Source organism: Delphinus delphis, chromosome 3 (assembly GCF_949987515.2).
Source record: "Delphinus delphis chromosome 3, mDelDel1.2, whole genome shotgun sequence".
Taxonomy (NCBI): domain Eukaryota; kingdom Metazoa; phylum Chordata; class Mammalia; order Artiodactyla; family Delphinidae; genus Delphinus; species Delphinus delphis.
In genome coordinates, this window is record NC_082685.1 from 22,341,300 (window position 1) to 22,484,930 (window position 143,631).

Sequence of the window (143,631 nt, forward strand, 5' to 3'; positions counted from 1 at the left end):
GATGATAGCAGGAGGAAGGTGGGTGCATGTGTGTGCATGTGTGTGCATGCATGAGTGTGCACTTGTGTGCATATGTGTGAGTGTGTGTGTGAGCATGTTTGGACACATTGTTGAGATGCCTACTTGACAACCAAGATGAGACATGGAGTTAAGAGGTTGGACTCATGGGCGTGGCATGCAGGAGAAGATGCCATTCATTTGTCACCAGCATAGGTGTCATTCAAGGCCATGCCCTTGACTGAAATCACTGAGGCGTACTGTAGACAGAAGCGACCCTACAACAGGCATCTGCAAAGGCCTGGAGGCTTGAGAGTCTGGGGTGTGCTCGGGGCACCGGGAGGGGTTGAGCACTGATGGCTGGGCCAAGCTGGGGAAAATGAGGTTGGCATGGTCTCGAGGACCGGAAGCCAGGGAGGGTTCTAATCAGGAGATCACTGTGGTCAGAGCTGTGTGTTACAGCGGGGAGCCCCTTCGGGGCAGGACAGAGCTGGACAGAGTGGGGCCGAGGGCAGTGAGGAGACTGGGGTGCCAGTCCTGGCAAGAAGTGGTGAGGCCTGACCCAGGAGAGCAGCTGGGGGCCAGGGCCGGGGCTGCAGAAGGGAGGGCTGGCTTGTTGGGACTGAAGGGGCGGGGTGGCAGGCTGGACGTGGGGCGTAGGAAGATGTGTGTCCAGAGCCTTGGGGTGCTCTCACAGGGCTGTGGGGGGCAGGAAGGGGAGCACAGAACCTCCCCCCTCCCCAGCACCCCATGGCCCCTGTGCTTGTTAGCAAGGCACACTCCTCAGAGGGAATATGTGTACTGTTATTTTTAGGTGATTAACCACGTCTTGAAGCGTTTGTTTGCCAGTCCTGGGTAAACAAAAGCCATTTGTCAAAACGAGATGTTCTAGCCTCTCCTCCCCTCCGCAGGCCAGTTGCCCGCTATGAATTCCTGTTGCATCAGCAGCAAGGCTAATTAGTTCCTCAGGAGCCGTGCAAACCTGGAAGCTCCACAATATTGATGGTGTATCCTTACTGGAGTTGAGGAAACTGAGCCTGAACGTCTGCCCGCCCCCACCCCCTGAGTGGGGCTCAGCAATACCACCAGTCACCATGCAGCAGCTTAGGTAATCAGACTGACATTCCTAGCCCAAATCTGGATGCTGTGAATTCCATGAAGAGGCCTGCTCGGTGTCTCCCCTTCTGGCTGCTGCACATGTGGACTTTTTGGGTCTCTGGGTAAAAGAGACCCGATGCTCTAGAGGAAGGGGCACCGGCTTTGGGCCAGGACAGCAGTCCTGCCGTGTGTCTCTGCCGCTCGAGCTCAGGGAATGACCTTGGGCTGGTCTCTGTGATGCAGCACGCAGGGGGGTTGTTAGGCAACGCTCTTGAGATCAATGTCTTTGGAAGGGAGGACAGACACAGGAGTGGGCAAAAGGGGATGCCGACCTATGATACCATCTCAATGGAAGCTCAGAGGGCCATGCAGGGAGTTCTGAGGACAGGATTTCAGGGGTCCTGAGTTGAGGCAAAAGTGCTGGGCCTTTGCACCTGTGTGTCGATCGGTCATTGCGTGTAGGTCCCCCCCACCCTGGGAATGAAGTGGGAGGGGCTGACAACCATCTGCCAGTGGCCGCCCGCTGCCGGGTGATAAGTCCTCTGTCCCTGCGGGGAGACCTCGGAGGTACCTGAAAGAGCCCGCTGCAGGCCAGTCCTGGACCACTTCTGGGAGATGCTCCTCGGGGGGGAATTTGAAGGGAGAGGCTAGTAGATGAACTACAGCTCCCTCGTTGAAGCTTTTGTGGTCTCAGGGCTGCAACCGACACTCCTCAGCAGCCCCCCCCCCCACCCCCCGCACTAACCCTCACTGTCAGGTCTCATCTCTGCAGGGACTGAGACCCTGGTCACCCTGCTCTTTGCAGGCTGGGGTGGCTGCACCTGTCAATCTACTGTCCAAATGAACAAGGAAGCACCAAGGGGACCACCTAGGTGTCAACATATTCTTCCTTGTCCCCAAATGTGACGGCCTTCTGATGACCAAGGTCAGTCGCTCTGGCCAGGTTGGAGACTCCTCTTCCTGCTTGCTGGTCCCCTGACACAAGGAGCCTGAAGCGCCAAAGAAGCAGCTGTAGCTTACAGTTTAAGGGACTCTCGCTGTGTCCACTGGCAGAAGTGTCCTCCCTTTGGAAAGGAGGGTGTCTAAACCCACAGAATCCAGAGCTAAGGGATGGAGAGCACAGATTCCCTAAGTGGGTCACTGGGAGTGATGGGAAGCAGGGCCTCTTTGGCCTCCACCCCTTGGTTCTTAGACCCATATGTCCTACCCACAGGGGACGCAGTATTATACAAGGGATTTGATTTAAAGTGATCACTGCATCTCGGAGGATGGTGCCAAAGCCTCATGAAGTATTGTCTCTGAGTTGGCTTTTCCACTGCTTCTCAGCTCCACCCTGTTACACCGCTCCATCTGGCCGCAGCTCGTGGGTGGTGGTGTGTGTGATGTTATCTGTGGATCCCGCGGTCGTGGGCCGGCCCACTCCCACAACTCCCAGGTCATCGCTCTTCAGGTGGGTTGTTTGGTCTGATGTAATGTTACGTGGGTTCACGTGCCACTGGATCAAATATTTCATAAGCCCTTGGGTAGAGAGCCGTGGGCGGGAAAGACAAGTCTAGGCCTGAAACGTATCTCTATTCCTGGTCTTTCCATGGTGGAGGGGCCCAATGTAGTCATTTGCCACATACTGACCTAAACCAATCTCGGGTTTTGTCCTCCTCTTCAGCTGGTGGCACAAGATCCCTGATGTGGCGGTTTATACGAGCGGAGGGTGCTGGTGCAATCGTGGTGGGCAACAGGGGTCTTTCTACCTGCTGTGTAGCGTGCTGTGAACTCAAATCCTGCTCACGTTCAGTTCATTATGTGCCCACTTTCTGAGTTGGTGGGTCTGACAGACCCAGCTCATGAGGGGCAGCTCTGGCCACATGATCGCTTGGTGTCTCGTGATTGGGTGCCCTGTTTTTCGGGAGCACACCATGACCTTTTTTTTCAAAAGGTGTATAATTCTTTGCTGTAAATTATACACTTGCTTAAAAGTCCCCAGGGTCTCCACTGTGGTTCTCTCCTTGGAGGTTGCCATACTTCGTGGGGCAGCCTTTCCTATATGCTAAGTTGGATAGCCCAATCAATAAGGCTGAGGATACCAGCAGCTGGAACCTTTTGTGAAGTACTTTCTCACAGTGGGCCATGTCACTGGCATATAGGATGGCAGCAGTAGTCCCAGCTAATGGAATATGCTGTTGCCTCCAGACCCATCCATCAGGTGTTGTATTTTCTTCTTTATGATGGGAGACGAAAGGTGAAATCATTTGTCTTTATCGTGGAGGTATACCCCAGTATTTACCAGGTCCCTAGATTCCCAGAAATTTTACTGATGTGGTGGGCCCCTGGACCTGTATTAGTTTTCGTTCTCACCCTCTGGCCTCCAGTATGCCGGCACTTCTTGTCCATCAGCCCGATCTGCGTGATGCGGTCTGAGTAATGGATCAATGTGACATTCTGCAGCGTGGCTGAATGGTCCTGACCTCCTTGGACCACCAGGACAGAGCCCTGGTGAAAGTAGTGAATGTATATTGTCATCTGTTCCTTGTAAACGTGTACTCTTTCTGACTCTCTTTCTTGACTGGGGTAGAGAGAATGCATTTAGCAAATGAATGGCTTCATAACACGTACCCGAGTTCATATGAATCTGCTCTAGCAGCCGCGTCACACCTGGCAAGGCACCTGCAATTGGGAACGCCACTTCTTGCATTTCTGGTACTCTACAGTTTCCATGGGGGCCAGACTGGTGAGTTACGTGGAATGAAGATAAGAATTACCACCCTGCATCCTTTAGATCTTTTTGAATGGCACTAATCTTTGTCATCCCCTGGGGATGAGATGCTATTTTTGATTTACTATTTTAGCCAGAAGGGGCAGTTTCAGAGCCCCCACTCATCCTTCCCATCATGACAGCTCTTACCTCATAGGGTAAGAAGGGGGTGTGTGCCGATTACTAAATATGTCTGTTCTAATTTTGCATTTGGAGACCACAGTGGGGGGATGCCGTTGGAACCGCTGTGAGCTGGTCCTGGGCTAGAACTCGTTTATCACCTGGCCACCTTAGTAGGGAGCACGATGATGCTTAGTTTCCCAGGTATCAGTGTGAATTTCAGTTCTGTGTCCAACTGTCCTAGAAATGCTTGGGTAAACCTGTCCCCCAGCATTCAGTTATCTGAGTAACTTTGGGGAAGGACTGGGGTCCTTCCTCCTGGGGACATGGGCTTTCTTTCAGCTAATGAGTTCCAGGTCCAAAAATCTGCTCAGGTGTGAAACTGGGGAATGGATTATTATTTTTTATTGGGGTGACTCTTGTCAGCCTCCTGACCACCCAGCCCTGATATTGTTGAAGTTGCAGATGTACCCTTGCTGGCTGCCCATCTGTGTTGCCCTAGGGATGCCGTGTCCTAGGAACGCCATGACTCTCTGCAGGCCAGGCTCCCCTGTCTGCCTCTCTACCGTACCACTCCTCACAAAATTGCCTCTTCCTGCTTTTGGATAGCTTCTGTTTCTGCAGGTTCCTAGCATCCCCATCACTGTGAGCAAGCCCAGTCATGTAACAGCATCTCCTATCACCAGCCCCAGCCTACACGGAAGAGCCATCATTGAACTTCCAAGGGATGCAGGGGGCCTCTCACCAGCACACTCCTCAGCCCGGCTGAGCAGTGTGTCCTCTGGGTACCCCGTGTAACACCAGCCTCTGGAGGTGGGGCAGGGTTTCCAGTCTTACATAGTACATCTCCTCTGGCGTGCCCACTTCTCTGAGCCTTTCAATGCCTTCTTCCCCCATCTGCCATGGTACTTCTCATTTCATGTGGGCCACTACTTCTAGGAGCCAACGCAGTAGTGAGTGTATATCATCTCCTGGGGTACTTGTGAGGGTATTAAATCCTGCATCCTGGCAGAGGGCTCCCAAATTGATAAACACTCCCTTTATCCAACCTTATGATCTGACCCTCTTGATCAAACACCCTCTGTCCAAATCCAGTCCCATGCTGCTCCCCCTTTGGGGTATAATGCCCATCTTTCCATCTCAGGCCCAACATGCCCAGGGCTAGTTTCTGTTGCGACTTAACCTTAATTACTGGCCCAATGGCAGCAGGAGAAGTGGGGCGGATCCTGAGTGCGGACGTGGCCTCTGCAGTCTTTGAGCAAGGAGGAAGTGCTAGCCCCCAGTGGGGTGCTGGATGGGAATGGGTGGGAGGGGCAAGTCCTCTGCAGGCTTAGAGGGTTCAGGGGAATCTGAAGAATCAGTTCAGATGTCCCCATCCCATGTGTCACGGCTCCACTCTTTCCTAACTGGGGCTCTGACCTTGGCATAGCAGACCTACCTTGGCTGAAGTCAAACATTCTTCGGAACCTGGAATAAGTTATCACTTTCTCTGTTCTGTTGTGGAGGAAGATGACAGTCTTTCTAAATGCCAGTGGAAGGGCCTCTGGCTTTCCCATTTAGCTTTTTTTTTTTTTAACGTCTTTATTGGAGTATAATTGCTTTACAATGGTGTGTTAGTTTCTGCTTTATAACAAAGTGCATCAGCTATACGTATACATATATCCCCATATCCCCTCCCTCTTCCATCTCCCTCCCTCCCACCCTCCCTATCCCACCCCTCTAGGTGGTCACAAAGCACCGAGCTGATCTCCCTGTGCTATGCGGCTGCTTCTCACTAGCTATCTATTTTACATTTGGTAGTGTATATATGGAATCTAAGAAAAAAAAAAAGATGAAGAACCTAAGGGTAAGACGGGAATAAAGACACAGACCTACTAGAGAATGGACTTGAGGATATGGGGAGGGGGAAGGGTAAGCTGTGACAAAGTGAGAGAGTGGCATGGACATATATACACTCCCATTTAGCTTTTAATTGCTGATTAACCACACTCTGCTCTTTGTTATCTTTTTCCAGATCAATTGGGTTTAACAGCCACCCATTTCAATTGTCCTGATAATTACTGTTTCCACCATATTTCTCAAATGTATCACACCAGTTAATGAGTTCTCTTTCCCAGGCTGCCATCTTAATTTATCACCCAGGCCGGGGGCTATCTGTGAGGCGGGTTGGCACTGCCAGCTGGGTAGCAGGTGATTCAGCTCTGAACTCTCATCCCAGTGTCTGCTTTCCTGACCCACTTCTGGTACCAACTGTGTGTAACAAGTTGGGCTCTCCAAAAGCAGATTCTGTGACAGAATTCAGTATGTAGGATATTTAATTAGAATTATTCTTAGAATCAACACCTGCAGAAGGGAAGGGACAGAAGCAGGATTGGGCAGAGAGGGAAGTCGGGTTCCCCTACTCTGCCAATCGAGGCCTCAGCTGAGCCTGGGGTGAGTTCTGTAGGTGGTATGTGCTGAAGACCTTTAGAGCTGTCTTGAGTTGGGGCAAAACGGCCTGGCTTTTACATCCCCATGTTGGTCAGTCACTGGATGTGGGAAGCCCTGGGAACAGGGTGTCACCTTAGGTGAGAAGATCCTCTTCTCCTGAGGCAATCCCTGAAGGTGCTGATAGCTGAAGGTTATCTGATGGTAGCACTTTCTGCAGCTGGGGTAATAGGTCCTTTATTCTTAAAGGGCTACCTGAGTGGTGTATCACAGTATCCACCCCAAGGAGTTCACTTATTTGTAAAATAAAGATGAAAAAGTCCTTAGCTGGTGTTTGGCTAATTGATAAGGACTCCGTAAAATATCCCATACCTTACAGGTGGATATTTGAGGATATCTACAAATGATAAAACTTCAACTCAGAATAGTTTAAGTAATAAAAGAAATGCACTGTTCACATAATTAGGAAGATGGCATAGACTTCAGGAATGGATGGATCCAGGAGCTCAAAGGATGTTATCAGGCTGGGTCTTAATCTCTCTCTCCACACTCACATACCTGTCTCTCCATCTCAAAGTCCTGATTTCCTCTGCGTTGGCTTCAGTCTGAGGCAGTCTGGCCTTGTGTGGAGCTACAGATGGCCCCCAACAGCTCCAGGCCCACATCCTGCCAGTTCAGCAACATTGGCAGTCAAACACACACCCCCATCCCACCCACTGATGAATAGTTCTAGGGTAAATCCCAGAGCTGACACTCATTGGCCAGGCCTGGGTCATGTGCCCATCCCTAGAGCTAGGGGGATGAGGCCAGCCCCTCTCAGTGGGAAGTTGGGGAGAGGAGGTTTCCCAAAGGAAAACTGAGAAACTGTGAGCAAAATAAAAGGGAGATGCTAGTTAAAAACAAAAACACAAACACAAACAGGTATCCATGCCCTCTCCACCTGGGAAGATCTTTTTCATTCTATCTAGAGGATGAAGGGCATCAGACTGGTCTTGCTTATGTAGGGACATGTGCTGAGTCCAAGAATGTGTCTCACATGGGAAACGTGTGTGGCTGCCTGGCCCACCCGCCACGATTCTGGGAAATGTCAGGCTGGATCCAGGGACCGAGGTTGAATGCGGGTGGATTGAGAGCCCACCTCCAACTCCAATTTGTCTCTAAATCATTCTTTCTGACACTCTGGCATCCTATTCAGGACACATTTTTTAGCATCTGCTTTTCCTAGCCCCAGTGCTGAGCCCCGGTGGGGGTGGCTGATGGCCCCTCTCCAGTGAGAGGCCAGGGGTGGCCGAGGAGCCAGCCCCACTGTGTTCGCGGGACAAGGTAGCACAGAACTGGATGGCTGAGGGGCGTCAGGTCCAGTAGCCCCGAGCCTATCTGGCCCTTGGGTATGCTCTCTTTGGCTGGTAAATATTTTAAAACATGTATTTACGTTACCATTACTGTATTATTTCATCCAACGTACTATAATACTGATTGCAAGGTGTGCTTCTGTTTTATGTGCCATTAAGGAAGAAAAGCTCAAGAACGCTGACACACCAGCAATTGCAAGATGAACCCCAACTTCAGCGATTTTACCACGTGAAAATATGTGCTGTATTGATGAAATACAGTAATCACCAACATTTAAAAATGGGGCTATTTCACATTAAACTCCTGTATTCTGTTTTCTTCTGAATAATTGCAAACTCCAGTAATGCAGGGCCTACATCTTTGCGTGGCAACAGTCAGCTGGAGATGAGTGGGGCTATCCTCTTTTGATATTTAACATTTTTTATTTGTTTATTTTAAATAGACAATACATTCTTAGAGTTCCGAAATCAAAACAGTACAAAACAGAATAGAATGAAAAGTCTAAACTCCCACACCTGTCACCATCCACTCTGTTTTCAACCCCTCACGACAAATAAACCCTCGTATTAGATTCTCGGGTATCCTTCCAGTTTTGTTAAAGGAATACATACAATAAGAATCAGATATTCTTTCGACTCTCATTTTTAATAGGTCCTGCCTTTGCTTTAGATCACTTAATGATGTATCCAGCAGATATTTCCAAATCTGTAGGGAGACGCTGGCCACCAGAGGGGCCGGTTCTCCACTAACTGAAGTCTCCCTGCCACCAGCTTTCTTCTTTACATACCCAGTGGGCCCCTGGGACATTAGAGTTCACTCTCCTCAGTCTGTCCTGGGAACACTCAGTGAATGTCAGGGCCAAGCAGGTTGGGAGAAAAATGGCTAGATAAATAGGAGTTTTTCTTGGTGGTCAGCATGGGCGTGGATGTTTCCGTCTGGTGTAGAGGCTCTGGGGTGAGTGGATAGGGATGCAGGGATGGACAAGGTCCAGGAGTTCAGAGTCTTGTTGGGGGTGGGGAGAGGAGAATAGAATGAAGCAAACTGGACAATGCTACAACCAGAATGGAGGGTATGATCATGGGTAAGTTAATTAAACTCTGAGTTTCTGATGTCTTATTTGCAAAATAGGGATATTTTAGTCCCCATCTTTTAGGATTATTGTGCAGGTTACATGCAACAGCACAATGCATGGCATATAGTAAGCACTCAATACGTATTATCTCTGTGCGGGCAGAGTGGAGGGAATGATAAGATTGCTTGGAGGTGACAATAAGTGGGGTTTTGAAGGCTAAGTAGGAGTTCACAAGGTGGACATAGTACATTCTAACCAAAGAAATAGTATGGGGTCTCCTGGCTTGCCTTCAGGTATTAACTCCATTTCAAAAAGAATACAACTGCCTCTCATACAGAAGATGTGGCCTACCCGAGGTTAAGCACGCAGGAATGCAGAGCTGGGTCCCACACCCAGTTCTGTCTGACTCTGAGCCTGATGGTCAATGCTCATTTCAAAATGTGAGTGCTGTCACTCCCAAGACTCATTCACGTTGCAGCTCAGAGTTTATAAGTTTGGTTGCTGTGGGATGTGGGGCGGCCTTGCTCTCTGAAGGAAAGGAGACTGCCTTAAGGGCTCGAACCAGTGTCTCTCACCATAGCTCAGCTCTGAGCTCCTCTGTGAGCTGCCCTCCCAGGTGGGTTTTCCTCAATAGGTGGTAAATGGCTGCTGGCAGCTCAAGGCTCTTACTGGGCCAGCTCAGCCACAGCACGGCAGAGATGGAGCCTCTTTCCTGGTGGTTCCAGGTAAAGCCCCAGGTAGGGTTCTCACTGGTCAGACCTGGGTCACAGGCCATTGCCAAGTCCATCCCTGTGCCTAGGGGAATGGGGTCCTTTCACTGGTCAGACCCGGATCACAGGACCACCGCTGAACCAATCAAATGGCCAGAGGGTGTGGCCCTCTCGCAGATCAGACCTGGGCATCCAGAACTATGGGAGCTGAGAGAGCAGGAGGAGTGGTTCTCCAAAGTAACACTGGGGTCCTGCACCCAGAGGAAGGGGAGATGACTTGCAGGCAAACTTAGTGGGAATTCCTCACAGAACCCCAGGGGAGCTCACAGACTGGTTTGTGGAGACAGACCTGTCCATGGGTCTCATATGACCCAGACTGAGGGAAGTTGGGTGGTCAGGAAAGCCCTTGAAGTCCTTTAGGGAAGGTAATCAGGGTCGCGGCAGCACACCTGGGGGTACCATAGTCCTTGCTAGTGTAATGGCAAGGTCACAGTCAGCCCCGTGGATGGGGTGGGTAGCATTCTATTTCCTCCCCACACTGTCCGGATTATAGTTTGGAGTAAGGAGGCTGAATGGAAGGATCTGAGCTTCTATGACCTATGGACTCAACCATCGACTCCGCCTGATGAAGCCCTCCAGGGATTTGCAGTGATTAAGCAAGAGGAGGAAAAGGGTTTTCCGAATTAGTACCAACCTCTAGAGGGAGGGGAACCAGCCTAGGGAGAGCCAGAGAGGGGAGTCCAGTCCCGCAGCCTCCACTGACCCTTTGTACAGAGAAACCTATGTTTCCAGGGCAACAGCCACATCCTGATTGGACACCTGTCCTTGATACAGAGTGCAATTTGAAACATTCTGGCATCTAATTTATTGCAAACATTCTGTGCCCCAGGCCCTGTGTCAAGTATTTTACATATATGACCTCCTTCCATCCGTCCTGCGTAGAGGGGTATCATTGTCCCCATGTTACGTACGAGAGATCCAAGGCTCCAAGAAGTTAGGAAGCATCTCCCAAGGTCACACACTGGGAGGCAGAGACATCCATTTAATGTCCAAGCCCTGGCTCTTCCAGGCTGGGACTCCTTAGGTGCTGGGGGCCAAAGACCCATTTATAGCCCAATGCCCCCAGAAACGTGGCAGGTGGGTTCTGCTGCCTGTTTCCTGCAGCCACGCAGCAAATATTCTGAGGACACTCAAGCATGAGGCAGGGAGTTTCTGGCTCCAGGATCCCCTGCCCCAGACAGTTTCCTCATTTTGAGGCCTCTCCCGGAGCCTGGAGCTCCCTTTGTCATCAAAGGCCTGGCAATTTGGGGGCCAGATGGAGACCCCTAGGCCTGAGTGCTTCAATGGGGAAGTGGGAGGTTTGACAGGAGGGGTGGGAGTAGGCTGGGCCTCAGAGCCTCAGGCCAGGGAGGAGGCAGGAAGCAGCGTCATTAGTCTGTCCCCAGGGGACTTGGCAGCCTGTTATCAAATGCTGGCTAAGATGGCAAGCTCGGCGGAGGTGGGAAGAAAGCATCCATGGGAGATGCGGGAGGTGGGATGAGGTTGCCTCTGCTTCTGTCCAGACCAGGGAACCCCTTCTGCTCATTATATGAGGGGAAGGCTGAGGTTGGGGGTTCTCCAGGCTCTAAACCTGTCACCATGGTACCAGCACTTCCTTGGCAGCAGGGATGGTGTCCTAAGCATCTTTGGATGTGGGCCGGGAGGTGGATTGACCCCAGATCTGGACCCTAGGACCCTCCAAGGTGCACTGCCATCCTGGGGGCTCCTGGGCTGCCATGATGGCTGGGCTGGGGGCTGTAGTGTCCACTGCACTCTCAGTCCCTGTCCCACCTGTCTCTGAGTATCCTTCCAATTCTCTTTGTAGTCTTGAGACGTCTTCCTGCTCCCGTATTGTAGAGAAATCTGTTAAGTGACTGAGTTGCCCAGGCCTCTGCTCTTCTCCCTTCCCACCGCGCCCTTGGGCTGTTGGCTTGTAGGGCCTTGAAGTTCATCTGTGCGGACCCAAATGTCCCCCTCCCCCCCCTCCCCCTGCCACCTCAGACTCTGCTGAGCAGCTGCCTCCTGGACATCTCCTGGGGCTACTTCCAGGTTCCACTGACTCTACCTCTTCTCATCAACCCTTTCAAGTCTGCTCTGCCTCTGTGGCACCCCATCTTGGAGAAGGGCTCCCACTAGAGCAGAAAAGGAAATGCAGAGTCATTCTCAACTCCATTCCTTCCTGGACCTGCCATCAGCAAGCCACACATGGCCTGTTCCATTCTTCATTAGCTCTCCAGTGTCTCCTTCTCTGCTCCCTTCCCCATGGCCATGCCCTAGTTCACACACCCTTCCTTCTTTCCTGGAGTGTCCATGTTGGTCTCTGAGCCTCTCTGGTTGACCCTCCATGCCACCTGTCCATATCTCTCTCCTGCTTAAAATTCTCAGTGGCTCCCCACACTTGTGGATGAAGTCTATATTCATCCTGGCATTCTGGGCTCTATATTGCCCAGCCCCTAGTGCAGCCTCTGCTTCCATACCCCTCCAACCCTTTAAATGCTCCAGGTCCCACAATGTGCCATGTTTCCTCACACTCTGAGCCTTTGATTCTGCTGTTCCCTCTGCCAGGAATGCCTTTTCCTGCTAAGCTTTTGACTCCTCCAGGAAACACTCCCTGAGCATGTCCCTTCTCTCCATCTTCGGCAGGTTTAGGTGCCTCTACTGTGGGGTCTCGTAGCATCCCACACACTTCTTCATCATGGCATTTAGCACTGCCCATCAGAGTTGACTACAGATCTGTCCCCCGTCCCCATGCTGGCTGCGGGGGCCTGGAAGGCTGGGGTCAAGTGTCTGGTTGGTCTTGCTGTTCCCAGCATCCAGCTTAGAGTCAGGCATATGGTAAATGCTCAACCAGGGCTACAGGAAGACATGGAATGTTGACCAATCTCTCTAATGCAACATCAGGGTCCTTTGATGTGTGTATTAGTTTCCTATCACCCCAAACTTAGCGGCTTGACCAACACACATTTATTCTCCTACAATTCTGGAGATCAGAAATCCAATGGGGCTCAGTCTTGCTGGGCCAACATCAAAATGTGGACAGGGCTAGGCTCCTTCTGGTGGCCCTAGGGGAGAATCCATTTCTTCACCTTTCCCAGCATCTGGGACCTTCTCCGCTTTCGTTGGCTTGTGGTCGCTTTCTTCACCTTCAAAGCCAGTAATGTTAGGCTGTCTTTCTCATGCTGCTATGTCTCTGGTTCTCCCTTCTGCCTCCCTCTTCTTTAAGGACCCTGGTGATTACATTGAGCCCAACTGGATAATCCAGGATTATCTCCCATTTTCAAGTCAGGTGATTAGCAAGCTTAATTTCATCTGCAGGATTAATTCCTCTTTGCTGTCTAAAGTAACAACATATTCACAGGTTCCAGAGATTAGGATGTGGACATCTTTGTTGGGGGGACACTGTTCTGCCCCTCACAATATGGAGGAAGGGAGAAGCAGTACCATGTGCATTTAGGGACCATGTTCTGTGAAGCTCTAAGAGTTGGGGACACCAAGAGCAAAGGGCAGGTGGGGTCAGAAAGCAGGTGCTTTGATGCAGGTAAGAGAGTTGCTGGGAGAGCCAGAAAGGGATTCCTGTCTGTAGTGGTCAGGCTTGCAAGTAACAGAACCCCGACCCAAACTGGTTTTAAGCACAAGGGGGATTTATTGACTCATGAAGCTAAAAAAGAAGCATAGGTAGGAATTCCTCTAGGTATGGCTTGGTAGGGGGTCAGAGGATGTCCCTGCAGCTCCATTTCTCTTCATCTGTCAAATCTCCTCTCCGTCCCAGGTTGGCTTAGTCCTCAGCCCACGTGAGATGACCACATGGCAGCAGCCACTCCCGCCCCATAGTCCCCAGGTTCAAGTGTACCAGAGAAGCTGCCGGGTCTCAGCCTTGCCTCGTCTGGCTCCTGAGTCTAGCCCACAACTGACCACAGGGCCATGGGAATACTTGGTACTGCGTGGGTTGGATTTGACCAAAACCCTGGGTAGAGAACAGGGGAAAAGTGGGTTCCCAAAGGAAATTCTGGGAGCTGTTTTACCAGATGAGTGATGCTCCCTACTCTCTCTGAGGGAGGGAGGACAGAGAGAGCACTGGATTGAGAGGAGGCCTGGGTTCCCATTCTGGTTCTGCTGTGGACTCACTGTGTGACCTTGAGCGAGTTACTTATTAACTTCTCTGGGCCTGACTGTAAAATGAGGGGGTGAGGTGGGATGCTCTCTAAGGGACCTTCCAGCATCAACAAGCTTACCACTCAGGGGCCTTTCCCATCTGTTTAGTCCATCTGTTTTCTTGTGCCTCTAGATTCTAGTAGTAAGAATCCTTAGAAAACCCGGTGGGGCGTAGGGAAAGTTTCGGAGAGTAGGGCTAAGTTTGGGCTAGAGAGGCTTAATTTTCCACATGAAGTACTGGGTTCATGGGAGAATTTGGAGCCTGAGCAAATGGCCAGGGACTACTAAGATCTAGGGCTTGTCTGCCACTGGGGTTAAACCTCACCCTGTGTCTGGTGTCAGGGCTTAGTGTGTGGCCAGGGTTGGGGTCGTTGTGAGCGTTGGGGTCATTTATAGCTGAGGTGGAGACTCAGTCTGGGTTTGGCTGAGGGTGAGAAGCTGGTCAGCAGTAGACAGGGTAGCTGCTATAAGCTTGTGTGTGGGTGACCCAGGTGTCATACAAAGGTGACGTTGGCCACATGTCACCTTTCAAGCATTTTTATTCTCATCTAGCATATTATGTATTTTCCTTATTCTTTTGTTTCTTATCTGCCTCTTTGACCAGAATGTCAACTCCATGAGGGCCGTAACTTTGTCCCTCGTGGTGTCTCCAGCTGCTAGAACCGTGCCTGGCACATTGTAGGTGCTCAATAAACAACTGGCGAGTGACGGAATGAATGTGGAGGGACGTGCATCTAGGTGAAGCCACTGCTGTGTGCATGAGACTAGCAGTTCCCCCAACTCTGCTGTCCATTAGAACCACCAGGAGAACTTATAAGGACCCCAGTGCCCAGGGTGCACCCCTTACCGATTGGATCAGAATGTCTGGAGGACTGAGCCAGGCACCGGCATTTTTTTAAGGATCCCCAGGTAGTTGCACTTTCTGCAAAATTTGCATTAGACCACATGCAGCGCGGGTGTGTGTGTGTGAGGGGGTGGGGCGGGGGGCACATGCCTCCTTGTGAGGACACACACAGCAGCCCGCACACAGGCAGGAGGAGGGAGGGGGACCGGAGACGAGCTGCAGTGAGGCTCGGGTTCTGGGGGGTAGGATGGAGACTTTTTGTCCTAGATCTCTATCACAGTCTCCCGACACCGCCATGTGGGTGATTACTTTGCTATCACAGAATGGATTTTGGCTGCGAGTCAAGAAGAGCTCTCGCTTCCCAGCTAAATGATGGCAAATCAATTTGAGGTCTCGGCTGGAGCCTCTGATTAGGGCTGGCACCAGGGAGCCTCTGGCTGTCAGAGCCACAGCAGGGCTCAGCTAGGCCTTTGGGAGGAGGTGACAGGCGGGACTCAGGGGGCAGCCTTGGGATCCAAGAGCCCAGTCTTCTCTTGTGGGGGGAGGGCAGGGGAAGCCTAGATGGGGCTGCTGTCCAGATCTGGGAATGCAATCTCCATTTATTTAAAGTAATAATATTGGAAGTATGAGTCATCATTTATTGAGAATTTGTTATGTGCTGGGTATTTTAATACATTTGTTGCAATTGCTGGGCAGTGCAGATATTATTATCTTTTTGTATGGAAGCCCTGAGGGGTAAAATAAGGTGCTCAAGGTCAAATGACTTCAACATTACAAACCAGGCTTGAAACCAGGACTGAAGGGAAAAATCCAAATGTTTGTTCACAGGGCTTTGCTGTGTGTTGGTGTGTGTCTGGACTCTGAGCTCCAGTGACCATGACAGATTCAGGTTGGAAAAGCAGTGCCTAGCCCAGTGTTTGACCATGGGGAGGCCCTTGGGAAGAGTTTGCTGAGTGGATGGGTAAATGAAGGAGTGTTAGTTGACTGGCGGCTGAAGGTGGGCTGAGGTGTGCATTGTGAAGTAGGCACCCTTCAAGATGCACACACCGACCCCGCCCCAACCCCAACCTCCAATGATCTTTCCTCCTGGTACCCATGTCCTGTGTAGTGTCCTCCCACATTGAATCAGAGCTAGTTTGTGTGACCAACAGAATGTTGAAGAAGTGACGGTGGGTGACTTCTGAGGCTAGGTCATGAAAGATGTCGCAGCTTCCACCTTGCTCTCGTGGATTACTCACTCTGGGGGAGGCTAGCTGCCATATGGTGAAGACACTCAAGAAGCCCTCAGGAGAGGTCCGCCTGGAAAGGGAGCCTCCTGCCAGCAGCCAGCACCAGCTTGCCAGCAATGTGACTGAGCCGTCTTGGAGGTGGCCCTTCCAGCCCCAGTCAAGACTTCAAATGAGACTGCAGCCCCAGCTGACATCTTGGCTGCAGTCTCACTGGAGCCCTCAATCCAGAACTACCCAGTCAAGCCACTCCAGAATTACTGACCCACAGAAACTGTGAGAGAAAAGAAATGTTCATTGCTTTCAGCCATTAAGTTTGGGGTAATTTGTTATGCAAATTACCCATGTTGCTAAGTGTCTTTTGAGCTGAAGAGAGCTTCCTGGAAAAGGCAGTTACTCCCTTCTGCCTCCCTTCTCACTTGTGACCCTTGCCTCTTAGATTGTCTTGTGTTACAGTGAAAAGACATGAGACAGATTTGGTTTTAAATCCAGGCTTCCCAATTTACTCTTTGGATGACTTGAGGATTTTTATGGAATTAATTCTTCTCCTTCTCCTTTCCGTGTCTTCTCCCTCCTTTCCTCTCCTCCTCTTCTTATTTGTCTTCATCAGTCTGCCCATAGTAGCAGTAGCATTTTGTAGTAATGGCTGTCACTTTTTAGGTACCTGCTACATGCCAGGCACTGTGCCAGGGGACCTACAGACATTATTTTATTTAATTCCCTCAGAATTACCACCTGGTTGTGGTAGTGGGGTTAAGCATTATTATACTCAATATATATATATATTTTTAAAGATAAGGAAACCAAAGTTCAGACAAATTGAGCCATCTGCCCAAGACCAGACAGAAAGAATCAGGATTCAAAGCCATGTTTGTCTGAAAACCAAAGCCTATGCCTATTCCCATTATAAGCCTCTACTTCTGAGCCTCAGAGTTCTCATGAGTAAAATGGGCATAATCCTGACCTCAGAGATTCCTGTCAGGATGAGCAGAGGTGGTGCCTTTAAAGCAATCAGCCCTGTGGATGGCATGTAGCAGGGGCCTAGTAAGTGGAAGCTCCCTCCCCACGCCCCCTCGTACTTTAAGGTAGGCTGCCTTGACCCTCCTGTAGACAAGGTCATGCCAAATGCCTCTTACTATGAGAGCAGCGGGGAGTTAATGTGGCTGGAGACCACTGGGCCTGTCCCAGGACAGGATGGATACCCTGGACCTGGTGTCCAAGGAGGTGGTAATGTTAGCCCTAGCCCCAGCCACTCAGCCTGTACCATGTGCCTGTACTACTCAGCTCTGTGCTTGGAGTGGAGTGGAGTGGAGTGGAGTACCATGTGCCTGTACTACTCAGCTCCAGCTGTGCCCGAGCTCACACAGAGAGGAAGGAAGGGCAGGAGTCTGCATTCATAGCCAGGGCACTATGGAGAGGCCAATGTGTAGAGACAGCTCCAGCTGGAGGATACCAGCTAAGAAAACATTGCCCTAGGGGGGTATGGAATCACCTCTCAGATCAGGCAAGAAGCCCCAATTAATTACAAGTGCTAAGTGAGTGGTCTAGAAGCAGGGTTTTGCAGTCAATTAATGGGATGCCGAGGGGGTTTCATTAACTCCCTGCCTCCTGGCAGCTCTCAGTTTTGGAGAAAGAAGGGACCTGTCCCTCTGTAAGGAGCTCTCCCACACTACCGGGAATGCAAGTAGAGTGCCCTCTACCACAGATGGCACAGGAGGGACTCCTGAGTTCCATGGGAGGATGGATTTGACTTTAAATCCTCTTCCCATTCCAGGTTTCTTGATTTCGTGTAGCTTTGATCCCTGTGGTGAAGTAAATGGTCAAGATGTCGCCCCATTTGAGGGCTATCCCACTGAGCACATGGTCTGCTTCTCCTGCCCTCCAGACTCCCTACTGGACTCTCCATAGGCGCCTCAAACCCAGAAGCCCTAAACCAGAGTCATTATCTTCCTCCAAATCTATCTCCTACCAATGTTCTAGATCTTGGAGAATGGAACCACACAATATGGAGACACAGGCATTGGCTTACACCCCTCCTTCCTCCATAACCCTCCCATTCAATCCTCAAGTCCTGATAATTTGCCCTCCTATATGGCCTTCTGATCTGCCCACTTCTCCCCCATCCTTTGCCACTGCCTGAGGTCAGTCCTCACCATCTCTGACCTTGACATTGCACCAACTCCTCCCTGGGCTCCCAGTTCATCCTCCTCACAGCTCTAATGACCTTCCTCGACCTGCACATCTGATCATGTCACACTTTGCTCCAAGACCTGCAGGAAGAGCCCAAGCTCCACTATGTGATGTCCCCCCCCCCCCGCCCCTATGGACATCCCCAGGCTCTCAGCTTTTCACCAAGAACTCAAGTTCCTGCAGACATCCCCCACCTCTTCCTCCCCTACTCCCACCACCCATGTCAGACTATGCCAGACTCTCTGCCTTGAGTGCCCCCCTTCTCCACCAGGTTGACTCCTCTTCATTTAAGACTCATCTCAGATGCCACCTCCTCCAGGGAGCCTTCCTCAAGTGCCCCGAGTTTGCCTGTATCACTGCACATGGTGAGATGGGTAACTGGTCTGTTTACTTGCCTGGGTAGATTCCTGGATGGAAGGGGCTGTTGAGTGGTGTTCTTGGTGCCTAGTACAGTGCCTAGCAAGTGGTAGGAACTCAGTAAGTTCGATTTAACTGACTTTTAGGAGAAGACATTCAGGACCCAAAGTGAGAGGATGCTGGCATTTCCCACCAGGGCACTTCGGGGTGCTACTGAGTGTAAATGAGAGGAGACGGGGGCAGCAAGGAATCATCTGAGTGCCTGGGGCTCGGTTGTTTACTGAGGAGGGACCTGGACCTTGGGGAGACAGTGGTTGGCATGCTGGTGGAGCACACAGATGGACCCCCAGGGAAGCCTGAAGCCCTCATCATTGGCCCCTGCCCAGCTCAGAGACACTTCCGCCACCATCTGGGCCTGAAGACGTTTGAGGTCTGGCTCCACTGAGGCCCTGCTCAACTCCTATTCCTTTGTAGGGAAGGAGTTGCCTCAGCCTCTCTGAGGGCCGACTCTAAGACGGCCCCAGCGATCCCTGTCCCAGTATTTGCACCCTTCTGTAATCCTCTCCCTGTAACTGTAGTTGGGGCCTGTGACTTTTAACCAGTAGAATATGGCAACGGTGATGGTCTTTCACTTCCAGGATCAGGTTATATAACACTTCTATCTTACTAGCCAATGCTCTCTATTGCCTTTTTGGTTTACACGCTTCGAGGAAACAAGGTGCCATGTTGTGAGCTGCCCTAATGGAGGGGCACACATGACAAGGAATGGAGGACAGCCTCTGGAAAACAGCCAGCCAGGAGATGAGGCCCTCAATCCAACAGGAACTAAATCTCACCAGCAAACACGTGAGCTTGGAAGTGATTCTTGCTCAGCTGAACCTTCAGATGAGACCTCAGCCCTGGCCTGTACCTTGACTGCAGCCTGGTGAGATCTCTTGAAGCAGAGGACCCAGCCCAACTGTTCCTGGACACCTGGTCCACAGAAACTGTGAGGTAATAAACATGTGTTGTTTTAAGCCATTAAGTTTGTGGTCATTTGTTATGCAGCAGTAGATAACTAATACAGCCTCCCATTGCACACTCCAAGAGTCCAGGGGACGTGCTACCCATAGTGGACCAGCCCAGGCTCCTGGGAAGATCTGGTAGAACAGGCAGGAGAGGTGATGTCCGCGCATAGAAGAGGGAGGGGTCCGGTTTTCCTCTCTTGCACTATCCAGTAAGTGCAGAGAGCTAAGGGAAAAGTGGCTGTGGCCACCAAGTAAAGGAGATGGGGCTTGATCATGTGGCTGAGTCAGCACTGGGGTTCCTGAGCACCCAATGTAGGCTAGATTCTGTGGTAGATGCTGGGAGGCATTGGGGTGCCAGCCAGCTCTGCCCTTATAGAGTTCTCAAGTTGGTGAGAGAGATGTGCAGGGACCCCAGTTAGAGCATCATTTGCACAGTGCCTCCATCCATTGAATGCTTGGCACATGGTGCTAAGAGGATGCGGGCAGCACCCCATTCATGCCTCACAACCACAGTGGAGGTCAGAGCAATTCTTATCCCATCTCACTTACAAGAAAACACTCACAGGGGTTAAGTGGCTTCTTCAAGATCACTCTTCTAGGTGACAGAACCCACCAGCAAACCCAGCACTGTCTGAGCATTCAGCCACGATGCTCTGTGTTGTGCGAACACAGCAACAAACTCTGCTGTGGACGGGGGGACAGGGCTATGTCAGGGTGGGCTTCACACAGCAGGTGACATTGGAGCTGGATCTTGAGAAGTTGGGAATACACCAGAAAGGGGAAGGGTACCTTTCATTTCAGGCAGAGAGGACAGAATAGGCAAACACAAAACAACATGGTATGTGTGGGGACTGGGGGAGCTTGGAGCAGTTAGGTGGGCTTGGAACTAGCCAGCTGGGGTCACATCACACAGGCCCATTTTGACAATTTTGACGTTGTCCTATAAGCCATTGAAGGGTGTTGGGCAGGGAAGTGACATGGTTACGTCTGAATTTTAGATAAGTCTTTTAGGTGGGGTGGGGTGGTGGGGAGAGGATGGGTGGAAGGGAAGAGATACAGGCTAGGGGAGCAGTGTGTGGGGAATGAGAGGTGCCTATGCAAGCAGAGAGAAGAGGCCTAGCTTAAGGCACGGTGATGGTGGGGGGCAGCCGAGTGTGGTCTATTCTTGACTCCTCAACAAGGTCTGGGATGTGTCTGTGTCCAGGAGCAATGCATCCTCTCTCTGTGTCCCCAGCCTCCTGCACACAGACTAGCAGAGGTAGGAACTCCATCAATGTTGGAGGGACAACCAATGACGGACCTTTGCCTACCCGTGTGACTTGATTCCGTGTCAGGATGCCACACTCACGGGACTTGGGGGGAAGGGTGGCCAGAGACAGGGTGTGGGGTGTTAGCTGGACTACCAGTTCCTGGGATTGTCAGTTGGTTTTGAAGGGCAGGATGTGAGTGGCCCTGAATCTCTGGGGCCAGTCCTAACTCTAGCCTTGGCTGGTTTCTGGGGTCATTGCCAGAGTGTCCTGGCCAGAAGCAAGGGTAAAACTGAAGGTTTTCTGGGACCTCTTGAGCTCTGTGGGTTGGCCCCCCTCCTCTCAGCTGGCATCCCATGGAGCTCTGGCAGTGCCGGCGGACAGAAGAGGACAGACAGACCGAGAGCTGCTGTACAAGGTCTTTTGTTTGTTGTCATGGTTGTTTGGTACATCTTAGCATCTGCGTCGTACAAAGGGGGAGCAACAGCCATGGCTTTTGGTCAGGTTCAGGGGGGCATGGGGGTTGCCCCTCCCCTCCCCCCAGGCACTGACACATTTAAAGGAAGCAGAGCAACAAGGACACAGCACAGTGGGAAATGGATTCCCCCACGCAAGCAGGATGGTCGTCCTCACCTGGGTCTCAGTAGGACCCCCATCCCCACCCGAGGGCCAGCAGGAGCACCTCTCATTCTCTTTCCAGTGAAGAGGGTGGGGCACAGGAGTGGGGAGGAGAGCAGGGGACATGTGGGGGGAGTCATGTCCTCAGGCCTGAGAGATGTCCCGTCATCTGAGCCAGTCTGACCCCCAGCCCCCTGTGCAGTCAAGGGTTTGAGGAACCTAGAAGGATGGAGCAGTTCAGTGGTGGTGGTGGGCAACCCTGCTGGCTGGGTACCAGGGGCTCCCGGGGCTGTTGGCTCACCCCATTTTACTCTAGCTCTGAGCCTTCGGGGAGGTTGCTTTGTCCACCAGCTGTCCCACCTGAGAGGGACCTGGGCTGAAGAACTTCTGTTTCTATTTCCCTTTCTCTCTCTCTGGCTCTCTCCCTCTCTCACAGCTGGGAGGGTCTCTGGACCTCCTGCTTGCCTTTGGAGGAGACACTTTTGTAGTTAAGGACACTTTCTGGACCTGGAGCAGAGGATGTACCTGTGTGGAAATTCTGGACATTGCCAGTGCCCAGCACAGGAGATCCAGAGAAGCACTTCCCTTCTCTCTGCTGGTCCGCTCCCAGGCACACAGCACAGCAGTGGCCGTCCCTGGCAAGCGGGCATTTTGTTCTGTCTTCACCCACATGCAATGATTGCTTCTTCTTGTTCTCCTAGCTGGGGGATGTCTCCCTTGTATGTTGTGTGTGCGCATGCTGAATTCTGGGGCCACTCCCTCCCTGCCCCATCTCCTAAGTGTGTCACATGCACACTGCCCCATTTGTGTGTGACACATTCTTCTCCCTCCCACGTTATACACCTCCCACCCCAGGTACTTCATGTGACCATCCCTTCCCTGCTCGAACACCTCACAAATATTTTGTGCTCCCACAAGTGTGTTTGCACATGACATCCTCTCTGGGCCACATATTAGCCTCTCTCCACAGTAAGGTCTGTGTCAGGAATGATGGTCATCGTGTTCCCCTGGACCCAAGAGTTATGGTGGAATGCCCCAGGCAGAAATTCTCCCCCTGTCCCTGCCTCCAGGAAAACCTCCAGTCGTCCTGCTCAGAAGCAGGCTGGAGGAGTCTAAAGGAGTCCAGGATGTGCACCAGACTAAGCCAGCCAGCCTGGAAGGCACTCTCATATGGGAAAAGCCCTGAGCCTGCTCTGGGGGTGCAGAGGGGCTGTGAAGACTGTGAGGGATGTCGCTTGGGGATCTGGGGTTCCTCGGGCCTGCTCATCTGAAGCTCCCTGGGCCTCGGTCTTCACTGTCCATCTGGCACTCTCTGTGCCCTGGTACCACTTTTGAGGTCTGCGGGCCCCTGTCAAGAGGGAGAGCTTTCTGAACACTTGGGATTCACCCCTGTGTCCAGGTAGGACCTACACACAGGGTCTGGGGAGGCCTGGGGCCCAGGACTGGGCTCTGCCTGTTTCTGTCCCAGGACCCCGGGGCTCCTGAGAATGACCATCCTGCCCGGGATAACAGATACAAACAGACAAGCAGACAACAGGGGTGCAAGGTGGCTCCCCATCACAGAAACAGGTACAGACACAGACACAGGCCCCCTGGGGGGACGGGACACAGGGGCACAGGGGAGGGGGTGTGGGCGGGGGAGAAGGGCAAGTCCAGGGAGCTGGAGCTGCTGAGGCCCTGCTCCCCAGAGAAGGGACAGACCAGGGGACTTTTCTAGTTCCCTAAACATATGGATTGTTTTGTCTCATCTTTAAAGTATTGCAGTCTAACTGATATGGCTTTAACTATTGGAAACAGACAGAGAAGACCCATGTCTCTCTCTGAAATAAAAGCATAAATTCACTAAAATGGAAAACCTGCAGAATGCAAACTGGGGCCAATGGGGCAGGGGCTTCGGGACAGGCAAGTCGCCCCCTCCCTATCCCCTGCTTTTGGGGTAGGCCCTGGTGGGGGCCCAGCATGGCTTCTTGGGGCACTGCCTGGGTCTGTCCCAGTGGACTTCTGAGGACTTCAGGCAGGAACCCTCCAAGGGCAGGAGGACTCTAGGCCAAGGACAAGGTCTCCTCTTGGATGTGGCCATCTGTGACTAGTGGTTTGGGGGCCAAGAGGGGTCATCTTACCTATGTTCCTTCTCCCCAGGCACACGTCCTGCACACAACTGCCTTTTCAGAGCCAAACACATGCACACAACAGTCTCAGCATATCTGGCAACTCTCTCAAACACATACTTCTACAACATCTAACACATTCTCATCACTCCTGACATACACGCTAGTTTTGAAAACAAATGCAGATACTAGCTAACACATGCAAGCTCTAACACACATATGAGATGGTTAGTACACACATATGACACAATCTCAACTCACACATACCACCTCAAACAAGCATACATACACAAGGCTGCCTAACATACATCACACAGGGATGTTGACTAACACACACACACACAATCTCAAGACACTCTAATCATAGGCTTATATGTATAATCTCTGGGCATACAATTGCTGATGCAGTCTCTGCCATGTACATTCACGCATGCCTGGACAAACACTTTCCTCTCTCATTTGCTCCATGGCTTCCCAGTTCTCACACAGCTTACTGAGAAGGAGGCCTTGACAATTCGGGGTGGGGGGAACAAATGCCAGTCTCACACATCCCAGAGGAGAGTTTGTTCTTGGCCAATAAGATGAAAGAACAGATGCCCTCTGTCAACTGGGGACTGGCTTTTCCCAAAAAGTTTGGGGCTTTGGCCAGGAAGGGTCCTCCTGTGGACCGTGGGGCCCTGGAAGCACATGAACAGGATGAGGTGAGGAAGAGGGGTGGATAAGAAGGGGGGCAGCCTGGCTGCACCAATGGGGGAGTCCCATGGCATGGGCCATCGCTGCCCAATGGCTCCAAGTATTTTCTGGGGGGCCTGGGCAGCCCCTTGGCTGGGCAAGCCGGGCCCAGCCTGGCAGTGGGGCTCCAGGACCTAAGTGGAGTGGGGGGAAGAAACACGGGGCTGCCTTACCCTGGGGCCCCTCCATAGATGAGTTAAAGTCCACAGAGGATCCATTTGGAGGGACTGGCTTGGCAGGGGCTAGGCCTCTTCAGGTGGGGGTTGGGAGAGGAATGCTCCTAGACTGGGTGTCATCAGAGGGAGGAAAGAAGGAGAGCCCCAGCCTCCTGCCCAGACCCAGGCCTGGCCAGAACAGAGCAGGCCAGCCTCAGGCTAGGCCCTAACAGGACAGACTTACCCTGACTCCCTTCCTCAGAGCCAGGCCACTCAATGCCCCTGCCCTGACCTGGAGGCCCACTGGGGTTTAGAGGCCAAAGGTCAGCATGCTGGGCAGGGCTGGAATGTGTCATTACTTTGGCTGGCTGGGGACAGTGGTCCTCCTGGCAGTGGGGTGCATGAAGGAATGTATGGGGATTACCACACCAGCACAGACCTTAGGCTTCTGGAGGGGGCCCCCCAGTGCTTCCTGTACTGGGTTCAATACCCACTGCTGGAGAAAAGCTGTCTTCTTCTTGTCAAGCAACTTGGGAGTGAGGTGGAGGCTGGATACCCTGGGATGAAGGGAGTGTGAAGAGTGCTGAGGGGGAGGAGCCCCTGGCCAGCGAAGGGGGACAGAGGCCAACTGAGGTTTTCCCCTTCAGAACTGAGACTTAAATGAATAAAAAGAAAAGAAAGAACCAAAAAAAAAAAAAAAAGTAACAAGTGGAGTGGGGATGTGGTGGGAGGGCCGGTTACTTCTTGAACATGTCCTGCAGTGGCCCGGGCAGGTATTTGAGCACCGTGTCCAGGATGCTCTCCTCCTCCTCCTCCTCCTCGTCCCCGCAGCCTGCCGGGATGGCCTTCTTGGGCCGGGTCAGGCTCCCTTCGCAGGGCTGCTCCAGGGCTGCCTTCTCCTCAGCCTCCTTCTCCTCCTTCTTCTTCAGCCCATACTGGGGAGGGGAAGGGTGGAGAGGAGCATGAACAGGGCAAGGAGAGAGCTGGATCTCAAGGTCATGCACATGTGGCTGAGGCAGCTCATGGGAACTCCCTGTGAGCCCATGGGTCCTCTCATCTATAAAATGGGGATAAGGGCACATTCCTTGTGGGATTGTGCTTGCCTTCAGTTGGTATTTAATAAAAGAGAGATGGTGCCTGGGGTTTCCTTTAAAATTAATACCTGCCCACATAATTTCTTTGCTCTTTTGAAATCCTCCAAGATCTGAAAACTGAATGTTCTCCCACAGGCTTTGGGCCCAATTTTGGTGACAAAACTTGACTGGAATTGATGGAAGCCTACTCATACCCTGGATTTATCGCAGTATGAGCAGACAAGTATTGAGCTGTTTGGCATAGGGTGGCAGCTGCAAACTCACTGGGAGTGACACATAACAGTGCTCAGGGCGCTATAGTACTTTCCCAAAATCCCCAAATTCTGGGCTCCAAACTTGTTTGGTCTCCAGGATTTTGGGTACAAGGTTGTGGACCTGTAGCAGCAAACGTTAGGGAGCACTTACTATATCCACTACCTTTTTTAATCCCCAGAACGGTCCTTGAGGGAGGTGTTCCTTGACACGCATTTTTCTGATGAAAAGAGTGAGACTCAGAGAGAACTAGGTCTAAGGTGAGAGCTGGGATTCAAGGGATCCCGAGGTTTTGGGAGACCCTTTTAACCCCTTGCATTCCAGGATGGGCAAGAGGGTGGTGCTGACCTTGTCTCGTATCTGCTGCCGGACCTTCTCACGCTCGGCCTCCATGCGTGCGTGCTTGGCCTTGCGCTCCTCTTCTTGCTGCCGAAGTGCCTCCTGCCGCTCCTCCTCCTTCTTCTGTGCATCAGGGTCCTTCTCCTCCTCTCCGCCCAGCATCTTCCCCATGTCCTTGGTGGCCCCTGTAGGGGATGGGTTGGGGAGGGAGAGGACAGGGTCATAGAGGCAAGCCTTGGCATGAGGGGGGCCTGGTGTGCTGAGGCCCCTCCCACCTGGGTCTGGATTGGGTAGCGGGCATGGGGTGCAGGGCTAGGGCCTCACCTCCAAGGGCCTGCTTCATGACGAAGTCCATGCCTACAACTCTGTTTAATGTGCCCTAGCCAGCAGCCAAATTTGCATGCAGCACTTCAGGCAGGCCTGGCTTGGGGAGATGTGGCAACCTGTCAAAAGAAGAGTTGGGGGTTAGACGGGAGAAGCTTCTGCACAGGCAGGGCAGTGGAGTTGGACAAATGACTGGTCACCCTGGTTCAGGCATCAGGTACCATCAGCCAGAGGCCAAGACCCAGTGCCTGGTATCGCATGGAAAGGGATGGAAAAGGGCTGTTTCCTGAGCACTTGCTATGTGCCAGGCACATGTGTGCTACCAAATGGCTTCTGATCCCTATTTTAAAATTTTCATCTTGACCATGTTGCTTTAATTTGATCGAAGCCAGGCATGTTGGAAAAAGCCCAGAATTTGGACAGAGGCAGAGCTGGGTTCTAATGCCACCCTAACTCCTTATTTGCCATGGGAATTCCACGCAAGTTATCCAATCTCCTTGAGCCCCCGTTTCCTCCTCTATGAGATAGAGATGGCTGTGCCTCCTTTCTCAGGGATACTGTGGAGACTGGAGAGAATTCCAGCCTGGACCACTGCATCAAGCCCTAGAAGGAGTGAGCTTGCGCTCGGGGCCCCAGCAAATAAGAGGTAGGTGAAAAATTGAGAACAGCCAGCTTACATGAACATATCCAGACTTCTGAAATTAGACAAATGGAGAAATAAGTTATTTTCATTGCATAAAACATGTAAGTTTTATAGCTTAATATTGATTTTTATTTTGAATTACACAGAGGGGGTTGGAGACACAATAATCTTCTTGGGGCTAAGGGCCTTTAAATTACCAAGCACTGGGCCTCATAACCACTCAGCTTATGTTTGTCCTCATTTCCCTCTCCCTAAATCACCGACTTTCAGTTTTTATTATTATTTTTTTGCCTCAGAAGATTTTCTCCAAATAAAATCTTAATGGGAATCTCAATATGCAAAATACATAAAAATGGAACTGTTCCAACCATAGTGGGAGGGGAAGGGTAGCGGGCCTGGAGCCTCCCTCTATACTTGGCCTCTTTCTTACTCCGTTCTTCTAGCATCCCTGAGAATTTGAACCCAGATGCTCTAACTCTTAGAGACTTCCTTTTTATTTTAACCATTCAGTTTCACTGGTGCTTTCATAGGCAAAACTACCGCAAATCCTTTTTCAAGCATGGAGGGGGATATCCATGGGGATGGGGATCTAACAGCCAAAGTGTCATGTACCTTGATGGTCAAATTGGGCCAGGCCTACTCCCCCAGGACTTTCATTCTACATAGACTTGGGGCCTTTTTGATTTGCTAGGAGGATAAAGGGGTCCTGGGAAATGGTGGCAGAGGAGTCAGGCTGGATATTGCAACCAAGTTGAGTTCAAGGTCACTGGCTGTTTATTGATGATGGATTTTCCTCATTTCTTTCAAAATGAGAAAACATATTGGCAGACTGAGATCTTTTCATACCATGGGGCCTGAGAGTTTGAGGACTTCCACGTGATCAGATCACCTGATAGGTTGTTTTCAGGAAAGTCATGATGGAGTAGAAAACCATCCACAGGGACTTTGGTATCAGTCACACCTGGTTTGAAATCTTGGCCCCCAACCCTCACTGTCTGTGGCTCCCTGGGAAAGCTTCAGTTTGCTCCCTGCAAAATGAGGGAGTATTAAGTCTACCCTGTGCTGATGTATGAAGGGGAAGAGAAGACACTGGTCAGGTGCCTGGTGTGTAGCAGGTGCTAGTTAATGTCAGCTATTGCTGATTGCATGTTTATGAGGACATGCCAGAAAGGAACAGGATTTCCAGGAAATGCAGAAGGACCCACCCTGATCTAGAATTCTGAGTTTGAAGGTGGCTCAGCTCAGTCAATCAAGATATTTTCATTTGACTAAAAACATTGTAAAGAGACGGCATTTCTAAGAACAGGAAAAGAATAATAACCAAATGATTTCAGGAACTCTTGGTTTCCTCCTCTGTGTTTACATTTAGCTCAAGGAATTGCCAGGTGGTTGTGGAGGACGCAGGACTCTAATTTGAGATGTTTCAAATTGGTCCACAGGGCACCTAACTTGCTGCTCTGGCAAGCATCTCTCCTGAACCAGATGATCTTCTGGGCCCTTTTCCCAGCTCTTCTTCTGAAGCAGTTCTGCAGCATTTGAACTGCTAGCCACCCCACTGTATCCTCCAACCTCTCTCCTTTCTTGCTTCTGTGACTCAGTTCTTTCCTCTCCCTCCTCTCCTACTGCTCCTTCTCCCCTCCCTTCCTTTGCTGCTGCTTTTCTTCCTCTTGCCTCTTCAGAAGTGTGTTCTCCAGGACTCTGACCTCAGTCCTTATCTCCTTTTCATCTCTAATATTTCCCTGGGAGAACCACCCTTTCCAGGGGCTTTATGACTGCTAACACTGATGACAGCTAGATGTCTTATCTGAGCACCAGACCCCTATATTCATTCATCCAGTAAGTATTAGTTGAGCACCTGTCATGTGTCAGGCAGTGACAGTGGGGATATAACAGTGAACATGACAGACAAAGTCCTGTGCTCGTGCAGATTACATTCTGGGAGTGTGTGTACTGTGAGTGTGTGTGTGTGAAACAGGCAATAAATAAGTCAAGAAATACACTTGCCTCCCTCTTGCCTGCCTTGCCCTGGATGTCCCACAGCACCACTCAAACTCAACATGCCGCTAGAAATCTATTTTACGTTTGGTAGTGTATATATGTCCATGCCACTCTCTCACTTTGTCACAGCTTACCCTTCCCCCTCCCCATATCCTCAACTCCATTCTCTAGTAGGTATGTGTCTTTATTCCCATCTTACCCCTAGGTTCTTCATGACCTTTTTTTTTCTTAGATTCCATATATACGTGTTAACACACGGTATCTGTTTTTCCCTTTCTGACTGACTTCACTCTGTATGACAGACTCTAGGTCCATCCACCTCACTACAAATAACTCAACTTCGTTTCTTTTTATGGCTGAGTAATATTCCATTGTATATATGTGCCACATCTTCTTTATCCATTCATCCAATGATGGACACTTAGGTTGCTTCCATCTCCTGGCTATTGTAAATAGAGCTGCAATAAAATAGATTACTAGTGGGAAGCAGCCGCATGACATAGGGAGATCAGCTCGGTGCTTTGTGACCACCTAGAGGGGTGGGATAGGGAGGGTGGGAGGGAGGGAGGCGCAAGAGGGAAGAGATATGGGAACATATGTATATGTATAACTGGTTCACTTTGTTATAAAGCAGAAACTACACCCCACTGTAAAGCAGTTATACTCCAATAAAGATGTTAAAAAAAAAAAAACCTCAACATGCCACCTCTCTGTCACCAAACCACCTCCTTCTCCAGACTCCTCTCCTTCCTGTATTCATTCAGAAAACTTTGATTACCAACCCCAAGCCCCCGCATGCAAAGTAATCTACTCAAGGGATGAGTCTTCTCCATGTTTACATCCTGTCACTCCAGGTGCCTCTTACTCCCAGCCTCCTGGGATTACTTAGCCAAACTTCTTGGATCCACCTCAAGGTCCTGCTGCTGACTCCCAGCACGGCCCTTTTAGCTGTTAAGCAATTTCTTCACCCCATCGAGAGATTCCACTAACCAATTTCTTAAGGCCCAACCTACTCCTACCCCATCCCTCTCAGCAGGTGATTTCCGTGTCACTTTATGTAGTGTGGTACAGCGGAAGGCTTGTGAGCTCTGGTGTCAGGCACACCTGACTCAGATCCTGAATCTGCTGCTTTTTAGCTGTGTGATAGTGAGTAATTGACTTAACCTCTCTGAGTCTCATTCTTCTTTATAGAGCGAGGATTATAATACCATTTTGAAGGCTTAGAATTAATCTATGAAATGTATTTTGCATATGATGCGGGCTCAGTAAATGGTTCTTGTTATCATTACCAAAACAATTAACTCCCCTCCTAACTCCCAAGGAAGAAGTCTCCCTCCTTCCCCCTGAAGCCAATCCATCTGCCTGAGCTCCAGATTTTCCCTCTTTACACCTTCTCCTTGATCCATTTTTTACTCCCTCTTCCTCACACCTTCAATCTCTTCTCCATACGCCTCTTTTATCCCCTTCCTTCTCCAGCTCCTGCTCCGAACTCTATCGTTCTCTTAATCTCTGCCCTCTAGCTTCATGATCCAGTAGTTTCCACTTGGTGTCATCACTTCCTCACCTCCCAGTCAAACCCTCTGGCTCTGTGAGATCGGAGAGTTGCAGCCCCTGCACTGCTGCTGAAGCTGCCTTACTCAGAGTTGCCAGAGTCCTCCTAATCACCAGACCCAGGAATGTTTTCACAGCCCTCCTTCTCCTTCTCCATCCCTCTGTAGTATCAGATGCCGATGAAGACCCCTTACCTCCCTCTCACCCACCCTGCCTTTTTTCAGCCTTCTTCTTGAATTTCCTGAATGCCATATGACACAGCACTCTTGTGGTCATCATCTTACTTCTCCAATGGTCTTCTTTTTTGCTGATTCCCCCTCCCACTGCCCCTCCCTCTCCCACTGTCTACCTGGGAAATCTCACCTACCCTTATTGGTTTATGCACTTCTTCAGTCACAGACCTCTCCCTCTCCCTCTCCCCAAACCTGCACATTTAACTCTTTGCTGGATATTCTTAAATTCATTCTATCCAAAGATCAACCTCATCCTTGTCTCCCCTCCCCGCCAGCCACCTTTTCCTCCAGCATTCCTTCTTCCAATTGCCTCAGTGGAAAACTCCACAGTCAGGGAATTCTTCATTCATTCATTCACTCACACTACAAATATGCTTTGGGCATCTACTTTCTGCCAGGCATTGTTCTGAGTGCTGGGGCTGTGGCAGGGAACAAGGGAGTCATAGCATTTGTTCTCACAGCATTCAGTCAGTTGGGGAGGTAGACGCTGGGCAAAAACCACACACGGAATTGGCAAGTTATAATTGGGACGGGGTGCTGAGGAAGAAGGTCCAGAGATTATAGCTCCACAGTGTTTCCTGCATCCACACATCCCCTCTCCTATGGCTGCTAATGCCTTGGTCAGGGCCTTGAGGTTCTGAATTTTTGCATAATCTCTAACTCTGTCCCTCCCCTACCTTACATCTATCCTCCGCAAGGCTGTCCGATTAATCTTCCTAAAGGGCAGATCTGCTCATGCAAACACATCCTGCAGTGGCTCCCCATGGCCTGGTTAAACCAGCTAGAGTCCTTGTGCTGACCTTCAAGTCCTGCAGAGTCTAACATCTGCCTGCCTCACCATTCATTTCCTATCCTTTGTATGTGGCTCTTTATCAGCTATACCTCCACACATATTCCTTCCAAAAACTCCTGGGCATCTGTTCATCTGCTATTTCTACATCCTTGGAACCTCTTAACCTCATCTCTGCCAGTTCAGTTCCTGGCCCCACTACTTCCTAAGTGACCTTGAGCAAATGACTTAATCTTTTCTCATCTGCAAGATGGAGACAATAACGTCTATACCCAATGCATGTTGTAAGCATTAAATGAAATAATGCAAATGTGATCAGCCCAGCATTTGGCACATAGTAGGTGCTCAGTACATATTCGCTGTCATCGTCATCACCACCGTCATCATCAGCGGCAGCAGCAGCATTAGTTTGCAAAGGTCCACTTCATACATCACTCCTCCCATGAAAGCTCTCCTCGGTGAGATGTGATGGAGTCTTCCTCTTCTGAGACCCATGGCGCTTTCTAGGACAGCCCTGCCTGCCTCCAGCTCATGCACTCTGTCCAGCTCTGTGTCTTTCCCTTCCCAGTCACTCTGAACTCTTCCCAGGGCAGGGCTTGTATCGTGTGCTTTTCTCCTGTCCCAGCATCTACATTTCTTAGCTCATGGTAGAGCCTCAGGACGTATTTGCTGGGTTGAACTTAACGTGTGTCAGCGAGTATGTGAGAGTGTACGCGTTCAAGGTATGCTCCTGCGTGTCTAACTCTGAACTTAGGCAACGTTGTGATTCTGCGTAAGCGTGTGTGCAGGCGTGTGTGTAGATATTTTGCCATATGCCTGTAGGAGTGCTGAGATCCAGCAGGTTGCGTGCAGTTGAGGATTTTGGCCGGACCGCCAGGAGGCGCTCCTCAGCGGGTCTGCGGGAAGACTTGGTCTATCCCAGCACGGGAAGGGTGGTGGTGGTGGTGGTGGTAGTGGGGACGTTAGGCTGGGGGAGGGGACACACGGAGGGGTGGGGGAGGGATGCTGCTGCAGCACCAGGTTTCCTTGCCTTCAGCGTGCCCGGGATGCTCCTCCAGCTTCCCCTCTCAGGCTCCCTCCTAACCCATCCTAACCCGAAGGCAGCTGAGGCACCTCCTCAGGCTTGGCCATCAGAGCCCCAGGAGGTTTTCAGGACTGGACTCCACCATCTGACAAGCAGACTCGGGCACCTGCAGGGTTTGTCCTTGTGGCTGTTTATCTGTTGTCTTTTTTTAAAATAGCTCATGTCCAGGCCATATTCACTGCAAGTCAGTTCAACACTCATTTGCCTTTTGAGGGGGACCCTACGCTAATGGCGGTGCAGTGACAGGGGATGTCCCTCTACTCCCCCGCCCCATGCCTCTAGAAGGGAGAAGCACTTGGGGAGGGAAAGGAGCAGTGGAGGATGGGAGTGGGTAAGGGACTGGCTCCTGCAGAAAAGCGGAAGCGGCGGGGGGTTCGTATTCTCCCGGCAGAAGAGGGGGACAGGAATCCTGGTGTCCCTCTATCGGTCCCCCACCGAGATCAACGTAGCCGGCAGTTCTGCCTCGAGCTCACGTTTGGCCACTGAGAGCACCCCTCCCCCCCAACACTTAGAGCTCCAACCTCAAGACCTGGCCTGGTCTCAAACTTTGCTGAGGGAGGGGGCAGAGTGGGGCCGGCGAGGGCGAAGAACTGATCGTTCCTAATGACCCCAGGCAGCTGACAGGTGCAGCCCAAACCTCCGCTCCTCCTCCTTCCATGACAAATAGAGTCCTCTTCGTCCCCCACCCGCAGTCAACGTTTAGGTTCTCCTCCCCTGCACCTTCGGTTTGTCCGCCCCACTCCCGCCGCCCTCTGACTCACTCCGGTACCCGAACTGTACCCCTCAGGGGCGGCTTCCTCTCCCTAGGCGAAGAGGGCCCTGGCGGGCTCCAGATTAACCACAACCTGAAGTAGCTTAGATCGACGTCCCCCCATCCCTACCCCAAGAGCTCGAAGTTGTTCTCTAGGTTCAGACTTGAGTCTCCCGCCGCCCTCGGGGCGGTCCTGGCTCCCCGGGAGCCGGGCAGCTTCGGGCTTCTGCCCGAGGGTCTCCATCTCGGGGCCCCACCCCTCCTTCCCAGTTGGCTCCCGCTTCACTCCCTTCCCTCCGCCTGCTCGCTTCCCCCTTGCGGGGAGCTGTCCTTTCAGCACCACGGCGAGCGCGCCCTGGAGCGTCCCTGCTGCCGCCGCGCAGCCTCCCTTTCTCGCGCCCGGGCAGTCTTGGGGAGCTGTGCCCCCGAAAACCATACCCTGCAGCTTCCCGGGCTGCGCTGCGGCCTGGAGGCGAGAGCCCAGACCCTGTTGCCCACAGCCCGGCTCCGCCCTCCCGGCCCGTGGCCAGCACCGACCTGGAGGTCCTCGCAACCGTCTGAGCCACTGCAGGGCTCCGGCCGAACTCAACGAGGCGGTTCCTTCTGCTATTCCAGCTCCCGCTGCCGCCTCGTGCAACTCCGCCCGGTGAGCTGGGGCCGCGGCTATTGCTTCGGGCGGCTGCCGGAGGCGCCCTCCAATCGCGCCCGTCAGCCAGACCCTGACGTGCTACCTCTCCCTTTCCAGATGGGAAATTCAAATCTCTCTCTCTCTCTCTCTCTCTCTCTCTCTCTCTCTCTGTCTCTCTCTCTCTCTGTCTCTCCCTCCCTCCCCCTCCCTCCCCCCTCTCCTCTTCCTCCTCCTTTCTCCCCCTCTCTCTCCTCCCTCCCCCCTCCCTTTCTCCGTCTCTCCCTCCCTCCCTGTTTCCCTCTCTCCCTCTTCCGCCTCCCCCCTCCGTTTCCCTTTCCCTTTCTCTCTCCTTTCCCCTCTCTTAAAAAAAAAAAAAATCTCCACTCCCTTTCCTCCTCCACCTTTTCTTGTATCTTCTCCTCCAGACATCCACAGCAATCCCCCCTGCAGCTGCGTATCCTGGCCACAGCTCTTAGGACCACAAGCTTGCTGCTTCAATGTTCTGAGGCGCAGTGCGGGTCAGGGGATGGAGGGAAGGTTTTTTTTTTTTTTTAAAGCAGAAATACAAGATAGCCTGCTCAGGAAAGCCCACTTTGATTCCTCCAGGCAGAACTGGTCACACTATCCTCAGAGGTCCTGCCACCCCCAGGCACACCCCTGTTTCAGGGTCCCCTTTTCCTCTGTTTGCATGCCTCTTGCCTGTGAGCTCCTACAGGATGACAAGACCACCGTCAGATCATCTTTGCAGCCCCTCAGTATCCTGTCCTTCCGCATGAGCACTCAGAAAACATTGATGCGTCATGTGGGCAAGGCCTCCATAGGGGTTCAGGAACATTCCACGTGGACCCAGAGGGAGGAGACTGCTGCAAAATTGCTGTAGACCTTGGGCAAGTCACTTGCTAGGCCCTTCTAGATCTGATATCCTGTGAAGAATAAGGAATTCTTTGGCAAAACCTATTCTAGAAGGCCATTTTTTCTCTCCTTTGCCCTGGGAAGAAAGGGGACCACCAAGAGGCAGGGCAACATCTGTCCCTCACCCCGGCCTTTCCTCCTCTGTTTACACTCATTTTTCATTTTATGACTCTCTCCTAATGAGCCTTTCCATTCTGATTGCCATCTTCTTGGCTCTAAAATGCTTCCTTTAATCCAGCCCAATGTGTAGGAAAATGGCTTCAGAGAGGAGGAGCCTTGCACCAGGCCTTTGAAAGATTTGCAGGAGTTTATGCATCAATCAGGGGTTATGTCAGAGTGGAGATGACTCCTGCTTCTGTAAGGCAATGGCTTCCTTCCAAGAAGGGAGCGGCAAGAGCTGCAGAAGGACAGGATCTGGGAAAGGAAGGAGGCATGATTTTATTCCAAAAAGGGGGGACTATTCCTTTATACATTTTCACAGCAGAGGCCTCAAAATGGGGGACTCCCCACAAATCAGAAGTCATTGGTGGACCGACCTTCCTCATCTAGAGAGTCACCTTCTGAAGCTCATCTCTGTTTTCCCCTTACAGGCTGTGGGGCTGGGTGTAGGGGAGTCCCTCCCTTTATGGCTGAGTTTTCTCTTCTGTGTTGTGTTGGCCTGTCAGCTCATTTTTAATTTTTCTTCCCTTTCCAGAGGCAGACACTAATGGAAGGGGCAGAGGGGAGGCTGTTTGATTAGAGTGACTTAGAATTGCCACTAATGCCTGAGGGGAGTTCTGGGAAGGGAGATCTGACATCCCGTCATTTCAAGAGCCATAGTCCGCCTCTTTCCTCCTCCCTCCTCTTCCCTGTTCTCCTAGAACAGAAGCTCAGTGAGTGGGACCTGGCTGGCAGCACTCTAGTTACAATTGGGGTTTTTCCACAATGGGCATTGCCTTTGACATGGATGTTGACTAAGCTGGGCTAAAAATCCAACTTAGCCTTCAGAAAAATACTAAGCTCAGTTCTGGACACAACACTGTAAGATGGACTTTAGTAGGCTCAAGTACGGTTAGAAAAGAAGGAAGTGGTTGGGTGGTGGGTGTCTGGAAATCAGGTTCAATGAGGGATGGTGGAAGGATTTAAGGCTGTTTTACCTGGAGTAGAGAATGCTGAAGGGGGATTAGCCCTTGAAGGACTGACAAGTCTTGTTCAGTTTGTAATTCCAGCACTTAGCCTGGTGCCTGATAAAGCAGGAGCTAAAGAATGCTTGTGGAATGAATAAATGACCATTGCCAGGAAAGAAAAGGACTACTGTTTTTACTAGTGTTGAAGACAGAATTGGGGCAATGGAGGAAAGGTAAAGGAAGGCAGACAGAAGCTCTGAGAGGAAGAACCTTCTACCGGCTGGAGCTGTCCAACCATAGCACGGACTGCCTCATGTGAGGTGCTGAGTTCCCTACCCCTGGAAGATGGCAGTTGGGCAGTAAGTGACAGCTAAAGCACCCTTTGAACCCCAGTTTCTATGAGCCTATTAAGAACTGCATGAGCTGACATGAGTCATGTCTAGCTGCAGAAAATCTTCCTGGTGAACAAAAGGACAGCTCAGTCATGTTTTGGTGGCTTTATCCTTTGAACAATTAGGGGATGACATGAGCCACTGATGCTTCCTGTCAAAAAAAGGTAGTGAAAAGATGAATACTTGTTCCTGTTCAGTGTTACCAGCCTGGACATGGTTCCCAAATACTGTTTTATAACTACAGAAATGTTGCTAAATATTATAAACATTTCTTACTGATTATAATATGACGAATCATACAACTCTCAGGCCCCCATTGTGTCTCAGGTGCTCACTTTGGTGCTTTGCATAAATTACATTCTCTCCTTTAGTTCACATAAACCCCTGTTTTCAAGATGGGGAAGACAAGGCCCAGGGAGATACAGTGAGTCTTTGGCAGATCCAAGATTCCAGCCCATGCCTGCATGACACTGAGCTCTGGGGTCCTTCCACCAGGCTGGGCTGCTTCTCTTCTGACACATCCCACAGCCTATGGAAATGTAATTTTTGCTCTGCCGATATTTTTTTTTTTACATTGACATTTATCATCTTCCCTGTTCTCTAGTTTCTCACTTAAAAAAAAACCTGCCATGAATTCACACTCAGATTGGGGTCTTCATGTCATGTGGGTTGTCAGTATTTCCTTCGTCTCCTGCATCTCTAATCCAGCCTGCTGCAAGTCGCCACCCTCCACGCTGAGCCCTGGCCCTTGCAGACCCTGCTTTGTAGACAGCTTCTAAGAGACACCTGGTAAGATCTGAATGCGGCTCTGCTTACGGTGTCTTACCCTGGCTGGTGCTGAATTTCCACCTTTATTAATGAGCCCTGTGGGCTGGGGCCGGGGGCCAGATTTTTAAAATGATACACACATGCCTTGAAGGTTCACTAACAAGCCAATCAAGGGAGCTAATGTCAGTACTTTGTGTGAGGATTGAGGAAGGGTGTGTGAGGAATGACAGCTGTCACAGACTATAAATGTGATCAGTGAGCATGGCTCTTGTCCAAAGGTCAACCCATTTCTTCCCCGCAGCCGCCTCCGTCCAAAGGGCACGCTGGCTGCCATGTGGGAGATGAGGAAGAGCTCGCTGGCTGGCCCTGACCTCAACTAGGAGTTGAGCCGGTCAGTGCATAGAGACATCTGAATGCTCCAGATGCTGACTCCACATCCTGTCATTCTAGCTTGAGCCTGCAGGGGCAGAGCTGGTCTTGGTTTGTGGGGGTGGCCGTGTGCCAGAGGCAGAAAGAGAACTATGGGGGTGGTGCAGAGGGAAGGGCTCTAGGCCACCTTGCTCATCTGACGAGTGCCTCCCCTTTTGTCACTAACAAGGCTATGGTACCATCACTGTCAGGTTGTGAGGTCAGGGTCCCAGTCTGTCTCCTTCAACATGCGGTGACACGGCGTGAAGGCAAACCACTGGTGTGCAAAGGTGACTTTGTGTGTGTGTGCCCACCTCTGGGGGCCGTGCAGGTGGGAGCGGGCAGCATCCATGTGGAGGGATACAGGTTCTAGTAGGGCAAGCGTGGGTTTGACACCATGTGACTCTCAGTGTGCGGTGGTGTATCCCTCCCGATATGAAGTGACTCTGGTGTGAGAGTGTTATTGGGTGTAGAGCTAAGTAGGTTGCAGTTACAGTGGAATATGTTAATGGCATTGCGTGCTGGTTGGGGTGTAAGGCATGGGTACTAGACGCAGCTCTGCAGGTTGTACAGCCACAGAGGGTGCCATTTACTTAGACTGTGTCAGATGCAAAAGTTCTGGGGACATATCACCATTTCTGTGCAATGGTGCATGTCCTAAGTGTTGCTGTCCATGAGAAATGACGCATAGTGTGTTAGCATCAATTTGAAATGCTGCCATCATTGGTGGTAAGGGTGCAGGTGTAAATGTGTCACAATGGGCTGGCACATGTGTCACTGTCATTGTGTGGGGCAGAAGGGGTTTGTATGTGCAGCCAGGAATGTGTCATCACCACTGTGCAGACATACAGGCTAAATGTATCGCCAAGAGTTACTGATCCTTTCTTTTCCATTCTCCCCCCGCTCCCACCGCCAGAGAACTGCTTGGTAACCCAACCTGCCCCATCTGGGAAGCTGGAGAACTTTGGATTCTCCATTCTCCACTTTTGTTTTCAGAAAGAGGGTCCCACGTTCCTCATCTGAATCCTGACTCATCGGTGGTACATGGAGTGGGTATGGGAACCTCCTGAGGAAACCCTCTCTATTCCAGACCCTGTCCCCAACTCAGAGCCCCTCCCCAGCCCAGCATCTGCCTACAAGCTCCTTAGAGGTCCTCTGCTACCCTTCATCTCATCCCTACCCTCCAACATCCAAGCACTCATTAGCATGTCAAGGCAGTCTTCTTTCAGCCCACACACTGTACCCAGGGACATCCCCACACAGTTAACTCCCTCTCAGCCTGAGTTTTCCTGAAACCTTACATTTTCATGTCTGCCAAACCAGTCTGCATTTCCCCTACCATCCAACACAGACACGGGGGGGATGTTTTGGGGATAACTCCTTCCTGTCTTGCCACTGGTTCTTTTTCGAGCTCTCTGCTGTGATTTCTGCCTCCCCTCCTCCAACCTCAGCCCTTCCAACTCTCCAGGACATGGTTAGATCTCCCTGTCCATCCGGAATTCCTCCTGATGACCCCAGATGCTCATATCACCCCAGAGCCAGCCAACGCCCCTCACCAAGCCTCTTCATTTGAGTCCTAGCACTGGACTTGCTCAGGCAAATCGGTGCAGCATCAACGTTTGCTCCGTGCCTTCAGGAAGTCCCCCTTCTAGAATGTCCCTCCAACCTCATGACACTTGGTCTCTTTTCCCCTCCCCCATGTGAAACTCTTGCTCAGAAAGATAGTCTCTACACCTTGGAATCTTGTCCTTAGGCACGTGGAAACAGAATAAGAGTCCCAGAATGCTAGAATCATAAGCAAAAGGCCATTTTAGAATCACATTTAGAATCACAGAATCTAGAATGACAGGCTCTCTAAACACTGTATGTTCAAGAATGGCCCCCTCCTACTCAGATCCACTGCGGTTTGGGGGGACATGTTAAAAACATTGCAGACTCTTGGGGCTCATCCCGCGTGGATAGACCAAAATCTTGGAGATGGGAGCCCAGAAATTTGCATCGGTTACCAAGACCCCAGGTGTTTTGGATACACCCACTAGTTGAAAGACCCTTGTCTTGGGTCAATAGAATCTGAGAATCATAGGACCCTGGTCTTGTAGGAAAAAATACTTAATCATGGAATCATATAATATTTTAGGACTAATAGAAGCTTAGATGCAACTAATTACACACATTCCCTCACAACTTTAGAATCTTAAATCCTATGAATCTTAATGTCTAGAATTGTGGAGTTAGAAGAGAACCTGCCGTGTAATCTTGTTCCTATTCTAGGAAGAACTTTTCTTTTTTGGTCTCGCCGCACCTTTTGGAATGGAAGGCTTTTTCCCTTGTCCCTTGCAGGGCTGCCTCCATGGTGTTGCCTACATTTGTGAAGATAAATGTTCTTTCCATCTCAGTGCAAAGGCAGCTAGCAGAACCCCTGCATTTATGGAGCAAGAGAGCTGGAAATGACTTCTACTTTCCATTTAGGACCAGCACACTCTGGCCCACAGAGCAGATTTTGCTCTTTAATAAGATGAATCTCAGGGGACATTATTGCTGTTTTACTAAAGCAGGCATAGCTGAGGAACATGGACAACAAAGTTTAATAAGCTCATGGAGCTTCTGGTCAAAGGAAATGAAAGACAGAAAGGGCAGAGAGGCAGCAGAATTCTGTCTTCAGATTGACGGGTATGCACGTGGGGTGCGTGCGTGCGTGCGTGCGTGCGTGTGTGTGTGTGTGTATGTTTTGGGAGGAGTTGAAGTGAAGGGAGGAGATGAAACATGCATAAAAAGTCAGCACTGAAAAGGTATATTTCTGGTCATCTAATCCGGTGTCTTCAACTTACAGATGAACAAACAGAAGCCCAGAAACGGGAAGGGACTTTCTCAATGCCGCACAGCAAGTTAATGAAACTCCTAATTCCTGGGTAAGTATTCCTTCCCAGTTGTAACTCAGCATTACATTCTTAAAACACATCCAGTATGCCAAGCACTGTTCCAAGGATGCTATAGATCTCAGCCCTTTCAGCTCATGACAACCCTATGTGGTAGGTCTCCTTTCACTCAAATCTTCATTTATCAAACCTGTGTGGCGGGCCTATGACACACCAGGCACTGTCCTAGGCAGACAAAGATGTATAAGAACTTTCGGAGTTTCTCTTCCCCCTCTTTATTCCACAGTAAGAGAGGCGAATACTCCACAGAGAGATAACACATGGACCAATTCACACGCTCAAGATCCTTTCAGATCAGAGCCCGTGATTTGAAGCACTCAGGAGTGAGCGGGGAGAGATGCCCACCAACAGTCAATGATAATACAACACACTAAGTGCTATCCTAGTGAAGAGGCAGCTCTGAGGAGGAGAATCAAAAACACACAGCTTGTAAGCCAGATGGGATTGGAAGTCCAAAGCAGGGAAGGGACAGGGAGGTTGGCTCTGGGGATGCCGGAGTCATCTCAGAGGCACTGTGGAGGAGACAGCAATGAGCTCTGCTCATATAGAGACATGGGTGAAATCTCAGCAGCTCTCTGCCCCTTCCAGATAGTGTGGTTTTTCTCTGAGACTCAGCTTCCTCCTCAGTGAAATGGGTCAATGATCCCAACCTACCAGGGTGATTGTGAGGCTCAGATAAAACAATGTTTAGGGAATCGCAGCACAATCTCAGCAAGTGTTAATCCTCTTTCCCTCCAACACCTGAGCAAGGCGGGGATTCTGGAGTTTGGGGCTGTGCAATCATTAGACAAAGCCTACTTTTATGATCTTCTTTGCCAGAGAACTCTGCCTCCTGAGTCCCCTGAGTTCATTTAAGTTGGAGTGAGAAAGAAGAATTTGAAGTTTAGAGGAAACTAGGGGTGGGCGATGTTTCTTCTACTTCTTTTAATTTATTTTTATTTTTTAAATTTTTTTGTGGTACGCGGACCTCTCACTGCTGTGGCCTCTCCCGTTGCGGAGCGCAGGCTCCAGACGCGCAGGCTCAGCGGCCACGGCTCACGGGCCCAGCCGCTCCGCGGCATGTGGGATCTTCCCGGAACGGGGCACGAACCCATGTCCCCTGTATCGGCAGGCGGCCTCTCAACCACTGCGCCACCAGGGAAGCCCTCTTCTACTTCTTTACCCCCTCTTTGGGCTTCCTTCCTTCCTCTCCACCACACAAGGGAGTGGAGTATCATGTCCCCAAATGGGAATCGCCTGAAGGAAGTCCAGAGGAGCTTAGATTCCGGCCTGAGAACAAGAGGACTTTTTTCTACCCACAAATCTAAAAATGGCTGGTCTATGCCACTCAACCTCCAGTTGTTTCTTTCTGCCAGAAAAAACAAAATAAAACAAAACCACCTTTTATGTGGCAAACAAACAGGGGGTTGGAGAGGTGTCGGGAAGATGAAACCAGGGAAAAGCTGAAAGGTTTGAAGAGGAAGGAATTTTCATCTACTGAGCCTCTCACTGTGGTAGGTGATTCATATCTTTAACTGATTTAATCCCTACACCAACGCGTCCCTTACCCTAAATGTCATCATCTCCACTTTATATTCAGATAGTGATATTCACGCTCAGAGAGGTTAAGGGCCTCGTTCAGGGTAACACAGCTGAGAAGTGGCAGCATTAGCAGTATTGGAGCTTGGTACGTCTCTACAGGTGGCCACATTTTTAGAGGGGGATTAGGTGGGCTGCTGGCAGCCAAGCCGGGATCTGCAGCTTTGGGGCAACTGGTCCCAGAGTGTAGGTGACCCTGCTAGGGCACCTATATGGGGACCTTGCCACAAGCTGGTCCTTAATGGGGCTGGGCGTTCCAAGTCTGAGGTGATCAAAAGTGATGGTGGCTGTAGGTCAGGGCCCTGGAACTCTGTCCTAAGGATTTAAATGAAAAAAAAGCCCTCTCTGTCACAGTCCTTTGCTCCCTTCCGCTCAGTTCGCGTCAACCTGACTCTTAACACCAGCCATCTAACCATGGCTCCTGCCTCTGCTCTTGTCTTCAGACTGACTTTCTAACTGGTTTCTAAATCCGTAGGAGAATCATAGCTTTCTAAAACACGGGTCCAGTTGCATCACTCTCCTCCTTGAAACACATGGTGGTCACAGCTTCTTTTGCCACCTAGCACCCACTCCCTCGTGTGGCATCAGCTCGGGAGGAGCCAACCGGGGTATTTCGTTTGGAGCCGCGGATGGATCACATGACCTGGGCTAAGCCAATCAGCACTTAGGTCTCCATGGCTCCCCAGATCAGTTCAGGGGTGGTCACATGACCCAAATCAGACCAGTCAGGGCCAGAGAGACTCCATTCCGGGACTTCTGCTTGAGCTGAGGGAAATGGACTCTCATTTCAGCTTCACTGGGCTATGAATTGGGCTTCCCAGGAGCTACCATATGGAGCCTCAGAATGCGGAGAGCAAGTAAAGCCGAGAAAAGGAGAGGGAGAAACCCTAGCCTGGTGACATTGTCTCCACCTTGGATCAAGCTGTGCCCACAGCTCTCCTAGGTCTTGTCATTTTTATGAGCCGATAACCACCCCTTCCATTTTGTTGTCCTTAAAGCTGCTTTAAGTGGCTTTAGTTTTGTCTTTTCTCACAAGCAAAAGGATCTTAACTGGCACAAAAAGAAAGTGCAAATCCTTTAAATTGGCCCTTAAGGCCCTCCAGGATCAGAACCGCTCTCTCCAATTCCATTAAGAGCCACCTATGCTCCATCACTCCTGTACCTGCTGCCACCTGGTGTTTCTGCACCTTTGCCCATACTGGTTGCTCCCAGAAGAGCTTTACCTGCTCTGTTTTACTTTGACCATCATGGCTCAGCTAAAGTATAAAGGAATCCCTTCTGGGAAGCAGGGCTGAGTCAGGGGTGTCCTATATGCTCCCACATGGACCTCTCATTGTAGCACCATTGAAATGAAATTTTACACTTGACGTTGGCTTTGTTGTCTGGCTTTTTCCCTAGAGTTTGAACCCTTTGAGGACGGGGACTCACCGAACGTGAGGAATTCATTCACTCAGCAAATATGTTCTAAGCTTCCACTACAGGTCAGGGACTCCTCTAGGTCCTGGGGATACAATGGAGAGAAAAAACCCTGCAAATTTCTGTCTTGTGTGATGGGGGAAGCAGATGCTGCCCCAGTAAACACGCAGGGAGCTGGCTTGTTTCAGAAGGTGGTAGGGCTACGATGTAATAAGACAAGGGGAAGCCTGCTCCTGTCTCTGGCCTCAGAGCCTAGAGGAGGGCCAGGCTCAAAGCCGGCCCTCAGGAAGTGGTCTTCTCGTGAATGAATACGGAACATCCCGAGACGCCCTGGTGCCCCTCAGTCTTCCTTTACGATGACCGCTCAGAACTTTACCAGAACCTCTTTATTAGTGATTTATTCCCCATTTCCAGCCTACACCCCCTCCGGGGGGTGGGGATCACAGTTATATAAATGACATTTTTTGTATGTGTGACACTCACTTTCTCAATGGGAGTTAAACAAAGCAACATTCTCAGTGACTTCATGGTGCGGCTCCATCCGTGTCTTGGTCTAGCGTCAGGAAGCGGTGTGCTCCTCTGCCTGACTTAGATCAAGGCTCTGCTTGGCCTTCATCTTTCCAGTCCTCACTCTGTCGTCTCCCTCCACAGGCCTGTCCCCAGCCCTTTGATCATCTCTGTGACTCTCCTCTGGGCTTTGTCTGGCTCCATTAAGATGATGAAACTTCTTCCTGCTGTGTCACTCCTGTTCTCAGAAACCTTCAATGACTCACTATTGCCTACAGCAAGTCCAGACCCGTGGGGGCCTCCCTTGGCCTGCCTTCTACCTCCTCTGCCAGCCTGTTTACCATGATTCCTCTCCTACAGATCACTCCCTGTTCTGTGCACTCCACGCCTCTGATGTTCATTTTGTTCCTCTATTAATTTGTACATCCTTGGTTGTCTCCGCCTACTGGAGTGTAAGCTGCTTGAGGGCGAGGACTGTGTCTTGCTCATCCCTGAATCTCCAACATCAGACAGTGAACTTCCTCACTGTGAATGCTCGACGACTATTTCCAGAGGCAAAACTTGTGCATTGCATAGCCCTACCTTCTGGGGGTTGAAATGGTTGTGGGCCTTAAGGTCCCCATCTCAGATCGGGGAACTTGGAGACCTAGGCTCCTTGCTGGGCCGCAGACCCCAATTATAGTGCTGGCCTCCTCCTTTAAATCTTGTACTTGCGTCCCCTTTTTTTTGCATTTCTTTGTCCATACACATAACCCCAAGATTTCCTTCCATGCTTTGGCCCCATCACTATGGTATTTTGGCATTGGGATGTTTTTGGTGTTGTCTGCTGTGCCGACACACATTTTGGCCTGTTTAGTATCTCTTCGGTATCTCTTTCTCCTCCGCTTTTAGGCTTTGTGGTCTGGGTGGGGCTGACTCCACATCCCACTCCCACGGGTGAGCGAGCATTAGACCCACAGCTGGCCAATTGGATGACTATTAGCTCTGGACACTGTGATTGGCTCAGGGTTGGCACATGACACAAGTTAAGCCAATGAGAGTCAGCCCTAGGACTTTAGCTGAAAACCAATGAGACATAGGCTTTCTATTTCTATGGGGTTTGTAAGGCTGGCAGAAAGTGGGCCTGAGCAGCTGGACCTTTTTGTCACCACCCAGAGAGAGGCTGCCTGAGGGTGATGCCAACACAGAGTAGAACAGAGCCAAGAGAAGGGAAGGAGACAAATTCCTGATGACAGTGTTTAAGTGTCCAGATCCCAGTGTGCCTTTATGCATCATCTGCTCATGTACTTTTCCATTATGTGACCAGTAAATACCATCTTTCTACTTAAGTTGCTTTGAATGAGGTTTCTACCTTTGTCACCTGCTGGAATCTGTAACGTTGGAGCTGTATGCCCCCTCCTTCAGAAAACTTCTAATGTATGACTGATTCACTTTGTTATAAAGCAGAAACTAACACACCATTGTAAAGCAATTATACCCCAATAAAGATGTTAAAAAAAAAAAAAAGAAAACTTCTAATCAAGCAGGCTCTGACCCTGAAAGGACCCTCTGTTTAATGTTCTCACATCCCAAGAAGGAGCTGATCATCCTGGTCCCAGTTTTCTGTCTCTATGACACCTCCTCACCTGTGCAACAAGGTCCCCACGGTAATGTTGACTTAAGTGAGAGAAGGAACTCACATGTGGGTCCTTGCTCAAAGCTTTGCCAAAGCTCAAACTTCAGATCCACAGATCCCAGTTCATATATCCACATTCCCTCAAAAATGCACATATTTTTGGCCAAGAGCTCTGCAATTTCACCCTTGAGTGGCATCGGCATTCTTGGACGGCTGCCATCCCTTTGTGGTGATTTGTCTGCGTCTCGTTTGTCAACTGGGGTTGGAACATTTGTCCGACAGAGCCGTGCCTTTGGCACCTCTACTTCCAAAAAGCAATTTGGGAGCAAGAATTTCCCTGAGGTTCTCCCTAGTCAAGGCTGAGGCCGAGGCTCTCTCAGATGTTCCGGATTTCTCCTTTTCATCTCTGAGCTCTCTCCCAGAACTGTGATCATTGAGCATCTTGTCGGTCTTTTATCTGACCTCTTTCCATTTGATGGATTTGAAAGACCTCTGATTCTTGTTCCCACAGTCCTTCTCAAGGTGACTTTTGGGGTGTCTTTGGAATGCATCGTTTCAAGGCCTCACTGACCTGGGTAAGCTTCCTGATTCTAAGTCACCGGTTTTTAAAGGTTTTCCAAAAGATGCCTTTTTCCTTGCAATGCCTCTAGGACATCTCTCTTTAGCTTGTTGTTTTATTTTGTTTTGTTTTTGACTGTAATGGTCAGACCACACTGGGCTGTGGCTGGAAGAGGAAGATTCTGTGCAAGGTGGATGAGGCGCATGGAGGGCTCTACCATCTGATGATGCCACCAACTCAATGTGCGGCTTCCAGGGCCACTGTGGCAGGAGGGGAGAGCTGGAGTATCACAGAGGTCCCCACAGCCCCAGCTGGGAAGTGGTTGCCCCAGGCTGGCTCCTGGTTGCTCCTTCAGATCCATTCTTCCCCTCCCCACCCAGCTCTGGGCCCAGGAGGCTCATTGCTATGGACCCATCAACAGGCTCCCTTTGCCCTTGGGCTTCTGGTTGGGTTTTATCAATGGGAGTTACTGGCAGGGATTAGAGGCGAGAAAAGAGCAAAATGAGAGTGTCCCTTGGCTGAAGGCCACTGCTTCTGTTAAGCGGTCCTTTCCACATATGTACCCTCTCCAGGCTTGGCAACGACTCCCTCCTTGCCCTTCAGGCTTAGAGGTGGCGATGGCTCCCCACCAAAGCTGGCCCCGGGGAGTTGCACTGTCCCTGTGGGACCTTCCTGTCCTGCCTGCACCTTCATGAAGCTCTGCTCAAATGGCCCACGTGAAGTGTTCCATGTTTCTGGCCAGTGTTCTCACTGATATCGACACTTCTGCTCACCACTGGTTGGCCGAACCTAGTACCTTGGACTCACTGACTTCAGGGAACTGGGAAGTGTGGTGCTACCTCTGCTCGGGGAGAGAGGTAAGCAGGGTGCGGGTGTGCTCTGGCCACCTCCGCCTCAGGCACACAGCTCCCAGGCCTTGGCATGGAGCATTCTGGGATCCTGGTAAGTGAGTTCCCACACCTCTTAGGGTGTACTGCCTTCCACATCGTCTCTCCCAGGGCAGGGCAGCATGGAAAGAACTGGGTTCCTATCCCGACTGTGGACTTTGGGCAAGTCAACCTCAGTCAACCTCCCTCTCTCCTGCAGCAACCCACACTGCATCCTGTAAATAACTGCATGTTCCCAACACCTCTCCTCCTTCTCCTTGGAAACCTGCTCTCTCTTTGGATTTGGGCTGCCGGTTGTTAGATTCCCGGCACGGTTCAGTGCTGAGCGTGGCGGGAGCTGCGACGTTGCATCTAAAGGCCTGGAGCGGGGCCCCCGGGTTCTTCCTTCACTAGCTGTGTGACCTTGGCCAGGTCACTTCACCTCTCTGAGCCTCAGTTTCCTCACCTGAAGCTTGGGGCGGGGGATGGTAACTAATGTCGTGATGAAGGTTAATTTAGGACCTGTAAACAAGGGTCCAGCTGAGTGTGGGACATACTCAGCGTGCTTCGTGAAAGTGAGTTTCCTCTTTTATTCCTACTCTCATCAGTTTTTCCTCCTAGATGTTTCAGGGAGGGGATAGCAGGGTCCTTACACTGGGTCACCTGCAGGGTCAAGCAGGTGACAGACGGAGGATGCTGCTAAACGCCTTGGAAATGGGCTGGGAAGAAGCTGGCTTCCTGAGCAGACCTCCACAGAGATTGTAACCTGGGGGGAGGCTGGTCACTGGGAGGACATGGGTGGTCCAGGGGTCTCTGATGCCTCCTCCTAAGAGCTCCCTCTAACTCAGGGCTGGCCGCAGACCCCACCAGATTGCAGGATCTACTCAGATTTCCTGCTGCCCCAAAGTTTCGTATTTCCATCTAATTTCACCAAGTGGAAGGGAGAAGTTGAATGTGGCCTTGCACTGTCTTTTGGTGGATGTTCCGGAAGAGGTGAGAAGGGCTTTTACCTGTGGAGAGGTATAAATCAACAAGACCCCTGAGGTTGAGCCCCTGTGGAATGATGGTAATAATAGGAGCTCACCTGACTGAGCTGCGGTGTGCTGTAGCTGCCGTTCCACGTGCTTTATACATACTACCTTGTTTACGCTGCACAACAACCTCACGAGGTATTACTGTTATGCCCATTTCATAGATGAGGAAAGAGGCAGAGAGAGGACACGAAACAAGGTCATGCAGATGGAAGGTGCCATTCGGGATCTGCATCCAACCTATCTGGTCCTGGAGTCTGCACTCCCCTCTGCTCTTCTGGGATCGGGATGTCCGCCTGGGAGATGGGGCTCATTCTATGGCTGGTTCAGGCTGAGGAGACACTGAGTGGTTATTGAGCACTGTCAGTGTGTCACCGACTGCTGCAGCATGGCCACCCTGTGTCTCTGTGTATTTGCTACGGTAGACATGGGCTATCTTAGCTTGTCCTGTAGCTTTGATTCCATTCAGCCTCTTAGTATTCCTTGGAGGATCCACCCTTCTCTTGTTCTCTGGCCATGTGGTTTGAATGGAGTCCTCAAGTCCTCTTTCCCTCAAGCTCTAGGGATTGGTACATAACCCAAGCATAGGATTTAGGGATGGATATGTGACTTAAGATGGTCCAGGGACACTCAGTCCTGAAGCTTGTTTTGGAAATATTAGAAAAATTCTCCTCTGTTGGAGTTACTGAGCTGAGAAAATATAAGCCTGGAGCTTCAGGATTATGGTGAGGAAAGAGCCTGCCTAAGGGGGAAGCCAAACCAGAGAGAAACAGAACTAATCAAGAGAGAGAGAGAGAGGGCTCTCATGATATTGCATGACTCCTGGATCAAGCCCTTCCTGAAATCTGAAAACTGCCCTTGAATTGTTCAGTTACACAAACTAATACAGTCCTTTTTTGCCCTTACACAACTTTAACTTTTCTATCATTTTCTATCTCTAAAATTGGACCGATTGGCATTGTGCTAACTACACCATGTATATTATTACATTTAATCCAACGATGTAGTTGGCCTGGTGCCCATTATACAGATGAAGGAACTGAGGCTCAGAGAGATTTCTTATATTGGCTTAGGTGTCACAGCAGACCTGGGATTAGGCCCCAGGCATTTCGACTCTAAACTGCACCCTGATCACTTTGCCTTATGGTAGAAGGCTGGTTTTACCCCCTGAATATCTCTTGTAATCTCTACTCTCCAGATCTCATCCAACTGCCCTCCCCACTTCTCCTCTGATCCCCTTTAATCCCCACTTCCTCTGGGAAAGAAGCCTTCCCCATCTACACCCTCAGACTAAGCTCTGTTTCCTGGTAGAAATGTTTATGGCACAATGTAATTTTTCCTCTTAGCTCCACTGAACTTCAGTAATGATTTGTTCCAGGTTTATCTCTCCTACTGGGTGGGGGTCTCACGGGGGCAGAGATGATGTCTGTTTGGCCACTGCTGCCGCGCTGATGCCTGGCACAGTGCCTGGCCCGTGGTGGGCGCCTGGTAAATGTTTGCTGAATAAATGAATTGTGCAGTTTTTTTTATTCCCGCTGTGGCCGCGGACCATTGTGCACTTGTTTGACCGCAGTGATGTATCATTCTGACACTGCAAAATTCCCTCACTCTGCTCTATTATAGGGTACCTGTGATTTGGGATGCTTCCTTATCTTTGTGTCCATACTAGACAGTGCGTTCTGTGAAAACTGGGGCAGTGTCTCTGACCATCATCCCTCGAGGAGTAGTAATGATAATAACAACAACAATACAAGGAATAATACTAATAATGAGCACTTACTATCTACTAGGCACAGCTCTGAGGCTTTAACATGCGTTGTCTCATTTAATCCTTACATCAACTGTATATGTATACTATTATGACCCCGCTATACTTAAGGGCAAACTAAGGCTCAGAGAAGTTATATGGCCTCTTTTGCTTCCCTAGTTTGAGTTGAGGTTCGGTCTCATGCAATGAAAAGAGCACTTGCTCTCCTAGTGACTTTAATGGGGAAATGCGGGCGGGGTTGGAAAGCAGCAGGAGTAGCAGAAAGGCTGAAGTGGAACTAAAAGGTCGACCCAGCAGATGGAGGCCTGGTTGTGCCCTCTTGAAAGGAAAAGCATCTTAACTGTGAAGGTCAAGGGAGGGATGAGCAGTAAGGTGATGGGGGGGGGGGGACTCTGAGGGCAGGGAAGTGAGGGTTGGGGGAAAGCTCAGGTGTGCCGTAGTAAGGGCACCAGGCTAAGCTGGAGAACCTGGATTCCTCCCCTGGCCCCAGCACTTCCTGGCTGTGTGACCTGGGGCAAGACACTGCACCTCTCTGAGCCCACATTGCAGGGCTGATGCCAGCCTTGACATAACATCTGGAAATTGCCTAGCCAGTGCCTAACACAGAATAACAGGCACCACGTATGGGGTGCAGGCCACGTGCCAGGGCTTCTATAAATTCTTCACCTGGCTGAATTCAGGTGGCCCTCCCAAGAACCCTAGGAAGTGGGCCCTGTGACGATCCTATTCTGCAGAGGAGGGGCTTGGCTGGCAGTGCAGCCACTTGCTCAGGGTCACCCAGCACAGGCGAGGCAGCTGGACCTGAGCTCGGGCTGTGTGTTTCCAGAACCTCCCTTTACCACTCTGCTCTCTTCAAGAAGGTTGAACTTGGATCTTGGTGGGAGAAAGGGTCAGGTGGACAGTTGCTTGCTCTGTACTTTTGCCTCTTTGAGGTTCCAAGTTTCTCTTTTCATGGTTCTTCCCTTGAGGGCCAATTTCCCTTCTCCCCAGTGCATCTCAGGGGGCAGCAGACAGACATCTGTCAGCAAAGCTGCGCTGGCCTGTGCTGGCGCTGGGGCCCAGGACCAAGAAGACCTCATGCTCAGCGGGAGGAGGGGTGCTGGAGCCGGTTTCTCAGGGGTCCCACCAATGAGTTCTGGCGACGCCACGTGGAGCTGGTGCCAGGCCCGGCCCAGAGGTGAGGAGCCCGCCTGTGCCAGCCTCTCTCCCTGGAGTAGAACCTTCACGGGTTAGTCACATCTACATACCACCTCTGCTATTTACTTAACATCACTCTCTAATTCCACTCACTTGCAAAAATAAAACCCTTCATTACATTTATTTAAAAAGGAAACCTCATCTTGCCTCTTCACACCGGAAAACCAGTGCCACTTGCAGAGGGGTAATAGTACACATACACGCAATGAAAAGGAACCACGTGTGGGCATCCAGCTGTCCAGGTCTGTGCTCTGGGGGCCTGGAGCTGCCTGAGTCTCAGGTCAATGAAAGGGAGGGGCTGATATTGGAGAGTTGTAAGGACTCAGCCCGAGACTGTCTCACAGGCTTAATGGAAACATTGAAAGAGAACTGCAAAGGAGAAATAAGCTCAGTGAAGGACTTGCTCTTTAAACTGGTACCTACCGAAGTACCTGCAGTCACTGAGGGACCCAGGCTTCTGTGCCACGGAAAACGCCGGCAGACACCTTAACCACCCACCCTGCTTCCTCTGGAACACCCTCACTTCCCCTCCATCCTGAGCCCTCCTTGGCCTCAGCTCCTGCAGCACCAAGGAAGCAAAGACCTTGCAGCCTGGTTGCCAGATGCAAGACCCCAGGTTGAAACCGCTTTCCTTATAGCCAAGCAGGAAGGCACTTTGTCTCTCTGATCTTCAGTTTCCCCATCCAGAAAATGGGGATAACAAATCCTATTTCCAGGACTGTTTGGGTGATTAAAATGAGCTGCTCTCTGTTGGAGTGACTTTGCATGGTACCCATCACAGTGAACAGGGACTCAGGTGACATGCCTTCCTGCCCTTTGATCCTGATCCAGTGAAATTTAGAAACTCTGCAGCCACCTTTGCCTCAATTCCATGTCCTCTCTCCCAGGCTCTTTCTTTTCACCAGAGACTCTGACAGCCTTGGACTCAGATCTTCTCTCCTTCATCCCCTTCAGGGTCAGGTCACCTCTCTGAGCCTCAGTTTGCTCATCTTTAAAATGGGAACAAGAGCAGCCACCTCATCAAGTTGCTGTATGGGCAAGAGAACACTGTCACTGGCAAAGTTCTGTACACGTGGAAAGACTTATTTTTGTGATTTGGGACCCCCCTGGGATGGGAGGGTTGCTGGAGTGTTCCTGAGGTTAGACTGCCCATACCCTCAGGGGGAATTATCTGAGTCTGATCCCACACAAAAGACTTCCTGAGTTCAGGACAGGCAGCGAGCTGATGCCTCTGTTGAGGGGAATGTCATGAGCTCCAGCTGAGGCAGCTCCTGTTTTTAGCTGGAACCGCTGCTGCTGAGTCCCCACCCACATCCCCCCATGTGGGAAAAAGGAATGTGGTGCAGAAATAGCCCGTCCCAGGGGCTGCCCATGAGAAGGGCTTATTTTGACTCAGGATACGGTAGAAACTGCGGCAGTCTTGTCAAAATACATCTGCCTCTTCCCGAGCGGCCCATGGATCCTCAGACTTCTGCCAGGACCCAAGCGCGGCTGCCAGATGGGCACATCTGGAACCGGGCCCCTGGGAGCTGAGGACAGGCCTTGCTTTGTTCCCAACAATAACCACCTCCACAGCACCAGAGGTAAAAAATAGATATCTGTCAGTGGCGTGAAGGAACCCACCTGGGTCTCGAGGTTTATTCATCTCAGTGACCCCCGTGGCTTGTACAGGGCCTGGGAAGTGGATGAAGGAGTGTCAACAGGCTTTCCTCTGTGGACCTCGCAGAGGAAGCTAAAATGGGGGTTGTTACACCCATTTCACAGGTGGGAAACCTGAGGTCTAGGCCATGAAGCGTCTTCTTGGGGTGAGATCTCACTCCAGCCCTGTGTTTCCCCTTCTCCAAGCCTTCCTCTGCACCTTGAACTGCTGTTCTCTCTGCCAAGGGTGCCCTTCCTCCTCTCATGATTGTTCACGACCCAGGACACATGCCTCCTTCTCTGGGCAGAGTTGGTCCCTGCCCCATCGGGACTTTGTGCAGGCTGCCAGGTAGCTCTTATTTGCCTGTCTGGTGACCCTGCACAGCCACTCATCTCAGAGAGGGCAGAGTCACCTCTGCGGCACTGGGCTGAGCCTGGCCTGCCCAGGATGGGCCTGACAAATGTTTACTGAGGGAATGAATGGCATTGGAGTGTTTCATCCAGGGGCTCCCCACTTAAACCACAGGGAGTTGACTGAGTGCTCAGTTATGGAAGAGAGGATGTAGGACCTCCTTCCGACTCCCTAACCTGAGGGTAGCTTCAGGGAGACAAGAAAACAGGCTCATGGCTTTAGAGTGGTACAGTCACCAGCCCACAGGCTCTTCCCACGCAAGGTGCCTCAAACTGGACTCCTTCATCTCCCATCAGAACTGTCATAGGTGGCAGCCCTGCCATCTCCCTGGTTCCTCAAGTCCAAAGCCTTGGTCAGCGTGAACGTCCAGGTCCGAGTCTGGACTACTCACCCCATGCCATCTCTTGCCTCCCTTCCTCCCTCCCTCCCTCTCCCCCTCCTTCCCTCCCTCCCTCCATCCTTCCCTGTGGATTCCTCAGGACTTATTAGCTCCCCCTGCACCACGGCCCAGCCTCCTAACGTGTTTCCCCACCTCTGCCTGGCTCCCTCAGCATCACTTTCGTTCACATCCCTTTCGTGAGGCTGACTCATAGCTCCTCTGTGAGCTCAGCTCTGACCACGCAGCGCTGACCCTGCTCGAAACAGTGGGCAGCTCACTCCTTTCTCCACTGGCATTTTTCAAGTGGATTGTGCAGGTGTGAACAGGGGTTCTGTGAGTAAGGCAGCCCTTGGGCAAGTGGGTGGGGACCGCTGGGCTAAATGAAGTCAAACAGATATTTCCCTGCAGGGAGTTTCGGGGCCTCCGAGGTGCTATTTGGATGATGATCCTCACAGAGGTGGCCTAGTGTGTGGCATTTCTAGAGCTTATTTGGTCGCGGACCTTCTCCGTGTGGAACATCAAGGCAAGGGGGGTTTTGAGGCACGTGCTTTGGGAAATGCGGCTGTGTTGGCTGGAGCCTAAGTGCTCTGCCTTGGTGGTCAGGGTCCTTCCACAGCACAGCCCAGGCTTACCTTTCTAACCTCTGCTCTAGCCTAGTCCACTAACATCCAGAAAATCCCAGCCAAAGAGAAACTCCAGATGCTCCCTGTGCCTGCTGTGGCTTTCTTGCCTCTGTCTGCCACCCACTCATGCACCTGCCGGCTCACTCTTTCCATCCATCCAGACCCGCCTTTGCTTCAAGGCCCAGCCCAAATGTCAGCCCTGCCGGAGTCTTCCCGAGTGGTGCAGCACGGGAGACCTCTCGCCCACCTCTGGCCCCGTGGCAGCAAATCTTTCTGCCCTTATCTTTCTGGGTGTGACGTCATTATAGGGAAATCTTTGGATCCCCTCTAATTTTTGCTTAAAAAAATATGTAAACTTGAGTTTTTTCTTCAGCATCAGTGCAGTTCTCTCACGATGCGTATCTGACGTATCTTGCTGCAGTGGTTGTGGCCGCTGCATAGACAGCACAGCCCCCAAGGGTAGCATGCGTGTATGTGGGGCACTGGGAACCCCTGATTCATGTGGCAAACGGAAGGCGTGCAAAACCACGCTTCTGATGCTGAGAGTCACAGGTCCATTCCCCCTAAAGGGATGATTTTATTAAGAGTCCAGGAGGGGCTCACGTTTACTGAGAGGGCACTACAGGGCACTGTAGTTGGTGCTTTACACATGTCACGTCACCTCATGACCAGAATGGTGCCCGGAGGGAGCTCCCAGGAGGAGCGGAGCCGTGGAGCGGTTGAGGGACCTGCAGGAGGTACACAGTCGGAAAGAGACGTGAACCGGCCCAGGGCAGCACCAAAGCCCGGCTTCTCCTATAAGGTCTCCAATCAGGACACACGTCACAGGACTCCTCCTCCAGGAGCCTTCCCTCATCTCACGGACCAGGCTCCCCTCACTCAGCCAGAGCCTCTGCTCATGTGTTATCTCCCACACCGGGCGGGGAGCCCCTCAAGGTCAAGTCTTATTTGTCTTTGCACCTCCAACCTCTAGAATGGGGTTAGTCTGCATTGCATGAGGTCGTGTGCATGAGGTGAGGGATAGATATGTCCAGGCCTAAGGAAGATTCTGGGCTTTTGTGGGAATAGTCCTAGGAAGATGTAGGCTGAGGTCCAGTGCTCTGAAACTCACCATCATGCGTTCCTGTGGAATCAGCAAGTCCATCCCTCTCCTCTGGCTCAATGGTGGCTGGCCTGCCCGATGACTAAGAACGTCACCTCGAGCTGCGTACAGCCAACTGGAGGTGGCTAGTGACATCGGACAGGTCAACCCTATCCAAAGGAGCAGACTGGCTAACTGGTATTCTCTGTTGGTACCTGCTGAAACGTGGATGTGGTTGCCGCATGCACAGCAACGCTGGTTGGCGTTAAAACACACCAACACAGTCTTCCTGGTATGCGGAGGAATCCTGAGAAAATGCAAATTAGATCACTGCCTGCCTCTGTTTAAAACCCTCCATTAGCTTGGAACAAAACCACCACACTTAGAATGAAATTCGAAGTCGTCTCCTGGCTCCCCAAGGCCCAACGTGAGTGGCCCCTCTTCCCCCTGCCTTCTAGCCCACCACTCTCCCCTTGCTAGCTCCACTGCAGTCATACACACTCTTTGTCTTCCTTGGGCTGCCAAGCTTGTTGCTGCCCCAGGACTTTTGCACTTGCTGTTCCTTCTTCCTAGGACACCTTTCCCCCACAACCTTACCTGGCTGCCTCCTCCTAGGTATTCAGATTTGTCTCAAACATCCCCTCCTTAAAGAGACCGCCCCTCTTTTACTCTATCTAAATTCTATTCAAATGCCACTTCCTATCTCTGTTAAATGGTCTTCATGGCATCTGCCACTGTCTGAAATGATTTTATCTTTATTTGTTTAAGTACATTTGTTTATGTGGTTATTGCTTGCCTCTCCAGCTAGAATAAAATCTCCACGAGGGCAGGAACCTCATCTGTTCTGTTCGCTGCTGTGTCCCGCCGCCTGTGTCACCCACTGGCGACACGAGGACAATCAGGAGACAGGAGGGCGGTTTAGAATGTGGACCCTGGGGCTGACAGCCAGGGTGCAAATCCCAGCCCTGCCATTTACTGGCACATGACATCCCCACTTTACAGATGAGGAAACTGAGGCATGAAGAGGTTAAGTAACCTGTACACAAAGCACCCAGGTAGCCCTGGGTAGGGGTCACGGGTCCCATTAGCTGAGGGGCCTGGACAGCATGAGGTAGAAGCTGGTGGTCTGGGGAGTTTGAAGCCTGTGTCCTTACCCTGCTGCCTGCGGCCCCCTTGAGTCACAGCCTCTTTTACCCACCGTCCACCTTGTCACCAGACCACTACTAAGTGACCAGACCCTCTGCACCAGGCTGGACTGTTGTCCCAGCTGCCTAGCTGGACTTTGGTCCCTCTAGTACCCTCACCCCCAGCCCCAGATCTGATCAGTGGCACCCCACTGCACAGAAGCTCGCAGGAGCTCCTCCCTACTTTCCACATAAAATCCTACCTCTTCCACACGGTGAACAAGGATCTCTGCCGTCTAGTCCCTGTGACCCTCTAGGATCTTACTCCACACCCCACCACCTCTCCTTTAGTTACACTGAACTACTACAATTTCCTGAAAACACCCCATTCGTTCTTGTCTCTGTGTCTGGGCACCTGCCTCTCCCTTTGCCTGGGACGCCTTTGTTTGTCACCTGGCTCTTATATCCCTGGCCGACTCAGCTCAGCGCCGCTTCATCGGGGCACACTTCCTGACCGACGGGCATATGAGCCCATCAACGGCAATCTGTCCATTCTGTCTTTGGGCCCTGACACTCCTCCCTCTTCCTTGCCCATCTCTGTACCTGGCTCCCGTGGCCCCCAGCTGTCCGAGCAGGCTGGGTGGGCTCTGGGGAGCCTTCCTGAGTTCGCCGGCTGGATGAGGCACCCCTGTCTCTTGCAGCCAGCTGTGTGCCTCCAATTGCACACTTACTATCCTGCAACTTCCGACATCCACCACCAGCCTATGGGTGGTTTGAGGGCAGGGATCTGTCTAAATGTCCCTTGGTCTCCAGGACCGTACCCAGGACCTGGCACTAAAGCAAGCACTGAAGACAGTTTGTTGAATGAATAAGCAGTGATCATTAGATCATCGGCCCTGTGAGGCAGCTGCCAGCACCCCTGGCCAGAAAACTCACTGACAGCAAGAAGACCTCAGCCTCCCAGGGCACCGCCATCCACGGGGATGGGGGGGTCCCAGGCAGGGCCAGCAGCACCCTCTCCTCCACGGTGGTTGCCTGTGCCCTTCTCTTTCCCCTGATGATGAGTGGGACCTGGGGAAGCCAGGGCTAACTCCGTCATGGTTGGTACCAAGTAATGGGGCCCGTCTGGGTCTGGGCAACTTTTGTATCTGCTGGCTTGTGCCCCTCCTGGGGTGGAGGGCCTCAGGGTGAGGAAGGCTTCCCACTCTGTCTAATCCTGCCCTGGACTGAGGTGAGGAATGCCTATCTGAGGCTCAGACAGGTTTCCAGGGACTAGCCCGTTTTCCCCCGGAGTCTCTGTGACTCTGCGTGGAGGGGCACTGGACTCGGTGTCCTATAGCCCTGCGTCCAAATCCCAGCTCTCCAGCTTCAACGGCAGCGCTGAGCTGGATCGACATGGCCAAAGGTGATGTGCAAGAAAGTGCTTTATCATTGCCAAGGGGCTAATGCAGCTCAGAAGTGGAGCCAGTTGGAGCTTCCCTGGAGCATGCCCTCGGCCCTGGGGCCTTACATGCAATCTGGGTGAGGGAGGAGGAAGCCCCCTGCCCTAGCCGTGCTTCTCGAACTGCCTCGGATGCTGGAGGACTGCGAGAGAGGGGGGCCTCATTTATATGCATTTTCCAGGCACAAATGCGACTCACCCTCCTCCACACAGCTCTTCCAATCCAACCTGTGCTGTGTTGCCAGAAGAATCTTCCTAAAATACTCACATCATATCACTCCCCTGCTCAGAAGCTTCCTGCGGTGGTCCCACATTGCCTGGGATGAGCCCATCTCCTCCGCTGGTACCCAAAGCCCCCTCCAGCCCCGCGTCTCTCTGTTTCTGTACTCAGGGTCCTGTCTGGAGTCTCCTTTTGTGTCCTTGGCATCACTGCCTCCTAGATTCACCTCAATGTCCCCCAAGATAAGAAGTACCCTCCCATGTTGTATACAAGGAAGATGGGGCTCAGAGAGGTGGACTGGTTTGCTTTGCCCTTTCTATCTCTTGGGAGCTGGAAGATCCCTCAGAGATCATTAAATCCACCCTGTTTTCCTTTTGCAGATGAGGGAGTTGAGCTTCGGAGGAGGGAATGCCCTGCCCAAGGTCACACAGTTAGAGGGGGGCAGAGAAGCCTGGAGCTTGGGTCCTCGGGCTCCTCTCTCAACCCTGTGGCCTGGTTACACCATCGCAGGGCTGACCGATGCTCCCTTGAGCCCCTGGGAACCCAAGGGGTGGAGAATTGGTGTGTCCTGCTTGTCCTGTAGAGTCGCAGACTGGGATTCTGGGGGCACACAATGGCCGGTGCTGGGCCCTGTACCCACCCCTGGGGAGGACTGGCCTGGCACCAGGCTGAGGTGTGCGTGGGGCGTGGTCAGCAGTGAGTAGCTGCAAGGCAAGCCTCAAAGCGAAGGGAGGAGGGAGCCACGGGAACCACGTGGCAGGAGGATTGCTGTCCATGATTAAGGTCTGGTCCCAGTGATTTTAGGAGGGGGAGGGGTGGGCGAGGAGACGGGCCATTGTATCACTCAGACTGAAGAGGATGACGTCTCAAGTGGCTCCCTTCACCTGCGACTAGGACCACCCATCCCGAGTTCCCTCCCTGTCCTGGGGCCCTGAGAAGATCTCTGGCCTCAGAGGGTCAAAGTCACCCCTCTGTCGGTGCAAGTCATGCCTCTGTCACTTGACAACCATGTATGGTCACATGGTCATACAACCATGTGACCTTGGACATACGTCTATCCATTCATCCCACAAATATTTCCTGAGCTCTCATTCTGTGCCAGGCAGTGTGTCAGGCCCTACCAATGAGAGCCTCGCCCTTAGGAGGCTCTCAGTCTAGCAGGGGCAACAGACAATGCCTAAATACACAAAAGTCAAGGTTATTTCAGACAGTGATATACGCTCTGAAGAAAGTTAACACAAGGGTGTGGGGAGGGGCCGTGAGAAGGGTTATTCTAGAGAGATCAGCCCTCCTTGAGGAGGTGACATTTGCACGATGGGATAATCTGCCAAGGGGAGGAAAAGGCAGGTGCAAAGGCCCTGGGGCAGGAATGAGCTTGGTGCTTTGGAGCAGTAGACAGAAGGCCAGTGTGGCTGGAGCTGGGGGAGCAGGGGGAGAGTCAGGCAAACAAGCCATGAGAAGCCAGCAAGGGCCTGGCCATGCAAGGCCAGAAGGGTCCCAGAGAGGACTATGGATTTTAGTGTGAGAGTAGTGGAACCCTGTAGGGTTATACGCAGGGGAGGGACAGGTTTTATTGCCTTTTAAGGAGAATTCTCTGGCTGCTGTGTGGAGAACAGTTCAGGGTAGGGACCTGAAAGCGAGGAGGTGGGTTAGAAGGCTGTTGCTCTTCCCTGGGAGAGACAGACAGTGAAGGTGTTGAGAAATGTTTGGCCTCTTAAGATTTATGGTCCAGAAAAGGGATCTGCTATTGCCTCTCGCATAGGGTGGTCAACAAGTTAAAATGAGAAAACGTTCAGGAGAGTGAGCCACCGGCCGTGGAATCCGCAGCCACACCCAGTCATGGGCGCTGGCAAGGCCTCCGGGAGTCACAGGTCAGGTTCGCCTGGGGTTTCCCTCTCTAAGAACTGATCATTTTAGGGGATGTTCTAGGCAGAGGGGTGTCTGGAAGCTCACCAAACCTTGTCTCTGTGTCTGTGCCAGTCTCTTCGATCTTTCCCCAGGGGCTCCTGCATTGAAACAATGTTTAGGATATAATCCAGCCCCCAAACACAGATTCATCTCCTTAGCACCTGCAGCTGACAAACACCCCATTTGGTCATCCTCAATGTCCTACATGATGGTCCCTTCTGTCCTCCGTAAATGCACTTTTCTACTCCCCCTTTTATATTCATTCACTTTATTTCAGCCTCATGGGGCATCATTCCATCTCTCCAAGTATGACAGGTTCATTCCTGCCTCAGGGCCTTTGCATTTGCTGTTCTCTCTGCTTGGGCTGTTCTCCTTTTTCGTCACATGGCTGGTGGCTTCTCATTCAGCTGGCAAGACAATTTCAGGCCACCCCCTCAGAGACTGTCTGATTTTTCCTACCAAACAAGCTACCCTCCTAGTCATGGGTGATAATTTGTCTATTTTATTTTTTAAGAAGCACTTATTGTCAAATGGGACCTTCATCTGCATGCTTGTGGACAGTCTTCTTCCAGTAGACAGAAGCCCATTGGGGCAGGTCTTTGTCTGGCTCTGGTGGCCTCCGTAACCCCAGTGCCTAGTACATAGCAGCAGCTCAATAAAGGTTTGTTGAATGAATAAATGACCAATTCTGTGAGATGGACACTCACTTTCCTGACGAAGAAAACAGAAGCTTCTTGCCTTTCTGAGCACCCCATTTCTTTCTTTTTTTTTTTGAACAGCAGATATTTTATTTCATGTTAAAGAAAATTCAGAATAAGAAATCATTTTTTATATGACCCAGGATTATCTGAGTACCCGTATAATCTGACTTTTAAAAAAAAAATTACAGGAATTTTTTGTTTGGTTATTATTAATTCACTATTCTCTTTTTTCTAAATTGAAGTATATTTACAATGTTGTGTTAGTTTCTGGTGTACAATAAAGTAATTGAGTTATACATACATATTCCTTTTCTAAAAATTAATTAATTAATTAATTTTTATCTTTGGCTGTGTTGGGTCTCTGTCACTGCACGTGGGCTTTCTCTAGTAGCGGCGTGGTGCACGGGCTTCTCATTGCAGTGGCTTCTCTTGTTGCAGAGCACGGGCTCTAGGCACACAGGCTTCAGTAGTTGTGGCACGTGGGCTCAGTAGTTGCGGCTCGTGGGCTCTAGAGCGCAGACTCAGTAGTTGTGGCGCACGGGCTTAGTTGCTCCACGGCAAGTGGGATCTTCCCGGACCAGGGCTCGAACCCATGTGCCCTGCATTGCCAGGCGGATTCTTAACCACTGCGCCACCAGGGAAGTCTCTATATATACATATTCTTTTTCATACTCTTTTCCATTATGGTTTATTACAAGATATTCAAATATAGTTGCCTGTGCTTGGACCTTGTTATTTATCTCGGGCACCCCCATTTCTATTGGTGCTCCTTCCCCACCCCCACTGCCGCCTTCCCACTAAGATTTAAAATTGTGACACACCCATTGGCTACGTTGTTGCCCCTTGCCCCGCCCCCGACCTCCAGCTGGCCACTAATAACTGCCATTTGGACAGCGCTTTCAGTCTCCCAAAACTCGCAAAACTCTCCCAAGATAGCACTGCATGTAAACCCACACTTCCTTTTAACAAGGCTCATTAACCTTGTCCTAGAGACAAGGAAACCGAGGTCAAGAGCGATGCTGACTGTGCCACACCAGGCAAGACGACCGCAGGGGAGGTCGCAGTAAAACTGACCGAGCGCTTGTGTGAGGAGCAGTGAACAGAGATCTCAGGGAAAGAGGGTGGGGTGGAGCCCTCTGTTGCTCTGTGTCTCCTGCAAACCCTCTCATGGCTGGTTTGCCCAGAGGCCCCCTATAATTTTGAAGGGTTATTGCTGGGCCCTGCAGAGGCAGCCACCCCTGTCTTGCTCTCTTGATCTCTCATTAACCCCTTGCTGGTGAGGAGTGACCTCCTTCTTCTCCTAAAAGGCTTCTTCAGTTCTTTAGGTGACAGATTTAGGCAGGGAAACCTGAGTGCCTTCATTACAAAAATATGAACAGGTAGGAGGTGGCATGTGTGCTGTGGTGAGGATGTGTGTGTACATGCCTGTGTGTGCGTGCTCGCATGTGTGTGCCTGGGTGTGTGCTTGTGTAGGTGGGCATGACTCTATCAGTGCATGCGTGTGACATTACACAGTAAGCACGTGTGTGTGTGTGTGTGAGACAGAGGGGGGGGCAGGACAGAGAGAGAGAACACAGTGTGTGCTCCTGGGGGCCACTGTTCACAGCTCAGGGCTTAGCGGGCTGATACCCTAGGGCCCCATCAGGAGCCGAGGAAGGTCAGGCTGTCATCGAGATATGTACATCTGAGCTTGGCACCTCCTCCCAAAGCCCCCAGGAAAGGCAGAGATGGAGACTTGGAGGAGGGTGTGAGCCAGGGCTGGCTTGTTGTCGTCTGACCAACTGCCCCTGCCCGACTGACTCAGAGACTGCCTGCCAGACAGTGATGTTATCTGCCCAGCGCATTGACCTCCCCGGTCGCTGGCTGGCTGACCCTGCTGGGCTGGCAGCTCGCCTCTCTCAGCAGCCCATTCTCTGGGAAGCCCGGTTCAGTCATAGCTCAGCCTGTGGGCTGTTTGCTGTTTGGAGCTATGACTCCTGATTCCCTGAATGCAATAAGGAGAAGGGTCATTAGACCTTCAGACCCACTGTTTCCCCATGGCCTCTGGCCCTCATTTCTGGGGCCTCTGGTCTTACTTTCCTCAGTTTCCTCCTCTGTGAAATGGTTGTCACAAGTCAGACGTACAGTGAGAGAGTCTAAGAAAGGCAGCGCTAGCAGATGCCCGGGCTCGGAAAGGCTGCCTCAATCCGCAGAAGGCCAGAGCCACGCTGGGGCCACTGCAGAGCCATCTGGCAATCGCAGGTGGGCAAGCAGGGCCACTGAGGCCGAGGGCCAAGAGGGGCCAGAGGAGCAGGGCTGGGGAACGAGGGGGCACCGACCCCATGGCCATCCTTCCATACGCACTGAGTGTTTGAAGAGATGTCAGGTCGGGAGGATGCCTTGTGGCTTCCCGTGAACTTGGGGAGGAAGACAGTCAGGTCACGGGGGTCCCTTTGCGACAGCAGCTGAGAGGGGAACGTAGAGGAAGAGCTCAGGGTTTGGAGTCAGGCTTGGCCCAGATCTCTGTGACCTTGAGAAGGTCCCATCCCTTCTCTTGGTTTCCTTTTCTGGAAGATGAGGTAATAACAGCTTCTGGGCTGTATTGTTGCGAGCATTGATTCATTGAACAGGGATACGTATGTGAAGTGCATAGCACATATAGGTGCTAACTAAGCAGCAACGGTGGGGGTGGTCGAGGAAATGATTACGAGGGGCACCAGGAGGCCTGCTGCTCTCCATTGTAATGTGGCCCTGTAGCACCATCCTGCAAGGCAGCCCCAGCATCGCCCCCTCTGGGCAGCCTGCACTGCCGCTTCTTCCTCCCAGCTCCCAGAGCGCCCTGTGTCCCCTCCTTCCCACCACTTCCTGCTAGACAATTATTATCAGTTTGGACCTCTATCTTCTCCATAATTCTCCAAGCTCCTGGAAAGAGGAGACAAGTGGAGGAATGCCTGTGGCTGACTGAAAGGTGTGGATCTGTCCGCTGCACTGAGCAGTGAGCGCTGGAAGGGCAAGGTCAAGGGGAAGGTAATGAAACGTATTCAGCTCCTACTAGGTGTTCTACATACTTCACCTCATTTCTCACTAAAACCTTGCAAGGTAGGTGTCATAGCCCCATTTTGCTGATGAGAAAATTGAGGCTCAGAGAGAAGGGAGACTAGTCTGAGGTCACTCACAGCTGGGCAGGAGGTGACCTGGATTCTCACTCACTCTGTGCTTCTAATCACCATGCCATTCTGGTCTAAGGCAAAGAAGGGAGACCCCTTGACAGCCCACACCATGGCCCTGAGACACCATGGCTCTTGGACGTGACTGAGAGCCACCTCTGCAGTAGAGGTGCCCTTGTGTCCCTGCTGAGCCGGGACCTCAATCCTCTGGTGCTGCAAGGGGCAGAGGTGGAGTGGGGAGGAGGTTTGGAGTACCTGGAATCTACGGATCAGAAGTCAGGGTTTTGTCTGGAGCAGGGACAGGCACACAGCGTTTCCATGCTCCAGTCGTTTCCACGTGTAGGTTCAGGCTGTGTGTTCCTGGTGTGTGTCTCCTGTGTGTATGTGCTGTCTCCATGCACGTATGTGACTGCTCCCTGGGCGGGCCTCTGTGTGTCACTGAGTCTGTACCAACATAAGCACGTGGGTAAGCCTATGTGCACCTGCCGGGGGTTTCCACAAGGTACGCACCTGTGTAGCCATGGGTTTTGACTGTACCTCTGAGTGTTTGTATCTGTGTAAAAATTTGCAGTTTTGGGGTTACGTTTGGCCATGGGGGGGGCTGTGGTATAGGGTGAGAAGCTTTCCTAGAAATGGGGACGCCCAGCAGCCACTGTCTGAGTCTCATCGGCCCCCTCAAGCTCTCTGCTTCTTGAATCATTCACGTGATAAAATGCAATACGTTCCTCATCTCCACTTTCAAAGAACCTCTGTAGTTAGAGAGTTCTCAGTTTGAATCCCAGCTCCACCATCTGCTGTGCAGGAGGCTGGTAAGTTACCCACTTTCCCAGGCCCCGGTTTCCTCTGTCAAACTGTACTGACGACCAGAGATGACACCCTTGTGTCCAGAGCAGAGGAGGTTCTTTGAGCTCAACGTGCTATAGAAAGAAGTCTTGTCACACCACATGTGATCCCTCTTGCTTCCGCACATGTGTGGAAGCAGGGGCTATTTCCGAGACATCATTGCAAGATAATCTCCTTGCTTCCTGGCCACGCTCATCCTTTTCTCTGGCACCGACTAGGAAAGAAGTGGCGAGACCCTCTCAGCCCTGCCGTGTCTCAGAATAACTGCACACCTTGTCACTGGGACAGCATGGCTCGTGCGGGCTTTCTCGATTTAGCCCTGCCATGAATCGTGCTGATTTTTCACCCTGCATGGAAGGCTAGACGTCAAACTCTTAAAGAGAGAGGCATCTCCTATTTTTAAATGAATGGGCTACACAGAGTTTTTGAAGTTACAGCCTTGATAAATTAAGGTGTGCGTTTGTTTTGCGGATCTCATGACCTTCTCAAGTAGGGTTCACCTGGTGGTGAAGTTGGACATTGTAACCTAGCTCTATTCTATCTTGTTAAACACTCAGGGGAAAAGATTCAGGCTTAAATATGTTTTTTGTGTCCCTCCACTGAGCCAAGCACTGCTCTCCACGTGGTATCATTCTTCTGGTCAGATGGAAACCCCGTTATATAGACGAAGCAACCAGCCTGCTAGGGGTCATTTGCTGTTAAGCGATAGAGTCTGAATTTAAGTCCTCGTCTCCTGACTCCAAGTCATCTCCACGAAGATGGCTATTTTTCAAGCTCTTTTAAAGAAATGGAATCCTTTTTTCAGATAAATTTGAAAATAGATAAGACGTTTGGAATGCAGCTGTGCTGGCTGGGGTGGGGGTGGGGGGCTGGAGACCCCTGCATGGGTCCCTTCTCATCCCTGAGTTAGCCCCCAAGGCCTCTTGTGGAATATTGGGGTTTCAAAGAACACAGCTGGAAAACCATGTGGCCCCAGCCTCCGACTCCACAAGAAAGGCCTGGCTCTGGAAGCCCTGGGGAAGCGTAAAGGTGACTGATAAAAGAGGGGAGATGTGGAAAATGCTAGAAGCAGCCATCTCCTACCTGGGAACGTAAGGGTGGAGAGCTGCTGTTGCCCTGGATTTGCCAGGATATGTTAGGGTGTTCCCAGCCACAGCAAAATTCCTGGGCCCATGATTCCGTCCACTGTGGCCACCTCCTCCAGTTTGGGAACATATCTCTGATTTCTAGATGCACGTTGCAAGAAAAATAGGAGTCATTTTGAAACAGGAGGGAAAGGGACAACGCACGGTCTTTAAAAGAATGACGTAGCCCTTGAGGATACGACATAAACTGGTTAGAACAAACTAGGTCCAAGATGGTGGAAGATTCAACTTCCAGGGGACCTTGAGCCTCATTGTATGCTCGTTGTAATACATTAGCATATGCAAATGACACAACCACCGGCATCATGATAGTTCTGGGGCCAACCATAAAAGGCCCCAAAGTGGACGGTGGCCCAATTCCTGGAAATCTCCACCCCTTCTCCAAAACTGTTGGAACAATCCTCCCACGTATTAGCCTATGAAATTACCCAGCCCATAAAAACTAACCACCCTGTAGTTCAGGGTCACTATCGCCTTTTGAGATGGACGGCATTCTGTCCATGGAATGTGTATCTCTCTAAATAAATACACTTCTTACCTACCACTTTGTCTCTCACTAACTTTTCTGTGACAAGACATAAAGAACCCGAGCTTCAGTAAGTCCTGACACCAGGTGAGCGATTTTAATTAAAAAACAGTGGGTTCAAATCCCATCTGAGTTGTGCGGTTTCAACTTTATCACCCAGAAAAATTTTGAGGTGTATCATCGTTTAAAAGAATGTATTGACAAATTGTTTCCTAACAACTTCACTATCACCAGCTGTAATTATCTTGCTTGATCTGTCTCCCCAGCCAGACTGTGGGCCACGAGGGATCAGGAACCTTGTCTGTCACGTTCAGTGTGGACTCACATTGGTGAGTGACTGACGGAAACAAAAGGGAACATTATTCCCATTTTACAGATAAAGAAACCAAAGCTCAGAGAGGTGAATGGGCTGCCCGTGATTAAGCAGCTGGTAGACGGCCAAGCCAATTTGGATCCAACTTCAGCTTTATTGTTAGCTGTGGAGCAGCAATGAATTGGATGAATTTATTCATCCACCCCCGTCCTGCTGAGTAGAGATGGAGGTTCACTCTTGCCCAGTGAGCCCTGAAGCCACCCTCCAGCCTCCTGGTCCAGGTCCCATCAGCCTGTCTGCCGAATGGGGACATACAGACAGAATCTCTCTGGGGCCTGGGGAGGATTAATCAGCAATTAGCGTGCAGAACATTTTCCAGACAAATGTTAAGTATTATTAGTATTTAAATTTAGTTTCATCTTCCCCTGCATCCCGACAAAAGGGAACAGATGGCCCTGCCTCCAGGTGGAGAGGGGGAGGGCGGGGCTGCTCTGCGCCAAGCGGGAAGTTTGCAGCGCTCTGCCTTCCAATTAGCCCCTACCTGATGTGGGAGCCCAGGGCATCGTGCTGTGGGTAGCAGGGAGGTCTTTCTTCTAAAAGCCGAGTGAAGGTCATGGGAAAGCAGGGCTTGGGGTCTGAATTCCCCTTCCTAGCTGCCTGGCCTTGGCTAGGTCAAAGCTCCTCTCCACGCCTCGGAACAATGCTACCTGCTTTGCAGGTTTGGAGTGGGGAGTGAATGAGACCCAAGGTGGAAAAGCGCTAGCTCTGGCACCTGGGCCCTGTAGGCATACAATGAACCATGGTCCCCTTCCCCTCGACTCCTTTAGGACCCCAAGCTTGGGTCTGGTTTCCTCCGGAGAGGTTTTCTGAGAATTGAAAAACCCTGGGACATGATATCTTGGAGATCTGAACACAAGCTATGGCTCCACAACGTTTGGGCTCTCCTCCAGCCTGGACCATGTTATCTGTAAAATGGGCATGACACTGGCATCTGCTCTTCCGCCTTGCAGGCTGGAGATCCGCTCAGACAGTGGCTTCGTAACTTCTAAAGGGCGGTCCATATGGGAATGACTGCTACTCTTTGCTTCCTGTCTTCTGCCCCAGGTCTCTGTCTTTCGGGCTGTGGAGGACAGTAGGAGGAGGCAGGAGGCTTGGACAAAATCCACATGTAACTCACCCTGGCTGAGTCCCACTTCTGGGCTCCATCTCTCCACCTGCCCTATTCATTTAGGAGAACAGAGCCCAGAACACAAGTGTTCACAAGCGGGTCTGGATGCCAAGTTGCAGGGGAATGACCTGAGCAGGAAAACCAGGGCAGCCAAGAAGGCTGTACCATTCAAGTTTTCCTCGGGGCTAGAAAATGTGCCAGAAATACCTGGGGAGCAGAGGGACCAACAGGGCAGCCTGGTGATGTGCAGCGAGGATGGGCTTTGGAGACACCAGCGCTCAAATCCAGAATCTTCCCCTTCTAATATCTGGGCCCCTAGGTACGAGCTTTTACCTCTCTAAGCCTCCATTTCGTGTTCTGTAAAATGGGAATGATAATACCCTCCTAGAAGGGCCACAGCAAGGATCCAATTAAATGAGAGAAAATACGGAACCCGAAGCTGGAATGCCTGCTGGGATGACTCTGAGCTTTCTCAAAAAAGAATAGAAAGGGAAAGAACTTCTAATTTCGTACATTGTCTTTACCTACCATTATCTTTACCTCCCTCTCTCCTGTGCCCCTTCTGATAACAGCCCCTTGCTATATTGTCTAGGGAACTACCATAGCCCTGCTGTCCACCAAAGTCTAGCCCATCAGATCACCGCATCCCTCTAGTTTAGGGAGGCCATGTGACCTAAAGCAAGCCAATCTGAATGAAACCTAGAACTTTTGTGGACACTACGAGGAAAGAGGTCCTGCCTTTCCAGCTGACTTGGAGCTGACAGACAAGCACTTGGTATTAATGGCAATATTTTGCGACCTGAATTCTTGTTTTGGGCGGCACCAGGCTCTGACAATTGTTATATGATCTAAACTTATGTGTCGTGGTTTTGTGTTTTTACTTTTTAAAAAAATCAACAAGTTATTTGCAATCCGCTTAAAAGACATCAACATAATATAGTTAACTTCGATCTTATCTCCAAGTGGATATGCACTGCTTAATTTTCCACTTCTTCTTTCACTCTGTGGTGTCCCAAATTGACCCCTTGGTCCTGCCTCCTGGCCTTTGCCTATGTTGTCGCCTCTATCTGGAGCTCTCTTCCCAGACCCTGCCCTAGCTTATTCACTGGGATGTCACCTCTGCAAAACTTTTCTTGATTTCCCAGGCTGAGCTAGCTGACTGTCCTGGCTACCCTCAACCCCTGTGCCTTCCCCCACCCAAGCACAAATCATATTATTTTGAACTTGTCTATGTCTATCTCTGTCACAGATGGTGAAGTCCTGGAGGGCCGACCCCGCATCTACTCAGTTCATTGTTAGATTCCAGCTCTGAGCACAGAGGCTGGCACATGGGCCCTTGATAAATGCTTGTTGACTGAATGAACATTTATCGCTATTGACGACCACAATCACGGCAATAATAACACCTACATGTGCATATACCTCTGAACAGTTTACAAGCAGTTTTCACATGCATTGTCTCCTCTGACTCTTCATAGAATTCTGTGTAGTTGATGTTATTGCCTGATTTTATATTTGTGTGGACACTGGGGCCTAGAGAGGTGTAATGACTTGCCGAGCTATGTAAGTAGCAAAACTGCCTTTCAAAGGCGGGTCTTCCTGACTCCAGACCCAGCCATTCCCCCTCCATCTCAGTTACATGCCAAGATGCTGTTGGTCTGGAAAATGTTTTAGGATTTACCCCTGAGTGAAATCTTGTGCCGAAACTGTGGCCAGTGAGGGTGTTCCAGGGAGGAGTGCTGATCTGTGATGGGGGCTGGAGCCAGGTACACTGCCGAAGCCTGGGCTTCTAGGTTTGATGAGTCCACAGCTCACCAGGAAAGGAGACGTGATACAGGAAAACTGGAGCAGGCACCCGAAGGCAGGCAGCAGCCCAGCCCAGGGTCTGAGTAGGGTTTCCAAAGAAGGGGACGGCTATGACAGGGCGGGGTACAGAGAGTCCCCTCCAGTATGGGGACCAACTGAGGTGGAATCAGCTATTCCCTCTTTGGTCTCCCATCCCCACCCCAGATTCTTGTTGCCAAACCTTTTCAGACCACACTCATCTAAGGAATGTTAAACCAAGGCTTCTAAGAGACCACGGGGTTGAACTTGGGCTTTTGGGCTAGAAGCTTTGTTCTATCGCTTACCATTCCTTCCTATTCCCATTTGCCTGCCTCACTTTGACTCATCCTCAGGTCTCAGTTTAGATGTCCCCTCCTCCAGGAAGCCTTCCCTAATTCTTCATGTTGGAAAAGGAGTCCCTCATGTGCTCCTGTGCTTCCCCCTCCATGCTTATTTTTATCGCAGGCTTGAGCACCCTGGAGTCTCACTGTGTGTTCATGTTTCTTGACTGTGATTCTCTGAGGGTGAGGGCTGTGTTTTGTTCACCTCCACACAGGCAGAGCTTCTCATCTGTGAAATGGAGGCGGCAAATCCTAATCACAGGGCAGATTGTGAAGTTTCAGTCATAAAACAGATTTTGAAAACCTGCAAAACGTTATGGCTGACATTCAGTCTAGCCATTTTTTTCTCAGCTAATGTTATGGAGAACTTACTCCAAGCAAGCAGAATGCTGAGAGTTTCTTGTGCGTGGCCTTACTGGGTCCTCTCAGTGCACACTTCCTTTCTTGGTCTGAGAAGTGAAGAGCTCTGGGCAGAGATGCTTTCTTAGAAGGCACAGAGGACTAGGAGGTCCAGCCATGTCCCCTGAGTCCTCCCCCTGTACTCTGACTTCAGCACTGCTGGGCCCACATTGGCTCCTTGGAGGGGGGATGTTCAATCCCACTTTCTTTGAGCCCAAGGGCAAGCAAGCCACCTACTGCCTGGGGCCCTACTGCTGACTTTGCTGGTACTTCCAAAAGTGAAACAGGAGGGAAGGGGGAAGGGCACAGCCTTTAAAAGAATGACATTGTTATAGGACATGACAAAAACTGGTTAGAGGGCTTCCCTGGTGGCGCAGTGGTTGAGAGTCCGCCTGCCGATGCAGGGGACACGGGTTCGTGCCCCAGTCCCAGAGGATCCCACATGCTGTGGAGCGGCTGGACCTGTGAGCCATGGCCGCTGAGCCTGCGTGTCCAGAGCCTGTGCTCCGCAACGGGAGAGGCCCCAACAGTGAGAGGCCCGCGTACCGCAAAAAAAAAGAAACAAAACAAAACAAAACAGGTTAGAACTAACTAGGTCCAAGATGGCGGAAGATGTGACTTCAAGTGGGCCTTGAGCCTCATTTTATGCTCATTGTAATACGTTATCATAAGCTAAGTGACACACTCACCATGTGTGTCGCTGCCACGACAGTTTTGAGGTCGACCATCAAAGATCAAAAAGTGGGTGGTGGCCCAATTCCTAGAAATCTCTGCCCCATCCCCCAAATAGCTGGAATACCCCTCCCAATCATTAGTTTATGAAATTATCCACCCCTATAAAAACTGACAACCCCATACCCTGGTGCCACTCTCGCCTTCTGAGACGGCCCACACTCCATCTGTGGAGTGTGTGTCTCTCTAAATAAATCCACTTCTTACCTATCACTTTGTCTCTCACTGAATTCTTTCTGTGACGAGACGTCAAGAACCTGAGCTTCATTAAGTCCTGAGACCAGGTGCATGATGTCAATTAAAAGACCGTGGGTTCAAGTCCCAGTCTGGGTTGCATAGTTTCAAAAGGAACATAGCTGAAAGCTTATGGGACCCAGTAAAGAGATGGCTACAAATGAAAGAACAGCAGAAACAGCAGTTTCCAAAGCCCATGTTCCTTGTTATGCAGGCAGTCAGCTGGGCCTGGCAGAAAGAACCCAGACTCCAGAGTCCCACAGACCTGGCTTGACTTTGCACACTGTGTGCAAAGTCAAATAAGTCATTTCATCTCTCTGAGCCTCAACTTGCTTTTCCAGAAATGGGGCCATCAGGACCTAGGTTTCTGTGCTGTTGTGGGGACTCAACAACACAGCACAGCAAGGCCCTCAGTGAGCTTCCTTCCTTTTCCCTGTGGTCTTCTCATCCCTTACTGCACTGAGCACAGGACCAAGCACATAGAAAACAAGGAGCTGTGGTTGGTTGACTGTTAACTACTCCCATCTCCTGCTCTTAGAGACTGGGACTGTGCCCAATTCCCATCTGTATCTCCCATACTACTTTCAGGGCCAGGTGCTTTTTGGTGACCCGGACACATTTGCTGAAAGAATGAGTAAGTTCCAGATGGTGGAGATGACAGGAGCAGAGACAAGAGACATGGAGGACAGACTAATCAGATGGTTAGCATAGTCCAGGAAGGAGCTGGATCCCACTAGAATAAAGTATCAGGAAGTTGATAAGATACCTGTGCGTAAGCTGTGCCCCAAGCTTGGAGTGCCCGTTCTCTTCAATGTCTGACATACTTGCTGACATACCACATTGTCTCTCTCAAATGTCACCAAACTCAAATGTCACCTCCTCACTAGCTTTGTTCAACCCTCTGGGCCCAATCACTTGCCCCTGTCTCTGTGCAGAATCCTTCAGGAATCTGTTCATGCCTCAGGTAAGCACTTTTAACTCCAGGTCATAGTTTTTGGTTTACCTGCCTGACCTCCTGCAGACTCCTTGAGGGCAGGGACCACCCAACCTCTCTTGGGATCTCTCAGGCTTCAGTAGCCAGTCGTTCATCTCATACTCTTTCCCCACAGCAAAGGTGTATTATACTAGTGAATGTTCTACGCAGAGCCCGGAATAGATGTACTTGTGTCTGGGTACCTCTTCCTTCTCAGCAGCCAATTCAAAGCCCAGTGGAGATGATGGCCTCAGTTGGCCCTTACGTGCACGGAGGCAGGGAGGGAGCAGCTGTTGACCTTGGAAATGAAGCTTGTATGGAGTGTCTGGGTAGATGGGTTTTGACAGCCAAGAAGGGACCCGGGTTGCAGTCCTCTCTGCTGCTGCCTGACCTCAGGAAAACCCCTTCCTTTCTCTGAGCTTTGATTTCTCCTTTTGTAACTTGAAGAGTGGGGAAGAAGGGACTGAGCTCTAGAGATAGCTTATGCTCCTCCAGCATCTAAAGTTATATCTATTTACCTCCTGGGCTTCCTGGAGACTGACAGACACACATACGCACTCATGTGTATACACACCTACACACTGAAACAAACAGACACAGCCCTACTCAGACACACATACACACAGTGACATCAACATGCTGCTATCCAAGCACAGAGACACCCATGCGCCTAAATGTCACACGTGCACAGGACACAGAGACACCGCCCCCAGATACACAAGACTCGACTTTACAATACTCAACAGACACAAAACCTCATTGACACCTATGGGTGTGTGAGCACAAGCACATACACATTCCCTTTGGGGAAATCTAAGACCCCTTCCAGGTGGTAGGGTGGGGATGATTTGAAGTTGACGCCCATCTCTTCCCCTGGCAGGTGACATGTCCCCCTGCCCTGTCTCCCAGGCCTGGGCCAGGGGGAGGAGCTGCTGGCCTCTTAGCTGATCAGTGAGCAGGATAAATGTCGCTCCTGGGCAACAGGGGTGACGATTGGGTTGGGGACCCCTCTCCCAGGTTACCGCCTGTGGATGGTGCTTTTAACAATAGCTTCCTGCTCTTTCCAGGAAAGTTCCGGGGAATAAGGACTCCAGAGATTGGATTTTATTTGTTCCTCGCCTGCCTGTGGCGCTGTGTGCAAAGGTACGCCCAAGAGACCTCCCGCGTGTCTCCCAGTCTCCCTGGTCACGCCCTGTGACCAAGAGGCAAAGGCTGAGGGTGTTTGGATGGCTGGGGGTAGGTTGTGCTTCACTGCTAAACTTCCCCTTCCTGGACGAAGGCCACTGGCTCAGCAGCCCTGGGTGGGCGCATCATGCATCTCCTGGCGGCATGAGGTAGTGGTTTATACCTGGGTTCTGCTGCTCCCTGGCTTCGTGACCTGGGGCAAATCGCTTCATGTCTCTGAGCATCAGTGTTTTCAACTGAAAAATGGGACAAATCACCTCTCTCTCTCATGAGTTGTGAAAATTAAGCCACAGAATATAGGTCCAGTCCTCTCTCCCCTGCTTGGTTGCCTCCCTCCCCATTTTACTCCCCGCTGAGGCCCTGAATTGTCTCTGCGTATTCTGGGAGGTCAACATCAGAGCGTTAAGGGTCTGGGCCTCATTCGCAGCACTGTGCCTTCCTGACTGTGTGCCCTTGGGCATGAGACGCAGCCTCTCATTTCTTCATCTGTACAGAGGGACCTCTATTGTCCACGTCTCAGGGTCATCTCAGGGTGGACAGGCCGTGGAAAATACTCTGTCAGCCTGTATATGGCCAGAAGACATCATCCCCACCCAGATGGAGACCTGGGAGTGAGGAGACATTGGACCATGGAATCCTAGAATGTTAGTGTTGGAGGGACTAAGTCGGCTCAGAGAAGGCAAGTGACTTCTCCAAAAGGCCCAGCAGAATTCAGAGGGCAGGTGTTGCTCCAGGCCCAACTAATGCTCACCATCCTTTGGCAAACACTGACAGTGGGATTTGAGGCTCTGATCTGCCTCTTACCAACTCTCCTGGCAAAGGGGCACTTTCCGAGGAGGAGCTGATGCCTCCTTCTGGAAGGTGAGCTTATGAGCATCCTTGGGGAGGAAACATGGTCACGGGGACAGGTGGGCCTTGTCCGGTGCCCTCTTCACTGCTTATTTGCTGGCTGGACTCTGACAGTTGTCAGCTTCTCTGAGCTTCAGATCCCCAACAAACTGGGGAGAGTAATGCCTCCCTTGCAGGGCTGCTGTAAAAATCAAATGAGAGAAGACGTAAGACCGCTCATGAAAAGATAGAATGAACGTTCCACCTCCATGATGTTGATTTCTGCATCAGCCTCTGCTGTCCTTTACCTGACCGGGTGGGGCAAGGCCAGTGCCCAAGACTGTCTGTGGATTGAGGATCAATCCTGGGACAGAGAGATGATGCAGTGCTAGAGGCCAAGTCAGGTGTATTGGGGATGCATCCTGCCCCAGTGGCTGGTTTCCTTCCCCAGACCTGCCTGTCCCCATGGCTATGAATCACAGCATTTCTAGGAACAGAAGCTGCCTCACACCAACAGGTTTGCAGGCCTGCTTTTCTCAGGCAATAGGAGCCTTGGAATATACATGGAACAGAAATTGCCTGAGTGTGCAGAGGCAGGTGTGAACATAGGGGTTATCTAGGTCACTGAGGCTCAGAGAGGGGCAGGGCCTCACCCAAGGCCACACAGCAAGACAATGACTGAGCTAGAACTCAACCCGTGGTTCAGGAATCTCCCGGTTGGAAGAGGTTGAGATCATTTGGTTCAACTTCCCATCCAAAAGTCCCTGCTTACAGGACTCCAGGGATAAGGAGCTCACTACCTTATACGGCAGCTTATTCATTTCGTGATGGCTCTGGTCCTTAGATATTTCTCATTCACATTGAGCTAAAAATTTTTTCCCAACCACTTGAACCTCTGCCCTCAGGATCAACATGCATTACTTCCACAGGTAGCTACTTGACAATAGAGATCACATACCACCAGTATTATGTTGTCTGGGTTCCAGTTTTGCCCCTGTTCTAACAGGACAGACTTTTACCCTCAGTCCATGAAGGGACCACACGGCTTCTCAGGGCTCATATTCAGATTTCCAAAGAAAAAAGCCATGAAAACACCAGAGGCTGCCTCAAGGAGGATGTTCAATAAATGTAATAATAATTAGATTTTTTTTTTATGAGTGAAGACAAAATTTACTCAGAAGTAAAAGGGGAATTTTAAAGGCCTTTTCAATTTGTGATTTTCATGTGAGGCAGTTAATCTAAAAGCAAATAAAAGCATCCAAGTGCCAGAAAAAATTATGCAGTGAAATGTAATTTTTGGAGTGTAAGTCAGACTCTACTGAATTATCAGAGAACTATACCTAAAATAGACTATGAGCTCCTTGGGGAAGAGTCTGAGTCTTTCCGTCACTCAGAGCTGCCCAGGACACACAGGAGGCCAACGGCTACATGAATGAATAGTTTCAGTTGGTTGTTATTTTGAATGTGCAAAAGGTCAAGTGCATCTCCTTGCTCATTCATCTTCTAGACCTTAGAGATGTGTTGAGCAGGCCTGGGTACGAGACCATAATATGGCTGCCAAACTCTGGAAAGCATTGTGGCCCTTCTGGATAGCTCCAGGCTGCTATGGAAAGGAGATCAAGAGGATAGCTGGTGGTTTTGTATTCTAAGCATCCATTTCCCCTTTTTTTCGGTAAGGAACCTCCATTTCCTTTCCTTCCCCAATCTCCTTCCACGTGGTTTAGGTGGGCTGAGCCCCCAGCCTGAGACTCCAGTAGAGGGCACATGACCAGGGTTTGGCCAATCAGTGCAGCCCATTCCTCTGGGCTACAGTGATTGGTTCAAGGATGGGCATGTGACTCATAAGAGGCCAATGAGACTCAGCTCTGGAACTTTTGTTGGAGTTGTTGGGAAGCCTCCTTCTATGGTGGGTTGCTAAGCTAGTGGGATCTAAGTCTGGAGCTGCAGGGGAGCTGAACACAGAGGAAAGAAGAGCCAAGATGTGGAGAGAAATTGAGCTCTGCTCTCATCATCTGAGCTGCCTGATTCAGTTGTGGTGGAAACCAATCATCCCTTGAACTTCTCATCTCATATGCCAATAAATTTCCCTTTTTGCTAAAGTCACTTTTTTTTCTTTTGTCTTTTTTTTCTTTTTTTTTCATGTGGACCATTTTTAAAGTTTTTATTGAATTTGTTACCATATTGCTTCTGTTTTGTGTATTGGTTTTTTTGGCCTGAGGCATGTGGGATCTTAGCTCCCTGACCAGGGATCAAACCCACAACCCCTGCATTGGAAGGTGAAGTCTTAACCACTGGACCTCCAGGGAAGTCTCCTTATTTTCCTTTTTAAGTTAATAAACTTTATTTTTTAGAGCACTTTTAGGTTCACAACAAAATTGAGCAGAGAGTATTGAGTTCCCATATACTCCCTGCCCCACACATACACAGCCTCCCTCATTATCAGCATCCCCCACCACAGTGGTACATTTGTTACAATAGATGATCATACATTGACACATCATTGTCACTCAACGTCCATAGTTTACATTAGGGTTCACTCACGGTGTTGTACATTCTATAGGTTTTGACAAATGTATAAAGACATGTATCCACTATTATAATATCAAAAAGAATAAATACGCTGTCCTGTATATCCTTCATGCTTTGCCTATTCATCCCCCCTCCCCCTAACCCCCGGAAACCACTAATCTTTTTACTGTCTCCATAGTTTCGTTTCTTCCAGAATGTCATATGGTAGGAATCATATAGTAGCTAAAGTCTCACTGAATTGAGTTTCTTTCACGTGAAACTGGAAGTGTGTTGACAAGTAGGAGAGTACAAGTGGTAAACTTCCTTTTCAGTTTTGGAAGACAGCTGACAGAAAGCCATCCTTCTCCAAGCTTCCCTGGGAACCTGGGTTGGCCTGGACAATGGTTGGCGAAGCAGAGTAGAAGGGCAGGTAGAGTCCAAAAAGCAGGCTGTCTTCCTGAGAGATTCCTTCTTGTCTCTCATCCCCACATCCAAATGGTCATCAAATTCAATCCATTCACCCACCACAAAACCTCTCCAGCCCAGTTCAAGCCCCCTCTGATTTTTGCATGAACTGTCACTCGTGTTTTGGTACACCTGCCTCTGGTTTTGTCCTTGTGGATCTTTTTTCTACAAACAGAGAGATCTTTCTTAGATGCTAGTCTGGCCACAGACACTCTTGTGCCATGGCTTTCCACGACCAAAGCCTGGAGTCCACTGGCAATGACATTCAAGACCTTTCATTGTCTGACCCAACCTAGCCTTTCCTTTTGTCCATCCCCTTCCATTTATTCAACCTAGAATCCTCCTTAAAATGCTTTCACATGGTCCTATCTTTCCATCTGTCCCACTGTCTGAAGTTGCCTTTTATACCAGGTTCAGCATAAAGGTCAATCTTCACGCTGAGCTTCAGAAGCTTCCCCACGCTTCTCTCCCTACTCAAGTCAGCCACACACATTCCTGGGCTCCCACACCCTGCACATCCTTCTATCACAATCCCTAAATTGCCTGGTGGTCCTAGCTTGTCTTTGTGTCTATCTCTCCATCTAGGCTGGGAGCTCCTTCAGGGCAGAGCCAGGTCCCATTCATCCCTGAGCCCTCAACACCCAGCTCACTCCTGGCACAGGGAGGAGCCTCGTAATCCTCTGATACATTGTGTAATGCCCAAGGAATTCTTAGTGCTCCATCCTACTTATCATGTTTGTTGAACTTCATCATTTAAAACCATTTCAGGGTGGGAGGGACCAGGGAGTCAATTACTCAACCTCTACCTTGTCCAGGGGAACAATTATGACAGGTCCGGGAGGTTACCCTCTCCAGCTCCTGGGGGCTGAGATTTCCACTTCACCTTCATTAGGCTGCCTTGGGGAATAAATGGGCTTTCCAGGAGGGTGGGGGGAATTTTTAAGACGTCTCGACCTGATGCCCCCAAACCAGACGTGGAAACAGATGGAGATGACCAGGGGAGCGTTCACACGGAAGGCAGAGAGCCTGGTCCTACCCTTGGCTCTTGTCTTAGAACTATTGAACCAGAAGAGGACAGTACATTTAATTGATAACAGGGAGAGAACAGGGCAATGCTTTCCTAATCCCCAGCCCAGAAGATCTCCAAAGACATAAGCAATCAGATCTCTCACCCTGGCTTCTGCCAACTCAGAGGATTTTTAACAAAAAAGGGGGGGGGGGGAGGAAAGGAGAGGAGGCCATTTCCAAATGCTGTACCCCAAACTCTGTGCTGGAATCTTGAACCCTCATCATCTCTTCTTACTTTCCACCATCACCCAAGGAATAAGATGCTATCCTAGTTCCCCAGGTAAGGAAATGGAGGCTCAGAGAGGTAGATCTTTAGCCAAATACACATGGCTGGTGAGTGGTGAGCAGAACTTCAGATCCAGTCTGAATGACTGCCTCGTTTCCCCCTAGCCAGGCCAGTGAGGTAGAAAGAGTGTGAGTTTCACAGTCAGTGGACGAACCTACTGGAATACTGATCTTTCACTTTCCAGCCAAGTGGATTATGTAACCCACAGAGCCTCTTTGATGCTCAGTTTCATCATATGCACAAAGGGGCATGGTAATCCCACCTCTCAGGACCATTGTGTGAGAACACAGTAGGAGAATATATCTACTGGGTTAGGCGCATAGTAGGGGTGCAGTGAAGGTGCTGGCTGTGAAGCTTCCTCCCCCTGCCATCTTTACTTTCAGATCCCTGTCTCATTGCCAAGTCCTAAGCCAGCTGAAACTGGAGAGGTCAGGCCTCAGCCTTCGGTTCCCACTGATCCTGTGACCTCAGGCAAGTCCATTCACCTTTCTGGGTCTCAGTTTTCTCTTCTGTGAAATGAGAGTGCTGGGCAGAATCCCTGTTCTCCAGTCTGGGGTTTTCCAAAGACAGTAATGAATGGGGGATGGGGAGAGAAGGCATTTTTCCAGCAGCAAGGTGGGCCTGGCTAACACTGTTGTCCTATTTCTCAGCTTTGGGTTGGAATGATACCACCTCATGACTTACCTCTTGCTGAACAAAACGCTGAGTGGCAATTAGGTGTGTTTGATTAATAAAAAATGGGGGAAATGAATTAATCATGACTTAAATGCAGTGTGTTTGGGAAACAGAATCTTTAAAAGCTCAAATCTACTGGGACCAGGAGGGGTAAAAAACGTGTCCTTGATGGTGAAAGGTTGAGGACCCCTGGGGTAGATGTCTGGGGTAGAGGACTGTGTGGTTGGGGTCTGTGGGTGCTGCCGCGAGGGACCAGAGGCTTTGTCCCTTTAAGGCTCTTCTCCCCTCCACCGAGCCCCAGGCCTTGTGGAGGAGGACATGCATTATTGAAAGCGCATTTCAATACCTATTCACTCTCCTCCTCCTCCTGTGGGTGGCAATCACAGTTTACATAATCTGTCTCTCTGTCCTCCCAGGCAGCTGCTCCCTTCTGGCTGAGCGGTTTGAGGAGGGGGAGGGAGGGGAGAAAGGAGAGATGGTAATTCTGTGCTGCCACTTCAAGTAGTGGCCAGCTTGCCTTGGAACGAAGGAATGAGAGCGGACATTGACACCACACAGCCCTGAGTCCAAGCATCACTTATGTGCTGTGTGACCTTGGATGCACCATTTGCCTCCTCTCTGGTGATCTTCATCCCCTTCCATGGCCTCCATGACAGTCTCCATGCTAACAGCTCTCAAACCTCTATTTCCAGCCCAGACCTCTCTCCTGAACTCCAAGTTCATCTGTCAACAGCTTGAGGGACATCTCTTTGTGCTCACAGGCAACCTAGGCTTAGCACATCCCAAAATGGTCTTACCAGTTTTCTCCTAAACCATTGATCCATCTAACCAATCATCTATCCAGCCATCATCTCATCCATCCATCCATCCTCTCATCCAACCACTCGTTCATTTATTCACTTCAACCATCCATCCATTATTCATTCATCTGACCATCTAATCATCTATCCATCATCCTTACATTCAACCACTCATCCATCCATCCACCATTTACTAAGTGTCTAACATTTGTCAACATGAGGGCTAGAGCAAGACAGGCACCGTGTTTTTCTTCCCAATACTTAGAGTACTGTGAAGGAGACAGACAAGTAAATAGAAAGTTATAATAAATGTGATGAGCATGATGATAAGGGAAGTGTAAGGTGCTGCAGGAGCACAAGGGTGGTGGTGGTGGTGGTGGTGGTTGTACCCAATACAGCCTTGGGGGATCAGAGAAGACTTTTTGGAGGAGATGACAACTAAGCGGAGACCTGAGAGATAAGAAGGAGTAAATCTTCTTTCTCTCTGTGTTCTTTGTCTCTATTACCTAAGTGAATTGAGACCCTGTACCCATTACCCCTCCTACTTGTAACAGTATAACAGCATCTCTTGGGAGGACCTATTCCCTTCCCACTTGTGGTCCTTATGGATTGGGTGGGAGGATCACGTCATCACCAGCTCCAGGGGTCAGCACGTGACCCAGCCCTGGCTATAGGTATGGGTTAGGAATCAGTTCATTTAGATTCAATCCCAGAACTTTGCTGGAACCATTGGGAATGGGGTATCCTATTTCCATTGGAGTCACTCAGCTGGTGGAAGGGTTGTTGCTGTGTTGCCACTCTGAGGGGGAATGCCTGCCTGAGAGTGATGCCAAGGTCCAGGAGAGCAGAGTCGAGAGATGTAGAAAGAGTCTTGAGGTCACAATTTGAAACCTAGATCCAGGTGTGCCTGATGTAAGCCACGTCAGACTTTTCCTTTTTTTTACTTTAAGCCATTTTGAGTTGGGTTTCTGTAGCTTGCAGTCAGAAGAGCCCTCATGAGTAGTAAAGAGCCTCATTAACAGTAGGAAAGCATTTTCACATCCTTTGTCTTATTTGATTTTCACAACAACCCTAGGAGGCTGTTTGCAAATGATGACATGAAAGCTCAGAATGTTGAGTCAGTGAGACTCAGACCCAGGTCTTTCAGACACAAAGTCCATACTATATTCAGGATTCCTTGGAGATTAAATAATAAGGATGCTGGAGAGTAGGATTTTGATTTGAGAGGAGAGGGAACTGAGTAACTAGTCTGTGGGAGATAACCTTCCTCCCCATGGTCAGCCTACTTTCCATGGCATGACCATGTTTTAAGGTCTGACCAAAAAGTCACCTCCTCCATGAAGTCCCCAGGAATCCCTCTCCTTGATGCTCTTCAGCTCCCATCAGTGTCTCCTTTATAACATCGGTCACTTTCAGCCTCCCCATTTCACTTATTTAAGCACATGACTCATCTCCCTTCCAAGGAAGTCTGTGCTTTACTCATCTTTTGTTTTTTTTTGTTTTGTTTTGTTTTGTTTTGTTTTTGTGGTACGCGGGCCTCTCACCGTTGTGGCCTCTCCCGTTGCGGAGCACAGGCTCTGGACGCGCAGGCTCAGCGGCCATGGCTCATGGGCCCAGCCGCTCCGCGTCACGTGGGATCTTCCCAGACCGGGGCACGAACCCGTGTCCCCTGCATCGGCAGGCGGACTCTCAACCACTGCGCCACCAGGGAAGCCCTTTACTCATCTTTGATTAGACCCAAGCTCCTTGCTCTATGCCTGGCACCCAGCAGGGGCTCAATGCATTTTTTAAAAATCAGTATTTGAAGTAAATTAATGCCCAGATAACAAGTACATGTAGGATGTGAATTAGAGTGACAGGGAGATAGAGGGGAAAACTGAAATGAGACAGAGACAAACACACAGATAAAGAATGAGTCAGTGAAAGGGTAAAAGACAGAGGGAAGGGACAGCCTGAGAGGGAGAGATGGAGAGAGAATCCTGGGTGTGGAGATCTGGGAGGGTCTGCTGGCCTTGACTGGGGCCCAGTTGGCCTTACCTCTGTTGCTTTGTTGGGGGATCCTCCTGAAAGGACTCAGTTTGCTCTGAATCCAGTCGAGTTGGCAGGATAAATCTATGGGATGGGTAGGGAAAAGCTGGTGGATTAAGAACGAGTTCCTGTGACCCCTCTCCCTGCCGCTGGGGGACAGGAGAGGCAGACAGTTGTGAGGAGCAGGCAGGCTCGGTAATGAGGGAGGGAAGGGGGCAAAGTAGTTGGGGGTCAGCAGCAGCCAGGCCTCCCGGTGCTACATGTTGGGACCTCCCCCCAGCGTGGCTGCGGTGTGACCCTTCCCTCCAGGAGTTGAGTTTGGAGCCGAAAACAGAGAAGGACATACCCTTGCAGGCAGCAGGCCTGTGACTTTCCCCACTCTGCTCTGGGACTGAGTGGTTACCCAGCTGCCCTTCTCCATCAAAGCTTCCCCCTTCCCATCTCCAAGGCCCTGGGCACCACCCTATTTACTGTATCCATCTGCTTTTTATTATCCATCTCTCCTCCTGCAGGGGAAACTGCATGAGGACAGAGACCTTGTGCGTGTCCCAGTGCCTAGCACGGTGCCTGGAATGCTCACTATGAATGGAAGGACAGGCAGGATGGCACTGCGTGGCGTGTGTGTGGGGGGGTGGGAGGGTTGCTTGGAGGTGGCATTGACAAAGCACTTTACCAAGCAAAGCTCCCCAAATAAAGGCGTCTGGGCTCTGAGATGAGAGCCCTTGGGAAGAGAAAGGCCCTTCTAGGGCTAACTGTGTGGCTGTCAGCCTGAGTGTGGGCAGCTGTGGGGAGATGGAGCTCCTGGAGGGAGGGACACTCTTCCTGCCCCTGATACACCTGTTCTCCAGCAGTGAGGAAACTCTCCAGGGGCCAGCTGTGGCTGCATGAGACAAAAGGACGCTCCCCCTCCTACTGAGGGAGGCAGGAGCCCAAAGGACTGGGCCCTGGGCAGGATGGGGTGCTCCACCCCCAGTCCTGGAAGGGTCAAGGGAAGGAACAAGCATATGTCACCTTAACCAGGGGCCACCTTGAGCCAGGCAGGGAGCTGGCTCTCTGACTCCTCTCCACAAGGCTCTGAGGAAGAGATGACTGAAACAGACAAAAGCCTCAGGCCAAGGGAGGTAAAATGATTGGTCTTGGGCCACACAGTGAGCAGTGGCTGGCCGGGATCTGACGCAGGTTGGCCTGATTCCTCCCTTCACATTCCTGGGCATCCAACACAATATTGGGGTTGGCGGGCACCAGGCTTCTGATGACCGCTCATCTCTGCTGGACTTTTGGGGAGATGCGAGGAGGAAGGAAGAGGGGAAAGGGAGGGAGAATTTTCTCTTGTGGAACATGAGTGAGATAGATGTCTTTGTAATTGTTTCTTTACCTTTTTTTCTGTTTCTTTCTATTCTATTTTTTTTCCCACAGCTTCCTGTTCTGGTCTGAGACTGATGAGGAAATGAACTGAGGGTCTGAGGCCACCACTGTGAGATCTTGGGCAAGTCATGCCCCTCTGTAAGCCCAGTCACCTCATCTGTGAGATGCTGATAACAATTTTGACCTCTCAAGGAAGCTATGAGCATCTAAAGAGGCAGAGGAAGTAGAGGAAGCCCAGCACCTAAGTGAGATGCCATTGGTATTAGCCAGAGGTCCCAGAGAACCTACTTCTACAATCCCAGTTGCCCCACTTGGCCACCCAAGATGACTTTCTGAAATGAAATGTAGGCGTTGTCTCTCCCCTCCCAGGAACTTGAACAAATACTTCAGGAAAGAAGATGTCCAAATGGCCAGCAAGCATACGAAAAGGTATTCAACCTCACTAGTCATCAGAGAAATGCAAATCACATCTACCATTTTAACCATGTACGATCACCAGAACGGTTAAAATGGAAAAGCCAGAAAACGTCAAATGTTGGTGAGGATATAGAGCTACTGGAACTTTCATACAGTAGAGTAGGGAGTGTAAATTGGGACTACCATTTTGGAAAAAAACATTTGTTCTCCCCTGGCAACCTGCAACCCCTATGATGCATTGATTCTACTCCTTGGCATAAACCCAACAGAAACGTATATAAATGTTCATCCAAAGACATGTACAAGAATCCTCATGGTAGCTCTTTTCATGAGAGTCCCAAGCTGAACACAACCCCAGAGTCCATCAGCACTAGAATAATGAATGGATTTTGGCACAGACGCACAATGGAATAAAATTTAGCAATGAGAATGAACACCATGAAAGAATGCAACATGATGCAACAATAGGAAAGAATCTCCACCATAATGTTGAGTGAAAGAAGTCAGACAAAAACACTGCATGACTTCATTTACATGAAGTTCAAAAACAAGTCAACTAAGCAATGCCGTTAGAAGTCGAGATGGTGGTTCCTTTGGGAGGACGGTGACTGTGAAGGGGAGCAAAAAGGACTTTGTGTAATGCTGGTAAGTGTCTGTTTCTTGGTTGGTTACAGGGGTATGTTCACTTTGTGAATATTTACTGAGCTGTAAACATATGATACGACCACTTTTATGAACGTAAATTGTATTTCAATAACAATTTTCTGCAAAGCCTCCCACTTTTCCATGGCTCCCTCCTGGTTGGGGGCAGGGTCCCAGCTCTGTGGCTGTCATTCAAGGAGGTCTGCTGCCTGCTCTGATCACCCCATCACCACTCTTTGCCTTAAGTAGTAAAGGACAGTGGGTAGGTCTTTCCACAGGCCAGGCTGTTCCTCATCTTTTTTTTTTTTTTGCGGTACGTGGGTCTCTCACTGTTGTGGCCTCTCCCGTTGCGGAACACAGGCTCCGGACGTGCAGGCTCAGGGGCCATGGCTCACGGGCCCAGCCGCTCCGCGGCATGTGGGATCTTCCCGGACCGGGGCATGAACCCGTGTCCCCTGCATCAGCAGGCGGACTCTCAACCACTGCGCCACCAGGGAAGCCCTGTTTCTCATCTTTGTGTCTTTGCCCATGTTGCCCCTCTGCCTGGCATCCTTTCTCCCCATTTTTGTCCACCTCAACATCCTTTCCTAAACACCCCATCCCCAGGTGGGCTAGGTACCCTTCTTCTAAGCTCTCACAGTCCCCACCCCACACTTCCCATATGGGGGTTTCTCAGCAACCCCCATATGGTTTTAACATTATCATCACATGCCTGCCCCACTCCCCCAAGATCAGGGCCGATGGCTGATTCATGTCTCTGACCCCGGTGCTCAGCATGGGGCCTAGCACTGTGGACAAACAGTAAATGTTTGCAGAATAAATTATTTTGGAGCCTTTATTTTGAGCTCCTATTTGCTCCCCTGTAGCTTCCTTCATTTCATCTCAGGCTGGATCCCCATCATTGTCCTGTGACAGTCTTCCAGAGATTTTCTTCTCTGGGATCCTGTCTCCCATGTCATGGGTTTCTGTGTCCTCTCTCTCTGTAAACAGGAAAGGGACACATATTCCCCTACTCTGAACCCCTCACTGCCTTCATTCTCACCACACTCAATTTCCCCAGATAGCTCCTGGGGGCCGAGGCAGTGATAAGTCATCCAGAGAGGGGAGTTAGGCCAGGTACCTTCCCCTCAAACTCTAGTCCCCGGGGACGTCATATCCTCTCATGACAAACACCATTGGAGTGGTTCAGAAATGGAGCAGGATGCTTGGGGGTTGTGGGCAGGGGGCTGGTGTATAGTGAGCTTCTTGTCACCAGAGGCGTGCAAATGGGAACAGGATGACTGCACTCAGGAGTGCTATTGGTGGGAGGTTAGATTCAGTCCCTCCAACCCAGTGGGGAAAAAGAAATGATGTCAGCTGAGGTACTGCTGAGCAACAGGCCCCTTACACGTGTAACCTCATAGACTGTGCACAGCTGTTCTGGGAGGAAGGTGCTATTGTCCCCATTTTAGAGATGATGAAACTGAGGTTCAGAGAAGTGAAGAGTCTTGCTAGGAGTTTGACTTATTAGGAAAGAGCTGGAATTTGAACCCAGGTCTTTCTGGTTCTCAAGCTTGCCCTCTTTCTAGAGCATGTCTACCATCTTGTGATTCCATTCCAAGGAAACATCTGGGGTTGCGCTGTGCCCAGCCTGTAGAAGGCATGATGTGTGTCTCTGAGCCTCTGGGGGTGCCCACTGACTCACCTTGGCTGAGTTTCTGGCCAAGGGTGACAGCGAGGGTCAGGATTCTTGAATGCATTGGCATTTAATCACAGAAGAGAGACCCTTTGAGCAGCTGCAATCATTCCCAGGCCCTCACGGATCTCAGATGAGATACCAAAGAGCCAGTGTGATTTCACTATAAATGGGTTGCTCATTAGCATTTGACCCCTATTTTCCATCAGTTTAATTTTCTTTTCCGGGTGTTTACTGACTGGAAAAAATGAGAAAAGGTAGAAAGCTCAATTAATGAAATTCTCTCCCTACTTCTTTCCTACTTTTCTGGATGTCACAAATTAAAAGGTTCTTCCATGCGCTGACTGTAAGAGTTCCACTGTTTTCTGTGAATGATGGGCCCTGGCTGTGTTCCACCCATATTTCCAGGCCCTTATAGTGAGACAGGTCATGGGACTAGTTCTGGCCAATGGCTGTGAAGAGAGCCAATGAGTATCACTTCTAGGCTGAGGTATACAAGAGTGGATGTGAGTTCTCCCTGGCTCTCTTCTCCTGCTCCTTAATGATGGAGCTAGCCTGGATCTCTGAGTCACCGCTTGGAAGGAAGCTGCTAGAGAGCTGCTGCTCCCACAGCAGACTTCACATGAGAGAGAAACAAGCCTTTGCTGTATTAAGCCACAGAGATTTCAGGAGTGATTTGTTACCATTGAAAAACCTAGCCACCTTGGCAAATGCAGTCCCCATAGCTCCCCTTTCAGCAATGCCACAGCACCTTGTATGTGTCAGGCGCTGTGCTGGGAAGAGACATAAGACGTGGTGGGTGTCCTCATCCTTGAGGAGACAGCAGATGAAAACAAATAAATTTTTATAATGCAGAGTGTCAGTACTGTGACAGGAAAAAATAAAGGGTCTAGAGGAGGCTCAAGAAAGGGTAGCAAGGTAGAGGGAGGGGCAAGTCACAGAAGGCTTCCCAGCTGAGAAGTGACTTCTTAGTTGGGTTGTAGTGGATGAATAGGAGTTAGTCCAATGGCCGCAAACTGGTGGTTTCTACTGTTCGGTCAGCACAATATTTAAAATGTTTTTCTGGTAGTTAGCAATATTTAAAAAGGAGGAATCTCATGAAATTCTGGATTTGGGGCTTCGCTTAAAAAAATCAGGCTATTAATCAACACCGGGTGGGTCCATGTGCTTGTATGACAACAATTGGCTGGAGCTGGCAGTCGCATCCCCTTTAGACAGGCATGCATATTCCAGGTCACCTCAGTTACTCTCATGCATTTGCTCTCTGCCAGCCAGCAGACAGTTGGGTTTTCAAGCCCTGAGTGAGCAATTCTCATTAGACTTTCTCAGCCCAGCAGATCCTTTCTGGCTACAAAAAGGCTGAAGAGCCACGGACCAGGCTTGTCCAGCCACTTCCCTTTAGCAGACCATGAGAGGATCCAGGAGCCCCTCGCGGGAAGCATGAGAGGCCCGTGCCTCAGCTGACTCCTGGCCCCAGAGTGGGATGGACCCTGGTCCAGCCAAGGGTGGGAGAAAGGAAGCCCCAGTCATGATCCCAGAGAGTCAGGTCCAGGGGACCACATAGCCTGCACCTCCCTGCCCCTTCCCAGATCCTTGTAGTAGACATTTGCTGGTTTCGGCTACTCAGAATCCATTCCTCTTCCTTTTAGTAACAGCCCCTTGATTTTCTTTCTGGGAACCACCCCTTCCTCAGTGCTCAAACTTGGAGGGAGTCTAATTAAGCCTCCATGCTCTCTGTTGGCCAAGAGGAGGACAAAGGACATGTGCCAGGCTACCTGGTGCTCCTCCTGGGGCTATGAATCATGAGAAGACTGAGGCAAAGAGGAAAAAACAGTTGTGGCTGATGTATCCCAAAGGGGAACTTTGGAAAAAAAAAAAAAAAGTCCTCACTTCCTGCTCCCAAACTCCTGGTCTGCTCTGGTTCCTCTCCTTTTCTGAGCCTGACCACCAGCCCGCCTTTTGATTCTGGGTGCTCTCTGATAATCTTTTAAAAACCCCTGCTTCTGCTTGAGTGGGGCAGATTTGGTTTCTGTTGCTTGCTACCAACACACCCTAACTCATACACAGCCCCTCTCAAAGGCTGGTGTGACTAGTTTGTGTTCACACCAGATTCTGTGGGGTCAGACCTTGCCTGTTCCTTACCCTCAGCTCCTTCCTCCCTCTCTGCTGGAGCCACTGGGTCATCCTCTGCAGGCCCAACCTCACTGGAAACCAGAGGCCTGGGATCCCTTCCAGACCCACCCTCTGGCCTGACTATACTGACTGCTGGCCTATCGTTGCCCTGGTCCCCGGACCTCCAGCTCATTCTGGGAGCTCAGGGTCTGGGAGCCCAGCAATCTGACTCTTTCTTAGGATGGGGCCTTGTTTGCCCTTCCCAGGACAAAACTTGCCCCAAAGCTTGTGGCTGAGTCGGGAGACATCCTGCTTGTGGGCCCAGCATGGGCTCTCTAGAGCTGTGCCTCTGCCAGGATGGATTTCCTCTTGGTCAAGGACCACCTTTATCTGTTTCTATGTACATATCCTGCTTGTACTATTATTCACTTTATACTGAACAAAAATAACACACTCACTTTTTAATCTTTAATACATATATTTGAAAAGGGAACATGAGATCGTTCTCATGAACAGGACACCTGTATCGTGTTCTATACATGGAAGGTAATGGTAAAAATAAATACATGGAAGGCTTCCCTGGTGCCGCAGTGGTTGAGAGGCCGCCTGCCGACGCAGGGGACACGGGTTCGTGCCCCGGTCCGGGAAGATCCCACATGCCGCAGAGCGGCTGGGCCCGTGAGCCATGGCCGCTGAACCTGCGCATCCGGAGCCTGTGCTCCGCAACGGGAGAGGCCACAACAGCGAGAGGCCCGCATACGGCAAAAATAAATAAATAAATACATGGAAAATACAACGTTGTTATTCATTTTTAGCTAGATACTCTTGCCAACTGAAGGCTGGGCTTCTGTATTGAAAAGGAAGAGCAGCAAGTATTAGAGAGTCCTCAAGGAGATGCTAACCTCCAACTGAGACTTTCTCCTTGATGGAATCAACCAAAAAAGGAAGTAACTCTCTCCCAGTGGTATTTGACTTGTTCCCGAATAGCTCTTCAAAGTGATCTCATGGACCACTCATGGCTGATGCCTGCGGATGCTGCTTCAGCAGCCTCTGCCTGCTTCAAGATCCTGTGGCCAGCTGGCTGCCAGGACCTGACCACTGCTCCCCTCCTGGCCTTGACCACTGCTGTCTGCTCCAAACTGACCACGGTTGCCTGCCCCACGCCCACCACACACCGTATTCCAGACTGACCAGGCCTGGGCCTCTACTTTGCCGCAGGGGATGAGCTTGATTCTAGGCTCAGCCATCCCAGCAAGTTAAGATGGAGAGAAGGGTACAAGAACGAAACTTTCTGAGCCCTTCCTAAAGGACAGACAGTGTGAGACGTGTTTTACACAGGTTATCTCAGTTTTTCCCACATTTCGGTCATTCATGTACCAGCTTCATGATTTCGGCTGTATTAGTACTATTCATTTACTTAGTGTTTTTCTTTAAATCAATTTGCCTTTCAAAAAGCACAGAATTTTATTTTAAAAGGAAAAGCTATATTATTTCCATAAATCATGGAGTCTAATGTGCTGCTTGTGTTTTTCTAACATGCATCAATTGTGAGCTATTCAAATAATAAATGTTCATCCGTATACCACCTAAAACCACTGTGCACGCCATCAATCACACACACGCCAGCCTTTGGGAAATACTGTAGCATCTTAGTTAATGCTCACACATCGCCGGAAGGATGGTCTATAGATAAGAATGTGGAAGCTCAAAGGGGTCCCTTCCTGAAGTCCCATAGGTGGAAAGCCTTGGGGCTGAGATTTGAATGCAGACCGCCTAACTCCAGATGCCTAGGCTATTTCAACACTAGTGCTTTCCAGATGCATTTTTTCAATCCAAAGATTTCTTTAAACATGAAAATGTGTGTGGAAATCCAATATATAAAAGAGATAAAATTGCAACTTTTAAATTTAAATGGGGTTGTTTTGGGGGAACTTCTCTTGCTCAAACTCATCCCACGATGGCCCCTGAGAGCCTGTCTCAGGAGTCTGGGTCTCCGGGGAACATTATTTTAAGCCTGCACTCCACCACCCTGTCTTGATTCCATTTAGTCCAATTTTCCCTGCAGCCACACTGCTGAGGGGCAGGTTTTGAATCTATGCTATCTTCTCTGGCTAGACATCCTTACTTTGGACTTTTGCCACCTTGAAATCTTGAAATTTTCCATCTTTCCCTCTTGAAATCTTCCACTGGCATTGTAAGCCTTACTCTGACCTAATTATTCATTCACTGAACACTGATGTCTAACCTGTACCCAGAGTTTTTGGCACAGGGAGGACTGAGAAGAATAGATGTTGTGCCTCTGATGGGTTCCCAAGCTTGTGTGGGAGAGGGATACACACAGACACAGATGAATACAATAAAGGTTTGAGCAGCCACTGCTCACCTGAATCTCATTTAAACCCTCCGTTCTTTTTTCTCTCGGATGCCTGGTTGTATCCTGTGATGGGCAGTGACTGAGCTGGAGCCAGCAAAGTGAGCCCCAGCGGTGCTGACTGACCTCAATATTGTGATGCCACAGGTCTTGTCTGATTCCCCACTATGGTTCCTGGATCCCTGTTCCCTTTAGCAACCACTACCTGATGAAAATCTAGAGTTAGAATCATACCTCACTCAGACCCCCAAGCCCTCACTCCAACAGGAGGACCAGTTTATGACTGTGCGAGCACCTGCAGTATGGGGCTCTGCCTAACTCCTGGCCTCTGCCTGCCTTCTCCCCTCATGGTGGAGTTTATTTGACCCCCTCAAAGCTAGCGGCCATCTCCCACTGAAGTGGGTACCCCCAAAGGTCCTTTGTTTGCCCGGAAGAGAAGAATCTGTTGTCCTAAAAATATGGAAAGATCCCCACACAGCTCCAGTAAGTTTTAAAGATTCCTAAAGGACGTTCAGCCTTGTGGTGCCCCCTGACCAAGTCAAGACTGCTACCCTTTTCTCTCAGTCTTGGCTATGGTCCTGGTCCTCTCTGAGACGCCTTCATCTTTGGAAGGCTCTGAATGTCCCCAGAACATCACGAGGGTCTCCCCTGTGCTGTGGGACCAGGTCTAATTTAAGCTTGAGGTCTAGGAAGCTTCTCCCTTGGTAGACCCTAGAGTTGGGTCCATTAGTAAACTCAAAACAACTCAGGTTAATTCAAGTCAACAAGTCAGTTCTACTCAGCTCAACTCAACCCAACTCAATGCATACTTACTGCATATCTCTTTGTCTATTCCTTACTACCTGAGCCAGGCTCTGGTTTGGGTAAAGTTAGAATCTGACAATTAACAAGGCACAACATTTATTCTCAAGGGGTTTTCTATTTTGAACCTAGATTTAACTCTCACATTCTCCTCGAGCTGAGGGAATCCCTTCCACAAGGGACCACAGAAAGAGCATCCCTTTCTGGCCTGGAGACAGCAGCTTACTCCCTGGGGTCTGTTTCACAAGACTTCTCAAACTACTCTCCTGAACTTCTCTGACTTCAAGACTTCAGACTGCAGCATTAGTTGGTCTCTCATCCTTCAGGATATGATGAGTCATAAGGGTCCTGAGTAATTCATTCATTCACAAACGTATATTGAGCACTTATATGTGCAAGATACCTTACAGACATTGTATCATTCAATTCTCACGGCAATCACTGTGGATGAAGAACTATTAAGAGGTCACCTAGGATGTAACCCAGTGCTAATTCCAAAGCCCAGGCCCTTTCCATCTCATCCCACTGTCTCTTAGAACAACTGAATAAAATCCATAATAATGGATAGAGATCACCATAATAACGGATAAAGATGGATAATACTATCCATATCTCTATCCATCATAATGGATAGAGATCACTTTAACAAACGCATTCTATAGGGAGGGAAAGAGTAGGTTAATGAATATTTTATGTAAGGCGAAATCCCATTTGACCAGTTTAGCAGAATTCTTTCAGAAGTGAACTATATACAGAGATAAAGGGTGACTTTCACAAAAAGCCTTTGTTAAGTTTCCATCCCAAAGCCTGTTAATAAAATTGATTCATTATAGAATTGGGCAGAGATGGGTGGTGAGTGGGAGGGAGTCTATTTTTGCATGGATAGAGAACTGGCTTAGAGAAAAGAAAGAGAGGGTGGAGATAAATGGGGGCTTTTTCAAATGGAGAACTAGGGTTCCCCAGGAATTGGTACTGTGTTTGGTTTTATATAACACCCAGTGCACAAGCTTTGAGAACCTAGTGTGTGCAGGTCCTGCATTAAGCATGGGGGATACCCAAACAAGCCAGACTCAGCTCGGCTCCTAGAGGAGCCCAGGGAAGGTAGTGCTCAGGGACAGCTCCAAGTTTACAGAAGCTCCTGAACAAGAGCTTCTGTAAAGAACAGTAAAGAACAAGAGCTTCTCCAAGAACAGAAGCTCCTGAGGGGCTGAAATGGCATGACACTGGAGAGAAGCTAAAGAAGGTTGCTGGGGGTTGGGAGAGAGCCCCAGATAGCCATCAGAAAATTTGAGCTCTGGGACCAGATCTGCTATTGACCTGTGTGTGACACTAAGCAACTTCCTTCCCTCTCTGGGTCTCAGTTTTTGCTCCTATACGATGAAGAAATTGGACTAGATGATCTTAAAGGGTGCGGTGTTCTGGATGAAGGACAATGCCTTGAAATAGGACCTGATTATGAGAAAGTCTTCATATACTGTGGCCAAAATATCTCCTTCTGTCCCTGCACTGTGATGGGAGACCACTCTCTCTGTCTCTCTTATTTGTGAACGGTGAGGATGAGGCAAACAGCCATGAGGTCTGTGGTGCTGGGGCTCTGAGCCCAGCCTGGAATCCCTCAGTGGCATTCTCTGCAAGTGACTCAGCATCATAAATAGCTCCCATCTGGATGAGCAACGATATCTATAGCGATCGGGCGATCTCTATATCCACACACACTCTCTCTGTGCAAATATGTGGCTCACTGTATGCTAAATACGAGGTGGCCTGGAGACGTTCCTCCTCTTAAAAGACTATTTGGTATGAAACTCAAGACTGTTTATTTAAAGAAACAAGTTTACAACTATGCACGTTGGATTACTGGTAGTGGGTGGTGGGGAAGAGGCGATGTGGATGGATGAGGGATGCTGGGTGTGATCCAAGCTTGGGGGCCACCTAGAAGAGTAACCAAGGCTGACTGGTCCACCTTTCATCTTTTTGTCTGCAGCGGGGTGGGGGGGGGGTAATGAACATCACACGTGAGATGCTTGAGATCCTGGGGTAGGGGTGCAGAAGGGAATGTTGACCTCATCGATGCAGAAAGCCACAGCTCAGCAGAAAAACATAGGAACTGGGAGCGAGAGGAGAGCGAGTTTCCAGCCCTGCTCTGCCCTGCCATTGATCTCGGGCAATTCATTAATTCACTCATTCGTTCATCGAACAAATACCAACCACCTACAAGGTGCATAGACCACTCGGGGATAGAGACAAGAAAAAGTGGGTTGGAATTCAGGCTTAACCACCTTCCAGCTGTATGTCTTCGGGCAAGTTGTTTCCCCTCTCTGTGCTTCAGTTTCCTCATCAGTAAACTGCGGATCCATCCCTCAGGTCTTTCGGGGAGCATCACTGAATAAGGTAGCATGCACAGGGAAGGGTTTGTTGTAACACAAGCTAACGCCGTTCTAACAAGTTGCTAGATTGACCCCTCTCATTCCCACTTAGGAGTACTCTTGGCGACTGCAAAGGGGAAGTGAGATCATGGCCCCCTTCCCCAGCAGTGAGGGGCACTCTGAACACTGCCCATGGGTGTGACCGTGGGTGGTACCCTTACCTTTGCTTCCTGGCCGAGCTCTGATGGGGGAGCCTTCAGCTACTGAGCAGAGCAGGTAGCATGCCAGAGACGCACAACTTCCTGGAGGAGGAGAGAGGGTGTTAAGGGCTGGGGGGAGAGAGCTGCGGGGGGAGTGGCTTCCTGAACCCCAGACCCCCTGAGGGCATGCCCTCGACTCTGTTGAGGCCACACTGATCGTCTGGATTCCAGCAAAGGGCTGGGCAGGGTGGGGCCCTGCTTGGCATGAGACCCAACCCCTGGGCCCCCCTCACCTACTCCTGACGGCAGTTGCCAATCTTGGTCACTGGTTCAGGCAATGCTTCTATGGTACCGCTGACCACACTGTTTTCTGGCTTAACTGTGATCTCTGACTGGTGTCAATGGATGGGATTTACTGTCAGTCATATCTGGGTTTGAATTTTTGTTTTGGGGAAATCCATTACATTTCTCTGAGCCTCAATTGCCTCATGTATAAAATGGGGCTGCTAACAGCATCAGTGTCATAATTAAGCACCATCTTAGTGCGTGTTATTATTATTGGCGGTGGTGTTAAATAAGATGATGTCTGTGAAGATTTCTATTATATGGTAGCCTCTCAAATCCTAGTTACCGTCCTCTGCTTTCTCCTAGGAGGCACCAAGCATTGTGGAAAAGGCAACGGGTACCCAGTAAATATTTGTCGACCGAGCAGCGCTCGACAAATTTGCCCCATTTGCTTTCACACAGTTAGGAAGAATGAGGTCAATGTTTCACTCGCATTTTATAGATGAGAACACAAGTGCCGAGAGGGGAAATGATCTTCTCAGTTTCCCACGGGGCTGAGTGTGGAGACAGATGAGCACCCACAGCCCCACCTTTCTACCCTGCTGCAGTCAGCTCCTCTCCTGGCTGGACGCCAAGGCCTCAGAAACTGCAGGGACCTGCAATGTTTGCTCGGGGACCTGAGCACCACCTGTCACCTCCGCCTCCAGTATTTTCTCTTCCTTCCATAACCATGCTCACCGTGACTCACGAGGTGGAGGTGGGGCCTGGGGCTTTGCCCCAGGTCAGGAATTCCAACAGATCAGCTGACTCAAAGCCCTTTACATGACTGGTGGTCTTCTGCTCCGCCCCCCAATCCCTCTACTAAGATAGGAGCTCAGCGAGGCAGGGCTCCACCGCTGGTTCCCCGGAGTCTGGCACTTCGCGGGACTTGATAAATATCTGTTGAGTGAGTGAATGAATGAGTACATAAGAGGCTGAATGACTGTGCCAGGCCACGTCCTAAATGCTGGTGACACAGCAGTGAAAAGGGCAGGTGTGCTCCCTGCTCTGAGGGAGCTGACAGTATTTGAATTTAAAGCTAGCAACTGGATTGGAAACAGGGCAGTTACTGTTTCCAGACTGGCAATGCGGGGAAGGTGGAGAGGAAGAGGGTATGCAGGTGGAGCCTGCTGGCTACCAGGAACATCTCTGAGCAAACGGCAGCCTCCCTGGGCTCAGGCAAGGGCCTGCGTACTGAGTCAGGAGGCTGACCTTCACTGGCAGTTTGGGGTTAGTAGATGCAAACTCTTTCATTTAGAATGGATGAACAACAAGGTCCTACTGTAGAGCACAGGGAACTCTATCCAGTCTCCTGGGATAAATCATGATGGAAAAGAATATAAAAAGGAATGTATATGTGTGTATAACTGAGTCACTTTGCTGTACAGCAGAAATTAACACAACATTGTAAATCAACTATACTTCAAAAAAAAAAAAAGGCAAGGAAAGAAAGGTAGATGTTGCAATTAAGTATTTCGTGTCTACCTACTGCTGAGTCCCAAAGAGCTAGCATGTTGCCTGGCACATAGTAGGTACTTAATAAATTTTGTTCAGGGAATGAGCATGTCGGAATGACACAGGTCTAGGGGCTTGTGGGAATCAAGAGTGTTAACTATCAGAATTATTATGCTGACACTTGAAAGGGGCTTTGCTCTTTCTAGAGCCCTTTCAAGCCGTGGTGATGATTCTCACTGAGCAGGTGAGGGACCCATGTGGCAGACGTTTACAAGTGAGCCCTTTGTGCTGGCGCTAGTGGTATTGACGTAAACAACAGCATAGTGACGGCAGTTTCAGTGTACTTGTGTTGTGTTAAGCTCTTCACGTCCAAAATCTCTAATACTCCATTAGCCTGGCAAGGCCAGGGTCATAATCCCCATCACACAGAGGAGGGCACGGAGGCTCCGAGAAGTCTTGATTTTGCACAGTTGTAACGTGGGTTAAGTCTAGGAGTGAGATGTAAAAACCTCTTAGCCTAATGGGGATGCAAACAGGAAAGTGGATAGTTAAAATCTGACGTGACACCCACCTTCAGGTGGGTTGGCCAGAGGTGCCTCACTGCCAGGAGGCAGCAGGGTGGGCTTCTCTGAGAGGGTGAGTCTGGAGCTGAGGCTTAGAGGACAGCGGAACAGGACGGGTCTCCCAGGCAGAGGGAACAGCATCTGCAAAGGCATGGAGTGAGCATGGTGTACCCAGGCATTCGGAGGATTAGGTTTGGCCAGAGCCTTGGGGAAAGAGATGAGGCTGGGTGTTTGTTGGGACCAGTTTCAGGGTCTAAATTTAGCAGGGTGTGGACTTCACCCCAAGGGTGATGGAGGGCACTGCAGCGCTTGGCATTGTGCTCTAGAGAGCTCCTTCTGGAGCCAGAGCTGACGGGGTTAAGGGGCATGGGAGGAGGAAGCAGCAGGTCTTGTGTTTGATGAGCTACAGGATACAGGGAGAAACGACCTGGTCTCCTGGCTTGGGTGGTGTGTTGAGGGCAGAGATGAGGGGCTGTCTGTTGAGAGTCAACCTCGCCTTTGGCTGACCCACCCTGTAGAGTTAGGGGTCCTCCCTCAGCTCCAAGAAGAGCACTGTCAGGTCTTGGTCTCTGGCCCAGCCCCGGCCCCAGCTGAGCCCTCCTCTGCCACCTGACTGCTCCCAAACTCTGTCCTAGCAACCTTGCAGGCTTCACCCTGGCAACTGCAGCCTCTGCACTCTCGTCCTCTGATTGGGCTGGAGTGGAAGGAGGAGGTGGGACACCTCCTGTCCACTAGACCTGCCCAGGGAACAAGCCCTGCACCCCTGGCCACCGGCACCCTTGGGTTGATCAGGTGGAGACAGGCCTATCAGATGAGGGACGTGGGTCTGGATACTGGACAGGACCCTGGACTGGGAACCTTGTGAGCTGGGTTCTGACCCCAGGGCTGGTGCTCTGTCGTTGTGACCTTGGTCAAGGCTCTTCCCTTCCCCGGGCCTTAGTTTTCCCTTTGGTAAAATAAAGAGATTGGACAGCACCATCTCTAGAGTCTAATATTGTCTTATTCCAGTTATTCTAGTTTTTAATCTTTTCCATGGTTATTGGTTGGATGCTCTGTTGCTGGCATGGATTTTAGTGTTAGACTCCAGGAATTTAAATCCTGGCTTACTTGGACAAGTCACTGCACATTTCTGAGCCTAGATTATTTTCCTCTGTAAAGTAAGTAAATCTCATGCTATCTCAGCCAAAGGATTGAGAGTCAGGTGAAATGGTATGACTGAAAGTGCTTTGTAAATGGCAAAGAGCTATACAAATGTTACCTATTTCATCACGTGAGCTGTGTGCAGTAATGACATATGGAACCCCACTTTCCTCCCCCTCCCACCACCAGCAACAAGCATTTAGTGAACACCTACTGTGTGCCAAGCACTGTGCTGATCTTCAGCATGACAATGCTCTTCACAACAATCATTAGGATACTTGCTATTATTATTATTCCCATTTTCCAGATAAATGGAGGGCCCACATGGTTATGTATGGAAGGAGCTCAGCCAGACTCCCTGGCTTCAAAACTTGACCGTTTAAAATTTAACGAGGTGACCACATCAGGATCTCTTCTCTCCATCTTGGGATTTTCCTCTTGGCCGGCCCTGTATCTTCTCCCTCCCTCTCCTGCCTCATGGCATTAGGATGCTGCCTGCGAGGCACTGTGGTGCCCACCCGACAGCCAGCCAGCTGATGGATTTATTTCCCAGCGGGGGAATCCATCACTTTGCTTGCCCGTTGGCTGACCTGCTCTGGAGATGGCAGCAGGGACTGCGGGCCTGAAGGGGTCCAGGAGATCACTCTGATGTGCGCTTTGCCACATCAGGTCCCTTACTGGTGTGGTGATGGAGGGAAGTGACTCAGAATTTAGATTCCGTCACCCCTCTGTTTCAATGAGTCTTCAAGGCCCTGTCTGCTCTGGCCCTGGTCAATCTCTCTGTCCTCTTCTCTACCACCCTCCCCCTCACTGACTAGGTTTCTGTTCTGTGACCTCGTCAGGCTTATTCCTACTGCAGGACCTTTGCACTTTCTGCCTGGACATGTGTTTCATGGCCAGCTGCTTCTCCCCATCCAGATGTCAGCTTCAATGCCCCTTCCTTCAAGTCTCCCCTGCCTGCCTTATGTAAGTATCCCCGACCCTCCTTAGCACACTTCCTCTTTTATTTCCTTCCTAGCACTTATATAACTTGGTGGAATTATATTGGTTTACTCGCTTGTTTCCTGTCTCCCCACTAGAATGTGCGCTCTGCAAGAGATGGGACTGTATCTTGTCTATCTTTTTCTTCATTGTCTCTCCAGCTCCTGCAATAGTTACTGGCCCATCATAGGTGCTCCGTGAGTATTGAGGGATCAGTGAGCCATACCCTGAGCTTCAGTTTCCACATTTGTGAAACGAGGTAACAACCCGAACCCCACAGTGTCAGAATCAAAAGAAAATGACCCAGGCGGGCCGGCTGTATTATCCCCATTTTATATCTGATGAACTTGAAGCTCAGAAAATGCAGGGATTTGCCCAAAATCACCCAGCTTGGAAGTGCTGGGGCTATAGGATTCTCTCCAATTTGGAGAAGCGCCTGGTCCCAGGCCTGGCTCGGAGTAGGCGGTCAGCAACGTGAGAACTGGATCTGAGCGCCTCTGAGTCTCTTGTCATCTGCTGCTTGAACAGCAAGACCCTACTTGCCCGCCCGGCCGTCCCAGCAATCTGACAAGTCAGAGACAGGAATTCTAATGGCTGGTTTTTGTGGAACACAAAGTCCTGCCTCTTGCCCATGGAGACATACATTTTCTTCTCACCGGCAATTACCACGCTGAATGTCTGGGGAACAGTTCTCATCTTCCAGGCACTTTACCAAGATTAACTTCTGAACCCTACACAGCAATGCTCGCTGCTGCTTGAGGGGGCACCTGGAGGAGCGTGGGCGGCAGTGTCTCTGTCACAGGAGGGAGAAGCTAGGGTTTGGAAGGTCCCCAGTCAACAGCTCCAGGAATTTGATCTATTTTCCTGAGAGCAGTTTCTCCGCTATCCAAAATGCACTGACCTTCTTGAGTATATTCAAGGATTCTGACTTTCCCTGACTTATTCGGTCCTTGATTCAGCAATGCCTCCATAAATATTTACTGAGAATATCCTAGGCATTCTTCTAACCCCGAGGCTGCAACGGGGGAACAAAATACATACTGCCCTTGCCCTCCTACCATAATGGATCTGTAGGGGAGACAGATGACGGTGTCCAGTAACTGGCTGTGTGACTCTGAGTAGGTCCTTATTCTCTCTGGGCCTTTGGGGTTTAGCTTATTCACTACCCCTAATCCCCATGCTTAAGAGCCTTTGATGGCCCCTCGTTGCAAATAAAAAAGCAAGATGGGTATCTCTGGCCTGATCTTCAAGGCGCCTCAGCGCTGGACTCTAGTCTACCTTCCTCAGCACATGCTCCCTGCTCCCCCACCCCCATTCTGCTCCATTTTTATTTAAACAACATTCATTTGTCACTTTCTAAGTGCCAGGCGCTGTCTAAATGCTTCACAGATTTTCAGTTGTTTAATCCTCACAGAAACACCTTGAAATGTGTTGTGATTCTCAACATCTCCATTTTAAAGATGAGGACATTGAGACACAGAGAGGTAGGTAACTTGCTTAAGTGCTCGCAGCTGCTAAATGGTCCGGCTGGGATTTGGACACAGGCAGCCCGGCTCTCACTCCATGCACTCCACTGCTGCTATGTTACCTCTCTGTCTGTGTTGGACACCAGCCCTACTACTCTCCTTTTCTAGATACAATTCAACAGCCATTGCCCACTTCCAGGAAGCCTTCCCTCATGCCTCCCAGGCTGAATGAACTCTTCTTGTCTCTTGGTTCCCAGAATGCCTTGCACATGTCTCCCCACAGCAGCGCTTCCCGTGGAATACTGTTGTTCTTGTTTGGGTATTGTCTTCTCTGCTGGATGATGAACACCTCAGTGGGGGAGGCTGCAACTCACACTTCCTACCTGCTCTTGCCCAGCCCAGCGTCCCCATATCATCCACTCTCCATTCAGCAACCAGAGGCAGTTGTAAAATCAAACCTGCTTAATTAACCCATCCAGTGACACTCCATTGCATTTAGAAGGCTTTGCATGGTCTGGTCCCTGCCTTCTCCTCGCCCTCGTCTGCTGCCACTCTCCTCACTCACTCTGCTCCAGTCACACTGGCCTCCTCTCTGTCCCCAAACTGTCCAGGCTCTCAATAGCCAATAGCGCCTCCGCCAAAGCTATTTCCTCTGCCTGGAATGTTTCACCCCACATCCACACGTGACCGACTTTTTGTAATTTGGACCTCAGTTCCATGTCACCATTGCAGACAGACTTCCCCTATTGTTTGTTTGTTTACTTAAATGTTTTCATATTTACCTTTTAATTGTTGTTAATGACAGTGTCTACTGCAAGTGTGTAAACCCCATGAGAGCAGGGGTCTGGGGTGTCTTGTTCAGCACCTGGAACAGTACCTGACATCATAGCCACTCAATGAGTACATGTTGAAGGAAGATTACATTGCCCTCCAAGGTCCCTTTGGGATCCTACAATTCGACCAAGCCCAGATAATATAATTTATCTAAATTGGTCTCATCTCAGGCTAAAAGCTGAGAGAATTTCACAAGCTGAAATTCACTACCTTTATCACCTTCCTATGTCTTACCTGCAATCATACTCTCAGAAATAAAGCAATTTTATTGACTATTCTATACTGACTTCTCTTTATCAGGGATGCTTAGAACTTCTTACACACGTTTGAATTTGTCCCCCTAAGACTCAGTGAAACTTGTTAGATATTGTCCTCACCACTTTGCAGGCAGGGATATCCCTGAAAAGCAAAAATGCTGACTTGAGAAGTGCCCAGAGCCCAATGGGAGCACACACACCAGTCACGGCCATCACATTTAATTAGTAACAGGAGATACATCATGCTCCAGGATGGTACAAGAGCTCCGAGTCCTGCCAGGGCCTGGGCCTCATTTAACACCTCAAAGGAGTGGCAGTCTGTAGCCTAGAAGGACGTGTAACCAAATCCAGGGCAAATGGGAAAAGAAAGGCTTCACGTGCTTCTGGTTAAAGCAAGCAGGATGGACAAAAATGCACAGAAATAAGGTCTGGGTGTCTGACTGCAGATCCATTGCTAATGTGAAGCAGCCAGAAGAGAGGTACCACCGTCCTCAACTTTCTGCAAAAGGATATAGAAGGGAAATTTGTCAGGGTACCTCAGAGACCTACTTCCACACATCGTCATCCTCTCGAGAACCACTTTTGTCTCTTCCTTCCAGCTTCTTTGAGATGGGGAAGGAAATGGCATCCCAAGTGCAGGGGCTGAGAAAGTCTAACATTTAATCTTCCAGGCAAAATGGTGACCTGAATAGAACAGTTGATTATAAGTTCAAAGTCTTGACTCTGTCTTGGTCCTGTGGACATTTGGATACGTTCCTCCCCATCTCTGACCCTTGTCTCCCTCATCTGTAAAAGGTAGCTGTTGGGTTGGATGATTTCCAAATCATTGATTTCCATAACTTCACACTTTCTATATTCCTGAGCGTATGATACAGATTTCTTTTTCTGTATGGGGCTCAATCTGTCTTTTGATCAGCCTTGCCACTAGTCACTGGCCTCTAACCCCAGTGTAGGTAGTGGAGATCATTCTGGCTTGGTAAAATCTGTTGAGGATTGACGTACCCTTTGCTTTTCCTGAAATAGTTTCTCTAATGCATGTGGCTTATCGCCGTAGTGTGGCCTCTCTCAAAACTTTCTGCTAAGGACAGGAATGTTCAGAACATATTGAAGAGAGAAAGTCATGATTTGAGTTAGTGACTTCCAAGGTGGAATGGCATTCGAATGGCAGAGGTTGTTACTGATGTTAAAAATCCTTTTGCATGAAATGATACGATGTCTTGGGTTTGCTTCAAAATAAGTCTCTGTGTGTGTGTGTACGTGTATGTGTGATGAGAGTGAGTATAGATGAAACAAAATGGGCCAACTGTTGAAGCTGAATGATGGGTACGTAGGGTTTTATTATACTATTCTTTCTATTTTAAAAAATGTGTTTGAAATATTTAATCACAAAAGGCCCTTTGGAGACTGACTCCAGCTTTCTCTCCACTCTCATTTCATAGTCCCCACCCTGAGGACCCTCTGGCACAGTGATATCACCCTGGTGGCTGTGATTTCACACTTCTAGGCCTTTACACACAGTTCCATCTGTCCAAGGTAGTATTCCTCCTTCCCTCACTGTTCATCACTCCTGCCTCTGTGATCTCAGAGCCTTGTGTACTCACCTTGATTATAGCACGTATCACATCATATTGCAGTTGTTTTCCTTTCTGCTTCCTGTGCTGGTCTGTGTCCTTTTCAGGACACTTCTCTATCTCCCCAGTTCACAGCCAGTGCACATAAGAGTCCTCAGAACATGTTTACAGAGAGAATAATGACAGGAACGGTAGCTATTACTTTTGAACACTTATTATTTGCCAGGTACTACCCTAATTGCATTACATAGGTATTTCGTTAAATCCTCACTGCAAGTGGATACTATTAACCTGTCTTCTCAGAAGGTCGCTCTCCCAAGGTCACATGCCAGTAAGTGACAGAGCTGAGATTTGGACTCAGAACTGAAACTACTCTGCACTTCTCTGCGCATCTGGGATTTTTAAGACTTATCTATGAATCTTACATAACAGGTCCAGGCTTTTGAGAGCCTGAACTTTAGGCTCAATTCTGCTGCTAAATTGCTGAGTGACCTTGGGCAAATTACCTCTGCCCCCTAAGCTCAGTCTTCCCATCTCCCGGTGAGACCATCAGTGAGCGCGAGGATCACGTGATCCAAGGGCCCTCCCAGCTTCAGCTAGCAGAGAAAACGTTTCCTCTTTCCACGTTTGGTCTCCTACCTCTGAACTGGCCTCCCTGTTTGGGAACCTCCCAGCTTCTCAACCTCTTCGCTTGCTACTTGCAACCTCCCAGAGCCCAGCCGTGTTCACAACCTGTTGTCCAGGTCCCCTCCTTCTCCCTTCCTTCCCTGCGGGTTTCACTCTGGAGGTGGGGGCGGAACCCTAGGCAGGAGGGAGGGGGAGTATGTAGCTGCCGGCTTCGTGAGGCTTCCCCGCGATTTCTCGGCCCCCTCCCCCCAAGGAAACTCAGGCTCACACTTTCTAGGGATGTTCCGGGGACAGCCAGAGTCAGTGATTGCAGCTGCCAGCCTCAGGCATCTGTGTTAGGTTCTCCGAAGGAAGTCCGTGGTCCTGAGCTAAGGGTGGGGGCTTGGAGGAAAAAGGGGGCGGCGCACTCCTTCCTCCTAGCCTAGGCCTAGCCTGCCCAGCTGCAGCCCGGGACCCTTCCGTGTCTGTCTCCCCTCCCACCCTCTTTCCGACTTCCAGCTGGGACCCGCCATTGCACGGCCAGGCCTTGGTGAACTGCAGACCTAAGCCAGAGACGCGCGAATGTGACTAGGCCCCTCCCCCCCAGCTCGCCCCTGACACTGCTCTGGGGGAAGTCGAAATCCCCCCATCGAGTCAACCACCCACTCCCAAGGAGCGCGGGAGGCTCCAGCCCCTTGTCTTTGTTCGCGGCTCGCTGGGAAGCCGGAGCCCGGAAAGACCTGTCCGCCGCCGCGGTGCTGCCGCGGGGAGCGGAGCCAGAGGGGGCCAGGGACTGTCCTCCGCTGCCGTGGTACTGAACCAGAACCGAAAGAGGAGAGGAGCTGCCCGGGCGGCCGCTGTCCGCCTGTGCAAGTGCTGACCCGGGGAGGGTGCCACGCTGGGAGCGGGAGCTGTCCCTGAGGCGGTGCTGAAGCGATACGGAGCCTGGGGTTCCCTCCTCCTCGCCCCGGAAGAGCCGGCGGCAGCTGAGAGCTACTGGGAGAAGGAAGGAGGGCGGAGGAAGCCGCCCTCAGGGAGCTCCGCAGCGCGGGGCCTATGGCTAGGGTCCCTCCGGCGAACCTGCTCCAGCGGAGGCGGTGGCGGCTCAGCGACAGAGAGCGAGCGCGCGTTCTACGAACCTGTTGGAGGCTGCAGCTCCTCCGCGGCCGACCAGGGCGCCCGGGACCGAGATTCTGGCACGTCTCTCCCTCCCCCACTTCCTGGGCTTCTCCGCAGAGGCGCTCCCTCCTGCCCGGGCTAGCACAAGTGCACGCAGGGGCCGCCGAGCCCCTCTTCGATCCGACCCGAATGTCAGTCGGGCTGCAGGGCACAGACCCGAGAGGCCTTCCCCAAGGGCAGACCCGCTCCCAGGGAGACCCAAGCTTCCTGAAAAAGGAGGCGGGGGCTGGCGACGGGGACGAGAGAGGGCGCCAGCAGAGGTGTATGAAACCAAGAGGGAGGCATGGGGGAATTCCCCATACAGTCATTTCTGCCCTGAAGTTTGGGGACTAACAGGGTCCTGTTACTTAAGGGACAAAGGGCATCCTGCCTTGGAAATATCTCTCCCTCCCTCTCCATTTCTGTGACCAGTGACCAAATGCATATCTTGTACCTGCTCTGTTGCAAACTCCACTCAGTGGTCCAACTGCCTCTAGTACCTAAAACTCCAGTCCATCATCTATCATTCCCTAGAGAGAGCTTTCTAAACCTTCCATATATATCGTGTATCTATAATAAAACGCAAGCTCTTTGGTGTGCCATTTAAAGACCCTTTACCAGGAAGACCCAGGGCCTCCTCTCCAGCTGTGTTCCCATCAGGACAGATGACCACTCCTTCTGAACAGGCGCGCCCCAGTGCCTTAGCACCTGCTGCTCCTTTGGGCTGGAACATTCTTCCCCCTTACTACTTATGCTTTATTTGCAAGTAAAAGTGTCTTCATTTTCAATGAAAATTTCCCTAATCCCTTAAGGCACAGTCACTCTCTTTTCTAAGCTCCCTCAGCCTCTAAATTCCTTTACTAGACTACTTGTCACATTGTTTTGTAATTACTTACGTATCTATATCCTCTGTCACCAGGCTCATAAAAGCTGCTTCCATGTTTTATCTTTGTATCTCCATCTCCTAGCACAATAGAACTGTTGAATCATTGAATTATATATGCTGAGTGAATGTACATGTGAGAAACAGAAGTCACAGTAGCTTCCTTTCCTTCATATGATTGCTCATTTGAATATATATGCATATATTCAATATATATTCAACATATAATTCATTCAACGTATGAATGTATATTCAAATGAGCAAGGAAAGGAAGATATTTATTTATTTATTTATTTTTAAAAAATCACAGCCTACAAAGCCCCACATGGCGTCCTTCCATCAACTCTCCCTTGACTCAGTAATTCCACCTACAGTAACTTCCATTTTGTACCAAGCTGCTTTTTTTTTTTTTTTTAATTTACTTATTTATTTTTGGCTGCGTTGGGTCTTGGTTGCTGTGCGCGGGCTTTCTCTAGTTGCGGCTAGCGGGGGCTACTCTGCATTGTGGTGCACGGGCTTCTCATTGCGTTGGCTTCTCTTGTTGCAGAGCACGGGCTCTAGGCACTGGGGCTTCAGTAGTTGTGGCTCGCAGGCTTCAGTAGTTGTGGCTCGCAGGCTCTAGAGCACAGACTCAGTAGTTTTGGTGCACGGGCTTAGTTGCTCCGCGGCATGTGGGATCTTCCCGGACCAGGGCTTGAACCCGTGTCCCCTGCGTTGGCAGATGGATTCTTAACCACTGAGCTACCAGGGAAGTCCCTAAAGCTGCTTTAAAAAAAAATTTTTTTTTTCCTGTTTTCTCTGTTTGGGACCCTCATAACCTTGATCTTCACCTGGATGAATCTTCCTTGTCCTTTGGGTTTCAGCTCAAACGTCACCTCCTAAGGAGGCCTTTTCTGGCCATCTAATGTTTGCTTTCTGAATTACTCTTTAACATTGTGTATTTCATTTTTCTTAGTAATTATTACTCTCTAAAATTTGTATGTTTTTTTGCTGATCATTGACTTTCCCTCAACTGGGATTGAAACTCCAGTAGGGCAAAGGTCGTGGATGTCTTACTCCATGCAGTATTCTCAATGGTTAGCATTCTGAGGGGCACTTACCTCACCCCAATGCATCTATAGTCCCTTTCCCCTCGGAAAGGTTTGAGCTATTGTGCAGGTCATTGTGCAAACTTCTATTAGGTGTAAATTAACTGAGAATGTTTAAGGAAAGAAGGTCACACTGACATTCCATAGGATGGGGAAGAAGAGGAAGTGGAGAGCCATAGACATGTGGCTGTGAGATGACAGCCTGAATCACAGCCCCCTTTCACCACCACAACTCCCTTCTCCATACCATAGAAAGCACTTTCACATCCAAAGTCTCATTTGATATTCATAACAGTCTTATCTGGCAGGTATTATTCTCCCCAACATCAAAAATATCTGAAGCCAAAAAAGTAAGACTCATTTGACCAAGATGACACAGCTTGTAAGTGGTGATGCTATTCCTGGTACTGTGCTATGTACTGGGGCTCTAGAACTAAGACATGGCTTCTGCCCTCCGGGATTTCACATTAGTAAGACATGGCACAGAAACAATGGATCATAATACAGTTTTATGAATATTCAGCAGTGGTTCTCAACCTGGAGATGGATGGGTTGGAAAAGAAATGGATATGCTGCTAGGGTCAGAATAAACTGACCCTCTTTTCAATAGCAGCTTCAATTTGTCCAGCCTTTCCCAGGTATCAGGCACTATACTAAGTGTTTTACACATGTTGTCTCAACTTATCATTCCTGCCTATTTCTCTCCCCATTTTTCAGAGCTAACAGAACCTTAGGGAGGTTAAGTAACTTGGCCAAGGTCATGAGGCTGGTAAACAGCTGAGCTGGGACTTAACCTGAGTTTGTCTGACTCAAAGCCCGAGTTCTTAAACCATTATGCACCCCAGACCTACTGAACCTGAATGTCTGGTGAGCAGGGATGGGCCTGGGATTTGAAGATGATTCTTAGGTCATTCTGTAATATCTTAACCCCTTTAAGAAACACTCATGTAGAGAGTGCTGCAGAAAGAGAGGAAGGAGGGATGAAAACTATCTGTGGGGAGGAGTTACAGGAGGTGGAAACTGGATCTTGAAGGATTAAGTGGGAGTTTCGAGGCAGACAGAACATAGAGTATTTCAGGCAGAGGGAATGGAATATTCAAGGTCCTTGAGGCATGGAAATTAAGGGACGGTTAGTGGTTTGGTGTGAATGGAGAGTAAGGCTGGTGTAAGGGATGAGAGATGGGAAATGAGTCTGGAATTCAGTTTGGACTTGGCTGTATGCCTTTATCCTACAGGCAGTGGAGAACAATTGAAAGGCAAGAGCTCTGATTTAACAACTGCCATTATCACCTTGATCATCTCACAAGAGCAACACTGGATAAGTCCTTTACAATCTGCAAAGTGCTTTCTCCTAACAGAAATATGGCTCTAGAGTGACGCTCCGTGAGGGCACTATATTTTGGGGCTTTTCTTAATGTTCCCTAGCACCTAGCAGAGAAGCTGGTACAACGTAGGAGCTCAGGAAGTATGTGTTGAAGAGGAAGAAATTGGAGGAATCTAGTTTAGAGGTTGCTGCAATAATTCAAGTAAAAGAGAAGTGTTGGGAAGCATCACTTAATCCAAGAGTGCAGAATTCTTTGAACTACTGACTCTGGAAGGTAAAAACCTATGGCCCCCTACCCCTGAGCACCTTCAAAAGGCTGGAATTTACTTATCCAGAATGGTTGCTGAAATAATTGCAACAATTTCCCTCTCCAACATACAGAAAAGCACACTGGCACCTAGGCAACCAGTGCACAGCGAAGCCAGGATTTCCTCTGTTGTATGCACTTTATGTCTTTTGGCTCCTGAAATTCGGTCCTGATGGTCTCTATTATGTGGCAATAACATTACGTGCCATCATTTGTTTCAGTGTTTTAAAGGGCAATCACCATGCTAATGAAACTCAGTCTTGGCTCAAGAACTAAAATCTATTTACCTTCTGTTTCTCCACCCCTCTGGGAAGTCCACATGGACCCTGATAATGGCTAACTTACAGACCACTGACTTATATTAGGTCCCTTTATAGCCCTTGACATATATTAACCCTGAGAGGTAGGTATGACTCATCCCCACTTTACAGATGGAGCATAAAGAAGTTAAGAGATTTTCCTGACAGAGGCAGGCTTCAAACCCTGGCTGTTTGGCTTGGGTCTGCAGGCTCCAACGTTATACCCGACTGCCTCCCATTCTGTTTCCTCCCAGACCTGTGTAAGCCTGGCAAATAATTTAATCTCTGAGACCCCCAGTTTCCTCCTCTGTAAATTGGGGATAAAAATAGCTACTAAGGAAGGTTGGTGGGGAAATAAATGAGGTAATATATGAAGACATCTAAATGGTGCTGTTTTCTTTCCTGGTCTTCCTCATCTGGACCAGGGGTTCCACAGCTGCCCAACAGCTTGGGTCACTGGCCACTGTTGAATCCTTCCTTTTCCTCAGCATCCAATCCATCAGCAAATGATTTAAGCTCTTCCACCAAAATACACCCTAAATTAGTCTACTTCTTTCCCTCTCCACCACATCGCATCTCACCCACACACCATCATCCTCTTCTGCCTGGGCTACTACAACAGCCTCTTAACTGATCTCCCTGGTTCCACTCTTGTTCCCCAAAGTGATTTTTAAAACATATATCCCATACAGAAAAGAACACAAATCATGGAAACAGTTTGATTAATTACCACAAAGTGATCACAACTGTGCAACCAGCACCCAGATAGTGAAATGCAACATTATAGGTCCCCTTCATGGCGTCCCAGTTATTCCTCCCTTACTCTGCCTCATAGGTAACCACACTTCTGACTTCTGACACTACAGATGGGTGTTGCCGACTTATAAAAAATCATACGCCATGTGTTTTGTATCTTTTGCTCAATATCATGTTTGCGGAATTCATTCGCGTCGTTGCCTTTGTCAGCAACGTGCTGCTTTTCATCACTGTGTAGTATTCCACTGTATGACTATATCTCAATTTGTCGATGGATTTTTGAGCGGTTTTCAAATTTTGTGTAGATCTTTTGATACATCTAAGTTTTTTTTATAGTCCCATGAATGAAATAAATGGGTGAGGTGTGTATATATTCAACTTCAGTAGATACTTCCATACAATTCTCCAAAGTTAGGATACAAATTTATGCCTTATAAGCTGTGTATGAGAGTTCTGGTTGCCCCACATCTTCACCAACCCTTGGCATTGTCAGTCTACTTTGACTTTTTTCCATTCTATGTATGTAATGAGTATGTAGTGGTTTTAATTTGAACTTATCTGATGGCTAATGAAGTACTTATCCACATGTTTAATGACTATTTAGAAAATTTCTTTTGTGAAGTGCTTGTTCATATCTTTTATCAATTTTTCTATGGTGATATCTGTTTTTTCCTTATTGATTTGTAGGAATTCTTTCTATATTCTGGGTAAGAATCCTTTAAGGCTAGATATATTGCAAATATCTTCTCCCAGCCTGTGGCTTGCCCTTTTCCTCTCTTGATGGTACCTTTAGGCAAACAAAAGTTGCTGACTTTACTGTAGTTCAATTTATCAATTTTTCCTTTACAGCTAGTGCTTTTTGTGTTCTGTTTAAGAAATTTTTGTCTATACAAGTTCATGAAAACATTCTCCTTGCTATCTTTTAGCATCTTTATTGCTTTGGCTTTTATATTTAGATTTACAATCCACATAGGACTGATTTTAGTGCATGGTAGGAAGTAGGGTTTAAGATTAATTTTTTTTGACTGTATGTCTACCCAATTGACACAGCACCATATGTTAAAAGAAAGATCATTTTCCCTTGCACTGCTCTGCATGCTGTCTTTGTCATAAATCAAGTGTTCATATTTGTTTGGGTCCAATGTGGCTTTTAAAAGTATGAAACAGATCAAGTTATTAGCCTCCTACACGTCTAATACATCTTTCCTATTGAACTCAGAATAAAACCCAGACTTCCTATCATAGGTTTTAAGGTTTCACATTGTCTGGTCCCACTTATCTTTCAAATCCTGTTATTCCGCCACTTATCCTCTTGCTCTTGAGTATTCCTCAATATTCAGGCATTTGTACAAATGTTTTCTCCGGGAAGTTTTAGCTGCCTACATTCTCTAAAATAGCCCCTCTTATCCCAAGTTACACTCTATATGATTATCTTGTTTTGATTTTGATAACACTTATTGCTCTTAGAAACATTAATTTTTTTTCTGTTTCTCTCACCAGAATGTAATCTCCATGAGAGCAAGTCAATTACTTTTACCTCTGAGCCCACAGTGCTGGAGAAACTGGCACAATGGAGGTCTGTTGATTCAGTGAGAATGACGCCTTCTCCACTCTATTTTTCATGTCATCCAACTCTTGTGTCAGTGCAGTGCACAGCATCTCAAAAGTTGTAGCATTGAGTGACACACTGAATAGATAGGCTGAAAATTTCCAACATTATCAATTTTATACCTTATTTTCCTATTTTTATTGATGTTCTTAAAATCCCAGGCGTCATTATTTCATCAAATCAATTTATATTAATTTTTGAGGGGAAAAGAAGGAACATTGATATTTCTTGAACACTTTTTTTTTTTTTTTTTCTTTCTTTTTTTGCGGTACGCGGGTCTCTCACTGTTGTGGCCTCTCCCGTTGCGGAGCACAGGCTCCGGACGCGCAGGCTCAGCGGCCATGGCTCACGGGCCCAGCTGCTCCGCGGCATGTGGGATCCTGCTGGACCGGGGCACGAACCCGTGTCCCCTGTATCGGCAGACGGACTCTCAACCACTGCGCCACCAGGAAAGCCCTCTTGAACACTTATTATATCTCATTCAATCCACTTATTATATCTCATTCAATCCAAAACAGCCATTTGAAGTGTTATCACCCCCAGTTTACAGATGAAGAAACAGGGACTCAGAGAGACAAGTATAGTAAGTGCTCAAAAAAATAGTTTAATCAGATTGCATAAAAGTTACTCTAATGAAGCCACTTCTAGCCCATATCAGAATATTCCACAGACTTCATGGCACATGCAAATGAGGCATTTAGCAGAGGATTTAAATTTGGTTTTGGGGAATAGAACTTGGGTTCTAGGCCTGGTCTTACCCCTCACCAAATTTGTGACATTGGGCAAGCCACATAAACCAAATTTCCTCATATGTAAAGAGACAATAAAATAGAATCTATGCTTTAGGATTATTGGGAGGATTAAATGGTAATCTGCCTGTAAAGTGCTTGTATATAAAAGAGCTCAGTAAATGTTGGCTGCTATTATTATTGTTGTTGTTTTGAATAGTAATTCAGTTTGCTCTTTCAAGATGTTGCTGAGGGGTTGCAACAGGAGATAAGATGCTTAGAAGTAATTCATGTAGAATTAAAATGTATGTAACGGGGGCTTCCCTGGTGGCGCAGTGGTTGAGAGTCCGTCTGCCGATACAGGGGATGCGGGTTCGTGCCCCGGTCCGGGAAGATCCCACATGCCGCGGAGCAACTGGTCCCGTGAGCCATGGCCGCTGAGCCTACGCGTCCGGAGCCTGTGCTCCGCAACGGGAGAGGCCACAACAGTGAGAGGCCCGCGTACCGCAAAAAAAAAAAAAAAAAAAAAAAAAAGTATGTAAAATCCTTCAAACCAGAACTTTGAGAGTAATCTTCTTCTAGTGGGGAAGAATATTCTGAGCGTGTCTCTGCTTGCTCGTACAGAGAAATGTAATAGGCTCAGAGAGGTGAATTAACTTGTCCAAGGTCACAGAGCTTGGATGCAAACCCAAACCCATTTGACTCTCAAGCTTTGGTACAATTCAAGTCACAAAGGTACTTGGTCCCCTCCTCTGGCTTCTGAAATCACAGCCCCTCCCCTCTCCAGTGTGTCTGCCATAAGGATAGAGAAAATCCAGAGATAACCCCAAGCCTCATTTGAGCTAATAAATCCATTTATTTCCCCACCAAGCTACTTATTGCAGTGGTGGATAACGGTCCAGCTGGTCAGGGTCAGCAACTTCTCTGGCACTGCCTGGTTGGGGGTAGAGAATGTTCTAATGACTGGGTGGGAGTCAGAGTCTTACAGAGAAAACAGCAGATAATCAGACCCTGACTCACTGGATAGGGGTGGCATCCAGGGGCTGAGGACAGCATTATCCATAGCTCTCTGGGGCAACTGAGAGACTACTTCAGAAGCGTTTACTCAGTCTCAGAGACCAGAGAGGAAGGACTCTCTGAGCTTCATTTCCCCTATCTGCAAAATGGAGATAAAGTCATCTATGTTGCAGGGTCCTTGTGAAAATTCAATGATATATTGTATGTGTTAAAATGGCCTGTTTCTAGCTCAACGTCAGCTGAGGCTACAAAGTCCAGAAATAAAATACAGGTGACAAGCACCCCCAGGCAACATGAGATGCCAGTCCACCCAAGAAAGATATACTAACCGATTCTGAAGCAAGTTTGGCCATACTTACGGGCATAAAAAGGTTGAAGTTAAAAGGGAGGATGAGAGAGGGTTTCTTCAGAGCTAGTGGTGTTCTGGGTACTACCCCATCCTCCCACTGCCATGGGGGAGAAAAAGGAGCACCTGAAGAGTAAGAAGGGCTCTGCAGAGATGCCCCTGGAGAGTCTCATCTGGGTCTTCTGACATCAGAAGACACTTAGACTGGCATCGTCCACGTCTGGAAAACCCTAAAGGCAAAAGAGTATGGCTAGATGGATGTATTGATAGCATTCATTATTTCAACAAATATTTACTGAGCACCGACCATGTGCCAAGAATAGTTCCAGCTTCTTAAAATTCATCAGTGAACAAAACAGATATGATCCCTGCCTTTGAAGTGCTCACCTTCTCAAGGGCAGGGAGATACACAGTAAACACATAAATGAGTAAGACATTTGTTGTGAACATTTTTATGGAAAAATTTTAAGCAGAGATGGAACTGGGGGGAGCTGGGGATGTTGATATTTTCTCTGGTGGGTCAGAGAAGGCCTCACTGATAAGGTGCTATTTAAGCAGCAGCTTGAAGAAAGCAAGGGAACAAGCCATGTGGGCATAGAACAGGGACTGCAAAGGCCCTGGGGTGTCAGTGTGTTTGGCATATCTGAGGAATGGGAATCCAGTTGGAGATCCAGTTGGCTAGATTGGGGTGAGCAAGGGGAAAGTGGTTGGAGGGGAGGTAAGAGTAATAGAGGTGGGGGAGCTTGACTGTTATGGTGAGGACTTTGGGTTTAAGTAGACATTCAATAAACATTGGATGAAGAAAGGCAAGAACAGAAGAAAGGCCTTGGAGTCCAATGGAGTACCCAAACAAGTAGGGAAACTGAAAGAGTAATGCTGTCAGGGAGCCTTAGGGTGGGACACATCATCCCCTAGACTCACCGATGGTGGAATTCAGAGTTTTCAGAATCATCAACATAAAACTTGCTGTCCTAGTGGATATATTTGTGTACTGAGTGGGGGACCAAAAACTTAGGCCTGGACCATGTTTTGCCACTTGGGGGCAGGTTTGAATTTGGTTTTCTAGAAACTTATCTTGTAAGAAGTCAGTGGCATTATCATGAAAAAATATAGAATTTAGGAGTTCAAGTCACATCTCCACTGCTGACCTGTCATATGTTCTTGGCCTGAATGTCAGTTTGCTCATATGGACAACAGGGTTACTAGTATTTACCTTTCAGAGGAAGAGGAAGTGTGAGGCTCCATGGAGGTAATGGATGAAATGTGAAAAGGTGTGCAGACACAAATTGTTATCACCGCCTTGGGGGCAATTAAGTACCTTTAACACACCCTCTATCCAGGAGGTATGTGGAACTTGTGGTCTGGAGTCAATTTTTAGCCTTCCAACAACCATTTTCCCCTTCATAAGAGTTGCTTTCATTTCTCATCTTGTCTCTCAACAGTGTCTTTCATCTCCCTGGTTACAGAAGTTACACAAGGGTCAGCCAGTGAAATAATTGAAGTCAGCCAACCGGGACCAATAAGACTCAATATTTTTTCTCTTGTTCAGCAACCTCTAACCCCCTGCCCACTCCACCTCCCCCCACCCTGCCTTTTATTTATTCCTGGAATATTTTAAAGCAAGTCCTAGAATCTTATCATTTGACTTAGTATGTACCTCTTACCAATAAAAAGGCTTTCTTCCTTTTAAGTCTAACCATAATGCCATTATCAAGACTAATAAAATTAACAATAACTTTCTAAAGTTTTTTGACGATAGCAGACTGAGGCATTGGTTAGGGCTTCCAAATAAAAACACTGGTGGTTAGGAAGCCTGTAAGAAGTGCTGATACAAGGGACAGAATTAAATGGTACCATTAGAAATTATATTGTAAATGAATATTAATTAATATGAGGAAAAGTTCAAAATGAGTGTATATAGTAAACATTTTGTTAAGTATAAACTATGTATAACATTTTTATTGTGTACAAACATATATATCTATATCTATATCTATATCTATATCTCTTTCTACCTAGCTTGTATATATATATATTTTTTTTTAAAGGTGGAAAAGCATATACTAATATGTCCAGGATTCTCTGAGAGGTGGGACAAGTGTTTATTTTTTGCTTTACATCCCTTTATGCTTTTCAGTGTGTGTGTGTGTGTGTGTGTGTGTGTGTATGTACATGTATGTATTGGGGACCAGGGGGCAGGAAGAATGTTGGTGGAAGGATTATGGTCTCTCTGATGGGGCTGAATTAATATAATAATAAAGACTCATTTCTGAGACTTGTATGGAGCTGTTGGTGAGTGAATTTAGTAATTCTGGGAGATACTGACAGATATCCTCTGACAAGAGAGGAGCCAGCTTTAGGATGAAGATACCTTTGCAGAAGGCAGAGAGGAGAGATGGAATGAAATTGGATTCTTTGTGGCATCACTTGAGAGTCTGAACCAAGCCTTATCTGAAGCTAGGCCAACCTCTGCCCTCTTTGGTTATGTGAGACAAAAGAAATTCTTTATAGTTTAAACCAGTTTGAGTTGGAGGTTCTGATACTTTCAACATAAGGAATTCTAACCACTATATAGTGGGTTATGAGCCCCCAATGTCTGATGAAAAAAGGTTGGATTTGGAATTTCCTAATGTGAAGTCCCGTTCACAAGATTCCTGTCCCAAGATCTAGCCCCAAGGCAAGTCATTTGTCAATCTCAATTTTCCTTGAGAACCCATGGTTAACTGCTACCTCTTTCTCTTGGTGATAAGTGGGGCCAATCTGGCAGAAATGTCAGCATTGTGAACTGGCGTTGGGGACTGGATGGAATTGGTCTGGATTATTCCCTGGAAGAGGCTGGTATAATCCAAGTAGACACCTGGAATGAAGAGGAGAGCTTAGGACAGCACAGAGAAGAGAGTGAAGAAAGACAAAGAACTGAAGAGGTGGAGACAAATGGAAAAGCAGAGTGGGAGGCAGGGTATGAGGTAGTTCAGGGCATGGTGGGGTTGTGGAAAGAGACAGCTGTCCCTGATGTCCTTTCTCAGTGGGTACAAGGAGGTGGGCATATACTGAAGGATGGGCAGGCTGGAAGTGGCAGGATATCCTGGAAGATTGGGGTCTTCTGGTGCTAAGGAAAACGCAAGTCTGGTAGCCAAGGGACACAACAATAACATGGTATGGGCAAGGCAGTTGAAGAGGATCTTGGTTTCCCAGGAATAATTGGGGACCAGAAAAAAATATCCCATTCAATATGAACCACTTCGAGTAGGGACTACCATTTTGCAGTAAATACAGGATAATAGATTTGATCTGGACTCTGTCAAGAGTTTAAAAATGAAATAAAATTAACAAGAGCTTATATTTAGAAAAACACAGGTCATAATGGAAGCTATGTGTTGATTTTAAGGACAAACAGGAATTGAATCAAGTGTTGAATTTAAGGGTTTTTGTTTTTTTCAGTACAACTGGACAGCTCATTACAACCTTCTTTATTTTTCACTTGACTTTTGCAGTACATTTATCAAGAGGCTTAGTTTTGAACAAATATTCATGGATTAAAAAAATATTCCCAAGGGTGTCTCTTAATACTTTGATACCAAAATTATTCTCTTTTGAAGTGCCTTTGCATCCATTTGCATGGTGTTCCAGTTATTTTGCTACATAATAAACCACTTCAAAACCTAGTGATTTGATAAGAAGCAATCATCTATTTAGGTCACTAATCTGCAATTTGGGCAGGGTTTGTGGGGAAGGCTGGTCTCTGCTCCATGTGGCATTAGCTGGGGATACTTGACTGGGGCTGGTGACTTCACCCCCAAGATCGCTCACTCACATGGCTGGCAAGTTGGTGCTGATGGTCAGTTGGGAACTCAGCTGGGATTGAGAACTGTTGGTGCCCCAATATCTCTCTACTTGACCGTGCCACAGGCTGGTCAGCCTTCCTCTTGTCTAGATTCCAAAAGCGAGTATCTCAAGAGAACCAGGCAGAAGCTGCGTGCCTTTTCTCATCTAGCTTCAAATGTCAAATAGTGCCACTTTTGCCGTCCTCCCTTGGTCAACCAATTACCAAGTTTGGCCTTGATTCAAGGGGAATGGACATAGATCCAACTCTCGATGGGAGGAATGTCAGAGAATTTGGGGGCCATGTTTTAAAACCACCATGGTCTGCTCCCTAATCAGAAACTATTTATGTTTTCCCCATATGTAAATTACCTTCATTCCTACTAGTACTTTCCCTAAATCTCATCAATTACGTTGTCAGGTACAGGCTCAAGGTTTAGAAGCATGTCATCTAAATCAGGTTCAGGTGTGGATGAGGCGCCTCAGCTGCAGTGTCTTCGTACGGTTCCTCGGGTGCCATTCTTCTTGATCTAAAAACTGGTGAACTAAACAGACAAGTTATATGCCTCCTCCCCCAACCCAAATGATGAGGCAAGCACAGTACAATTGCTATAAACGCTTCCACTGGGAAAGGGAGAAAACAAGCCAGCCCCTTTTCATCAACCCACATCCCATATGAAGCAATGGGGTAACCGAGACAGGAGATGCGACCCTGCTAAAGTAACTTTTGACTCCACTTTGGAGGTGTTTATTTTGAGGTCCCATGCCTTAATCTTTGTTTGGAAGGCTTTGATTTTTTGTTACTTTATACACATCCAACCAACCAAAGCTTGGAAGTTTCTTCCCAGACCAGTGCGCCCAACATTCTGAACAACTTTGTCGAATACCCACCCCCCTTTTCTATCATCCCCTCAGCAAAGGTAAAGCAAATATCAAGATTACACGAATCTTATCTATGGGGGCAAAACATGGGTCATGCACTATAGATTTTTTAAAAAAAATGTTACTTGAAATGATTTCAAGCTTACAGAAAAATAACAAGAGGAGTACAAAGAAACTCAATATATGCTTTACCCAGACTCAAGATAAAGAATTTCAACTAATTGTCTCCCAACTCTGAAGGAGAGTTTAAGTGAAAGGAGACGGCAGGATGTCTCTGAGAATATAGGCAAAGCTTGGGCTCACCTCCAGGTACAATTTGAGCACAACTCTTTAAAATATCCAATAATGGACATAATCGGAGGGCTGGCCAGCAATATTCCCCCTTCCTTAATGGTAATAAGATCCCAAATTTCCAGACATGTGGTTTGCTTGGGATTGACCCCACCATGGTTCTCTTAAGCCAACCAAACATGGGCTTTGGACCTAAGCTGACCCAATCAGAATTAATCTGTTAGAATTATGTTAGGAATTCTGTGACAAAGAGCTGTTCTTTCCTGTTGGCCATAAAAGTGGAACATACAGCCCAGGAAGCTACTTGAATCTACCTTGGGAATACTAGGGTAACAGCTTTGGGATGAAGTCAACACTGCAGAAGATAGAGCTAACAGAGGGAAAGAAACCAGATCCTTGGTAATGTCACTGAGCTGCTGGATCTAGCTTTGCCTGAAGCCTGAAATACTTCTGAATTTTTTTAACACCCATCAGTCAATAAATTCCTTTTATTTTTAAAAGTCAATTTGAATGAGGTTTTCTGGTATTTGTAACCAAAAGTTTGCTGATATACTCATCCAACGCAGATTGTCAGTTAGGGACTCAGGATATAGGACCAAGGATAAATTCCAGTGATGAAAACAAGTCCTAATGTTGTGGTACTGTGTGTGATGTGATTTAGAGAATGGGGCTGGGGTTCTTTCAAACGTCCTGATTTGTCCAGAATTGGAACAGAACTGGGTCCGTAGAGTGGTGGTCAGTGGGCCTCAGCTATGAGGATATGAGGAGAGTAAAAGCTGGTATCTGATGCTGGGTGAGAGCAGAGACCACATGCGGAGCGGATCCTTCTCAGGACATGGAGAAAGATGAAAGCAGGGGCTGGACAGTTTCAGGGGACAGGCAAGCAGGGGAGTCTTTCGTTCTCAGAAACCCTGTCTGAGTGCCAAGAGCCTTCTTCTAGGTACAGAATAGTTGTAGAAGAGGCTACATGGGGAGCGATGGCTCACAGGTATGATTTATTATGCACCTGTGAGGATGCCAGTGATGACAAAAATGTTAATAATGACAGTGATAATAATAATGATGATGATGCTGATGAGGATGAAAATTAACCCCATTTGGTGAAAATTAACAAAACCTACACATGTCTATTGGTCTGTTGTTTTAACATGTCCAGTATCGTTCCACCTTTTATCTATAGTAGCATCTTGATTTTCCTTTGGGTACTTTTTTTTCTCCATGATCAGTCCTTGTTAACTGGGTGGAGTTGAGCCAACCCGTAATCCAGGGTTTCAAACCTGGACCCACTACTTAAACTTGGCTGATGGGAATATGGTATTTCCCTGGCTACAGTGATTGGTTGAAGAGTAGACATTTAATCTAAAATGTGCCAAGCAAGCCCCAAAAAGGCCAATCTTAAGACTACTGGTAAATAAACACTCTCTTTCTGCGGGTAGAATATAAGTCTAGAGCTGCTTCAAGAGAAAGTTTACCTGAAAATAAAGCAATTTTGGAGGACAGTAGAAGAGAGAGACAGAGACAGAGGGACAGAGAGGGATAGAAACATGAGAGAGACGGAGACAGAGACAGAGAGAGATTTCTGATGATGTCATTTGAGAACCTGGCTTCTGAAGTTAGTTGTACTCAAACTTTTCAGTTACACCTTGAACCAATAATGCCTCCTTGTTTTTTCCCCTTAAGTTGGAATTCAATGAATGTCTGTCATTTCCAATCAAGAGTTCTAATAGTGAATCTCTTACACAGTCCGTACAATAACCCTGTGAGGTAGATATTTTAATATATGTGAGACATAATATTGTCCCTTTTACAGATAAGGAAGCAAGCTCAAAGTGAAAAGTGCCTGCCTCTACCTGCAGAGCTTGCAGAGGGCCAAGTTCACTGAAAATCAAACGTTTTTCTGGCTCCAGGTTCAGTGAGATGCACATTCCGTGCCCTGGATGATTTCCACGTTCCTTCCCAGCTCTCAGATTCTATTTCTCTGTCCTCACTGCCTCAGAGTTGGACAGGTGCCTGGTCAGGGGCAGCAGGTAGTGGACCAGCTGCTGCCTGGGTCAGGAGCCCAGCATGTTCTCAGGGACACAGATGGTCTAGAAGCCTTGTGCATGGGCAGGGAGCCTGAGGCGGGGGTGGACACTGGTTCCTGGAGAAAAAGCTCATTCCAGACTCACTGATGCCCAGCACTGGGCTCTAAGCCCACAGGGTACTGGCTTGGTGTGACTATTCTCTATGTGCCCAGTGCCCAGCGTGCAATGTCTGTTTAACTCAGCCCTTGAGAACTCTTACGCAACTGGGAGGAACCCCCTTGGTGATCGTGACTGTCTCCTTGGATGTGTGTGTGTAGCAGGGAGAAACATGGCAAACTCTGGAAGCTCATCCTAAATTTTTAGCACCCAGGGGAGCCCTGGAAAATCTTGTTGAACTGAGATGAATAAATATCTTAAACCCCTTGGAGTCACTAGACCCACCACTCTAGAATTACAACTTTGATTTCTATAGGGTTAATAAAATAATAGATGCCATTTTCTAGATTACAATTAAAATACCACTACTAATTACTAGTTAGCACCATTTATTGAACAGCTACTATGTGCTAGGTACTAGCTTGGGGCTTTACATTCGTGATCTCATTTGATTCTCAATATAGTCCATGAAGATGTATTTTTATTTATTTCCACTTGATAGAGGAAGAAATAGAGGCTCAGAGACACGAAATTGCACATACGCAGAGCCTCATGGAATGCATATCAACAGAGCTAGGAATTTCTACCCAGATCAGGATGATCTCACAACCATGGCTTTTCCCACTGTACCTGTTCTGCTGCCAATTATTGAATTGAGTAAGAACAATCAAATACCCTCAAGGCAGAGTGTGGCTTTCACTTGATTTAAGCAGCTAGAACCGATCCGTTTCTAAGATGTCATCTCTTCCGTAGGTCTGAATGTCTCTGGAAAACTTCTGGCTGCCTCTCAAGCTTATTAAATGGTCTACACAGAAACGTTCATCTTTCTGACTGCAAACCTGATCCTCCTCCTGTCTTCCTCATCTTACTGGGGACAGGGTGGTGACAGTTGGTCAAGACAGAAACCTGGATATCATCAGAGATTTTTCTGTTTCATTCCTCATGTCTAATCCGTTGTTAGGTATGGTATGGTCCCCCCCATCCCCACCTTCCTCCCCATGTTAGTTTAAGCCTCATCATCTCTTGCCCTGGTGACTGCAGCAGCCCCCTCTGTGGTCTCCCTGCCTCCTTTCTTCTCCAGTTCTCCATTCTCCATGTCAACCGCTCAAGTGACCATTCTTTAGCACAGATTCAACCTCAATCAATCCTCATTGCCTGGAAGATAAAGTCCAAATGCCTTAGCCTGGTATCCAAGACCTTCACAGACTGATGCCTGCCCACTTCCCAGACACCTCTTCTACCAGATCCTCTTCTCTCTCCATCCTCTCACAACATATGCTCTTACGACTTCCTGTCACCAGTGTGAGACAGGAGACAAGAGAGGAGAGCTCTGAAAGTGAGAGAAGAAGAGATGGCTGTGACAATGAGCTGTCCATTTCCGGCACAGTGGCCCTACCCAGTAGTAAAACTAGGCTGTTCAGTGTTTGCGGGGTCTTGCTAGTTCTTTCCTTCCTTTTGGGAGGAGAAGGGGGGCAAGGACCAGGCCAGAACATGGGCAGGTCCCCACCCTACATGGACGCCGTGGGAAGGGGCTCAGAAGTACAAAATGGTCTCCATCTGGCTTCCACTTAACCGTCTGCCTCGATAAATGACTCTTCCCTATTCCCTGAAGCTGGTGGCGGGCGAAAGTCAAGGCCAATAGCTTACTCTCCAGTTGAGTTGACACAAGTCTTTATGCTCTGCCAGTTGAGCTGCAGTGTAGCAGGAATCATTTGTATTTGTTACCTTGAAATCACTCATTTTTATGGAGCGTTTCCAAAGCATTCAACTTAGCTTTCATAGGAGTGACCACTTTCTCTTTTGTGCACTCATACTTTATCAGTCCACATCATATTTAACTAAATAACACAGTTACAATAAGGAGTTCAATACAAGTAAAATATAGGGAAGAAAGTTCCATTTCTATGAGAAGTAAGTTGAATGAAGTTGAATGACTCCATAAAGGTCAGTTGCTAAAAAAATTTTTTTTCCAGTTATGTGTGGGTGAGAGACCTGTAAAGTGTCAGGAAAATAAGCAGAAAATTCCAGAAGGTGTCGGCACTCAGGTTGCTTTTTCTTCTTTCATTTTGAGGGTGCCTGAAGTATAAATGTGAGACATATTATGGCTATAGTTTATGGAGAAAGAGATGCAGAATTCTATCAACAGACTATTCTTAAAGGCCTCAGGCTTCCGTCTAAATATGTTCAGATACATGTACATTTACATGCTTTAAGTTAGAACAAGATGTTTAGGCAGTAGTATGGGTCTGAGTATTTGAGTCCTGAGCCCCCCCCCCCCATTCATATGTTGAAATTCTAATGCCCAGTGTGACGGTATTAGAAAGTGGGGCCTTGCGACAGTGATTAGGTCATGAGGGTGGAGCCCTCATGAATGGAATTAGTGTTCTTATAAAAGAGACCCCAGAGAGCTCCCAGCCCCTTCTACCATGTAAGGACACAGCCGGAAGGTGCTGCTATGACCCAGGAAAGGAACCTTCACCAGAACATGACTATGCTGACACCATGATCTCGGACTTCCCAGCCTCCAGAACTGTGAGAAATAAACTTCTGTTGTTTATAAGCTATCCCATGAGGTATTTTGTTATACCAACCTGAACAGACTAAGCCAGGCAGCAGATATTCTGTTGTTTAAATTACTTCCTGCTCTAATGGACTTTTTTGATTAACCAGTCAACTCCCAGCCCCAGCTGTGTGAATTCAATTATAATCACCATACACAGTGCAGGGAGCTTAGATGTTGGGAGACCAGATAATAGATAGACATAGATACAGAGATAGAAAAGTAGAAATATAGACACAGATACAGAGCAATACATACACAATCACTACTCTTCCATACCCAGCTCGTGAGAATGCTCTGTGTAGGGCTTCCTGCCCCCTCCCCAGGCGAAGTCATTCACTGTGTCATTTGTGCTCTGTTTCACTTTCCACATTGCATGGCAACTATTTCTTTTGTGTTTTGGATAGTCAGAGATAAACTTGATGAAGTAGAAGGAGCCCAAGTTTTGAGACCAGACAGACTTGGGTTTGAATTTCCATTCTATCCCTTCCTGGCTGTGTGACCTGGGGCAATACTCACAACCCCTCTGAACCTGAACTGTGACCTTCAACAGGGGCACATATAAAGAGCCGAATAAATAAATGGCCATTGTTATAAATCTTATTTGTTACGGGACATCCTCCTGTTTTGTACACTTCTGTTGATACATCATTTTTCTCTGGAGCTCCCCAAGTGCATGACCGTGTCCTATTCAACTTGGTATTCTTAGTGTCCCTCGATCAGAGCAAGAATCCACTGAGGTTGTAGAATTAAATCATCTTGTACTTCCTGGATGTTAATAATTTTTGAATCATCATCAGAGGCCTTAGGGTGCTTCCTTGAAAGTTTCAAGGGGGATGAGGGGAATGAAAGAAGAGTCAGAGTTGGGAGGAAGACAGAGGGAGAGAAAGAGAGATGCAGGACCTGGGGCATCTGGACTGGCCTCTCCCACCCCCCCTTGTGGCCTCGTTAGCCGCCAGTGACCAGGTGGAAGGACACTGCTGTGGCAGGTTCCTGGGATGCTGGAGCAGGCTGATGGAGACGAAGCTGCTCTGTTACCCAGAATATCACGTTCTGTCCGTCGCTCAGGTCCCTCTGGCTGGGAATGAAGCTGGTGCCAGGAGCCTCAGGGGAGGCAATAACAGATGCACTGGTGGGGGCAGGAGGGAATGATGGCATTTTCTGAGTCCTCGCTGTGTCTTTGGCACGGTGCTGGGCACTTTTACACCCATCTTCATTTCCTGTTCGTGTCGACCCCAAGGAGTGAAGCAGTAATTATATTGCCAAGTTAAAAAAGAAAAAATGAAGCCCAGAGAAGCTAAGTGTGCCAGCCACGGTCACACAGCTATGAAGAGGGTTTGAAACCAGCTCAGCCCAAAGCTGTGTACTAGGCTTTTTTTTTCCTTTTTTTAAACAAGGTGACTTCCAGTCCATTCTGCTTGGGCAGAGCTGACCAAGAACACAGGATCCTGTGGAATAAACAACCTTAGGGTTCTTGTCAGGATCTTCACTGATGTAGAGTCAGGACCCCAGTGCAGAGGTCCCAGCTTTGCCATTTCCTGGCTTTTTGACCTGGTCAAGCTTTTTCACTTCCCTGAGCCGTACTTCCATCACCTGCAAAAAGGGGCAATAATACATATCCCGACTACCAAGTGGACACGTTGGGAAGATGGAAGATATGAATAACAGTTGTGGTGTACTTGTCCTGTGTCAGGCACTGTGACAAGCCCCTGCATGTGGTATCGCATTTACACTTCTCGCAGGTCTAGGGGTAGAGGTTATTGTTAGCCGCATCTAAAGAACGTGGAAAACGAGACTTTGAAATGTTATATAACCTTCTCCCCCATCACACAGTTAGAGTTGGAGCCAGGCTGCATTGCAGACCACCTGCTGCAGAGCCTGAATGCTTGCCCTTCCCTAAAATGTGTGTAAAATAGCTTTTTAGAATGTAAAAGAAGAACAGAAATCTATTACTTATTAAAGTTATAATGTAGCAGGTCTTCTGCTTATAGCTTCACCTACATCTTTTCACATACTTCCCGACTGCCCTGGAAATCAAGGCCCAGCACACTATGGCTCAGAGAGGCTAATTCACCTGTCCAAGGTCACACAGCCAAAATGGATGAAAACCAGGCTCCTTGAGCGCCTGGGATGAGGTCATGTCCTCAGCGGCACTCCTGTGCTGCTGCCTGGAGACATCCTTGTTGATGCTGCTGTTTTGTTTTTCTTTTAATAGTTTCACTCATGTTTCAGCTCAGCTTTTCTGTCCCGAGGCGCTTTAATCACCAAGGGCCCTGCTCCAAACGTGCCATGCATAACTAATGAAGGAAATAAAGAACGCCTGCTGCTTCCACCACAGAGCTGAGCCAGGGGCCAGGTGCAGTGCGGGATGCAGCGTGCAGGGAAGTTGCAGACATCTCTGGGGTTAGAGCCTGGCTCTGCCTCTGTCCAGCTGCGTGACCTCTGACAGGCCTCTTAAGCTCTCTGTATTTCAATTTCCTAATTTGCCGAATGAGGAGGAAGGCTTCTTGGCAATCCTCACAGAGATGGCCAAATCAAACGGTTCTGCAGAGATGTTTGGGGAAATGTGAGCAGGTGGACAAGGCAGGCTGAGGGAGTGATGATGATGACTCTTTATTACCTGTGCAGTTTAGCTGGATGACCTTCTATCTGTTCCTCACCATAGTCCAGCCAGAAAGCACCAGGAGTCCTGGTTTACCGAGGCTTAGAGGGGAAGGGTCCAGCGCAACACTCCAGAGCTAGGATCACCGAGCATACCTCGTGTCTCCTAAGCCGGTGCTTCTTACCTCTAGGATGAAACTCACCTCTAGGACGAGCAAGTGCCCCAGGCTGTTCTTCATAAGCCCAGCAGTTCCCCGGGGAGGAGGTTTTTCCTTTGAGCAGAAACTCAAAGACCTGTAAAGCTCCTGCCTGCTCAAGAGATAAACAAGGGCTTGCCAGCTGGAGTGGAAGGGGCCTGGTGCCTCTCTGGGCCCCACACGTGCAAACCAGACATCCTCAGAGACACTCAGGGTGGACGGAGGTAGGGAGTGGTCTCGGAGGGAAGCGTGCTGAAGCTAGGCCCACTGTGAAAAGAGCAGGGGCCACCCAGGGCCTGGAGGTGGGGGGACAGGCGTGGGACAGGAGAGCATCCCTGCGACAGTGGTAGACGTTGGGGTCCTTCAGTCACCCAGCAACGTCCCCATGTTGTCAGGATTGCAGGCCCTGGTGGCTGGTGGGATCGAATCCTAGTCTTGTCACTTCCCAGCTGTGACCTTGAGCAAGTGACCTAACCTTTCCTAGCTTCTCTTTCCTCATGATGATACTGTTGCCTCATAGGCTGGTCCTAGAGGTAGAGTGAACATATATAAAAGGCTTGGTGCCATGCCTGACAAGCTGTGAGCACTCAAGGAATTTCAGCTGATATTAATGTTTGCAAAAGTAGAGTCTGAATGTCCTCCCATCCATACACTGGTCCATCTGTCCATCTGCCCATTTGTCCTTCCATCCATCGGTAAGTCGATCCATCCATCTATTCTTCCATCCATTTATTCAGTGAGCTTTCACTGAGCCCTGCCCATGTTCTAGGTCTTATCACTGCCAACCACTGGGGTTCTGAGATTAAAAACAAAATCAAACAGAATGAAATCACACAGCTCTCGTGCCCCGGGAGCTCATAGTTGAGTTTCGGGGATGCATGTGTGTGTCAGATCAGGGCCTCGTCAGGAACATTTCGAGAACTGTTGAGGGCTCAGTGAAGGGAGGATTCACAGGGTGGGGGACCAGGTTAAGGTGCTAACAAGAGATGGTGTAGAACCAGGGGAGTCGTTACCACCCTCAGGGGACAGAGGATGAGAGGAAGGAGTGGTTACTGGAGCCCTGCCAGAGCTGTGTCCCTAGGAAAAGGAACTCAGGCACTACCAAAGGGGGGGCCCAGCAGGGAGGAAGCCGGAGACGCAACACCCACCTCACTCTCCTCCCCACTCCATCCTTAGCTGGTGCCTCATATTTGCTTAACCAACCAGATTCAGAGGGCGAAGGAACCCAGCTGAGAACAAGGTGGCAAGGGGTGGATGGGAAGGGGCAGTCAATTTGGAATATCCACCATGCTCTGTAAACAGCCAGGCATGGTGTGTGTGTCTTGCATGGAGGGATGGTTCTGTGGCGTCACAGCAGAAAGCCCTTTAAACGCTGGTGGGAGGTGATGAGCGCTTCCCGGAGGACAGGACACTGGAGTTTAGGGATAAGTAAGAGTTTTCCAGGCAGAGGAGAGGCAGACAGCATCCTGATAGAGAGATGCCTGAGCATGGAGGTTTGGACGCAAAGCATGGAGAATGGAGGGCATGGTGAAAAGTGTCAGCATGGGGGTGTGTGTGCAAGAAGAGCTGGGGAAAACAGGCTCTCTGGGGACAGGGGGTGCTTGCTGGTGGTCCCAGAGCAGGGAGGGGAAGGACTGAGATTAGATCCAAATCCCAAGGGCTGCCCAGGTCTCTTCTCCTCTCTAGGACTGCATTTCCCAGCTAGAGCAATTTTTGAAAAATTAATTTTTAATGACACAAGTAAGCTCTGAATATATTCTCTGGTCAAAAATGAAAGCACTATGGATCCATCACTACTGCTGCACTGCGTGCCCCACGGCCGGGGTTTGATCTGTGACTTCCAGTCCTTTGTCTAATAGGTCTCAACCGGAGGCAATTTTGCCTTCCAGGGACATTTGGCAACGTCTGGAGACATTTTTGATTGTCACAACTGGGTGTTGGTGCTACTGGCATCTAGTGGGTAGAGGCCAGGGATGCCACTAAACATCCTACAATGACAGGACAGCCTTACACAATGAAGAATTATCTAGTACAAAATGTCAGCAATGCTGAGGTTGAGAGATGCTGGTCTAGGCTAGTTCTTAACTTGTTCTTTCACTATTGTCCCCCTAAAGAATTTCTCTCTCTCTTTTTTTTTTTTCCTAAACATTAAAAAAAATACTAAACACATCTCCCCTCCCCCATGAAGTATCTTAATACTGTAGATATACTGTTTATCTGCTATGTATATCTGTGCTTTATATATATACATCTCCCCAAAGATTAATTTTCAACCCCTTCTTGGTAATATTACCATCATTGAGAATGCAGGGTGTGTGTATTTACACAGCAGCCACACTCTTTGTGTGTGTGCATTTTATTTTATCTTATTTTATTTTATTTGTGTGTGTGTGTGTTTTAATATAAATGGTACCATGCTATATAAAGAGTTCTGCAACATAGCTTTCCAGGTCAGAGAGAATTTTTTTTCTTTTTCCTTTAGGTTCTGCATAATATTCCATTTTATGGACCTGACATTATAGACAACCATTCTCCTTCTTAAGAACATGAAGGCTGTTTCCAGTTTTTCCGTGAGAATACAAGCAATGCTGCAAACAATTATTTTTAAATTAAACTGTTTATTTTGAGATAATTGTGGATTGACATACACTTGTAAGAAATGATACAGAGAGATCCCATGTACCCTTTGCCCAGTTTCCCCCATGGGAACATCTTGCAAAATTATAGTACAATATCAAAACCAGTATATTAATGATGATACAACTGAGATACAGAACATTCCATTACCATATGGTGATGTGTATATATATTTTATTATATTAAATGGTATATATAATGGTGTTATATATAATTTATATACTCTCAGAACTTCTCAAATATATATATATAATATATGTGTGTATATATATAATACGTATATACTTTTCCTCGCTAGATACTAGTCCTTATTGGATACATAGTTTACAATATTTTATCCTAGTGTGTAGCTTGTCTTTCATCTTATTGACAGGGTCTTTCACAGAGAAACATTTTTTTTTTAATTTTAATAAGATCCATCCAATTTATCGATCTTTTCTTTTATGGATTAGATTTTCGGCATCAAATCTAAGAACCCTTTGCCAGGCTCTAGACCCTGAAGATTTTCTTTTTCAAAAAGTTTTATAGTCTTACATTTAATATTTAAATCCATGATCTGTTTTGAGCTAATTTTTATATAAGATGGGAGGTTTAGGCTGAGATTTTTTCCCTATGGATGTCCAATTGCTTTAGTATCATTTGTTGAAATCAACTGAATTGCTTTTGCACCTCTGTCAAGAATCAATTGACTGTATTTGTGAGTCTATTTCTGGGTTTTCTATTCTGCTCCATTGATCTATGTGTCTATACCTCCACCAATACCGTATGGTCTTGATTACTGTAGTTATATAATAAGTCTTCAAATCAGGTAGAATGATTTCTCCCACTTTATTCTCCTTTTAAAAAATTGCATTAGCTAATTCAATTCCTTTACCTTTACACATAAATTTAAAATAATCTAATCTATAGCCAGAAGAAACATTACTTGGAGTTTTATAGTAATTTTGTTAAACCTGTATATTAATTTTGGGGAAAATTGACCTATTATGTTAAGTCTTCCAATCCATGAACAGAGTATGTCTTTCCATTTATTTAGATCTTTGATTTATTTCATCAACATCTTATAGTTTTCAGCATACATTTTATAGTTTTCCCATACATGTTTTGTTATATTTATACTTAAATATTTCTCTGTTTTGAGTCTTTCTAAATGACACTGTTTTTAACTTTTGCTTGCACGTGTGCATCGCTAGTATATAAAAATACAACTGATTTTTGTATGTTTATCTTGTATCCTGTGATCTTGCTGAATTCACTTATACTTACTAAGGTTTAGGTTTGTTTTTTTGGAGTTTTTTTGTTTGTTTGTATGTTTTAGATTCCTTGGAATTTATTAAAATATAAAATCATAATCATGTCATCTGCAAATGCTGACAGTATTATATATTACTTCCTGGACTGTAGGTCTTTTATTTCCTTATCTTGCCTTATCTCACTGGCTAAAACTTCTAGCACAGTGCTGAATAAGAAGGAAAAGATCAGACATCCTTGTCTTGTTTTTAATCTTAGGGGGAAAACATACACTGGGCTTTCACCTTTAAGTATAGTGTTAGCTGTTGATTACGTGTAGATACTTTTATCAAATTGAGGGTGTTTCCCCCTTTCCTATTTTTCTGGGAGTTCTCAACATGAATGGCTGTTGAATTTTGTCAAACACCTTTTTTGCATCAATTGGTATATCCTGTGATTTTTCTTCTTCAGGCCGTTAAAATAGGTTTCAGTAATTGTTTTTCAAATATTGACCAATAGTTGGTTATGGTGAATAATTCTTTTCATATACTGCAAATTCTATTTGCTAATATTTTGTTAAGCTTTTTGTGTCTATATTTTTTAATTTTTTTGGTACTATCTTTATCTGATTTTGGTATAAGGGTAATAGTAGATTCATAAAATGAGTTCAGGACTTTTTCCTCTTTTTCTATTTTCCGGAAGAGATTGCGGAGAATTGATGTTAATTCTTTCAACATTTGGTAGAATTCTCCAGTGATCCAGGCCTGGAGATTCCATTTTTGGACATTCTAAAATTAAATTATGAATTTAATATCCTTAATAGTTTTAAGATTATTCAAATGATCTATTTAATATTTGGTGAGTTGGGGGTAGTGTGTGCTTTTCAAGGAATTAATCCATTTTATCGGAGTTGTCAATTTATGTGTGTAGAGTTGTTGTGGTATTCTCTTATTATCCTTTTGATGTCTGCAGGGTCTGTAGTGATATCCCTGGCTTCATTCCTCATTCTCTCTTCTTCCCTTTGTTAGTTGTGCCAGAAGTTTGTCAATTTTATTGATCTTTTCAAGGAGCCAGCTCTTTCTTTCATTGATTTTTCTCCATTGTTTTACTGCCTTCAATTATAGTTATTTCTCCTCTTCTCTTTATTATTTCCTTCTATCTACTTGCTTTGGACTTATTTTGCTCTCCTTTTTCTAAGTTCTTGAGTGGGAGCTTTGATTATTGATCTGAGACTTTTCTTCTTTTCCAATGTATGCATTTAGTGCTATAAATTCCTGTCTTAGCACTGCCTTAGTTTTGCCACAAATTTTGATATGCCCTATTTCCATTTTCACTTAGCTCAATGTACTTTTTGATACCTCTTGAGACTATCTCTTTGACTCATGAATTATTTGGAAGCATGTTTTTTAGTTTCCAAATATTTAGAGATTTTTCTGTTATCTTTCTGTTATTGATTTCTAGTTTTACTTCATTGTGTTTGACGAGCATACTCTTTGTGATTTCAGTTGTTTTAAATCTGTTGAAGTTGTTTGTTTGCTTTTTTTTTTTTTTTGGTTTTTAATGGCCCAGAATATGGTTTATCTGTGTATATCCTGTGGGCACTTGAAAAGAATGTGTCTTCTGCTGTTGTTGAGTAGAGTGTTCTATAAATGTCAATTAGATCCAGTTTGTTGTTTTTGTTAAGCTCTTTAATATTCTTGCTGATTTTCTGTCTAATTGTTATGTCTAATAGCTTTCTCAATTATTGAGAGAGGGTGTTAAAGTCTCCAAATATATATTTGGATTTGTCTTTTTTTTTCCTTTCAGTTCTATTAGGTTTTGCTTCATCTATTTTGCAGCTGTGTTTTTTGGTGCATACACATTTAAAATTGCTATCTTCTTGGTGGACTGACTTTTTTATCACTATATAATGTCCTTCTCTGTTTCTGGTAATTTTCTTTGTTCTGAAGGCACTTTATCTGATATTACTATCACCACTCCCAATTAATTTAGAAAACTTTTTTTTGGGACCCCAGTGATGTAAATGTTAGATATTTGTTATAGTCCCATATGTCCCCAAGTTTCCTTTAATTATATTTTCAATCTATTTTCTCTCCATTGTTCAGATTGGGTAATTTCTATTGCCCTATACTCTTATTGTATTTTTCAGTTCTGAAATTTCCATTTGATTCTTTTTTCATGCTTGTTTACCCTTTGCTGAACCTCTCTATTTTTCTTCTCAACTTTCTATTTTTTAATTTGCTTCAAGCATATTCATGATTCCTTGTTGAAGCATATTTAGGATGGCTGTTTTAAGATCCTTGTCATACATCTCTAACGTCTTTGTCACGTCAGTGTTAGCATCTGTTGACACCTTTTCTTGTTCAGTTTGAGATCTTCCTAGTTCTTGGTATGAAAAATGATTTGATTGAAACCTAAACATTTTGGGTATTATGTTACGAGACTCTGCATCTTATTTAAGCCTTCTATTTTAGCTGGCTTTTTTTGAAACTTCTCTGGCAAGGGAAGGTGGGTGCTATTCTGTTGTTGCCAGATGGGGATGGAAGTCCAGATTTCCCATCTGGCCCCCTTTGATACCCAAGGTGGTGGGAACTCCTCATTACTGCTGGCTGGGTGTAGGAGTTCCAGCTCCCCATGTGGCCTCCACGGACACCTCCCTGGTTGGGTGGGGTAGGAGTGCCTTATTACTGCTCCCAGTGTGGCCTCCATGACACCATGGGTGGAGGATGGGCTCATTTCTGCTCTCTGCTTGGTTTTTTTAGACATCAACTGGGGTTGATGGGGTGGGGGATTGGGGCACATTCTTAGAGCCTGATGAGGAAGTAGTTCTAGGCTCCCTGACTGGTCTTTGCTGGTACGGGTGAGGGTGGGATGATGGTTTTTCTGGAATAGAGTGGTTATTGTCTAAAAGTTTTGTGTCTTTCTTGGTTGTCCCTTTCCCAGTCCACTGGCTAGTGAAAGCAGGCTTTTGTTGAGAGTTTTTGTCTATGCCTGTTGGCATTTCTTGGTTGCTGGCTTCTTCGGCTCTAATTCTGGGATGAATGAGGCAAACAACAGCAACAACAAAACCCAAAACCAAAACAAAACAAAGCAAAAAACCCCAGGGAACTCATCATTGTGTTGTTCCTTGGATTCTGAGATCCCCAGCCATTTGCCTTCTCTCATCTTTCGGAGTCTTTTAATATTTGTTTTATATATTCCATCCAGGGTTTTTAGTTGTACTTAGCAGGAGGAATAGGGAAAGTACATCTACTCCATCTTCCTGGAAGCAGGAGTCCTCTTTTGTTGATTTATTTCTTAACATTCCTCTTTATACAGACATAAGGATTTTGTGTGTGTGTGTATGTGTGTGTGTGGGTGTGGGTGGGTAGCTACTAAGGAGTGAAATTGCTTGGTCAGGGGTTGTGTGTGTTTTAAGTTTAGAATTATCCCCTAAGATGCTGTGTTCATTCACATTCCCACTAGCAGGGTATGCGGGTACCCCTTTCCTCCCATACTCTTGCAATATTCACCATTGTCAAACTTTAGAAATTTTACCAACTTGGGTGAAAAAATAACATCTCACTACTTTACTCTGCAATTTCTTTGATTACTAGGGAGGGTAAATATCCTTTTCCTAGACTTATTGACTGATTACATGGATTTTACATTCTAAGAAGGGAGAGAGACAAAAAGCAAGCAAGCAGAGTAGCCAGGTAATTTCAGAGAGTGATAAGTATTACAAAGAAAATAAAACAGGGTAGTGGATAAGAGTATAGGAGGTTCAAGACATTTGGGCCTCTCAAGGAGAAAGATGTGACCATGAGAGGTAGTAACATGGTGCTTAGACGGGGCTGCATACTGGGGGGAGTCTCTCATAGCAGGAGTCTATCCAGAGGCTTATGGCAAGGAGGCCACATCCAGAAGGGGACTCCTGGGGGCGCCAGAGATGAGGTTTTATGTCTAGGTGGTGTCACTCAGCATCATGGTGGGGAACCCCTGGGTCAGAGGCCTCTGAAGAGCTATAGTAGCTTAGGGTATTTTGTTTGTGTTTTGTTTTTGGCCGCACCATGCTGACATGCGGGATCTCAGTTCCCCAACCAGGGATGGAACCCGCGCCCCCTTCTGTGGAAGCGTGGAGTTTTAACCACTGGACCGCCAGGGAAGTCCCAGCAGCTTTTGTCTTAATAAACACAAACTCTGTCTTATCAATGGCCAGCAGATGTTGGGTGTAGTTTTGTGGATTATGCAAAGCAGGAAGGCTCTAAATGACTAAAAATCTGCTTGTTGGTATTTAAAAATAAGTAGATGTATAAAAATTTGAATTTGGTGGCCTTTCAAGCTGACAGGGGTCTCGAAGAAATAACGTAGGGGCCAGTATACAGTAGCCATCTTTGGCTCATTTAAATAGCACAGAGTTATGGGGGTCAGAGGACTACTTTAGACGGGGCAGTCAGGGGAAGCTTTTCTGAAGAGGGGACATTTGAGCTGACACCTGAGGAATGAGAAGGAGGCAGCTGTAAGAAGATACAAAGGCCTTGGAAGTAGGAAAACGCTTAGCATCTGTGTTCAGAAGACAGGACAAAGCCAGAGGGTCTGGAGCTGCGTGAACAAAGATGGGCCCATGATCAATGAGTTGAGGTGGGAGGACAGAACAGGGGATAGGAGACGCTGGTATGAGTGGATAAGGATAAGTAGTGGATTTCTATTTTAAGCCTAGTACAAAGCCTTTGGAGGACTTTGATTAATATTTTAAACATTCTGGTTTATATTTGGAAAAAAATTCAGGCCGTCATGTGGAGGGAGGAAGGTTGGGGGGTGGGGGGCAAGGGCAGCAGGGAGACCAACGAGGAAGCTCTAGACAATAGAAGGTGGCAGCTTGAATTGGGAGGTGGTGTGGAAATGGAGCGAAGTGAGTGGATGTCGGGGGGCAGGATGAAGCCAGAAGCCTTGGTGATAGGTGGATAGGGAGATGTGAGGAATGGAGATAACCAAGGATGATTGGGGGTGGGGGGATAGGGTTCCATTCCCTGAGATGGAGTAGTCCAGGAGAGGAGCGAGTTTGGAGGAAATCAAGAGTTGTCGGTATGACTTTCATCCTCCTTGCTGTGTAGTTGCTGGAGGGCAAGATGATTCTTAACTGGGCTGTTGGCTCTATAGATGACCTATTTTTGTGTGTGGATTTAACTGGGGCCTCCTCCCTGTGTGCAGAAAACTCCAGAGGACTCTGTGTAGCCAACCAAGAAAATGAGATACCAGACTGTAAACTGTTATTTAATCAAGGAGCAAAAAAGAAATTCTGAATTAGCCTCTGGTGACTGCCTATGAATTACAGTTCCATTTAAATGGCTGCTTCCTAAATGCAGGGTGGTGGAGAGGCAGGTGGGATGGGGGAGAGAGAAGGCAGTGGCAAGTGTCTCGCACCATGCAGGGCATCCCCTCATCTGCCTCCTCCCAGCAAGCCCATCATGTTTGTTCTGTCGTCCCCATCTTACAGGTGGAAAATCTGAGTCTTGGATGGGGAAGTGACTTGTCCAGGGTCTCATAGCCTATAAGCAGCAGAACCAGATCAGAATCCTGCTGTCTGGTCTCCAGAGTCTCTTGCTTTATTTTGCTGTCCCTATCATGTACCCACCATTCTATATTCCTCATTTTCTTTAAATTGTCTTAAATTAGAATCCAAACCCCCAACCCATTTGACAGACCAGAGGGTCCGTGTCAGCCATTAGGCGAGCAGCCTGCCCCTGGTTTAAGGCAAAGGCCATACATTCTTAGACCTTGCCAAAGCTTCCAAGTGGTATCCTCTGTCACTGGGCATCAGCAGTGCCCATCAGTCACCATGGCGGTGTTCCCAGTCCCGGCTCCAGTAGAACTGGTGGTTCTGTGGTTTCTATGCTGCCCTTGGGACTCAAGGAGCTTTGTCAAGGTGGGACCCTGTCCAGGCTGGGGAAGCGTCTCCCACTCCTCTCTTGCCAACTTCAATAAAATTCTCCCCTCTCTTCACTGAAGACCTAAGCAGCCTTGCCTTCCTGCCCTGCCTTGGCCTCCCTGTGTGTCAAGGAGCACAAAATCACCAACTTGTTTGAGATGCAGGAAGAGAAAAACCGCAGTAAGCGAAAAGCTCAAATGATTGTTTCCGTCAATTATCCTGGAACACTTCTTTTCACCTCCCTTGGGCTGGGTCCTGGGTGGAGCACATTGAAACATGTCAGAACAGCCCACAGTGATAGCAGACTAGGAGGCATATTTTTATTTTTTAACATTTTATCATGGACATTTCAAACTTATACAGGAGTAAAGAAATAGTGTAATGAACACTTATGTATCCATCACACCAGTTTCAACAGCTCCTGGCCATTCTTGTTTAGATTAAACAAGAGGTATAGATTGTACCTCTACCCATGCTCTCTCTTCCATGTGATCTTGAAGCAAATCCCAGACATTGTATCATTTCACCTAATATTTTATTTCATGTCTTTAAGAGGTAATTGTATATATTTATAATTTTTATACTAAAGTATAATTGATTTACAATATTATATTAGTTTTAGGTGTATAAAATAAGTAAGCAACAAGGCCAGATGGTTTTAAGGAAGAAAAACTTTCCAGCTGAAAACTTGTGCTTATATGAAAATGGAAGACCATGATCCCCAGTGAGGGATGAGAGATTCTAAGATCTTCCTGATCCTTCCACTGTGCAGGTCAATCAAGTCCTGTCCCCTCACTGTTTCCCTTTCCTCATCAGCAAAATGCAAATGAGAGTCCCCACTTTACAGATGAGAAAACTGAGGCCCAGAGAGGAAATAGGATTTTTCCAAAGTTATCAGATTTTAGAGAACTTGGGCTAGCTAGAGACAAGGGGTCACTTAAGCAGGCTAATACTTTCGGTTCCTTCAAATTAGTATTTTCTAAATACTTGGTCAACATTTATTTTGAGGTGAGGCTGGGAGCTGCACAGAGAAGGATGAAGACAGGGGACCCTGGTGGTTGCCTCAGCCTGTCCTTCACTCTAGCAATTCCATTCTGGTCCCAACTTGCATAACCCACCCAGCAGAACCAAAATCCTGCAGTTACCCTGCCCACTCTCCTTTGAAGGCAGTTTAGCAACCATCTGTTATTCAGTTTGCCCTGGGGTCTCACTCCTGCCCCAGCTTCTTCAACGATTCCTTCCAATCCCACAGGGTTTTCTCACTGAGATGAGTAGGGGTGACACAAATGACAGAAAACCCAACTCAATTGTCTCAGCAAAAGGGGAAATGTATTGGTCGATATAAGTCCAATAGAGTCTCCTTCAGGATTGGTTGGATCCAGGGGAAATCTGTCATCCTCTCCTTTCTGGCTTGTTTTCCCTGATGTTGGCTCCCTTCTCAGGCAGGATCTGCCCTCTGGTGCAGCACAGTGGCCTACTTCTGGCTTATGTCATGTCCTTTCATCAGCCCAGCAGAAAGGAGAGATTCTCTTTCCTGACTCTCATTGGCTCATTTTGGGTCATGTGCCTATGCCTGAGTCAATCACCATGGCCTGGAGTTGAGATATCCTTGTTGGATTAGATCCAGATCATCTGGCAGTGGGTCAGCCTCTCCCAAACCCCAGTGGAGTGAGACTAGAGGAGTTTTGGTTCCCAGGGGAATCAGTAGTTGACTGAGGAAGAAGGATGGATGCCAAGCAGCAAGTAATGGATTTCCACTCTCCAGTTATATTTCTAGGGATATTAAATGTCTCTTCGTTGAGCCGTGGGCAACCACCAGCTGCTCTGTCCTTTACTGCAACATCAGTTGTGTCAGAGCTGTAATTAGAGGCCGGGACTCCCAGCTCTCAGACCATGCTCTTCAGGTCATTTCCCTCCCACTTTCTGCAGGTGTGTTCAGCAGGCAAATCCCCCCTGGGCATCCCTGGACAGTGCCACCTGGGGCAGGCCTGTCTCTCATCTTGGCCCAAAGCAAGTCTCAGCCTCTTAGTTCGAGAATCAGGGAGTTGTTTCCTATTGGCCTTGCCATCTGATTTGCTATGACCTTGAGCACGCTCTTCACATCTTTGAGCCTCAGTGGTATATTTTAAAACACCTGTAAAATGGAGCTAATGGTGATACTCACCTCCCAGGGCTGTGAGAGGCCAAAATGAACCTGTGATTTGTAAATGAGTGTAAAAATGGAACGAATAATACTAACCATTACTATTGCTACCTGCTTCTTCCTCTGGGGAAATATTTTTTTCTTCAGCCTACCCCTTTTTCCTCTGTTCCCCCCAGGGAAGCAGCAATTTGCTCATGGCTTTGATTGAGATGAGTTTTGATGGCTTGGAAGCTCTCAGAGCCGCCCACTCTTCCTCCTCCCATCCTGCTGAGCTGACAATTTCGTATGACATCAATTCCTCTGACAGCCGTGTAAACAGATGGTGGTCCCCGCTGCCCGGGGTGCTGGGGAGCGATACCATGGTAACCTGCTAAACTGTGACAGGTGCCAGGACGGTGGGAAATCCAGGACCTTCAGACACACATGCACGTGGCTCCAGCAGCAGGCCCCAGGTTGTGGGTATATCTCAGACACAGGGAGTCAGGGCTGGCCCATGTGGCAGCAAGGTCATGGGCTCAAGTGCGGACCTTGCCCCTTCCTAGCCATATGATCATGGCTGAATTGCTTCCTCTCTCCTGGCCCATGTGGGACAATTAGCCTCATCTCAGAGTAGCAAGTGTATGGATCTGAATGTGCCTAACTCTGGGATGGGTACATTGCTGGTGCCCCAAAAACGTTTGTTGAATGAATAAACAGATGGGTGAAAGAGTCCCAGAGGATCAACTCCCTAGAAGCTGGTTGGAAAACGGCGCCCCTTGCAGGTCCTGGTTGGAAGAGGGCAAAGTGTGTGACTATCTGAGATCTGGCCACCCCAGCTCCTTCTCTGAATGGTTGGGACCCAGTGCTTTGCAAGTGGTGGGAGCTCCATTCCCAAGTGCCCCCAGGGCAGGGAGGGTAAGTTAGCGCTCCCAGCTGGCACACTGGCGAGTGGGCCTGAGAGGGTCTGAGTTTATGGATTCCTAGCTTCTCGTAACTCTGCCTAATTGCCTCAGTTTCCCAAATTGTCCTCTCATCCCTGCTGGGCTTGGAGCTCTGCTTTAAACTGTGGGCTATTCCAAGCTCAGAGAGGGGCAGTGACTTGACTAAGGCTGCACAGCTAGCCATACAAATCAGCAGAGCCTGGGGAGCCTCTCTCATTCTGCAGCCAGGCTTTGTGTGGAAAGGTCCTCCCCAGCCTCCCATCAGCCCTATGAGCCCTGTTCTATCACATGGCTGCCCCAGACCATCCCCCTCCCCTCGTCTTTCTCATTGTCCTCCTCTTGTTCCACATGCCTCGTGGCTGGGGTTGCCCCCTGTCTGAAAGGTAGGTATCAAAATGAAGCAGAGCTCAAGCTCCCAGTCAGGCTCACTCTGCCACTGACCAGCTAGATGTGGCCTTGGGTAAGTGACTTCAACTTTGGAAGTCAGTTCCTTCATATGTCAATGGAGAAAGATGATTTACTAGATGGATTAAATTAGGTAATATCTGCAAAATGCATGGAAGAGTGCCTGGCACGTAGCAAATTTTCAATAAATAGTAGTGATTTTCGATATTAGGAAGACAAGATCTCTCTTCCCTGTGGAAAGGCTGCTTTCCACCAATGGGACTGACTTCAAGCAGGATGAAGAGTGGCAGAAGCACAGGTGTGGGAGACAGCAGGATGTGGGTCAAGCTGTGTAACCGTGGACAAGCATTTACCTTCTCTGAGCTTCTGTAAAATGGGGCCAATGATTCCTACCTACAGAGTTGCTGGGATTGGCTGGGTACCTGGAGCAGAGCCTGGCAGAGCAGGTGCTCAGTACATGCTAACACAATGCTGATTGTGATACATTCTCCTGGAACAAGGGTTATTTTGATGTCACTGAGTGCCGAGATCATCCAAGGCTGGGATTCTTCATACTGCGTTCCTGGAAGGTGGCAGCATGACCTCTGCTTGCCTACCTCTAGTGACAGGCAACTCATTCCCGTCTAGTTGGACAGTTCTGCTAGAAGCTGAACGTCTATGGAGTTCAAATCTGCCTTTGTGTGGGCTTCCTCTCTGCTGTCTCTAGTTCTGCCCTTGGGGCCACCAAGACCAGCTTTCCCTCCACTCTCTTGGGGCTCAGCAGCCTGTTCCTCTGAGCCAACAAGAACCAGAACGGAGGAGATGCCCAAGCAGATGCCCCACGGCATCCCCTTCTCTTCCCTTCCCCACCCCCCGAAAAGCTTTCTGACCTTGTTGGCCAGGCTGGAAGGTTTGAGAGCTGGCAGGCAAGTATGGGAGATTGTCCTTGGGCACGCTAAATGGGCTGAATCCCAGGGTGGCCCCGTGGTGGAGAACCAAACACGGCAGGGCCCAGGATGGAGGCCAGAGTGTGTGCTGCCGTCTCACGGGCCCAGGTTTGAGTCCAGCTCCCTTAGTTACGACTGGGTTGGCGGGTGTGTGACAACAATTCCTGCCTCATAGGGTTTTCCTAAGAATTAAATGGTTAGAGATATCTTAATGTCTAACATGGTTTTCGGAATCTGCTAATAATCATTTTTTTGGACCCCTAATCAGTGAATGGGTTAATCTGCTCCAGAGAAAAGCTTCAAATGAGCCAAGCTTTTAAACATTCATTACTCTTTCAGCTTCAAAGTATTAAAAAAAAAATTATTTTATGCTTCTTTTAAAATTCATCAGCTTGGGGCAAGCTGGCTGCCTTAATAACAGCACTAAGGAAATGTTGATAAAGTTGTGCCAGTAACAGTCCTCCAGGAGGGAGGTTGCATCCAAACAGTCTCTGGAGCCTTCCAGTTTTCCCTGTAGGTCTTCAAGTGAGGCTGGACACCTCTAGACCCCCTTGCATGGCTGTGTTAGCCACCCTGATGTCATGTCGCTCCCATCTTCCCTACAGGAGGCAGGGCAATTAAAAGGAAAGCAAGCTAAGACCTCAAAGAAAAGAGGAAGTATGTCATAACCCACCCTACTTGTGTTCCAGGCTTTGGTAAAATTCAAGGCTAGACTCTTTACTTTTCCCACTTTTGTTCTCATTTCCATCACACGTTATTACACTCACTCACAGGCATAATGGAAACAGAGACGGGGAGCACACAGATGGGAGAGGAAAGGACTTTCAATCCTTCCTTTTCATCCTGGTCCTGAACAAGTTATGGAATCCTGAACTTGCAAGAAAACTAAAAGATTCTTCAACTGAGCTGGCTGCCTGGGAGAGAGATGCGATGGTTTGAGTGTTTGTTTCCCCCGCCCCAAATCTGTATGTTTAATTCCTGATCCCCAAGGCGATAGAATTGGGAGGGGGAAGTGATTAGATCATGAGGGTGGAGTCCTCGTGACTGGGATCAATGCCCTTATAAAGGAAGCCCCAGAGCGCTCCCTAGCCCTGTCTGCCATGTGAAGACACAATGAGAAGTCTGTGACCTGGAAGAGGGCCCTCCCTTGACCATGCCAGCACCCTGATCTCAGACTTTCAGCCTCAAGAACTGTGAGGAATACATTTCTGCTGTTTATAAGCTACTCAGTCTGTGGTGTTTTGTTATAGCGATTTTCATGGACTAAGAAAACTGCAAGAAGGATCCCTGGAAGGATGTGGGCATCCAAGGCCCCTTGCACACTTCCTTCGTGGTGGAGCTCATTACCTTGCAGAAAGGCTCAGGAGAGGGGAAAGACCTCTGAAGCAAGAGTGAAGAAATATGAATTCTCGTCTTGCCTGCACTGCTGAGTGGCTACATTATTTGGACAAGGTGCTTCCTCTCTCTGGGTCTCCATTTCCTCACATGTCAAATCAGAGGTTTGGACTAGCTGACAGCAATAATAATCTAGGAGTCATCGCTGTTTGGGTGCTTTGTCTGCACTAGATTCTGAGTTAAGTGTATGACATAAATGATCCATTTTCACTCTCCCAACAACTCGAAGTTTCTTTGGAGAATCTGAGTGTCAATAAAGATCATATTAAATCTTAGGTCTTTTGTGTATCTGAAAATTATTCCAACAGTGCTTTTATATATCTGCAGACATCAGCCTCTTGATAAAGAACAAGGAATTTCCAATTAGATATGTATCAGGATTAGGTGTTACCGCATGTAACAGAAATCCCAAAAGTAACAGGGGCTTAAACACACAAGGGTTTACTTTACTGCAAGTAAAGTTAGAGTGCAGGGTTGGTATGGAAGCTCCAGAAATTCACCAAGCACCCAGCTTCCTTCTATCTTTGTGCTCTGTGGTACAAAACTTCCATCCTCAAGGAGATCAGGTGATCCAAGAAGACTCCTGGAGCTCCAACCATCGCAGTTCCCCTGGAGGCAGCAGGAAGAGGAAGAGAGAAAGGGCAGAAGAGAGTGCACTTTGGCTGAATCAGCTCCCTTGGGGCAGCCTTCCTGGAATGCTCAAAATTCACTTTCATTTTCACATCATCGGCCAGAACTTAGTCATGTGGCCCCACCTACCTGCATGGGGATGGTAGGAAATGTAGTCTTTTAACTGGTCACGTTGCCACCTTGAATAAAACCTTTGCTTGTAAGGAAGAAGAGAGGAAGGGACGCCGGCTGACAAATGGAGGTCTCTGTTACAGATGCTTATGTGCAAAGGACTGTCTGAATAATCACAGACCAAGTGGACCATTTGGTAGATGTATTGATGTAGCAGTTTGAACCTGGAACATAAAATACCAGTGTTGGTACCAGTTAGGAATCTTTTGGTTGGGAGAGAAACCCCATCTCCAACTGACTTATTAAACAAGGACATTTATAAGGCCACACATTTTACTTGCGGTAGGGTTAGCTTCAGGGTTGGTTGATTCAGCAACTCAACAACATCATCAAGCCTGGGGTCTGTCCACCCATCTCTTCTCTTGTATAGGTGCTGGCTTTATCAGAGGCAACTGGCTACAGTGGTTCCAGAGATCACATCGAGACCCAGTAATAGCCAAGCAAAGACGAGAGAACCTCATTTCCAGTGACTTTCTCTTAGGAGCTACAAAATGTTCTCAAAGGCCTCTCATGGCTCATCTAAGCAATGATGACTTCTAGATTATTATTTTTATCCGTTAGTCCAACCCTCTGGAGAAATCACTGGCAAGGGGAAGGGGCAATTAAACCCTGTCTGGAGCTGGGATCAGCTTTCTTGAAGCTCGTGGTTACTTGGGGGAGTAGTAGATACCTTAACAAAATTGGGGTTCTGTACACAGGGGTCAAAGGAGGAAGCACGCTAGTAGGCAGCGAACAGTGTTCCCTACAGTTTGGATACAGGTACTATCATCTCCATCTTGCAAAAATGGGATAGAGGCTCAGAGAGGTCAAGTAACTTGTTTGAAGTTAAACAGCCAATGAGCAGCAGAGATAGAGCCTGAATCAGGGAGGGTCGTCCCAGATTTAACATGCTTAGTATACTGCTCTGCAACCAGAGAATGGGGGGGGGTCCTCAGAAATCAACTGTATCCGTGCTTCCCAAACTTCAGCCATTTGTCCACCACCTCTGTGATGTTTTTCTCATATTTACTTATATCTGCACAATGATTTACTCAATATTTTTATTTAAATAATACCACCTTTATAATTTTTCTTCACGTAAACTCACAATTTTTACAACAATTGCATTTAAAAAGGAAACTAACACACTGACATAAATAGAAAACTAGTACTGCTCGCTAGAAATAGAAAATAAATTAGAAAAAAGAAACACAGTTGAAAATAACACTCATATCTATTCTAGAGAGATGCCTTACCTGATAGAGATACTGAGCTCAAGGTCTGCTCTGTTTCTGTTATGAAGAATGACCAGGAGTGAGGAGAGCATTAAAGACTTAACCAGCACCAAGTTGAGGCTTCCTCCTTGATGAAATGACTTAAAGAGAACGGAAAACAGCAGTGCTTTCCTATGATGCAATTCAATGCCATGCGAGTCTCCTCCACATACTTGGGAAATCATCCCACATACCATTCTTTGAGAAACCTCAACTTAGATTGCAGCCTGATGGGTTAGCGACTGCCACGTTACACTCGACAACAAGATCTCAGGGGACATACAACAATAGCACTCATTCTCAGAGGTCTGTGGTTCAGCTGGTGCTCGGCCAATCCAGGCAGGAATTGATTAAGTGACTCTTCTGTCTAGCTGGGAACAGGGTTGGCAAAATTTTTCTGTTAACAAGTCAGAAAGTAAACATGTTAGACTTTGTGGACCACACAGTCTCCCTTGCAATGACTCAGCACTGCTGTAATGGTGTGAAAGCAGCACAGACATGACATAAATAAATATTCAGGAGTGTGTTTCAATAAAGTTTTATTTATGAACACAGACATTTGAATTTTACATAACTTTCACATGCCACATAATAGTATTCTTCTTTTGATTTTTTTCAACCATTGAAAAATGTAAAAACATCCTTAGCTCTAGGGCCAAATCAAAATAGGTGATGGACAGGATTTGACCTGAAGACCGTAGTTTGTTCACCCCTGGTCTAAAATAAAAGCTGTCACTGCTTCCGCCATGGCTGGCTTCCTGGGTGTATGACCTGTAAAACTGCACAGGGTCATGCACATAGAAATGATTGATCTTGAAATTATTTGCACTTTTTGAATAAGAGACCCTTCATTTTCAT

The 143,631-nt window shown here is 48.5% G+C and overlaps 1 protein-coding gene across 3 annotated transcripts; it reads right to left on the reverse strand.

The window, feature by feature from the left end:
• Positions 1-20,938: 20,938 nt before the first annotated feature.
• CPLX2 (complexin 2) lies at positions 20,939-104,472 on the reverse strand. Of its 3 annotated transcripts, XM_060008360.1 has the most exons (5): positions 104,247-104,472; positions 93,932-94,012; positions 26,211-26,329; positions 25,896-26,071; positions 20,939-25,136 (listed from the first exon to the last, which is right to left on the reverse strand). In XM_060008360.1, exons 3-5 carry the CDS (start codon positions 26,239-26,241, stop codon positions 24,939-24,941), a joined length of 405 nt encoding a protein of 134 aa, XP_059864343.1. In that variant the 5' UTR covers positions 26,242-26,329; positions 93,932-94,012; positions 104,247-104,472; the 3' UTR covers positions 20,939-24,938. The 3 variants fall into 3 exon arrangements, with proteins under 3 accessions (XP_059864343.1, XP_059864344.1, XP_059864342.1); XM_060008361.1 differs by lacking the exon at positions 93,932-94,012; XM_060008359.1 differs by lacking the exons at positions 93,932-94,012; positions 104,247-104,472 and adding an exon at positions 33,798-34,064.
• Between the last annotated feature and the right edge of the window lie 39,159 nt (positions 104,473-143,631).

Excerpts from the sequence above, each read along its gene's own strand:
- CPLX2 (XM_060008361.1), bottom strand. The coding sequence starts at position 26,241 with ATGGACTTCGTCATGAAGCAGGCCCTTGGAG. Across the intron at positions 26,072-26,210 it reads CATGAAGCAGGCCCTTGGAG|GGGCCACCAAGGACATGGGG; the intron begins GTGAGGCCCTAG and ends CATCCCCTACAG. Across the intron at positions 25,137-25,895 it reads GGCAGCAGATACGAGACAAG|TATGGGCTGAAGAAGAAGGA; the intron begins GTCAGCACCACC and ends TCCCCTCCCCAG.